Source organism: Paramormyrops kingsleyae, chromosome 5, assembly GCF_048594095.1.
Source record: "Paramormyrops kingsleyae isolate MSU_618 chromosome 5, PKINGS_0.4, whole genome shotgun sequence".
Lineage (NCBI taxonomy): Eukaryota > Metazoa > Chordata > Actinopteri > Osteoglossiformes > Mormyridae > Paramormyrops > Paramormyrops kingsleyae.
This window is the reverse complement of record NC_132801.1, coordinates 9,276,794-9,403,183: the sequence shown is the minus strand read 5'-3', so window position 1 is coordinate 9,403,183 and position 126,390 is coordinate 9,276,794. Positions and strand designations below refer to the sequence as shown.

General features: G+C 44.7%; 7 protein-coding genes and 3 long non-coding RNA genes across 18 annotated transcripts in view; 8 read left to right on the top strand and 2 right to left on the bottom strand.

The window, feature by feature from the left end:
- Positions 1–7,380: 7,380 nt before the first annotated feature.
- Positions 7,381–11,239, top strand: fdx2 (ferredoxin 2). The gene is made up of 5 exons (XM_023791739.2): positions 7,381–7,590; positions 8,015–8,066; positions 8,665–8,771; positions 9,119–9,206; positions 9,385–11,239. Exons 1-5 carry the CDS (start codon positions 7,416–7,418, stop codon positions 9,539–9,541), a joined length of 579 nt encoding a protein of 192 aa, XP_023647507.1. The 5' UTR covers positions 7,381–7,415; the 3' UTR covers positions 9,542–11,239.
- A 679-nt stretch (positions 11,240–11,918) lies between these two features.
- On the top strand, positions 11,919–17,802 carry zglp1 (zinc finger GATA like protein 1). Of its 5 annotated transcripts, none has more exons than XM_023791735.2 (6): positions 11,920–12,091; positions 13,836–14,629; positions 14,954–15,296; positions 15,509–15,621; positions 16,361–16,454; positions 17,216–17,802. In XM_023791735.2, exons 2-6 carry the CDS (start codon positions 13,840–13,842, stop codon positions 17,370–17,372), a joined length of 1,497 nt encoding a protein of 498 aa, XP_023647503.1. In that variant the 5' UTR covers positions 11,920–12,091; positions 13,836–13,839; the 3' UTR covers positions 17,373–17,802. The 5 variants fall into 5 exon arrangements, with proteins under 5 accessions (XP_023647498.1, XP_023647500.1, XP_023647503.1 ...); XM_023791734.2 differs by lacking the exon at positions 11,920–12,091 and adding an exon at positions 12,539–12,859 and having other exon boundaries at positions 13,948–14,036; positions 14,167–15,296; XM_023791730.2 differs by having other exon boundaries at positions 11,919–12,091; positions 13,836–15,296.
- Positions 17,803–22,381: 4,579 nt separating this feature from the next.
- foxd7 (forkhead box D7) lies at positions 22,382–24,352 on the top strand. Its single transcript, XM_023791788.2, has one exon. It carries the CDS (start codon positions 23,099–23,101, stop codon positions 24,104–24,106), a length of 1,008 nt encoding a protein of 335 aa, XP_023647556.1. The 5' UTR covers positions 22,382–23,098; the 3' UTR covers positions 24,107–24,352.
- Positions 24,353–32,963: 8,611 nt separating this feature from the next.
- On the top strand, positions 32,964–37,065 carry LOC111833580 (uncharacterized). Its single transcript, XR_002835792.2, has 3 exons — positions 32,964–33,511; positions 36,446–36,599; positions 36,950–37,065. It is a non-coding gene; the product is annotated as an uncharacterized lncRNA (long non-coding RNA).
- Positions 37,066–52,661: 15,596 nt separating this feature from the next.
- On the top strand, positions 52,662–60,315 carry lyl1 (LYL1 basic helix-loop-helix family member). Of its 2 annotated transcripts, XR_002835786.2 has the most exons (5): positions 52,662–53,237; positions 55,692–56,689; positions 57,939–58,033; positions 58,144–59,066; positions 59,436–60,315. XR_002835786.2 is itself a non-coding variant. In XM_023791928.2 (4 exons), exons 2-4 carry the CDS (start codon positions 56,130–56,132, stop codon positions 58,704–58,706), a joined length of 1,218 nt encoding a protein of 405 aa, XP_023647696.1. In that variant the 5' UTR covers positions 52,662–53,237; positions 55,692–56,129; the 3' UTR covers positions 58,707–60,315. The 2 variants fall into 2 exon arrangements, 1 of the variants encoding a protein (XP_023647696.1); XM_023791928.2 differs by having other exon boundaries at positions 58,144–60,315.
- A 1,716-nt stretch (positions 60,316–62,031) lies between these two features.
- On the bottom strand, positions 62,032–68,737 carry LOC111833487 (GTPase IMAP family member 8-like). Its single transcript, XM_023791785.2, has 6 exons — positions 68,533–68,737; positions 66,195–66,762; positions 65,004–65,307; positions 64,574–64,633; positions 63,806–64,068; positions 62,032–63,201 (listed from the first exon to the last, which is right to left on the bottom strand). Exons 1-6 carry the CDS (start codon positions 68,589–68,591, stop codon positions 62,410–62,412), a joined length of 2,046 nt encoding a protein of 681 aa, XP_023647553.1. The 5' UTR covers positions 68,592–68,737; the 3' UTR covers positions 62,032–62,409.
- Positions 68,738–80,742: 12,005 nt separating this feature from the next.
- Positions 80,743–85,613, top strand: LOC140590844 (uncharacterized). The gene is made up of 5 exons (XR_011991696.1): positions 80,743–80,934; positions 81,827–81,912; positions 83,136–83,220; positions 83,363–83,396; positions 84,226–85,613. It is a non-coding gene; the product is annotated as an uncharacterized lncRNA (long non-coding RNA).
- A 12,376-nt stretch (positions 85,614–97,989) lies between these two features.
- LOC111833564 (uncharacterized) lies at positions 97,990–109,674 on the top strand. 3 transcript variants are annotated; one of them, XM_072712063.1, is made up of 9 exons: positions 97,990–98,068; positions 106,835–107,095; positions 107,439–107,625; positions 107,786–108,388; positions 108,480–108,748; positions 108,857–108,895; positions 109,005–109,106; positions 109,181–109,281; positions 109,393–109,674. In XM_072712063.1, the coding sequence occupies exons 1-9, from the start codon at positions 98,015–98,017 to the stop codon at positions 109,397–109,399; spliced, it is 1,623 nt and encodes a 540-aa protein (XP_072568164.1). In that variant the 5' UTR covers positions 97,990–98,014; the 3' UTR covers positions 109,400–109,674. The 3 variants fall into 3 exon arrangements, with proteins under 3 accessions (XP_072568164.1, XP_072568165.1, XP_072568163.1); XM_072712064.1 differs by lacking the exon at positions 97,990–98,068 and adding an exon at positions 103,071–103,137; XM_072712062.1 differs by lacking the exon at positions 97,990–98,068 and adding an exon at positions 103,097–103,268.
- Positions 109,675–114,329: 4,655 nt separating this feature from the next.
- On the top strand, positions 114,330–118,157 carry LOC111833565 (uncharacterized). 2 transcript variants are annotated; one of them, XM_072712065.1, is made up of 9 exons: positions 114,330–114,486; positions 115,374–115,634; positions 115,880–116,066; positions 116,227–116,841; positions 116,933–117,231; positions 117,340–117,378; positions 117,488–117,589; positions 117,664–117,764; positions 117,876–118,157. In XM_072712065.1, the coding sequence occupies exons 2-9, from the start codon at positions 115,389–115,391 to the stop codon at positions 117,880–117,882; spliced, it is 1,596 nt and encodes a 531-aa protein (XP_072568166.1). In that variant the 5' UTR covers positions 114,330–114,486; positions 115,374–115,388; the 3' UTR covers positions 117,883–118,157. The 2 variants fall into 2 exon arrangements, with proteins under 2 accessions (XP_072568166.1, XP_072568167.1); XM_072712066.1 differs by having other exon boundaries at positions 114,366–114,481.
- A 6,048-nt stretch (positions 118,158–124,205) lies between these two features.
- LOC111833464 (uncharacterized) overlaps positions 124,206–126,390 on the bottom strand; it is a 7,868-nt gene continuing 5,683 nt past the window's right edge. Inside the window, exons 3-4 of the long non-coding RNA XR_002835760.2 lie at positions 125,854–125,960; positions 124,206–125,482 (exon numbers count right to left, since the gene is read on the bottom strand). This is a non-coding gene — a long non-coding RNA (uncharacterized lncRNA). The remainder of the gene's footprint in view (positions 125,483–125,853; positions 125,961–126,390) is intronic.

Here is a 126,390-nt window from a genome sequence, read left to right as displayed (position 1 = left end):
TCCTGCTCCCATCTTACCAACGGAGCCTCTCCACAGGCTGCATGCGAAGTGTGCGGCTGTAAACTGTGGGGCTTTACTTTTCACTGAAAGCCTTTAAATAGGAGCAAACACACAAACCCACATAACGACAATTACAGTTACAAGCCTTTATTTACCAGACGCCTCTATCCAAAGTGATGCACAATGGAAAAGAGGGTCAGATGGTCCCTGGGGCAGTTGGGTCCCTGGGGCAGTTGGGTCCCTGGGGCAGTTGGGTCCCTGGGGCAGTTGGGTCCCTGGGGCAGTTGGGTGTTAAGGGCTTTGTTCCAGGGCCCAGTGGTCCTTCATTAGAAAGAAAGAAAAGCTTTGGCCTTATTATTGGAAAACAAATATATGTGTTTATGCTATGGACTGGCATGCGTAGGGAAAGATTTAAATAAGAAGTTTAAAAATCTGTGCGGTAGGCCTGTAGCAGCTCTGTCAGGGTCACGCTTCAGCTTAGGATCCCTCACTCAAACTTAGTCCAGTGCCTGGAAAAAAGATGAATTAAACACCCAGACAGGAAACATCAAGTGTAGCTAATACAGTGAATTGAAGCTTTTCCAAGTGCAGGTCATTTCTTTTTCTTTTCATTAGAAAATACTATGAAATTATTGTCTAATACTTATACAAGGAGCATGTTTTAATCCATTCAAGAACTCCCAGCAGCTGGCTTGAATGAATATAGCAACAAGTCATTAAAAGTCTTGGCTTAAAGATCTTTTTTCATTCTCCCCACACTGGAAATAGACCATAAGTCTACAGAGAGGCTACAGTATTTTATAGGGATGGAAGATGGTCGAAATATTTCTGTGAATTACAGACATATCTGTCTAACTTGACTTTGACCTTTGGCATAGATTCAGTTCAATAACATGTCAAATAAGTCTTTGTTACAGAATTTTTTTTTTTTGCATTAGAGTTTGTGGGTTTATACTCATACAGGCCGGTGTAACGTGGAAGATTACGTAGACTGAAAGGGTGCTGCAATGTAAGACACGGGGGGGTGATGGGGGGGGGGCGCTGGCGTCAGAAAGGGCTGCATCAGCGTCCACAGGGTGCAATCTTGGGCTACATGTACCTCTGTCCATCTTCCAAGCGCCCATCCTGGTCAGGGATTCATGGGCATGGAGCTCGTGGGAGGCCAGTCCTTCACATACAGTGATACTCTATGGGCAGTTTAGAACCGCATGTTTTTGGACTGCAAGAGGAACCAAAAACACCAGGAACAGATAAACATGGATGAGAAGAACGCGCAATCGTAAGTTATGGTTATATAGTTATAAACATAAAAGACGTAGAAAAGCAATTTTATTGCATGACTTCCGAGTAATATCCTGATCGTACAATGTAGGATGGGACTGAGCTAATCTTAGGAAACTGAAATAAAATAGGAGGAGAGGTTAAACAAACGGCAGAAGCCATTCACTGTGTTTTCCTTGGCCGTAACAACGTCAGGCAGGATTATTTTTCCGGAGGCACAAAGGGGGAAGGAGAGGAGGCAGGAAAACTGACTCCGCTGTGTTCAAATCCAGCCGTACTGAAGAATCAATAAATGGCCCAGGAGCCTGGGAGGCATGGTTATATACACAGGGTGTTGGTCACAAGGGGTTACGCTGAAAGTGTACACTGTGGGATGTGTCTAGAACGTTCCGACCGGTTTTGCAGCAGATTTATGCAGGAGACTACAGAAAAAGGAAAAGTACGTACATTTCTGAGTTCACTGGTATCCTGCACCATGCCTGGAACACATCAAAAGCAAACAAAATTATATGCAAATAAGTTAAATTAAGACGAATGGTCTGTTTTGATGCATCACACTCTGTTTAGTGCTTCTGAACTAGTTGGGTTTATGTTTGCAGGAATGTAGTCACAGGAGGCTGTTGGTGGGGTCAGGGGTCAGGGGTCAGGAAGGGCGATACTGCAAACGTGCTGAGTACCCAGGAGTTGAAAGATGGTAATGTGCAGATGTCACTTCTCCATGCATAAGGAAATTTAAAACCTGAATTTTCTGGAGGATGAAAGTATGCAAAAAAAAATACCCCGATCCATCCTTCATCTATAGCGGTCACACAAGCAGAGCAGCTCAGAGATGGCAAAGCCTCACGGGCGAGTGACGGGGGGGGGGGGGGGAATTTTCAGTTCAGCGGAAGCCATGTTCTCCCTGCAGGGATTTCCTGTCTGAGGTTTCCGATTCCCACCTCCTGGTTCTGGAGTGGAGAGCTGGGTGTCGACTAGGGGGGGGGCATGAAACATATGACTGGTTACCCTCAGAGGTCCCCCCCGATCAGGGTCTGGAGTTTCTTGGCCTGGTGACGGGGGCTGAACTGGAAAATGTATCACTGGTTGCTTAAGGTGTCCAGTAAGCCGGCAGTGGGCTGGACAGGAAGTGATCACCCTCAAAGCCCCAGCACTGCAAATCTGCCAGAAGCAACAAAATAAAAAGTCTTTTATTTTATGACGTTAATTGCTGTCAGTGGACATCGGGCTGCTACACAGGTTATAACATCATAAGAGTTTAGAGCAAGACATCATGGAGCTTGTTCACGGCTCAAACCCAGAAGCTCAATACGCCCTGAATGATTAATATTGCGCTGCCTCGCTGTTCCTGCGGTCCCTTAAACATCTGCAGTTATCATAATGATCTCCATGTGCGGACATGTCGACCTTCAATTCCCTTTCAGAATCTACCGAACCGTACAAAGCTAATGCAGAGAGCGTCGCACTACCAAAGCTAGGAAGTACAGGCAATCTTTGGGTTTAAGAAAGTCTGACTTACAGCCCACTCGTACTTACGAAGGGACTGCCACTGTTATATTAAAAAACTGAGTTAAATATAATGGTTTGTAATTAGGAACGCAGAGACTGTTTTGTGTGGCTTCAGAGGTTCATTGACTTTCCTACAAATTTGACTAAAAAAACAGATTTAGGGAACGGATCTCGTCCGTAGCCCGTATTACAAATCAGCGTGGAATATCTTTCAGATCTCTCCGGCTTCGCTGCCCTGTGTTGATTCATAGCCGCTGTACTTTGCACCAGTACTTTCTGTATATTTTGAAATCTTTGTCTGACATATTCTTGGGCAGTAGGTTTTTATTAAAGGACATAAAGTGATCAGACCAACACATAATATAATGTGATATCCTTAATTTGCTTAGTTATATATGATTTATTTGTAAATCATGCATAATGAACGCCAGTCTTCCTTATGTTTTTTTTTTTTTAAGATTGTACTGGGTTTTTATTTTTTGACTTGTGCTGTTTTGTCCAGCTGGGGGCAGTAAACTGAGGAGGCTTGGTTTCTATGGATACAGAGTATTCCCAGTACAGTGCGCTGAAGCCCCAGTCTGCCACATGTCATGGCACCGGGGCCCAGTATTCCACGAGCAGGAACGCCGCATACAGGAAGGGGCTATTACGCACGACTGTCCGGGGTGGGGGAGGGTGGGGCACATTTTAGCGTGAGAATGACCCTGGGATTGCGTACAGTCACAGCTGTGAGAACTCAGCAGAGCCGAAGGAGGGGGGGGGGGGGCTGTCTGGAAATAGCAAGGTTTCAGCGTGCTGGCTGAGCGAGGTCCGGACCCCTCCCCATGGGGCTGTGGCCCACACATCGCTGGTGACTGTCCCTGAAAGTGCCCCAGGTCTAAATTAGCTCATCACAGCTAAAAGAAGATACTGCATATAAATCAGGGCTGTGAGTACACTGAGGTTCTGCACTTTCATATAGAGCTTTGTGTGAACTATTTATACGTGTGTATTATTGTATATACTAATTAACGCAGTTACTCTGGGCTTAAGCCTATAGCTTGAGGAGTTTCCTGTTTTGGCTCCTCCCACACATTTTAAAAGCAATGCAGATAACCTCCCTGGGCTTTATTCCAGACTGTAAACATAGGTATCATTTGAACGTCCGCGGGAAGACTGCACTTCTTAAGCTCCGCCCTCTCAATGTTTGCTATATAGCAGCCTGTCAACACTGAGGAAAACACGCCCACCCCAAACCGACACACAAGATTTAGCGCCAGGGACGGTTTCTTAGACAGAACGGCGGAACAGGCTGAATAATCACACGAGACGGGCGCCGCACGTGCAAGCGGTAATCTTGAGACTAAATCTGCATGGCGCTGCTTCTAAAGTAATCATCTCACATCGTACCCCTTGAATGTTTGGGTGTATGTGCAAAACCTGAAGGAGAGGACACTCAAACAAACCCCCAGTCATAACATCCACAGACCCTGAAAGCTCCACTAGCTCTGGGTGAACTCAGTGCCAGCTACAGCCTATTAATGTGAATAAACTCCCAGCAAGTGTGATGTGCCCCCTAGCTAGAAAATAGAATGTTTTTCAACAAGGGTGTAGATTTGGGTATGGATGGTAGGTTCCCTACAATATTGTGGGGATGCTGTGTTTGTTTTTGGGGGGCGCAGATATCAGGGCTGGCTTTGTCCCCACCAGTTATGAAACCAAACCATCACCCTTGGTATTCAGTGCCACCTGGGACAGACTAAGGCAGTCCAAATTATATTAAAGTCATGTGGCCATCTGCAAACTGGATTGAAAGAAGTAATGTGCAAAGGTGGAAAGTTCAGGTCCAGAAAGTACAGACCCAGACCAAGATTTTGTTTCAACCATCCAGTCGAGTATAAAGAGTCACAGTCAGAGAGTGCTCAAGTGGTTGGCTGCAACAAAATCTTGGACTGGACTTTTACTTTCTGGACCTGAACTTTCCAGCTCTGCTGATGCATTTCAGGGTGGCTCAGCTGGTAGCGCTGTAGCCTCGCACCTGCCTCCATCTGTTTGTGGGGAGAGTTTGACCAAAGGCAGAGTGTCTCAAGCCTGAGTTTATAGACGAGGGACTTTGGGTTTGAAAACTGCACATAGGCGTGGGACCCCTGTGTTTTTCAGGGACTAGACCTGTCATGCGGCAGTTCGGAGGTTTTTTCAGCTGTGGCCGCCGGGCAAAATAAGACGTGACAGCAGCCATCGCTGTGGTTACAGCCCGTGTGACTGTCATAACCAGAGCAAACATCTCGGTGAGCAGGTGCGTAGGACAGAAAGAACATCCAAACATCACAATTAAAGGCTGCGAAGCTTTATGGACGTCGGACAGGTTAATAGACAAACAGTGACTTAGCGTCTGAGCACTCAAAGCACAGCTGCTGCAGGCCGCTCACTCGGCCGCCCGAGGCGGGAGAGCTGCTTCATACATTGTTGCAGTGAGTGCAGGAGTTTCATGATGACTCATGCCAGCAGGTGGCACTAGCCTCAGGGAAGGAGGCTGGCAGACCACAGAGCTGCAGGTGCAAAATGCCTTAATGTCAGCATTTTGGGCATTAGACAGCGTGACCAGACAATCCATGTGAGGGAGGACACTTTGAGCTCCTTCAGGTTTTACAAACTACTTTAAAACTGCTCGGCTAAATAGATTATTCTTCATGTACTTTGACTGGTTTGTTTCCTTGAAAGAATGACTCACCCAGCTGTTTCACATTAACATTCATGACACATGCATGATTATAGAAGACTGACCAATCAGCACACAGCAACAACTCAGTGCTTAAATGAAAACTGGGTCCTTTTAAGTGTAATGGTAGTTTACAAATTCTGTCCTAGGTCAAAACTCTCCTCCCTCAGCCAACATTAAGTTTTAACTTCAGCTCAGTTTAAATTATTTTTAAAAGTTGTCTCTTGTAAATCCACCTGCCATAATAGCTTATCCAGTCCAGGGTCGTGACGAGCCTGGATTCTACACCTGGAAACACTGGGCCGGGTGGGGTGGGGCTAGAAATTTTGTTAGATAAAAAATTATGTGACCATGGGCCCTGATGCCCAATTATACGTATTGAAGGGCCACATCAAGTCCTGGGGCCCCTGAATCTGCCAGAACATCCATGCCCCCCCCCGATGCCCCTGCACAGGACAAAAGGCAAAGGAAGGGATGCTAGTCTATCCCAGGGTGCATGCCCACCTGTGCACGCACACACACACACACCACATATTACAGGGAATTCCACTATCCTCAGGTGGGGGGAGACCAATGTACCTGAGGGAGCCCTGTGCAAACATAATGAGATCATGCAAACTCCACCCCCAACAAGCAGGGGTGGGGGGCAGGAGGAAAACCCTCAGCCTTGAGGGAGCGAGGCCACAGCGTTACCCACTGCCCCAACCTCCCAAATGATCTCCTACACAGTTAACATATACAATCTAACAGCATCAATGGCAGCTTGTCATTCCTAAGTGGCACGTGCCCGTCACCGCACAGCGTCCTAACAACTCTTAATGTGACAGAAATATGCGCTGTAGCCGTCAACAGGGGGAGTAATGACTCATTATTGACCTTTAATGAGTAACACTGAAACCGTTTTCTCTAAAGGCACAGAGCACGTTTGCCGTTTAAAACACTGTACTCATATACTGTTACTGATTACTGAAAACCAGGCATGGGCAACTATAATCTTAACTTCGTTATTAGTACTTTGTACTAATAGATAGCAATTAGTTAGCTGTTTTATTAATACAGCCCTCACCTGACACTTAGAACAGCTACAACAGTTGTGGTGATAAATATATCGTGCAACTTTAGGTCACGTAAATAAAAGCATTTCAGGAGTCATGCATGGTGTCTTTGCACCTCAGTGGGTAGTCCGATTGCTGTACGTGGCAGCACAGTGCAAAAAATATGCGGTAGGTGTCCCTACATTTCCCATTGTGCATCTAATTTGTGAAGAATTAGCAGCCCATCCAGCGTGTTACCCTGCTATGTCCAGTCCTTGCTAGATAAGAGGTTGGAACATGGATAGACGTATGGTATCTTGACAACTACTCACCGGAGTTGTTTTGGTCTTTGTAATGGTTATGTGTTAATAATAATAATAATAATAATAATAATAATAATAAGAAGAAGAAGAAGAAGAAGAAGAAGAAGAAATATTTAAACAGTATTATAAGACTCTATATGTTATCTTGAGAGAAATGAAAAAATGGCATATTACCATTTTTGGCGTTTTATTGCTGTAGATCTTTCCGTTCCTGTATGAAATACTTTTTGTATTTATCCAATACTAATATAAATCCTAATCTTGCTTTTGTAAGCTGTGCACTGTTTGTTTTTATTGCAACATCTCTCTCTGCTGGCACGATTGTGTTACCGCAGCTCAATTTACCAATACATTTACAACATTTTTAAAATATATAACTGCAACAAGTTATTAAAATTGTACAATTAAACGAACTCGTGTTATTCTCTTAGGCAGACAGACTACTTTTAACTTGTGTTTCACAGCTACTGAAAATATTGTTAACGAATTGAAAATGTGAAACATAATGAACGCCCCGTTTTACAGTACATCATTCGCATTGGTGCTTTTGAAACATGTGACACAAACACTGTCATGGCGGCCTCCGCAGCAGCCCGGAGGAGCGTGGGGCTGACTTTGAGACTTTTCCGGCTTGGTAATTGTAATTTTCACAGGATAAATAGTTGCATTCACGTTGTTTATGGGTCCGCGACGGGAGACTCCATATGCGGTTTTCGGATCCCGAATAGGAGCCTGAAAACGTCTAAAAGTAGGTTTCATAATCTTCCTCTACCATGGCGATGATTTGAAAAATTCTGTCATATGATTTATTTGAAAATTCAGCACGTTGTGCCATAGCCTCTAACGGGAAATTTACTGTTCTTTCTATTTATGTGATGATTCAGAATGCTGTATGTGTTCTATGTGTATGTAATCTGTAAATTAAAGAGAGCAGTTACTCACGGGAGTTTAAAATTTAGGATTTTTATCCTAGTTGGGCAGCTCACTCCGTACTTATTTTAGTTCTCTCCAAGTCGAAATTACGCGATACCGACAATTTGGAGTGGATAGGATTTGTTGGGTTCAGCCACATTGTATACTATAGTCGCGTTCAATATTGGTGGTATAATTGCGATCGGTGGCTTTCATGAAGTAACAGTTCTCCTTTTCTGTATTTTCAAAATTATCAACAGGTCTGTGTCACTCTGAAGGCGAAGACGCACAAGATGATGATCCAAAGGATGTGTGGGTACAATCTGGCGTGCGGTCTGCGATGCTCTTTGTGTAAACAGCAAGGTCGCGTGGTAACTTCACCAAGCAGAGTTACACGCCTCCTTCTCTAAAAAAGATGTTATAATGTAACAAGTACGTCATTTCGCGTACTCTGTTGAACATTTGAATGAAGTATTATAACTAAAGTGCTATGGCTCTGTATGACGATGGAAACTATTTCCAGAAGTTGAATTACCACATGGTAGTAAAACTTACTTCCACTTTTGCACGATCCGGGGTCAATGTGATGATGTCACGTGCTGCGTATGCGTACCTGCACATTTATTATTGTTTATACAGTCATTAATTTTTTATACGAGCTTTGGTTGCATTTAATTCTCCCGAAATGCATATGAGTGTCATTCCTCTTTGAACGTCACTACCTTTCAGCACCAACTACGTTCCATTTTAAAGATTTGGCGCGCTAACGGCGATAAGGGTTTACTGCGTTTTATTGCATATTGCAGTTGAGATTTCATTAAATGAAACTATGTTTCATTGTTCTGAAAGGTGATTTGAACAGCCTGAATGGATTAGTATAATACAGTATTGTCTTTATTCTGGTGTTTAGGGTTAATGTGGTGTTCATAGACCGATCAGGGAACAGAGTTCCCGTGAAGGCTAAGGTTGGAGATAATGTCCTGTACCTGGCACAACAGCATGGCATTGATTTGGAAGGTAAGTGCTGGCCTGTTTGGACAAGTTTATGCGTGAAATAACAGGTGTACCAGCATTTTACTGTGTGTGCTATCGGTGAAAAATCAGCTGTTATTGCCAACAAAATCTGAGGCCTATTGAGGCCTGGTACATTAATGCTTTTTTGCATGGTGCAGATGGCCAGTTGAAGTTACACATTGAAATTTATTTACATAAATTGATTTTACTGCTTTATTATATTCAGGTGATGCTTCTCATGGGGATTGTCAGTAATTAGATGATTAGATAATCCTTTTTCTGGCTCCATAGCCGACATTCTTTTTTCTCCCTTCTGCTAACGCCAGCTTCTTACCCACAATGCCTTTCAGGAGCCTGCGACGCCTCACTAGCCTGCTCCACATGCCACGTGTACGTCAAGGCGGAGTATTATGACAAACTTCCACAACCCGACGAGAGGTATCGTACGCTAATGCTGCCTGATCAACTGTCACCGTATTGTCAAAACGGTCATTACAGTAGCTGTGGTAAAAGTGGTATTTCAGCGGACATGTGTTTGTAAATAGCAGCATAATATATTAGCTATTTAGCTTCATTGCCTTCAAACCAAATCGTGTCTAATGGCTTTGATTGACAGGGAGGATGACATGCTGGATATGGCCCCAGCGCTGCAGGAGAGCTCTCGCCTGGGCTGCCAGCTCATCCTGACTCCAGAGCTTGACGGCATTGAGCTGACACTCCCCAGGGTCACCCGCAACTTCTATGTCGATGGTCACGTACCCAAGCACCATTGAAAGGCCGGGGAGGCCTCGTTATTTCAGACATGTTCTTCTGCATGTGTAGGAGGGGCAGGTCAGAGAAGGTGGTCTTGCAATCCCTACACACCTTTGAGAGAGAGACCCAGTGCCAGACAGAAACGCACAGTGGATGAATGAGTTTAGAGTCAAACTTGATTGTTCTCCTGATCCTTGGATGCCAAAGTGAAAGACAAGATCTCTGTACAGAAGATGCTTAAGAGTACGAGTTTGTATGGGGAGGACTGTACTTGTGTGTGTACAAATTGTTCAAGGCTGCAAAGTGTGGATCTCTGAAAAAGTTAATATTTAACCATCTCAACAGGAGCATAAAAGCTCAGACAAAGTCAGGTGGCCAAATTTGGTCCTGGGGTAAGCTCACCAATTGGCTAAAATTTATAAAAATGTGCACAGAATGTTGTCCTGAACTTTATGGCATTTGAATATTTACGAAGGTTAGCTTAACATCTTAGTAAAATTCGGGCTACCATGGCTGACCAGTGTATGGAAGGCTGGACATTTAGCTGTGAGAGGGACGGGCTCTTGTTAAAGACGACGGCCATCTTGCCATTCCACTCGAGGAAATCGAGGATGACGAGCGAAGGCCTAAGCTTTCACAGCCCTGGCTCTCCACTTTCATGGACCAGAGACCCAGCACGGCCAGCTTTGAACAACACATTCCGCAATACAGCGGTCAGGCGTAAAACGGCAAACGCACAAAAACACGCACCAATAGTATGTGTGACGCAAACGATACAAGATGTCAGCACTATTTATGAGTTTCACTGTGACATGAGCAGCTTCACCCACAGTCGTCTAAGACTCTTTCAAACTACCAGGCTTACTTTGCTTTCTCTTAAATGCCAGCTGGTACAAACAGAATAGTTGTAGCATATGCATCTTTAATATGGCTAACTTTGGATTCATTTTGGTCAGTTTCAAACAAGTTCTTTTGGATGGGGGGGGGGGGGGTTGGGGGTTGGGTTTTGGCTCATTGTTACATCACAAGCTTCTAGCAAAACCGTGCTAGTCAACACAGAAAATGACAAGTCTAAAACTAGGCAGTTACCAACTAGATCTTAATAGAAGTCTTTAAGTTCCTCAGGGGAGAACAAGTATCTTTAAAAGGTTTACATCAGTCCTGGTCCTGGAGGGCCAGAATCCAACACAGTTTCCAGATTTCCCTGCTCAAACACACCCACTAACTCAGGTAATTAGCCGATCAAGGTGTGTTTTCGGCAAGGAAATCTGCAAACTGTTGGATGCTGGTCCTTCAGGACTGGAACTGGAGAACCTTGGCCTACATCAATGCAAACTCGGACGTGTGCAAGTTCCGCCTGTGGGTGTGATTAGGTGTCTCTGCCAGGTCATTGTGAAAGTGGGCAAGTTGGAAGATACTTATCACACCAATTATTTAGCCATTCTAACAGCTGCAGAATTTAGTCATGTACATTTTAGTTTACATGTTTTCTAGCTTTTGCAGTTCAGGGTCATACCTTGGTACAAATACAGCTTCAGGAAGGAAGGCTGATGTTTATGACTTGCACGTTGTCCAAGCTGACTCTCTCCCACCACCTTTTTTTAAAAAAAAATGTACTGCAGATTGTCAAGCAAGATACGCACAAATGTTTAATATATTTAATGAGCTGCAGGCCATGACATTGTTTTTGATCTGTGAAATAAAAAGCATCATTCTCACACCAATAATAATCCTTTTTTTTATATACACAAGGTGTTTCACCCCTTTGCAGTCAAGGTAAGCTTTTCATGTTCAAACTTTTTCCTGAAAAAAGGGGGAGGCGTGGCTTAGGGTAAATTTTTCAGGGTGGTGGGTAAATTTTACACGATCGTAGAACCGTGGGTGGTGGGCTTTAAATCGTTCGGCGAAAAGTCGAACCACCTCTTTTACACAGCATAAATTACAGGACATCTAAGAAGCCTACTTGGGGGGGGACAGGACATATCTCACCTGGTAAAAGCCAAATAGTTTGTCGAAAGTATGCAGGTTTTTGTAGATGTTAGTAGGAACGTCGGGCCGGCAATCGGTACAGCCCAAAAGCTATAGGTACCGGCTTACAGCTTGGGTGAAACAACATAAAAGAAAGCGCAATTTCTGCCTAAAAGGAAAACCACTACAGTATTGTTTTATATGTAAAAACCAAGTTGAACTCGTACTTCGACTATATAGCCACCATAATGTCCCCCTCCCTCAACCGTGCTTATTATAAGGCATTACAATAACCCCATAACTAGTCATCTAGATTAAGTTTAAGAAGAATTTGGACGTGACATTTGAAAACACGAGAAACAGGTGGTACCCCCAAACAAATGTTTTATGCCTTATCGCTATCTCCTTTTTACGTCACAGACTATTAGCTTCAACAAGACTCACCTGAAGAAACTCACCGGTCGTCAGTTCTGATGGCGTAGTGTGTTGAAGTGTTACTTTTACACATGTGACTAAGTAAAACAGTTCGTTCAAAGTTTAATTTAAAAAATGTTCACTGGAAGTTACAGTTGGCAGGATCACTACCAGCGAATCCGATTTTAGTAAGTATTAAGTTCGATAGTGTTGTACTTATATCTATGTTTACATATGGATGCCACATTGTGAACGAAAACAGTTAAATGGTATAGCAAACAATCGAAAATCCATTGAAATACACATTGCATATAAAAGGAATCAACTACGAAAAACAATTCCGTGCTACATCTGCATGCATTCATTTCTCAGGCTTCGTATTTGTCATGCTGTTTCAGAGATCAGATTTTGTGTTCGCTCTAATTACTACGTACTTGAAATATAAATATTTGATATCGACTACTGTAACTAGTAACCACCAAAAAGACTACGAATGATAAAATGGTAATATGTCATGATAGTGAATCAGTAGACTACTGGTGTGTTAAAGATTTTAACGGTTGGTTGTTCAACAAATCCAATCTGACATCCACTGATATGGAGCGGCCAGTGAGTGGATGATTTAATCGCTTCCCGATTTGCATGTTTTCCCCTTTCAGTCGCACTGAGCGTGCGATCGGCGTCAAAACGGGGCTTTTACGTCGGGACCGGAATGCACGCGCCTTGTCGTGGACGTGAGCTCGAGGCGCTCGCGTGCCGCGTGCCTGCAGCCTTCTAGAGCTGTAAATGTTACCATGTCTGAGGTGAAATGATACAGTCCAGCCAAACGGCCTCTGAAATAAACCCGAACCCTAAATATTCAATATGGGTCATACATATAACTCACAGATCGTAGACGTATTCTCCTATAACTGAAATCCAACGATATTTCGTGTTTTGACGAATGAGCTACTGACGTGAGTATATAACACATTTTGCGATGTCTGTAAAAATAGTCAAATTAAGTGAAACTAATTGTTGTAACATTTAGTTACCAGACTACAGAAAATATATTATTTGCTCCTTCTGCTTATAAGATTTGGGTCAGATAGGCTTAGTTTTTTAAAAATGGTACCAGTTGTACTGCAGAATTTTAAGTCACCATTCCCAAGTTTTAATTTGAACTGAAATTAATTATAAATATGTGGATTAATAATTCATGAATACGTCACAAAATTTCAACACTTAAAAAAACGGGTGTTTGTATTAAAATAGAGGATGGCATAAGGTCTCTGTGTGTACAAAATCGTGGTAATATATACGGGAGAAATTTATTTTGAAATATTTTACCCAGAACATGCAGTACTGAGCAAAAATCTTAAGGAGCCAAAGAAAATGTTTAAATGATCTTCATTTTGTTGTAAAACTATCATAGTAGGCTGTCTGTCAAAGTGTTTGTGCTTAGCCGTTTCAAAACCTCTCCTAATGTCACCCCAGTATTTGTATCAACTGTCTAATACACCGATGTATTCTTTACTCGACCACTACCCCATTTTGTTTGGATAATATAATTAGTGAAATTTAACAAATACAGGAATGGCTGTGATGCCCCAGAGGAGAGTTTTGGGAACCAAATCGTTGTCCAGCAACAAGAAAACAATAACTTTTTGAAGAATAGAATAAATTCTTGCTTATTTTTTATTGTGTCACTGTCATATGTTGCATATGTTCTAATGGTAAATTGTGTTGCTCTTTTTCTGAGCATAAATACTTACTACTCTGAGAAATAGCCTCATTTTCTTTGAATGCCTAAGACTTTTGCACAGTACTGTATAACAACTTATTTATGTAGAATTTATGTTTAAAATAAAATCAACCCAAATAATATGGGAAGTTTGACTTAAAATCCAGAATGGTAGTTAAAGGGCTGCTTGTTTGTCTTAATGGAAACAGAAGAATGAGCACAGGCTCTGATACCCCAGCCACTTTAAGTGAAGGCACCAGAGAAGACCTGGATGTCCAGGATGACCAAGTTCCTCAGTCCACCATACTCTACCTTCTCCAGGAAGCTACCAAGCTTGCACCACCTGCCAAACAAGACACTCTGGAATGGAGACTGACAAATGGGACATGTTCCAAGGAACAAAGCCAGCAGTATCCTTCTTCCCCAGTAGCTTCTGCCTATTGTCCTCCTGTACCTTCTGTACAGCCCTGTAAATATGTAGAAACAACCCCTAAATCACAACAGAAATACTCTGGGTCTTTCTCCTTTATACAAAGTCAGCAGGGCAGTAGCCCTTGGGAGGTAATGAGTCTGATCAACCTGCAGTGTGAACGGCTTCTGCATCCTGTAAGCGAGGATGGAGAAGAGGGAAGGGAAACACCATTATTGCCCACATCTGGTCACAAGAGTTCTGTTGGCTATCTCAGGGGGGACACAATTCCCGACCGCACCAGAGATCAGTCAGAATTTCAAGAGGTAGGCAAACATGCACATTCACAGAGTGTCAGGAACAAAACTGTGAAAAGTGAACCATGGTGCTTCAGGACCATGGAAGAGGAAGTGAGGCCCATCGGGGAAAGCAGTCCTGACCTTTCGTTTTACAATGAGAGATCAAGCAAAGTCTCACACAGTTCCACTTTAGTACAGAGTTCAGTGTTCGAAGGTGAAAATGAACAGTGCCCAATCATTTACCCAGAAGATACCCAGGAAGATGGCAAGACACATTTTTCAACCAATGATACAGGTACGACATACAACCTTAAACACAGGTATCATTTATGCAATGAAAGTCAGGAGGAATGTTCTTTTATTGGGAGTCTATCAAAGGCACCTGACCTGGAGGGAACAGAGACTTGCTTCTTGGATAAATGTAGCCCTCCAGTAGAAAGCTTGAGCTTGCTGGCATCCATTGTCTATCAGAACTGTCAAAAGCAGGGGAAGAATTTCTTTACTAAACCTGAAAGTTTTCTGCTCCCGGATGCTGCAGTTTGCTCATCCATTCCTGCAGCTGACCTGGATGGCCCCAGCATGGAAGTGGACTGTAACTCTAATTTGATTCTTCCTTTAGAATCACATATTAATGAGCAGAGACCTGGGAGTCCCTCAGAAGAGTTAAGCAGGGACTTTCACACAGTGAATCGGAAGTCAGCTCCTGTTAAGGATACGTCATCATCTCCTGGAAATGCCCATAGGAGCAATAGGGATGATGCAACTCTGAGGCTTGTGGACCCTCAGGTGGCCAAGGTGGCTGTTGGCCCCAGCTGGCGAGGCAGAACCCCTAGAAAGCAGCGTCATCCTACCCGCAGTGCGGATCTCTGTGACCCTGACTTTCAAGGGGTTTCCTTCCGTATGCGTACAGAGTTCAGCGACAACAGGGACCAATGTCGACTTCTCATCACGTCGAAGTACAGGTAACATGTTGCAGCTATGGTCCTGCAGTCTTCATTCCGTTTCCACTTATCTTTATCAGTTAGTTTCACTATTTACTAACATCAGTTAGCAAGGTCCCCTAAAATGGCCACATGCAAGTGTGTGGTCCCCACAAAGTGTAACCAGTCATATTTTCTTCACCTTTAGCTAGTTGTTTTTTCTTATTGTTTATCCCAAAAATGTGACTCTCCAGTGCAGAATTTTGGAAGAGTGGACGTAGGGGGAGAGGCAGCCGAATGCGATCTCTGATAAACTCCCTGAAAACTAGCAGCTCGGAGGAAGATATCGACCCTGTAAGCGTTTCTAGTGAGTACCGCTGGTCTCTGGCAGCACGTGACGGAGAAGTTGAGGGATCTTACTTTTGGGGTCTCGAACATTGTGATGCTTGTGCTCTACATGACGATGATTTCAGCGCATGTTCTGGGCACAAATACACATGAGAATTTACAGGCATACTTAAAAGTGTAATCTTAACATAGTCTGAAAAATCAGTATGTTATTAAGGTTCAAATCAATAATGTACATGTTTGTGACTTTTGGATCTTTCCAGGACAGAGAAAAAGTAGTTGTGAAAATTTTACTGCATTTTGCAGACCTATCAAATAATGAAGATGAAGACTAAATGTGTATGACATACATTTTAAAAATGAAAGTGGCATGGTGGCCCAGTGGGTAGTTCCATGGCCCATATGTCCAAAGTTGTGGTCTTGATTTCTGGCCAGCGTTTCTCTATATGACATCTGCATGCTCTCCCACAGTTCATAATGCTTTTCTCTGGGTACTCAGATTTCCTCCCACGATCCAAAGACGTGCAGTTCAGCTGGAGTGGTTTCTCTGAATTTCCCTTTTTTGTGTTTGTGTGTGTGAATGTGTGCTCTGTGGTGGCCTGGCGTCCTGACCAGGGTGTTCCCTGCCCTGTGTCCTGTGCTTCCTGTAATAGGCTCCAGGCTCTCCATAATCCTGTTCTGGATAAGTGGCTATGGAAAACGGATGGATAATATAAAAATTTGGGCTGGATTATGTGCTTTCCCTTTCCCTCATTCAGAGAACAAGACATGTGCTTCCTGCAATACGAAGACCACTCCCCTGTGGCGAGATGCAGAGGATGGAACCCCTTTATGTAACGCCTGTGGCATAAGGTGAATGACCCCAGCGCAAGTCGCTGAACGACCTCACATATGTGATCATTTAGGTGCCGTTTACTCTCTCGGCTGGGTATATTTTCCATCTCTCATTCTCAAAACAAACGTGTACCACGTCTCTAAACAGACCTTTAAAGCCGTTTACGGTAACATCTCCAGTGTTGATGCCATAGTTAAAAGCGTGTTTCCATTTGGACGTTGTTTTAGAAATAAAATACGGTTTTGTTATCTCTATGTAAGTATTCGGGGCATCGCAGCCGGAAAACTGGAAATAATTTCAGCCATAGCACAGCGCAGAATTTCATTCAACATAAACATGGCACCGGGCAGACCTGCATGCATGTCAGAAAATTAGCAAGGACCAGGACTGGACAGACTGCAGAGACAGTGACGTCTGTGTTTGTTCATTTCAACGTGCATGAGTCACGGCGATATCAGAATGACAGTGTGGCGTAGAACAAATGTTAAGCAATAGTCAGCAACGCAGTGTCACGATGGCGCTGAGCCCGTAGCGATATGAAGGTGATGGTGCCATGAAGAGAGGAAAGATGTAAACTTCAAATGTAAAGCGCTGTGTGATAGTAAAATGTCACATTGCAAACATAGAGGGTGCACTGAAGGTCTGATTTCCTGCCACTACATGGCCTTGAATGCCCAGTACATCCCCTTTGAAATGAAGGAGATTAGCTCGCATGATGCTCGCTGGCATCCCACGAAGACCATCACCGGTCGAACTCCTCCCTGTCGGCTCCCTGCAGGTATAAGAAATACCGGGTCCGGTGCCACCAGTGCTGGTACATCCCCAGGAAAGAGGGCAACTCCAACTCCCGCTGCTCCAGGTGCGGAGACATGCTGAGGTTGGCGTGTTCTCACCGCAAGAACAGCAAGGACCTGGCCATGTTTACCGCTACCTGACCCAGGATACAAGTGTCCCTGTCTCATTTCCTGTCCTGTCAGCAGAGGTCGCTGTTCCAAAGGGTCTGTTGAGAATTGTACCCCTGTGAATTGCACTTGGAAAAAATAAAAGACTCATAACTTTGTTGCCTTCTATGCTGCCCTAAACGGCCTTTAAGGGATCCTGTTCTTCTTAGGGTGTAGCTGTGACTGAAATCTTCATGTTTCTCCTCAGCGAATCTGTTTTCCGTTCTGAAAACTGATGGCAAAATTTTCTGCTTGATTTTGGTTTTGTGCCTGTTTTTTGTTTCCTGTCCTTTTTGGACAGACATAACTAATAAGTAGCATAATAATGCAGTTCAGGTCATGAATGTCTTCCGCAACATTTCTGTTGTCTGTACCAAAGCATTTTCTTGGGTCTTTAATAAATTCTTGTTATTACATCTTATAATGGTCAGACATTTTCACTAATTTGTAAAGCCACACATGAAACTTAGGAGTGAAATTACAGATGGAGTTTACCAGTTTACAATGGATGTACGTATTACATGTTTGATTTACATCTTGTGTTTAATTTTGGTGTAACTAAGTTTGAGAAATATATGGAGATACACATTCATGGCCTGAAATATATATACTCGCTGACAAAAAAAGTTAAGCCACCAGAAGTAATGGTCCGATTTGGATGTAATTTGGTACATATGCTGGCCATTCGATTTGCAAGGAGCTGGCACGTCTAGTCACCAGACACAGAGGATGCCACCTAGAGGCGTTAGACAGCATTACCAGTACTTCACAGAGTTTGATAGTGGTGGCATTGTGGGTTTGCATGAGGTCGGGTGGTCGTATCATGCAATTGCCCGGCATGTGGGGCATGCAGATGGTGTGTCGCCTGATGTTGGATGTTAAGACCAGCCCTGAGACGGCTGCATTTGGAGTGGTGCCATAACCGGGTGGCGTGGAATGATGATGAGAGGTGATGAATCTCGATTCTGCATCACCACAGATGATTGTCATGTGCGCGTATGGCAGCACTGAGGGGAGAGGACCAATCCTGCCAATGTTGTGGAGAGATACACCGGCATTACTCCTGGCATCATGATATGGAGAGCCATAGGGTATGGCATCATGGTGTGGGGAGCCATAGGGTATGACATCATGGTGTGGGGAGCCATAGGGTATGACATCATGGTGTGGAGAGCCATAGGGTATGACATCATGGTGTGGGGAGCCATAGGATATGACATCATGGTGTGGGGAGCCATAGGGTATGACATCATGGTGTGGGGGCCATAGGGTATGACATCATGGTGTGGGGAGCCATAGGGTATGACATCATGGTGTGGGGAGCCATAGGGTATGACATCATGGTGTGGGAGCCATAGGGTATGACATCATGGTGTGGGAGCCATAGGGTATGACTTCAGGTCATCTCTGGTAGTGATTCGGGGGACCCTGACAGCACAGTGTCACATCAGTGACATCATGCATCCGCATGTCTTACCCCTCCCGAGGCAGCACCCTGGTAGTCTTTCAACAAGAGAACACAGTACATGTGTCTATGGACTGCCTGCATCATGTTGAGGTCCTCCAGTGGCCGGCCAGGTCCCCCGATCTTTTCCCAGTCAAACATGTGTGGGATCAGCTCACACGTCAACTCACACCCAGTGCCAATCCGCAGGATCTCGAGGGCCAGTTACAGCAGCTGTGGGCCGACTTGCCGCAGGAGAGGATACAACGGCTGTACGACTCCCTTCCACACCGCATCACCGCATGTATCCAGGCCCGAGGGCGGGGGGGTGCCACACCCTACTGACATGGGACCAACAGCGTGCCCATACTGCCAACTCTGTTGTCCGTTTGATTTGATATTATAATCATTGCGATACAGTCTTATGATTTTCCACCACTCCGTCTGGGTACTTAACTTTTTTGTTATTGATTGTATTATCCGATATAAAAGAAGCCTTTCGGAATGGTACTGCAGCGCATTTTTCCACCGCGTGGTGGCAAAGTTTATCCCTATAATCTATTGCAGTAACAGCCCTAGTAAAGTACTTCTCTCTCTCTCTCTCTCTCTCTCGTATTTTATGTGAGATTGAAGAGAGGTTAAGGTTCCGTGAAAATGAAATATGGCAGCAACAGTAATTCAACTTGTGTCTGGGTTGAATGATTTCCAGTGATTCTTTATGTACTTGCATCACCAAGTGAGGCGTGCAGCACATGCATGAGACGTGGATGTTTTCAATGAAGCCGATCTGTTGGCTTTTAAAAGAAGACGAAAAGAAATTTAAAACATTTTTTTACACTTGTCCCTAAACCGTAAACCTTCGACAATAAGTTTAATATGTTACGGATTGGCTGTGTTATAATGATTTCACGCGCTTGATCAACCTTTGCGTTTAAGGAGAATGTAGGTTTTTAACGTAACTAAAATGTGATCGTTATGTCCAATGGGCCTATTCCGCACGAAAACATACCTAAATATGACTAATATTTGTATAATCGATTTCACCGTTTCCATTTAGTTTTATATCGCTTTGTCTTTACAAACGTCCCTTTACTTGTCATGCATTGCATACAACGGACGTAGCCTACCATATGTTTCATTCAGCTATTTTAAATGGTTGGAGATCTTTAATTGGCATAACTCTAGAATAAATTTTTATGTGAAATGACTGTAGTTTTTTAACATTAGTTTTATCAGCAATGTAATTCATTGTTATACGTGTACAAAGCGCCACGATAATCTTAACTATCCTCCCGAGTATTCATATACCCATCTACTGCCTTCCTCATTCATTATAACAAGGATTTTTTTCGCCAAGTCCATCACTTGAAAGTATTTTAAGCGTCTATTCTACTCTAATAAATATTATGCCCCTATATTTGTTATGATGAAGACTTTGTTTTTTCTCCCACTTAAATTTTCCGGACTCGACGTGAAATCCTTGCTATTCTCTCTCGAATGTATGACACTGACTAAATTTCCCGGATTTCATCTCTAATATGTACGCTTTTCTTATAATTGTTCTATAGATATCCTAATTTGTTATGAATGAAAATATATTTATTATTCATAAATGTGCAAAATATTATGAAGTATGTTTTTTTTCCAAAAATACAAATTTATATATGATTAAGAACGTCCCCCTACCAACGAGACACGGCCGGATTCCTTTTAAAATATATGACTTATTCATTGCGATATTGAAACCATACAATGGCGTTTTATCATCTATTCGGACTGTTTTCAATCAAACAACATGCGTGACAAATTTATGAAATCACCTGCAGGTTCGCCATTGCAATGAACTCTCCGCATCTTCCCCGGGGTTTCAAATACATCAGAAGCAGGAAATGTGTGAATCCCCAAAGACGAACTCTGGTACTTAATATAAACAACGGTGGACCCTCGTTAAAACGCCGTTACCCTGATTTATTCGGTAGGTCGGCGTCAGGGAATATACATGATTATTAATGCAGAACTGACCTACTTTGAAAATACCAGTGTATTTTTGTGTTAAAAGTATCAGATGTATGAACTTATTTTTCGCAACATATCCGCATTAATCCCAACTCTTTGTGTTAAAGTTTAAATTATTTACTACTTTAAAGTCAGTTAATTTTATGGTAATCAAGTTAAAAAAAAGTTATTTTAAGCCGTCTGTTCAAGTAATTACTTGCTTTGGTCATATACTGTATTCGTTATGTCATAGTTTAATTGTTTATATAGAATGTACGTAATTTAAACGTCTACATTAACAGTTTCAGAATATTTTCAATCACCTAAATATGGTCTGCTTATTATTTAAGTATTTATAATATCTGTGCGCAAATCTTCTGCTGTACAGTCAGTATCATTGCAGCGTTGTGCTACATGGATGTGTTAGCCATATGCTGTCAGTAACTGCTGTAACAGCGATATCATAAACTTACTGACACATTTCAGCCATAAACGTCATTTCCCTCGGACTGTTCATTTGATTAAATCTATGCGCCGGTCTCTGCCGCAGTAGCCCGTATATGCCGACTGCGTGGGTGATCCGCAGATCGCAGTTCGGAGGTAAAACACTCCTTGCGCCAGAAATGAAGTCTCGCTAAACTTAAACATATGACTTCAAGTGAAGGAATTTCAGCTGGGATCATAGCTGAACACAATTCAGAAGTGCGACAACGCTGAACTTTACTGACTCCGGCAATAAAAAAACGTGAAGTGTACTGTTTTATGAAGTCTGCCTGACCGTGAACTTTTCCCTGATTGGAATAATTTAGGACATTAATTAATCAAAACTCTCAATCATTGGGGGGGGGAGCAAAACTTTCACTAACAAACATTTTTTTTTTCATAACAAACTTACATCTATTATTTGAATCTGTAACAACTTTTTAACATTAATGAAAAAAACAATTATCTAAGGCCGAGACCTCTTATGTGGAATGTAAAATGTAACATTACCGACAAGAAGTCATATTCATGTGTTTGTATGTAACGCATAGCAAATTGAATGCATTGATTTCCTTGTTTTACATCAACAAAGAAATTTATTTTCTTGTAGCCTATTTTATTTACTATATTCTCATATATATGGATAATTAGATAGACAACAAAAATGGAAAATCGATAGGCGATATCCTTTCTGATCTAAATTTTGTTTACAGATGTCTTGCAAGAATTTAATTTTACACAAGTTGAAAAGCATACTGTTGGCAAATTAGTTCGGTATCAGTATGTAAACATCGGTGTCTGTTGATATTCGGGGTACAGGGTAAAAATGAAGTTTATATATCGAAATTCCAAAATGGTCAGACTGATATGATAAACCATCATCATAATCACCATTTGAACAAGATGAAGTATCAGATATATTTTTCGCTTGACCGCAATTTTTCCGAAAAGGTTGTGCGTGCAGATCCGAGCGGCTCAGCTTGTTTTTTTCCAAATCGTGGTCGTTTTTGTTTATTATTTGGAGAAAGTTGCGCGTTAAAATTATTAGCCTATATCTAAAACATTAAAATTTTATTATGGGTATAGGCCTACTATTTTGATATGCTATGTTAAATACACAATTTTATAGAATCGTACAGCTGTGCGATGGGCATGATATCTAAAGTAAATTTCATTGTTTGTAATGAGTCGTGCAATTGAGAAATAAAGTGACTTCAGATAATAATACACGCGTTTCTGAGAAATATTACTTCAGACAAATAATCAGATCGAAACAGGAAGAGTCATGTTAAGATGGACTATTTTTGGACGGTTTTTCTAGGACATCAACAGGAGGACGCCTCGTGTTTTTGGTGTTTTTCGCGGATTTCATTGGAGAGGAGTCCGCTGCATCTTAAGCACTTCACAATGACATCACGGTCACCTGATCTCATTATGGTTACAGTTAACGAGGAAAAAAGTGCTGTGACGGACAACGCTAGAGTCTTTGGAAGGCTTATCGTTTTATTTCACTTCGTCCGCCCTTTCTCGACAGCAAGATACCGAGTTTTTAAAGGTAAACTTTTATTTGTGCAACACGTGTAGGAGGGTCTGAGTTGCAGTTTAACGACTTTTTGCTGGGTGGGGAGCTTACAGAAAATCGAACAGCTGGTATTTCTATGTATGTAACATTCAATATATTTCTGAATGGGAAACGAAAAGACAGGTTTGTTCTGGCAGAAAAAATAATCTGCTATTTTCAGATCGGTGTCGCATATCCTGCCAGTGGCACAGGTGGCGTTGGGTCTGTTTTTGGATTATGACTTTAGACGCAGAACCCATGGAAGATCCCGACATCGACGTGGTGGGAGACGGTAATAAGGATCCCAGGAAGAAGACTTGTTTGACGCAACTTTCGGAAAAAGCGAAAGACGATTCAGAGCTTGAACCGAGCAGTGCAGCCTCTTCTCCCAAAACACGAGACAAAGTGAGTGAGGAGTACGATTCTCCGCCAGAAGCTGGTCCTGCCGTGGTGAAAAGCAGCGTTTCCGTTAAGCCGCCGTATTCCTATATTGCTTTGATCACTATGGCCATCCTTCAGAGCCCGAAGAAGCGCCTCACGCTGAGCGAGATATGCGAGTTTATCAGTCACCGCTTCGCTTACTACAGGGAGAAATTCCCGGCCTGGCAGAATTCAATCAGACACAATCTGTCACTGAACGACTGCTTTGTCAAAATGCCCCGGGAACCCGGTAACCCGGGGAAGGGAAACTACTGGACGTTAGATCCCATGTCTTCTGACATGTTTGAGAACGGAAGCTTTTTGCGGCGGAGGAAGCGTTTCAAGCGGCAGCACTTCAGATTCAGCATGCTGAAGGAGCCGCAGATGGAGTCCGGCGCAGTACCCAGCTTTACGTACGGCGCTTACGGGATCGGGACGACCTGCCTGCAGATGGTCCCTTTGGAGTTATCCCCCATGGGCACGGATCACCCCTCGGGCTCGCCCTGCGCTCCCAGCATCCCACCTGTCAGCAGCATCTTGCCGGCGCTTTCCACCCTGTTTTCCAGGACCTCCCACGCCGGCACAAAGACTTTTTTCCCATCGCCGACTCTCCCGTACGAGTCACTCAGCACGGCTCGCTGCACTCCGGTCTCCTCCGCTTTACTACCTGAATACCGACATTTTCCCAGCGGGCTACTCCAACCAATGGCCTCCCCGCATCTCCTCAGTCTACAGCAAGAATATCATAAAATGCACTCCCTGCACAGCAGCTCTCTCCTGTCTAGTAAACTGCTCCAGCAGCTCGGAGATGGAAGTAACTTATAGCTGTGCTTGATGTTGCTATATATACTATTCAGGATACTGCTCCGATTTAGATTTCTTGAAGCACGTGCGTCAATTAATCATTTTGAAGAGGTTTTTTTTTTTGTAATTGTACAGTTTTTTAAATTTTATTTTCATTGTGCTTCAGTGCTGTTAACAATTTAAGATTCGCTGCGCCTTTTCTAAATGAACTGTAAATTTTAACGTATCTAATATCAAGCAGAAGAATAAAATTTTGTTTTTGAGATATGAGAGTTTTCTTAAAAAAATCTCCGAGATGAAGCAACACTAAATCACTAGGCTATAGACAAATGAGCGTAGATGACGTTGCGGTTCGACAGGTGACGTGACATCCCTTTTAAAAAAGTAAATAATATGAAACCATTGCTACTAACAGCCGATGATACTGACATCAGAGTTTTATCATAATTGACATGCATTATTCCAATGCTTGATGCAGGTTTTGACTTTTTTTTTAGATTTCTGTTCAAGGCGCCTTTAAAATTGTTTTTTTTTTTAAAAAAAAAAAAACGTCAGTGGGAACTTAGTAGACTATGACACTTCTTGTAATATTTAAAAATCGTCAGTATCGTAGGTATATAAAATATATTAACACGGATTTTAGTTTAGAATTATCTGCAAATATAAATGGAAAAGGATGAAAACCGATGCTAACGATATAAAAAGCCCGTTATCAGTCTTTATTAGAAATAAAGATTTCTAAATGTTTCTAAATTTGCGCAACAATTTAGACGATTTTAACGATGTAACGTAAACAATTATTTTGATTTTTGGAAATAAAACATGAAAGTATAACTGAGAGCTAACGGTTGTATTTTGAATAGCTTACCATTGAAACCTAAACTGTCATATTGCTATAATAGAAGTCACTCCTAAACATAAAACGTATTGCTAAAATTCTGCTTTAATTAACATTAATCAAATTTGCTGGTCAAAATCTTCAGATAATTTACAACATTACTATAGACCAATCAGTGTTCATTCATGGGCGTTCTATATTATATAGACCACACACAGTGTAACCACTCTCAAATCAATAAACGAAACGCGCTTAATGTAGGAGAATTTAATATTTGCTGAGTTTTTAGAGCTACGCTTTAGGCTGATTGCCCACCCGGTTACCTGCAGCCAGCAACCCCGATTTTGGCATGTCATGAAAGAAAACGTTTTGGGAAGCAAGAAGCAGGAAAACCGAGCGTGCAGTTACCATGTGTGTCGGCGTTCCTTCACCGCACCATCGTGAAATAGTCTGTACAACTTAAATAAAAAAATCAGGCGTTAAATTAACCTATATTTCCCTTCGCGGGCGCATATGTAGACTACAGATCCATGAAGCTGCTTTATGTTATAATGAAGTTGATTTAGTAACGTCCGTTGATATTCGCCTTTATGGTTAATAAGTCCTGCATAATTTAAGATGCTCTTTCTTTTAAAAAATTATCGTCGAATAATAAACTAACAAGGAACAGATGTGGCACAATAGCAAACCGTGGGATATGAACGCTAGCGCAGCGCAGGCCGCATCCCAGTGCATTAAGGAGATTTGACATGGTGCGAAATACTCGTGCCAAAGTATATATTTTTACGCGTCGCTTTTTAGTAGCTGAACTAGTTATATTTTCTGCGCGTACAAATTCATTGCTAAAATAACTTGGTAACTTAGGAATATGACTAACAGGGAAGTATTTTTAATGCGCTGGTAGCATATAGTGTTTGTTTTTATTTCACTGTCTAAATTTGATGGATTACCCTTTAAGTTATTTTGGACGAGGATGGCGGTTGAAGAGGCCCATCCAGTTTGCTTCACGGTCGGATTTTGGCACCGACCCATAAAAATGTACACTACCTGATAGCAATTTCACTTAGGTAATCAATCACTCAGATACATTTTCCTGACTCAATTTGGAAATCCCAACTCAGCTAAGCCACTCTTGTCAACATTGAAAGTACATTTTATCATTTTAAAAAATGTATTTGTTTGCAGTCATATTGGCACTGAAGATTACATTTTTGAAGGTGGATATGTTTCTCGTGACAAGAAGTAGCCTACTACATTAATATCTGAATAATTTTAATGTGCTTTGTAGCGTACAAGGAGAACACTAAACAGTGTTCAATCCAATCACAAGAAATATTCTCTAATCAGTAATTAATAAATAGGCTTTCAGAGCCAAGCGATGTTATATGAAGATGTACTCAAATGTGATAAGGCTCGAGTAAAATCTAGCAGAGGGCGAGGAAAGGGTTGTTGTGAAAAACTGTTGCTGTGTGTACATTCTTTTAAAATAGTAAACAGTGCACTCCTGGTCTTTTTTAGGTACAAAATATAGGGGCTACGGACGTGAAAGTGAAACCTGATATTTACTGCTAGACCATCCTCCCATCTGAGGTTAAGTGAAGCTCAGTGAGTGGGGGGGAGCAAAGTTCTGGGCCACTGTAACTCGAACTAAAACACTGCTAATATGCATGGCTCTGGTCTCTGAGGCAGGCGAACTCTCACCTGTCACCAGCACCGTGGAGTTGAAGGCTCGTTCAGAGCAAAATGGATAGACCAGGCAATAAAGTGCTGATGTGTGGACAGTAACTTCTGTAGGAGGTCCTGGGGCTTTTGTTGGGAATGACTTTAACAGCTAAAGGGTTTTTTTTTTCATTGTACATGTTCAGGGATGTGTTCATTAATCCTTGAACCATATTTCCAAAGAGCAGATTCTTCCCCAACTCCCCCCCCCCCCCCCCCCCCCCGATTAGGGGAAAATGGAAATTTGTGTCACTGACTGAGAGACTGTAGTCTCTTTGCTGGACATCGATCATGAGTCATGAGTTACTTTTAGATCATCCAGTAATTCACTTACAGGACCATATCCAAGCAGTTGTTTTGAAAAGCTTAAGCTCAAATGAAAAAGAGCCATCATGCAATATGATATTTAATAAACTATCTATTTGTCATATAATATTATCATTACATTATTATTATGAGAATGCTGCACATTCTACTAGTGTGACTCGTGTGCACACCTGGCTTTGTGTAGCTGTGTGAAATTCTACATGGATCACACTGTCTTCTTACCTGAAGGATGTTGGTTCGGAATCCAGCAGGTATTTCCTGCAGTGGTAGATGGTGCTACTCCATTCAGCTACATTCAAACATGCTGCTGTATCACTGGATAAACGTGTATAAGGTAGTTATGCAATAGGGTCCTGAACATTTGGCAAAATGAGTCAGGTTCGACCAAAGCAAACAAGAATACCTTTCCGAAATGCACACAGGGGCAATTTTGACATGGAGACTTAAAAGATTTAACTCCCTCACCACCAGAGGAGCCTGCCTCGTTCCCACCTCTATAAAAATGAATCTGTATTTTATTACTCCTTCCTATGCTGGATTTTATGCTTGCTGAATTTTCTCTTTGAGACCCGGCGATTCTCACTTGTCCAGCGGTTTAGGCCTGCTGTTCTCATTAACGATAGAAGGATCCGGGCTACAGGCGTATGCGGTGCCTCTACACTGGAACGGATGCTAAGATACAAGAACATCAATGAGTGGGCGAGTGAGAAAACAATGAAAGCGAAGAAAAAGTGGATTCGGGAGCGGGATGGGACAAGCTTGCGTGCTCGCGGGGTTTGCCTGTCTCTAACGCCCCGTGCGCGGGCACAGGGACCGGCTTTCTCTGACAGTGGCTGATCGGTCTCTTCTGCGTAGATAATGGTGGAGTATGTCGTACATCATAAGCGACGTACCCCGTCTGTATTTCGAAATGCTTAGGAGCGCGTTCTCCGAACAGTGCCGCTTTGCTTATTCACACAGACTATCGCTCCTCTGCTCTGCTTCTTATTTGTCTTTTTGATTTTCTCTAGGCGTACATATGGTAACAGTTGCTCCTCTGTGAACACATTCTTCCTTTTTGCTAAGTAAAATGTTTAAGAATTTGTTTCCAAATCAGGTACGGATCTTTTAAAAAGTGACCAGTCGCATTAATTCGTACCTTTTCTCAGCCGTGGAACTACTTTGCTCAGTATTTTTATTTATTTATTTTTACTGTAAATGACTTGTGAGCGATTTTAATCTCCAGTTCATATGCCAAGCTAAATAGGCAAAGGGAATGAGCAAGCCGTGCATTATCCCGCACTCATTCCTCAAATCCCCCTTTTCTACTCATAGCCAAGAGGCTGCAGCATGATTCAAAGCCCGAGATGCATTGTGGGAAACCCAGCTTTTGGCAGGTCTTAGAGAAAGGGGGGAAATAATTCTGTCCTAAAGAGTTTCTTGTTTTTGTCTTCAAGTGCATCAGTGAATGATATGCCCTTTCCTTAGTCGTTAATTCAGTCACTAATGCCTTGCTGTTTTGATTAAACCGGAATTATTTTATTTGGACGTTGTTTATCCACTGAAATACAAAATTGCACCAAACTGCACCAAATTTGGCCTTTTGTCTTCATAAACGCACAGCCTATGAAGAGTGACAGGAGTGTATCTGCGCACCCTGCTTGGGACGTTGCGTTATTATTCACAGTAAGAAGGTAAAGTACAGTAATAAGGTTACGTACAAAGCGCTTTCCTTATGTTATCTCTACAATGCTGCAAACCGTAGAGAACAGCCGCGTGTCCACAGCTATTGGTTAGACTCCGCATTTTCTAGCAGACCCCCGTTAATCCTCCTAGAAAGTTATTTACTTATAATTCCCTCCCATACAGCGGGATGCGTGTCAGCCGCTTTCACGTCCCTGAGCGCATGAATTTCTGGGTGCGCGAGGCGACGTGGCGCTCAGGGGGGGCGGCGGCTGTGAGTGTGTCTGTTTAGAAAGGAGACCCCCACTGGAGCAGGCGGATGACAGTGACATATCACAGGAAAGCCACCCAGAAGGGGAATGAGCTCACATTCTCATCACGCACTAAGGGCGAGGAGGACGAGGAAGACAGACACTGGGTGAGAGCAAAAAATGGAGGGGAGGGTGAAGGGAGGAGAGCAGGGTTCGCGGAGGGAGAGGAGTCGGACAGTGGAAAGGGCTTCAGCGTGAGGCTTAAGCTGTTGGGGCTGTGAGAGGAAAGCAATGGTTCGAAGAAAGAGGATGAAGTATAGAGCACTTCCCAGTTAGCCACTGCCTCTCACACATCAAAATGGGTTTTGACAACATCCCCAAAATATGGCACCCAGCATCACAGCTGCCAGTCAGGGCATGAAGCCAATGTGATTTTTTTGCATTTAATGGTGTAAATGTAAAAATGAAACAAGCCCAAATATCACGTGATCTTAACCTTATCACTGTACTCCTAATGCAAATCCCAGGGCGTCCATTAAGAAATGGTGTGATGGTGTGTTTAACATAGTGCACCTAATTTAACACTGATATAAGCTCCACAAGTGAAATCTGAAAAACTCTGCCTTATTTGTTTATTTATCTTTAACTTCTGATTTTGTCCGGGATCTGAGGAATGTCCCTGCTTCAGAACTGCTTCTCCAGGTTAATGAGGGAGTCGCTGTGGAGAATGGTTTCCAGAGAGGAAAGTTCTGCTGCAAGGATTAAAGGTTGTGTTGGGTGTGTGTGTGTGTGTGTGTGGGGGGGGGTTAGGGTTAGGAACCAGCTTTATTACTGAAACCATAGAGGACCCAAAATAGCAGGACTTTGAAGCTTCCCAGGCACTGTACAAGACTTTATAGGTCGCATTTGGTTCTGATCATTGCTTTGTAATGCTCCCCCCCACCCTCCCTGGGCCCCGCGGCACCTCATTCTGTCGATGGCCCAGTCCCTTCCGCTGACACCCGCTATGTCCACGCAGGCTGGCCCTGTCCGATTGAAGGGAGTGGGGGCCAAGGAGGCGCCGGTGATTGGGTGTAACGGGGGGGTTGGGAAGATGGGAGAGAAGTAAGGCAGAAATGGGGGGGGGGCGGTGTCACACTGCCGCCGGCTTAAGATGAACTAAAGGCAGGAACGACCCTGAGGGAATCTTCCTTTAGCCCAAGAAAATATGACCACCATGCAACATGCCGCCTCCGGTTTCTTTGAGAGTCCAGCCGGACCTTCCGGACATCAGGCCCCGCAGTGATGGTAACGACGACGACGACAGAGCGGCTTCCCAGCAGACACAGAGCTGACGGAGTGCATTTTCCCACATGCAGTAAATCTGCCAGTGACTGTGAAATACTTTGGCTTGTAGAGATACTAGTAAAAACATGAAGGAAACGTGAGTGAAAAGCAGTGTCACAGACCTCTACGTGGGAGGTCCAGTGTGGCACAGAGACATCAGCTCATTCATCATAAAAACACGTCATATCGTGTCTGACCATCTTTTTACATTGTTTCAGTTCAGGTTTTGCTCTTTTTTTTTTTTTACACCACTTGCTATCTATCCTTTAATCCCTGTTCCCTGTATTTTACACTGTATCTCTATATTTTACCCCTTGTGTTACAGTGTTTTTTACCCTCTTTTTTCACTCTCATACTCTTCTTCCTGTATTTTACAGTGCATCTCCCTGTATTTTACCCCCTGTATTACAGTGTATCTCCCTGTATTCTACCCACTGTATTACAGTGTATCTCCCTGTATTTTACCCCCTGTATTACAGTGTATCTCCCTGTATTCTACCCCCTGTATTACAGTGTATCTCCCTGTATTTTACTGCCTGTGTTACAGTGCATCTCTTCCTACCCTCTGTTCTGCCTTTCTTTTTCTCAAGTGTATAATATCATGTTCTCCCTGCACGTTTTTACGCTGTGTTCTCCGTGTTCCACATTTTATTCTGCCTGTCATTTTGTATGGTGCCCTGCCCCGTTTTAATGTCCCGCCATGTGCCTTTAGCCCCTGTGCTTTACATTCTGTTCTGCCCCCGTGTTTATTGCCAGTGCAGCAGGTCTTCCGGGGCTGTGGTTGGGGAGGGAGGGCGTGTCGCTCGCTCCCCGCTGGATGAGCCTGCAGCCTGCCTGCCCTGCCACCCAAACTGCTGGTGAGTGCGCTGTTTACCCGGCCCGTCCTTGGTGGTCCCCCGGTGCAGGCTATATTTTTTCCCCTCATTTCTCTTTCTTTTTTTATAGCAAACACAAAATTGTTCCTAATTCTCCACTGCTAGAGGGGGGTAATTTGTGGCTTTTGGCCGAGTGCTGCAAGCTCTTAATTTGAAAAAGCTGTGCTGAAGATTTCAGTTTCTTTTTGTCTTTTCTCCCCCCCCCCCCCCCCCCCCGAGAGATCCAGACTGCGGAAGGAAAGAGGCTCTGCCCGCGTATCAGACGGAAGAATGGCCATTAATATCCTGAATGTATCCTGAACAGAGTGCTGTCATGGACCCACAGCAGGTACTGGTGCTCTCAGTGTGACTTTGGTCCCAGCTGTACTTTCACAGTTTTGTGCATTCCCCTTTATTTCCTCAGGGTGGCGCCACTCCGTCTCCCTGCTCCAAAGTTTGGGTGAATCAGTGGCTGCAAGTGGCCCTCAGTGCTTCTGGGCTCCACAGGGCCCTCGGTGTCCCAAGAATTGGCTCCAAGATCCATGATCCTTAATGGAAAAGAGGTTGGTGAAAATGGATGGATGAGTTATTTAGAGAAATTTGCGCATGACTTTTGAAAAGCAGACTGTCATATGACAGTATCTCTCCGTGGTTTGAAAGTGCATTTTTATGGTGTTTCCGTATAGTCTGTGGGGCACTTTGCCTAACTAACAAGGAATAAATTGTTCCTATAGCCCGTTTATGGCAAGAAAATCGACTCCCTGTTAAACAGGCAGCCCAGAGCTGGGTCCAGTCCACTGCACTGCAAATAAACAAATATTTAGAAATCGTAGGGGATGCCTACATAAACATCATCCCTCTACACGCTTAAAATATCCACCGGCCTACGTCGGCTGCGGCTTGACGGCGTCTGAACACCACGGTACGTGGACCAGGCAGCCAAGAATCTCCCGTTTGCTTGTTGTGGCTCTTTGTTTGTTTGTTTGTTTGTTTGTTTCTGGTGGTTCTGGCCACAGTGAATGCACAGGATTAGTAGAGTGGATTCATTCAGAGAGTCCGGCCAGATCGAAGAGGACAGGTTTATGAAATTCTGTTCCAGCCAGTGGTCCATCTGCACCATCGGTGTGTGTAGGGGTGGTAAAGAGAGAAGCAGAGCGAGCATGAATTGTTTGTGTTGTGAAGGTGTGACCCCCCCCCCTCCCCCCCTCCCGTCCCCTGCCTCTGTGTGGATGTAAATCGACTTGCTGTCTTGCTGGTCACCGCCCTGTCCACTCGCGCCCAAGACCCTGGGCTCACGGCGCCGGCTTCCCCTCACCCCCCCCCCACCCGGTGGCCTCGTCTCGTTTGCTTTTCCTTCCGTAATTAGCCTGCCGCTCAAACATATTTGTACATTTTAATGAAGTTGAGGGAAAAAAGTAATAATCCACCCCCCCCCACAAACAAAACTGTGACTGTCGGGGGTTTCAGAGGGAGTGGTGTAACCCACATGGCCGCACGGGCTGGAAGGGCTGTTTACAGCACTGTCATACATGAGCGTTAATGTTTGTGTGTCTGTCCTTGTCCCCCCCCCCCCCCCATGTGTGTGTATAATGGACATGCAGGCTGCACAATCACAGGTGTCCTTTCTGATGTAGAATCAACGCCGGCGGCTCTGTCTAATGACAGTGCTGGGTGGTCATGAGCCGGGATCCCTGCGGCCCAGATCCGACATGTTCCTCTTGCCATTTACAGGTCTGTGTTTGTGGGTCTGTTGCCCAGATTGTGCCGGCAGATTCCATTTTGAGATCTTGGAAGAGTCCCCTCGGTTACCAACGGCGATAGAGGGCCAGCAGGGTGCTGGCAACATGTCTCTGTACATGCTGGTCACTTGGGGGGGGGGGGGGGCAACACCTTCGCCGTTCACTCTCCAGCGGATGTAGGTACGTCTCAAAGTGCAGCGCTTTGCCTGTCCCCTTTAATTTAGGTCATGTTCCAATGAAATTTCCACAGCGTCACGCAGCTGAGAATAATTACCTCCTCAGCACACATGACAAGGAAATCTTGGTTTGTCATCAGAGTGTTGAACACTCATGCATAAAAGTTTAAGTAACCTTCAAATTAAGTTTTTTATTTTATTACAGCACAGCTGAGATTGCTATGCTATGGCAGAGGGAATATTAAGTGAATTGAAGAGTGCTTTGGCATTTTTTTAAGATGATAGATAAGGTATTTTGGTAATTTGTTCAGTAAAACGAATGAAATGAAATATGAAGCTGGATTAACGTGGTAACTCATTACCTCAGCGAGAAATCCAAACAATACACTCACCAAAGCCAGCTGACAGATGTGGAGAAAACAGAAGGACTTTGGGTGGAGAAGGGTGTGAGGAGAGGGAACTTCAGAGACCGCGGAGAAGGACCCGTTTGCCTGAAGCCCAGAATCAGATCATCTCCCCGCACTGATTTTACCGGTGAGCATAGAAGCTTGTTGTGTGGCAATCGTGTCAAAGGTCACGGGAGGGTCAGGTGATGCTCAGGGAGGTGTGGAATGGAAACGGCACACCTCCTGCCTCCTGGACCACGCGAGCGCTCCACTGCTGCTCTTCTTCATTCTCTCCTGCTCGTCCCCTAGGCCTGTAACTCTTCTGCCTCAGCTTCTGGCGTGGCACCTTCTGCTTCTGCCTGTTTGCCGAAAGGGAGTGGGTCCCTATGAGGGCCGTAAAAGCCTGACGTCGGTGTGTTTTCCCTGCTGAAGCTCATAAAACTCCTCTGGAGGGCAGCCCCAGGGCTGGGGGGGGGGGGGGGGGGGCAGTGATCAGGCAGTGAAGGGAATTAGCTTTATGCAGTAAGTTCCCTCAATCTTTCTCTCCCTCTAAGTGTTATTCTTTTTTTTCTGGTCTGTATCTGTAGTCTGGGAGTACTCGCTTCATTAATCTCCCCTTCCATCTGCCCCCCCCCCCAAAATTTTTTTTACATTTTTTTGCTCTCATGGCTTGTAAAAACAGACTGGACAGGTGCTGGAAGGCCAAGCGCATGTGATGTGACTGAGGGATACAGAAAAAACAACAGTGACCGCATTTTTTTTCCATTTTTTCCACCATCAACGTCGCAGCGATTTATTTTAACAGATGGGGGCCCTGAGCGGCAGCCCCCGGCCGGCGATTGCGGAGTATGGATGCCGGCCCCCACTTCCCTAGTGACGGTTACGCTTTGATCAAAGAATGTCAGGCTGGGGGGAAAAAAAAGGTCAGACAGAAGCCTGATCAACAGAGGAGATAAATATTCTATTGGTTTTATTTTTACGCCGTGCTTTTCTCAGCATAGTCAGACCACAGAGCTTCACGTATACAAACATGCGGCATGCTGTGTGGGCGGAAAGGCCGGGGAGAGCAGGGGAGGGGAACAAAGCCGTCAGGCTGGACCAATAGGGGATGGGGGTCTGAGGTCAGCTGATCAAGGGCACGTTAAACAATAGGAGGTCCAAGTATCAGCAGGTAAGCCGGTGATGTTCAACTGGTCTGGATCTGGCCAAGTATGTTCTGCTGCGGCTTGTCAGTCCAAAGCCTAATTCCCTCGGCCCAAGTCACCAGGGTATGAGTGATGTTGAGACATCAGGGGCCTGTATCACAAAGCAGGATTTCTTGCTTAGCTGGATAACTTGTTCGGATTTAAGGTGCCCCAGGTTAAACTGAATTGTTCTATGTTCACTTGCATTTAGCCCAGACTACCTTAAATTCAAAAGTATAAGCGGCTTAGCAAGAAATACTGCTTTGTGAATCAGGCCCCAGTAGGGCTGTGTGTTGCCAGGCATTGGGGAAGATGTACCGTATCACAAGACAAGACAAGATGAGGCATAAAAAGTAAAAATTATTTCCTTATTATCTGGAAATTTTCAGAACTACCAACTGTTCAAATAACAGAATACAAAATTTCTTTTCATCTTCAGTGTTTTAATTCAGAAGTGTCACTTCACTTACCAGCAGATGTCCTTATCATGGTTAAAGTTCTATAATTTTAGTCTAAAATTTGTGGTTCCTCCACAGTATTTTACCGTAAGGTACGTTTTACAAACACGGGAGTCACTTTTTGTAAAAAAAAAAAATATATATATTTCCATACTTTGGATGTGTAGCATGAGCATTTTGGAAAGGTTTTTCCAAAAAAATACTCAGCATTAAATAAAATACGAACTTGCAGTGGTACCTGTTGTGATGTCCCAGTGATCTAATGGAGAACGCGTCAGGCTTCGGAGCTGGGGGTTGTCAATTTGAGTCCCATCTGAGTAGATTGGGACTGATTCCTAAATTTCCTTTGGGATTAGTAAAGTATCTGTTTACTTTCAGTTTCATACATTACAAATTTGGCATAAAAGTATAGACGATGTTTAATAATAAAACGCTAAATTAGGTTCGTGAACCCTGCAATATTTTGGGGCACGATTATCTGTGCTCAATTTTTAAGCATGATTCGCAAACTCCCGAGAGTTCGAACGTTTGTTACAGCTCTAGGGACCAGGTTAGCCCTGGGCAGTCTATTAAATTCTGAATGGAAACTGATATTCCTTGATTTTGATGTTGACCTTTGTGGTAAATATTTTAGGTGCATTTTTCAGTGATAATTTAATTATGTTTGATTGTAATTCACACTGTTGCATGTACAGTAGCCTTGTTGAATCAAAATATCTTGGGCCAATAAGTTCTTTTCGTAGGAATATGTCAGTTCTACAGTATATATGGCACTTTGATGAGAAAACCTCATTTACTGAGCAAAGTCCGATTTAATAAGAGGTCTGTTAAGCCAATCAGCAGCAGCACAATTCTGGAATAGAATGAAGAGAAACTGCTTCGGCTGATTTCATAGATTTCATTGTCTGTCATGTTGTGTGTTAATGGGTTTCTCACCATGAAAAGCACTCCATCCCGGCTAAGGACAGCTGCTGACAGAATGACGGGGCGGGGGGTGAAGCGGGGCTCTGGCCGGCGGGGGGGCGGCTGGTGCCACGCCCCAGAGAAAGTCGAAGTGAGGCGGGAGATAAAGCAAGCAGCGCTAATGTGTGTGTTGCTAATTGGAAACAGGGCACCTCTGCACCTGAACCGCGTTCCTGAGCGGGGAGGAGGCCGGGCGGGGGTCCGGTGGGGGCCCGGCGGGGGCCCGGCGGGGGCCCGGGGTCTGACTTAAAGCCGCCTTTGTTGTTTCGGGAGAGCGCTCACTCGCTCCTGCTGCCCGCGGGTCCCACCCTGCAGATGGGATGGGAGAGTTTCTTCCCAGATTTAAGGGGTCATGTCAACGATCCCACACACCAGACCACGTGAGGGACCACCCTGATGGGATCTCTGCGAGTCGTCTCCTCTCTCTCTCTCTCTCTCTCTCTCTCCCTCCTTCTCTCTCCCTCTCTCCTTTTCCAGCTCCGTGATGGTGCTTGACTTGGGTATTCCGTTGACTGGACTGCGCCCAGTTGAAGGCGGTGACTCTGGTTCTGCCGCATTGGTCCCGGAGACTCAGTGGGCTCCACCTTGACGGTACCTGACCCGATATGTCTTCCAAGGGAAGCTGAGGATGGTGAGAACTGCTACTCCGTATGAATGATAACTGAAGCCACAGAGTCACTCTAATAACAGAGACAGTAACCCAACATGAACCGAACTCAAAAATGTTGTTAAAGTCTGAAACAGTCATGTTTTATCCTATTCCAGGGAAGAAACTTTCAGTAACTTCAGTAATTTCAATAACTTCCATATGGGTTTGTGAGCAGGCAAAGGAAGTCATTCATAAATGTTACAATCATCTTTAGCACAATGCTAGGAGCTGAAATATATATTGGTTGGAACATGCCCCCCAATCACCATCCCTCCTGTCAGTCATGGTCACGTCCTTTTCGCTAATCCTTTACTTTTTGCTGTTCTCTTCAGTCCAAGTCTGTAAAAGCAAGAAAGGCCAAACTGGGAAAAAGTCACCATAAGCAGCTCTGCCCATTGTAGGAACTGACATAACATCATGAATCAAAAGCAATTGAATACAAATAAAAATGCCAGCATGGGCTGAATGCCGTCAGGACCCCCAGCTCCATTATTTCAACACAAGACGTGTCATTTACACACATCATAGGGTCCGCAGACAGCCAGGATCTGCCTGTATTTAAATATGGCCAGAATTCGTTTAACAAACTGGGAATTTAATAAGAAAAAAATCGATAAACATCTGCGGCGTTTAATTTGCTCAAAGACTGAAAGCACGTCCCCCCCGGCCTGAGAGCCAGACATATGGGGGCCAGATCCGTAGCACAATTCTGTTCGCACAGAAATGACCTTTCTTCTTAGTTTCTGGAGGAATAAATATGCGGCGACTAAAATTACATCGCGGCAGCCCGTCTGCGCGGCCTGGACGTCTGCGGAAAGTTCCGGGCCCCGGCCGATGATTTGGTGGACTTTGTGCCCAGCTCTCTGTCAGTTACACTCTGGCACTTACGTGCATTGACCCAGTGGTAGACAGACACTCTCTATCCCTCCCCCACCCCCCGCCTCCGGGTTTCAGCTACCCCCCCACTCACTGTCACACACACTCACCTTACATTCCTCATCTGAATCTTCACCTCAATGTCACCAACTGCCTCCACATCTCTGTCTCCTTTATCCTGTAGCCAATAATAAAAAAAACACTCAAAGAACAAAACTAAACATATTGTGGGAGAAAGAGTCGGACATGATTTTATTTGCATTTAAACATTTCTAATTGCATTAATTATTCATGCCCAGTAGGAATTTATTCGAACCATCTTTATATTTCTATGTAACAATTGTTTTTTACCTCAATAGAATAATTCTAAACATCCCTTTTTAAATAAATGAAACAAAGCATTTGTTTTAATTCGTTTTGATGTGGCTCTGCTTTGAGTGTTCTTTTGTCTTGGCAGCCCACCCCCCATTTCTGGCTTTGTTCAGGAAAAGCCACCAGCACCTCTGGGGTGTTTCGGAGTGACTCGGAGCGTCGGAGCGCCATTCCGTTCTCATTACGGCCCTCCCGCCATTCCCAGGCCGTCCTCTTTCCCATTCCGGAAGACGCGACGCGTTCAAAGGGACCGCAGGACAAATCAGAGGCCTCTTCTGTGCGCTGCAGAACAAGGTTGCCTTTCATGTCAGGGCAGATGAGGAGTGTGTCTGGGCGTTCGCCAGCCCCCAGCCCCCCCTCAGCTCCACTTTTGGGGAAAAGTCGCCGCCAATAGCATGAAGCGAGCAGAGCGTGAAAGTCAGGCGCTCCTCTCCTCCCTCACCGCCATCAGCCCAAAGTGGAGTCGCCACTATCATCCTGCGCCTGCACGACGTGGCCGAACGTCACCTTAAACCTGGCTGCTAACGGGTGTCGCTGTAATGGCTTTCCGACATTCCCCCGGCTGCTGCGGCGACTCCCTGGACCAGGGTGTTCCCGTCTCGCTCACATCCGGCATGGTTTCTCACCCACCGAGTCTGAGAGCCGAACTCTGCGCCCTGCGGCCGCAGGTTATGAGTCTGTTTTTTCTATGTCATAGAACTCTCTGGAAGGCCGGACCTACTACTGCCATCTTTTGATTAAGAAAGATCGCCGGATGGCGCCGCGAGCCAAACTCCTGTAGGCCACCTCGACAGATGGCCGATAGCTTTTGTCAGGATTAACGCTTAAAACACTGGTTACAGATTGTTGAATGCCCTCTGGCCTTAGAGGACACATTGCATGATTCTGATTCCATACCCTACAACCCTCCCCACTGCATGACATCGCCATAGGGTATTTCCTACAATCTCCTCATTGGACGACAATAACATACGCTTACCTTACATGTCTCCTAATTGGACAACAATTCCATATGCATATCCTAACACATACCCTCATTGGATGACAATGCCATACGGTGACCACAACAAGCCACCTATCTGTTGAATGCTACTTGCAATACATGTCCTGGCCATAAGTGGAAATTAGCGGGAGAACATTTTAAAATGCATTTGAAGAAGCAGTTCTTTACACAGCGTGTAGTTAGAGTATGGAATAGTCTTCCTGCTAGTGTAGCGGAAGCTAAAACCCTGGGTTCCTTTAAATCAGAGCTAGATAAGATTTTAACAACTTTGAGCTGTTAGTTAAGTTCTCCCCAAACGAGCTTGATGGGCCGAATGGCCTCCTCTCGTTTGTAAATTTCTTATGTTCTTATGCTTTTATGCAGTACAATTTGGGTCTGCTTTGCTGTCCTCAGGGAATACAGCTTAAAGAGGAGGTTGTGTGTCAATAACCCCTTTGGGGGGCCCCGTTCACTTCGGCAATGACGGCGGCTCCATCATGCAGGTGGCAGCTGTTACCAGCACAAGCCGACTTCAGGCCAAACGGCGGATTAATAGAGACACGTCGGGGAAAATGTTGCACGTCAGCTCGAGTTTGCCACACTATTAATCAGTGGTGGGCAGCCTGAACCTAACCTGCCCCCCCACCTGCCGTTCCGCCCTGTGCCTCCCCCCCTCCCGCCCGGTGATTCTCGGGGACAGGAGGAAAGTAATTAGTCTGCAAATTAAGCGCTCTTTAAATTTCAGTGGGTGCCTGTCAGAGGAGGCACAGTGCAAAACCGCAAGCCCCTTGGAAGTTTCCCGAAAGCTCTACCGCCGCAAGCCCCCCCACTGCTCCCCTAGCCGGCAAAATGGCCCCCAGTTCTCCTCGACTCCCCACCGCAACACAGATAGCTATTATTAAAACGCCTTTCTCCCGGGCGGGGCTCTGATCCGGGGCTTCCCATGTGTCTCTCATGAAGGTTTGGCCCAGCCTTTCTCCGTTGTAATTGCCTTCAATCCATCAATAACCCCCCCGCCCACCCGCCCCACCCCATAATACCGACCTCGCACATAAAACACGCTCTCACATTCCGGCCTGCAAATCCAGCATGTACAGGGAAAACATCCACCAGCAATGTGTCACACTTCCCAGCCAAGCCCCGCCCCTCCTGCTCCCCCCCAGCCCAGCCACAGACATGCACTCCTCTCTCCTGCTAATCCCCTTTTCTTCTCACCAAAAGGAATTTAGCAAGTGACTTTAAATAGCTTTAATGCGGTTTAATAATAAGTATCGCGAGTCGGCCTGATTGTCCCCCCATCCGGTGTTGCGAGTGCTAAGCAGCTGTGTGGCGAAAATGAACTGAACCGAAATGATTTGGCAGGAATTACAGGAATTACACAGAAGTGCACAGAGCCGCTCGTGTGGTTCCGGGCGTGACAAGGGCACCGGGCCGCGTTTGGGTTTGTGTCCCGCTCCTCTCTCCCTGTTCATACCCTTATTCTATTGTCCTGCCTGTCTTGTTGCTTGCCGCCTGATCATTTTAACTACAGACTGCTCACTGAAGGATGGCAGGTTGCTATTTCGGGGGCAGGGGGGGGTCTCAGGACATAGGATGGCTTTGATAATAGGTCAGTCCAAAGGGTCCCTTAGTCGTTACACACCTGTCTATTAAGGAATGTTGTGTTTCCTTTGGTTTCCGCCAAGTACCGGTGCGGCTCAGTCAGTATAGATGGTGATCTGAAGGTTGCCAGTGATTTTGCCAGTGATTTTGCTGTCGGGCCCTTGATCGAGGCCCTTAACCACCCAACTTTCTCAATTGTACCTCACTTTGGATAAAAGTCTCTGTTTAATACGTGAGTGAATGTCACCGGGTCGTTCGTAAATTCCTCCTCTTTTGCTGATTGGTGTCACTGCGCTGGTTGGCATCCTCACGCGAAGCTCTCCGCCCACCCTGCGTCGGCCTGTGAGTTCCGGTGCTTTCCGTGCCCCCGTTCTGCCACCCTGGCCTTGGTGCGCTGTCTGCGCTGCCCCCAGCGTCTCTCCACGCGCCTTAATGCATTTGCCTGACGTGGTCTCCAACGCTCCCCTCACGTTCGGGACTCTCACTTTCCACAAAAAAGGGATGGAAACGTGTTTTTACAAGCTTTTCCTAGGGCTTGGATCACACACAGCTCGCGCGGCGCTGCCAGGATGAGTAAAAATAATAACAACAGTACCAACTAAAACAATACTGCTCTCTTTTCACGGTCCAGGTAGGAGAGATCCTGCCTGGCTCTGGTTGAGATCTCGCCCTTTCTCTCTCCCTCCCTCTCTGTCTACGTGGAGTGTTGCACTCAGGAGAGATACGGTATCCTTATCTGTTTGTTTTACCAATCATGCTGAATTCAATTACCCCCATTATCTGGCCTTTGTTTAGCCCTGGGGGCGAGGACAGATAATCACATAAAAAGTTACAGCTTTCCAAAAGCACGTCCCATTTACACCTGGCCCAGCTTCAGCTTAGAGACCCAGTAACTGGACTGGCCTGTTTAATATACTTTGCTGTTGCCAGCAGTAAATAAACAGAAATTGGTTTAATCTTATATAAGTGAGAATGTAGCGGCCAGTTATAAGGTGCAGCTTTTTCCCATTGGGATTTATCTGTTTGGCTGGACCTTTCATCCTGAAAGTTTACTGGGGGGGGGTGGCTCTTATACGATGTAGGGTAGGGTCAGCCCCCCCACCCCCGGGACACATCAGCAGGGTGCTAATGGGAAAAAGATGAGTGGACCCAGGTTTTTGGAGGGTGCCGCCATGGGGGGGGCCTGCTGTGTGGGCTCGGGTTTCAACACAATGCCCCGTTCACCCGGGCTGGAGGAGGTCACAACCCCTGGGGGTGGTCTGGGGGATCGATAGAAGCACCCCCCCCCCCCCCCACAAAAATTATTTTTTCACATTTAAGTCATGGAATGCTAAAAAAAAAGGGGCTAAAAATAAATTTAATAACCTCTATATATTTTTTTAAGTGCTATATATTGGCACATTTTATTCTTTTCGCAGTGTCTAGGAAAGTTCTGGTAGAAGTATGAGCGCTTGACATTCTTGTTAATGCAGCTCAACCTGAAAGAGCCCGGAAAGTGACATTCGGTGGAAAAAGTGGATAAGTGCTGCATGGCCGGGCTGGGTAGAGCCCCCGCAGACCCGGGCCAGCGGTGCCCGCCAAGCTCGTCCTGACTCGGGGCCCCCGCAGACCCGGGCCAGCGGTGCCCGCCAAGCTCGTCCTGACTCGGGGCCCCCGCAGACCCGGGCCAGCCGTGCCCGCCAAGCTCGTCCTGACTCGGGGCCCCCGCAGACCCGGGCCAGCGGTGCCCGCCAAGCTCGTCCTGACTCGGGGCCCCCGCAGACCAGGGCCAGCTGTGCCCGGCATGACTCGGGGCCCCCGCAGACCCGGGCCAGCGGTGCCCGCCAAGCTCGTCCTGACTCGGGGCCCCCGCAGACCCGGGCCAGCGGTGCCCGCCAAGCTCGTCCTGACTCGGGGCCCCCGCAGACCCGGGCCAGCGGTGCCCGCCAAGCTCGCCCTGACTCGGGGCCCCCGCAGACACAGTGTGTGTGTGTGTGTGTGTGTGTGTGTGTTTGTCCAGGGTGTCCCCTGCTATGTGCTCTGTCTCCTATGATAGGCTGCAGACTCATCGTGACCCGGAATCACAGTTGGAATACGGATAGATAGAAGGATTCCAGTTGGCTCGCACTTGGCATCCCAGTCCCATCATTAAGAGGGATCTAGGGGCAGGAAAGCCAGCGACCTCATGGCAGCCCGCCGGACCCGAATCCACGGGTCTGTCTCTGGGGCCGTCCGGTGTCCGGCTTGGCCGGGTCCGCATATACGCCAATTGTTATTTATAAACCAATAAATAATCATTCACAAAAAATAGGTTCAGCAGGAGCAACCTCACGGACGGGGGGAGCGAAAGCGGAAAGAATCTGGCCGCAGTGATTTTGTTGTGGGGTCGAGTCATACATGCTGAGGATTCTTATTGGCTCGTAGTGCCAGATTTCATTTTCATTCGTGGGCGATGGAGTCCAACTCCGCTAGACCCGGGCAGCCCTCTAGATGGACCGTACACTCGAGATGAATCAAGAAGGGGGGGACGGGAGCCAAAGGGGGTGAGAAAAGGGCGAGGGGGCGTGAGAGGAGCGGAGGATGCGGCACAGCGAGCGGCGGGAGGAGTGTGTCATGCTGTTTATTTTTCCCCAGTCTGCTCTCTCTCCCTCTCTCTCTCCCCCCTCTCTCTTTCCCTCTCTTTCTCTCTCTCTTCCTCTCTCTCTCCATCTCCCTCTCTCTCTTCCTCTCTCTCTCCATCTCTTACTCTCTTTCCCCCTCTCCCTCTTTCTCCCCCTCACTCTCTTTCCCTCTCTTTCTCTCTCTCTCTCTCCATCTCCCTCTCTCTCTTTCTTTCCCTCTCTCTCTTCCTCTCCCTCTCTCCATCTCTCTCTCCCCCTCTCTCTCCCTGTCTCACTCTCTGGCGACCAGTGAAGGGGTGATGATAGGCCCAAACGTTGAGTCGTCCACCGCCCATGAAAGACTCCCCACTTCAAGGGTGACCACAGGAGATCGCTGGTCGCCTCTGCACTGAGAGGAAAGTCCCATAAATCCTGATAGCGTCGGCGATAAGTCAGCTGGGGGGGTAGCATGGAGAGGGGGGCCGCGTTCTCACATTGTCGTCCCCGTGTTAGGGGTTCCAGGCCTAGCCCCTCTTGTACGTTCTACCCACGCCTTCCCTGTTTCTGGCCGTCCTTTTACATCCCTCCCCCCCACACACACTTTTGTCTAATACCCCCACATGCTAGCCCACTTACATGGAGAAATATTTGGACAGGTGCTCTGTTTTAATATATTGTCTCAAGTTCTCAGAAGCACTGGGGGGGGAGACAGAGACAAGGGCTGGGGGAGGGGGGGGGGGTTGGGGTGTGATTTAAGATGCAGAAGTGTATCATTTCCGAACTGGAAACCCCTCTCAGGACAATCAAAGACACTCTGCTTCCCGGCTCGGCTCTCATGCCTAATCTCTAACGCTGAGAACTGTTAAGCACTATTTTTCCTCTCATTTTTATACTTTTTTCTCTCTTTTTTCAAGCGACTATAGAGGGCACATCTGGAAGGCAGATGTTCATCGCAGATCGCGCTCTCTCTCCCTCTGCTCCCCCCTCCTCATACTCCCACCCCCATTCTTTTTGGGGGAACCCAAGTCCAGGGCTAATCCCCCTCCCTCCCACGCGGGACGGACCACCCACATTCGGAAACGCCTCGCCGTTCCACCGGCAGGCCCTCCGGCCAGCGCGACGCCGTCCCTGCGTGAGGGCTATGGCGCCCTCCTGTGGTGAGAGTCGGGGAGAAAGTAGTGGAGTATCAGGCGGAAAACATCACAATTAGAACAGGAAAAATAAGATGAACAAAAGGGGACAATTATAACTTTGAGATTCTGAATTTGAAATCGGAGGAAACTGTTAATTACAATAGTAAACAATCTGTGGATAGTAGACAGGAATATGTTACCAGACGTGTGGCAGTGACGATCCCAGCCTATGCAGGGATTTAACCACCAACGGCCTCTTACTGTCAGTTTGCCCGGTAGATTATGTAATATACATAATTTTGGTTGAATGAAAATACATTAATAAATACATTAAAATGTTTAATAAAAAGTTATTTTGTTAGATACGTGTGTTGGAATAAAGGACCCGTATCTTCGCAGCGTTACCGTGGTGAGGAAGACAACAACACCTGTAGAAAAAGTTTTGTCTCCATCTAGTGGAAGGAAGTAGCAGTGACGCTCAGGCAGTGCAGTGAAAAGGCTGAGGTAGAGCCTTTATGAAGTACCACTGCAGGGTACGCACATGCACACTCTCACATTCATGCCCCGGTGCAGTTTAGAGATGCTGTGTAACCTACACTGTATGGCTGAAAGTATGTGGACACCAGCTTGTCCAACATCTCATTGCAAAACGAAGGACATTAACGTGAATGTGGTTGCACTTTCTTGCTGTGATAGCCTGTACTCTTCCGGGAAGGTCTTCCATTAGATGCTGGAACATTGCTGGTGGGATTTGCTGCCCTTTGAGGTTGGGTGTTGGCGTTGGGTTTTTGGGTGCCTTTCAGCAGAGGGGGAAAGTTCAAAAGTATAAATCCAGACCAAGGTTTTGCTCCGACCAACCAATTGAGTATAAAGTCACATTCACAGTGTTCTCAACTGGTTGGTTGAAACAAAACCTTGGTCTGGATTTGTACTTGCTGGGCTTGAACGTTCCACTACTGCCTTTCAGGTTCAAACCATTCACTCCTGAACCTGCCCCTAGACATTCTGAGCTTCACCGTCACGTCGCCTGCAGCCAACCAGGGCAGAAATGTAGCCACCTGACTTGTCGGGAAAACGAAGTCCTGTGATGGTGTAGAAAGTCACCAAACACTCATTCGGCTGCTGATGTTTGTTGTGTGATTGTGTGCTTGATTGTGCACCAGTGTCAGCAGTGGGTGTGGCTTAATTAGCCATCTCATCTAATTTATAGGGGTACCCACATAGTTTTGGCCATGTAGTATATCTGTATGTTTTTGGGCTGCAGGGGGGAACTTGAGTCCCTGAAGGAAACTCATTTGTCATGAGGAGAACATGCATGAACTTCACATGTACAGAAAGGAGTCAAGCCAGTCAGGCCTACAGGTATGAAGCACAACACCACCCTTCATAAAGTTATGCAAATATCAAATGTGTCTGAAGGATATTATTCTATTATATTCACTTGTCATTTTTATTGTCTGGATTACCTGTGTAGTAACAAGATGTCACACTCATTCCTATGGCAACCAGATGCTGACAGTAGTTGCCATAGTCACAGGTTTTACAATTAATCAATGTGCGAGAAGGAGTGTCTTGTATGTGGAAACAATTTGATCCGCGTGACGTGTTGATAAGGAGGGCGATAAGGCAAAACTAAACATGGTAATCAGCTCCTGGGGAGTGTTTTTCCTGTAAAATGCCGGAGGAATGTGGATGGTACGTTATGACAGCCAGGAATTTCAGCCGAGGGGAAGTAAATGTGGGGTTTTCTTTGCAGAGCCATTATGGCACTGTGAATAACAACCCCCCCCCCCAGGCTTTGGAAAGTGCACTCACCCCGCTAAACAGCCCATCGATGAGCAGTGCTCGGGAAAACAAACCTGGCTATTGCCAATCTCACTTGCTAGCATCAGAAGTCGAGCTGAGTGAACACGGAAGGGCGTCTGGAGCTGGGGGGGGGGGCTGAACCAGGGTCGGCTGGGTCAGTCCCGGAACCTGGCAGGTAGTTGCCCAAAAAAAGGGGCCATTTCCTCTGCTGGGCAGTTAAGCGAAGGTCAGCCTGCCTGCATCCTTCCAGTCGGTGCCTTGCTCTGTAATAACAGAAGCGCCCCTTCAGAGCGTCCTTTATGGGTTCTTCTCGGCAGAGGCGTCTCCAGCAGACCCTGGAAGCCAAAGATGACCAAGTGTGAGCGGATCTCACTCACTAGCCGCCACCTCTCCTGTAGCCCCCCTTCGAAGGAACCAAGAAAAGGGATTAGAGCACGCCCCTACTTCGCATGTGCTGCTCCAATCCCCGCCATAAATCGGAAGAGCAGCCCCCGCCCACTTCTCTGGGTGGTTCGCTCCTGAGCTCGCACCTGCGGCCGTGGCCGAAACATCCTGTTTGGACCCGTCCCGGCAACACCCAATGGACACCCTCTACCCACCAAAGCTCGCCCCCTCGCTGCTACCCCAGCCTCCCCGCACGCCCCTCCCCAACCCCCACAGCCTCACCAATACCAGGCAGGAAGCTCAGACAGGAAGCAGCTGTCTCCTTGCGTCCGCCCTGTCCCTTCCAGGTGCATCCTGGGAACAGAGCTCCGTGCAACAGACACTTTTTTTTCTCTTTTTAAAGGCACATCAGTGGAGTCCATGATGTGTAACTAATCTGTAGAGCTATCGATTGCTATTGTTTTCCGTCACCAGTGAGCAGCCCTGCTGGTTATCAGCCTGCGTTGGCTTCATTCAGCAAAATCATTGGTCACTGCTTTTATATATATCGATGGGCTCACATCTCTACCCTCTGCTTTTAGGGTTTATTGACATGGTGGGGGTCATATTGCCTTCATGCAGGTCACCCTGCTATGTCTGGACACCCTTTCAGGGGACAAGCTGGCCTTCCCCTGTAGAAGAATTCTCTTCTTTCCCAGTTCCTACTCACACACTTACCGGACGCGATCCTCATTCGGCACGCGTTCAAACAGCCTGTTTGTCTTTGACTAATAACCTTATGGGAAACACAGGCCGCTGCTGTCCTTCATGTATTGTTATAATCAAAAGAGGAAACAGGGTCTTAATGAGAATATATTAGACTGTATTCATAAGTCCATTTAAGTCATTTGAGTTTGTTTTGTCACTGACAAGCACTACAATAAGACCTCACTAATAAATACATTTAAGGCATAAAAAACCCATAAGATTTATGGAAAGAGGCCATCAGCCATATAAAAAAGTACCTTCTGCTGCATTCAGCAGTTTTTCTGGATCACCATATACCTTTCTCTTGTTTTGTCTAATTTATATAACCTCATTATCCAACCATAATTTTAAATAGTAATCATATAAGAAAAGGTTTGTGTATTTTCACAGTTACGCCCCTAATTTTGGCCAGATCCACACCCATCGTGTCCTGGAGGTAGACTGAGGTTGTAGGTTCAAATCCCAGCTCCAGTCAGATCAAAGCTGTCGTTCAGCTCTGGGTGTTGGTTTAACGATGGCGATCTGCTCTGACATTAATAAGCTTTGTCCCTTTGAGTCTCAAGCCTTCTGCTTGAGAAAATGTCTGTTTCTCCTGGCTGTCTTTGGGCAGTGGCCTGCATATGACCGCAGTCCCTGTGGGGCACCTGTGTCGGCCTCTCCTCTGTGAATACACTGCAGGGGGTTCCTTTAAATCCCCCTCCTATTTCAAACCCTACCGTCCTCCTGCTCAAAGAGTCACTGTTACCTTGTCACCATTTGCTCTAAATCCTATGGTCCAGCTCTACACCCCCATCCCCAAAATGGTACATTCCAGATCAAAGGCCGGCCAGGCCTGAGGGACTGGCACATATAACCTGACCGGCGTCCGCACTGACTGTTTATCACTTTCCCCATGAAATCGACTGCAAATATTACCTAAGACAATTAGGCCCCCTGATCCCTATCGCCCACACAATAGTGTTTACGTGACACGGAGGAAGGGTGTCCATGGAGCTGCTGTCAGGGGGGGGGGGGGGTGTGTGTGTGTGTGTGTGTATGTGTGTGTGTGTGTGTGTGTGTGTGAGGCTGCTTGACTTTTTGTGTGTGTGAGTGTGTGCGTGCGTTTCTGTGTGTCAGCATGTGTCTGTGAGTGAGTGATCGTGTGTGTCTGTGTCTGTGTGTGTGTGTGTGTGTGTCTGGGGACATAATGTCCCCATAACATGATAAATATCCGTTTTTTTTCCCTTATGGGGACCGGTTTCCTAGTCCCCATAAGGGAAAACTCAGAAAAATCAGTGACTGCTATGAAAAAACTAAAAATCCAAAAACTCTTGTATTTTGTTAGGTTACTTATGGTTATGGTTAGGCCAGGGTAGGGGTTAAGGTTGTCATAGTTAGCGTTAGCATTTTTCCCATTGAAATGAATGAGCAGTCCCCATAAGGATATGTTTACCCTACATGTGCGTGTGTGTGAGTCTGTTGTGTGTATGTTGAGCTGAAGGTAGACAGGAAGTGCCAGAGACCTGATACCCTGATCTTGGACAGGTGAGGACAGCATGGTTTTATCACTGGTTTTAGCGAATAAGCCACACAACTCCCTAGCATTGGAGAAGAGTGGGTGGGGTGGGGGTGTCCTGCAAGCCCAAATCCCAGAGGCCGCAACTGGTCTTCTGGTCTCTATCTAGTTCCCCTTTGTCTTAGTCCTATTGCTGCCCCCGTGCTGTGAAAGCCGTCACCCTAAATAAAGGCCTCATTCCGTCCTCAGATCCCTGTGTCCTGTGGGCCTGCCGCCCCTTCCGAGAGAAAGCCCACACGATGCCCCCGTCAGGACCTGTGATGCGTGGCTTACTTCACTTACATCCTTTCAGCTTACTTTTGTGGATGAATGGGTTTCTATGGCAACCACCCCCCCAATCATTGTCCAGATAAAAAAGACTCAAAGTTTTCTTTTTTTTCAGACAGTTGTCAGCTTTTCCATTTCCTCAGCTCCTAATGTTCCAGGACGCTTCCTGCGGCTCTGCCCACCGCGCTCCCGAAGGCCGCGCCATTCCGGCCGACGCGGGCTGGGAGTCCGCCTTTGACGTTCCTGACATGGACATGAAGCTAAGGATGGTGCGTTTTGGGGACTCAGCATTTGGAGATGAGTTGGGGAGGGCTTCCGGAACCTTCCGAAGGAATCCTGCCTTATGTCTTCCATGCCAGGGGGAAACACCATGTTAACCTCATTAATTTTAATACACTCGTTATCTTTGATGTCTGCCGGCTTGCTTTTCATCACAGGCGTACACTGACACTTTTCCATTAGTCTATTTTTGGTCCACGAGTATTATTATTTTTGTATATTTTGTTTGGTGGCAGAGGAGGTCTCACTGGAGGCAGTGGGAGTGTAATGTGGACCGTTCCCCCACGGGCCTCGGCCTGGGGCATGGACCCGCACGCACACGGACGCCATCATCCTCGCCGAATCGATGCAATAGATAGAAAATAGAATAAAATTAGTCTTTGTCCCAGAGGACAGACGCCTTTTATTGAAGAAAAAAAGAACTACGCAAATCGAGACAACTAGTGCGAGTATCACAGCAAGTGAAGGGCATCCGTGTGGAACGACAGGTGCTGCCTGGGGGGGGGGGGGGGTTTCAGATTGTGAAGGCCTATCCCCCCTTCCCCCTCCCCCCCAACCTGACAAGGCAGGGCAGCAAATTGGCTAAGTAACCGAGGGCTAAACACAGAGGCGACATGGAATCCGGTTCGGTGCAGGTTTTCTCAAGTTTCTAACCCCACTAAGATGCTCGTCAGTGCTCATCCACGGCTTTTCACTCCGAGGAAGCAGGAAGCCCGGGCTGCCGTCTAAGTCTCAGCGCGTCAGACCATGAGGTCCATGGTGTCGCTCTGGCGACGCGTCTTCCTGTCACATGTGCACTAACTGTTCTAAGCATACCTCTTACTCTCCAGTTATCAGAAACTTTTAATTGCTTATCATGGGGCCAAATCTCAACTGGATGTTACTAAATTTGCATGCCACTAAAATTCACGACGTGGCAGCCGTTTTGTTTGCTTCCATTAAAGTCCATACTTTGGAAATTTAATTTACACTTTTAGAGCATACTCTGTCTGCAAGCAGACAAAACTGAAATGTCACCAGATTTGATAATATTTTTCTGTAATACTCCATCAGCTGATTCAGAAAAATCTTCAGAAGAGGCAGCTCCAGTGGGCAAAACCAGTAGTTGTAACACTGTCATGGAATGAATGCAGCATATTAATGTTATGTGCTTGTTGTATGTAATAAAAAATGTACAGCAGGGGGTGTAATATTTGTGCACTTCTGAGGGACTCTGCTATCTCAGGGCACAAACACGGGCGATTTAGCGATGCTACTTTTCACAAGCATGTGTCATATACAGGAACAGCACGCAGACTCCCATGCAGGACAGGAGTCGAACCCTAACCCTGCCACACTGATGCCCACAAAGCCACCAGTGGCTTTAAAAAAAGGGAGGTTTGGTGTTTTTGTTTAGATTGTCTAAGTCTGATTATGAGAGTGGGGGGAGGGGGGCGGAGGAAGGAAGGAGACCTTAAGGAAGCTGTTCAGGAGGAGAGTTAATCAAATCGCCTGCCCGTTGGTATATGCTGTGGCCACAGCGCAGTGCTTCAAACATGCAGGCGAGTCCGGGCGCAGCTGTAGCGCATCACGCATGGGCTTGCTTTAGCGTCGTGGCACACATGCAGATGCAGGGGCCGAGTGCCCTCCACCCAAACTGCAACCTGAGAGCACTGAGGCTCAGCTCTCACCTCCAGTAAAATTAGATCAGTGGAAACAGTTATAATTGTTTTCTAAATATTAGTTGAAATATTTTACAAGCGACTATTTATGCTGCCCTTCAAAAACCTTACATGTTTTGTTGTAAAACACCTACAAATAAATCAACGTCAAGGACCCTTGTAAAATGTAGGGCCTCCCATGTCCTCCTGAAGCCCAGTGGGATTTTGGCCCAATCTTCAAGACAGACATCCAGATCTTTGAGGGATGATGGAAGCGGAAATCTTCTCTGGCCTTGCTGCCCCAGAACTTAAGACATAGATATTAAACGATGTCTAGATTTGATGCTTCATGAGGCCATGGAAGATGCTTCAAGCAGGTGCTGGTGAAGCCATACTTGAAGTTGTTTAGCATTGTATATAGGGATATTTTTATATTATGGGAACAGCTTGCATGACATACTGTTACTTGTAGTCCCATGTGACCACGCAGAGCAATCACTGAACCTAATAACTGGCACAAGATGTCTGTCACACCATTATGGATGCCCTCCGCAGGTAACAGCTGGCCATTCCTGCTTGAAGGCATCTTTTGTCATCTCTAAACTGAAACCTATGTGGATGTAAATAATGTAATGTGACTTTTCAGGGCATATTACTTTCGCCATAGCTCAGGTTTTGTTCAGATTATGCGTCTGTCTTACCAAACACTATTCCCGTGTGCCCATGCAGTGTGTCTGCGTTCAGCACATACCGTCATGATCTTTGACACAGTTTCCCTTCACACATGAAATAATTTAGCAGTTTGTTTTTTTTTTTTGACCGATCCACCTGTATCATCCATCCAGCCCTTTTGCATTCCTGTTGCTTTTCCATTAGTTAACTTACATATCAAAGTGCTGAGTGTCACTTACTTTTACTGGCATCCAAGCTAGTATGACTCATCTTTGTAGCTGCGTTTGTTATTGTGATTTAGTCATTTTCATATTATGTTTTTGTTATTTTGTCCACCGATAAATGCATATGTATTTAAAAAAAAAACAAATATGCATGTATAATGTTGCTTTAACGCATGACTGTCATAACATTTCCACTAATATTTGTCATAATATGATTATGACTTCAAGAGTCAAATTTTTTCAGTTATATGAGTCACGGCATGAAACAGGAAGGGTTTGATGAAATAGATCTTATGTGGACTCTGGCCCGTTCTTGCTGCAGGTTTGTTAGAGTATTTCACGATGACCATTTCCCGCCAGTTCGCAGAGTCCTAGAAATGATGTCTGCCAGCGGCGGGCACGGCTGACGGTGTCGTCACGGCGACCCGGGGGACGGCCGTGTGTGGCTGGAGGTACTGACGTGTGCGGGTGACATTCATGTGTGTTATTCCATTGTGATATTAGCTGTGTTTCCTGTTGGGAACGATCCAAGGCCCTTTATAGTCTGGGACTGACCAGAAAGGTGGAAGGACGATGGGGGGGGGGTGGGATTTGGGGGTATTCGTAAGCGAGAGTGTGTTGGAAGGTCGAGAGCATGGGGGGGTTGCCTCTGTTTCCTTATCTTAGTGGTGCAGGCTGCTTTTGAGGTTCTTATCAGCTCCCAGCACATTGTAAACGAGCATCCTCTTGTCCAGTGGGGAACGGAAATCTCTCTCCACAGCACAGCTCTGCCCCCCCCCCCCCTCGCTCTTTCTCTCCAGCCCCCTCAGTGGTCAAATCCCACTGGCGGCCAACCGGAGCAACAGCGACTGGTTCGCAAGGAGAGAAGGAGGGAGGGGGGGAAGGAGCGATGGAGAGAGCGTGGAGGGGAGGAGAGAGAGATGGGGAGGGGCAGGGGGGGTCGGTGAGCATCACCTTGGCCTCGGGGCTGAGCTCCGCCTTCGCTGCGCAGGTCGGCTCCGGCCCGTATCGCCTCATGTCCCATCGCATGCCGCCCGTTTGCCGACTTCTTACTTCCACGATTCTTCGCCTAATTTATCCGTTTCGGTGTTTTCGTTGGCGTTCTGCTGAAGATTTTGAGCGTCACGCCATGGAAGCCGGTGCCTGAGAGCCTAAGAGAGAGCCTCCCCCCCACCACGGTCCACCAGACGCCACACGAGGGGGCACTTCTGCACTCTGGGAGTCTCTACGCCTGCCCCAGCGTCTCTCGGCCGGGGACCTGGAGCCTAAAGTTGTCACAGATCGGCAGGATGAGGAGGATAGAGAGGAGCAGAGAGCAGGACGTCCATGAGCGTGCGGTGTGACTGAGCCAGACAGACACAAGGAGGGCGAACTCCCTGTGCACCAGCAGCTGACTGGTCTGAGTGTTTCGTCCAACGATAACTGCGGGACGACGCCATTCTATACCTCTGAAAGAGGCCAGACCTTCCCTTGGTCTGTAGGGCTGCGTTTCTGGCTTGAAGGTATTGTTGACCCTGGCATATCACCGGATCTTACGTATTCTTTGTCGTGATATTGTGATTTTTCCAGTTAGCAATTTTTTGGACAAACATTGTCTACATAATTATATTTTTGTTTTGTTTTTTCATATCTTAACAAGCGATGACCTGCTGGTGTTGCTGCTTTCAGAATTCAAAAAGTATTTTTTTTTCTTGTGTTTGCCTATTGTGTTTGATATTGGGGAATAGGTAGTATTTTTTTTTAGTTTATAATTTATAATTTCGTTTAGCAGTGTAGCTACATTGGAATAATGTAGCCTACTAATTAACACAACAGAAGATGTGCTGCGATAAAACGTTTAACACTTGTTCATTGATAGTTACATTGCCTTAATTACAAACTGTGCGTGCGTTATATTTTTTACTTCCCTATGTACTACAGTCTTTTTGCTTGTTATCGTACTTATCGTTAAGATCGTGGGCATCACTACCGACGTCCACCCCGCAACTCTGATGTTTCGGCCGATTACCTGCGAATAACAAACTGGGCCACGCGACAATTTGAGCAAATCGAAAATAACCAAATTTAAATACCTTCAAACGCAAATATGTATTATGTATAAATTTATGCCTGTGTTCAAAAAGTGCAATTTAATATTTATGATGAATGGATCGACTAACAACGGAACATAATTAGTGTGATTAAGTGGGATTATTTAAAAAAAAAAAAAAAAACGCGAAATATGCTGCTTTCTCGTTATTATGTTGACGTTTTCCTGTTCGGCTGTTGCGTGTCATACATCCGAATTTCTAACTATACTGTTAACGCTGATACTGGCAAAATGTATAACGTTACGAAAAATATTATATTGCGTACACATTTCAAGAGCCAGATTAGTATACCTATCAGTACCCGTCAGTTCTATATATATAATGTATGTAGAATATTAGAGATACTCTAGGTCTATATATATCTCTAATACTTCAGAATAGACAAATGATCTCATTTCACTTCGTGAAGTCCGACAACAGGCAATTTCTCTTATTTAAAAATCTTGTATAAACGTAGGCTATTATCCGGAGACGACATCTAAAATAATACCATGTAAGAAATGTTAGTATGAGTATTAATACAACTATTACTACCACTTCTATTCCTCCTCCTCCTCCTCCTCCTCCTCCTACTACTACTACTACTATTACTAATAATAATAATAATAATATAATAATAATAATATCCTTACACTGTAAAACTTGTGTTGTTTAGAAAAAAATGTTATGTTTTTAGGAATTGTATACAACAAAATAGTTTATAGAAATGAAATCTATTCAATAGAATTTCATGTTTATTTTACTCATTCGGTTTTATTGGATTGTATGCTCTGCTATCTCAGTTACACACTAACTCCAGCTAAAACTCCCCATAAAATGCACCTTGCTTGCGTGGGCCCCACATGCCGGACTGCCCGTCTCAGCTCCTGTGTGCTGCACTGTAAGCTCTGTGGGGTCAGGGCTGCAGTGTGGCCAGTGACTGGGCCTCACTGTAATGAGAAGTAATTTACTAAGCTGTCGGTGACGGCATCAGTGCGCGTGGTGTCCTGTTGATTACTGATGTTACTACAGACTGAACAGAGCCCATCTCATCCCAGGAACCCCTTCTACCTATGAAGGCATTGACGGTCTCAGACCCCTCACTCTAACTCTAACATCCTAATCCTAACTCTTATCCTAATCCTAACTCAAGCCCACTACAGGATTAACTACTGTGCTACTAGTACATATTATTAGCAATTATTATTTTTATTATCCCTACTGTTGCTGTCGTCATTGTTTCTGTTATTGAAATTATTGATAAATTATTGTTTTAGTCATTAATTAAAACTGCTAGAGATACTAGAAGAGCAGATAGGTTTGTAAAATATAGGTTGTATATAAATGTAAGATATTTATTTTGTTGTATAGTTTCCGATAGACACATTGGTCAGTGACATAATGTTTTGGACTATTTGTTCTGTGTTCTTGTGCCAGTCAGATAACCCAAATGAAACGGGGGAAACTGGCTATGAATGTGTGTTCATTGGAACTGGGTTTTCCACAGTCAGGCCTCGTTCGTTTAGGGACCGTCAGAAACAGCAGGACCAAGACAAAATAAACAAAAAGGGAAACTCTTGTCGTTGTGTTTTTCTGGAGGAGGAAAGGGGAAGAGGTTGATTACAAAACCTTGACATGAATCCTCAGGGTCAAAGGAGCTGAATTTATCTGCAAACAGAGGCGTCACGGTGCTTCGCTTAAACAATTCTGAAACTGTTTTGAAAGCTTTAACAAAACGTTTTTGTTTCTCTTCTTCCTATAGATTGTGAATAATTAACTATTGCTGGTACTTCAGCTGCATTCACAGTCAAGTCATGTTGCTAGCTGAGTGAACGCCCTGTCGATGTTTAAAGCACAGGTCTAATGTGTCGCTCTGTGCACTTGCAGGTGTGAGATTCTGCTGGCTGACACCTGTGGTTTTGTTTGGTACTGAAAGGACTATACTTGCTGCAGACCCAAAGACGCAGTACCCTGCCAAGAACTCACTGGGGCCAGGCTTGATCGCGTGGACGTATTTTCTGAGTCTGTGATGCAGATGGCATCATCTGTTTGTGAAGTACCGATGTGAGGTGGACGTGCTGCTGGTCTCCTGCATGAACGTCCTTGTATGAGCCCCCATGCCCGTCCCCTACGAGCCAGAGGGATGGCAGAGGTACAAACGTCACTCTAACACCTTGTAGAGCGTCGGATTTAAGGAGCTGCAGCCGTCAGAGATACAAGGAACGCGAACTGTGCGAGGAGGGGCTCGCCCACGGCCCAGCCCTGGCAGGGGGGCTCAAGCAAGAGGACGACAGTACGCGGGGGCGGGGGCATTCACAGGGGAAGATGATGGAGAAACTGGAGCCCCCCGCTTCCCCCAGCGCCCGGCGTGGCGAGCAGCTGAGCCCTCCGCGAAGCGTGTCGCCGCCCGTTAACAGCCCGGCGGCTAAGGAACCGCAGAACCGGGGAGATTCGGCCCAGAGCGGCGTCTCCGAGGAGCCCCCCGCGCCGTGCCAGCGCTCGCCGGCTGAGCTCATCGCCGTGGAGACGTCCGACGGAGGGGGGTTGGCCAGATCGCCCCACGAAACGACACCCCCGGTCTCCACCGCCACAGACTCCCCCCTCAACCACACCACGCCCCCCCCCACCCCATGTTCCTCCGCCACCCTCCCCCCCAACATCCCGGTGATCAGCCTAGGGCACAGCAAGCCCCCCATCCCCCCCCTCCCTCTGCCCAGTCCCCAGCTGACTGCCCTGCACCCTATTCCCCCCCGGTCCCTGGGCTCCAACGACATCCGTCTGACACAGCTCACCTCCCTCTCTGCTCCGGCTCCTACTCTCCCCGTGCCGCCCCCCGGCCCCCTGTTGCCCCCCTCCTACCTGCCCGGCCACCCTTTCTTCAGTAGGTGAGACTCCGCCCCTCCATCATTCTTTCATTCGGTACTGTGACACTGTAACACAGGCTAGTGACTCTGATGGTCCTTTCTCCATAACAATTCTGAAGGTCATCTGTGGGTTGTGAATCCCAGAACTGATCTGAGAACGATACCTCCTCGGTTTGATATTTCTTTGGCAGATGTTTTGGTCCAAGGTGACATAAAGGTGAGGATCAGAGAGCTGGTCAGCCAGTGCCCCTGGAGTGACTGGGTTTAAGGGCCTCCCTCAGGGGCCCAACAGTGATATGATTACCTGAACTTTGAATTTGAAATCACAACCTCCCAGACATGGGCATAGATCCCAGCCATGATGAGATAAACAACATCTTCATCTTTCATTATCACAGCGTAAGAAATACACAAAAAGCAGTGCCTGGAAATATATTTGTTCACAGTATAGTTCATCGTCTATACAATCGATGATTCAGAATCTGAATACTTTTATTATCCCAGAGGACATTCAGACCACTGGTGCTGTTCACACAGTGCTTTCTGTGGATGAATCTAGATTTAGTTCTGATTCTGACATGCCTGCTTGTTGCAGCCAGTCCCTTCCAGGCCACATGACTTGTTGCACCATAGCATGCTCCCCCCCCCCCCCCCACTTGTACACACCTCCCCCCCACAAGCCGCATGTCTTCCCCATCTCCACCCCGGCTTCCCCATTCCTCATCACCACGGCAAAGCCCGGCTTGCCTTGCCAGTAATCGTCCGTGAGTTCTGAGCAGCCACAATACAGAAATTATCTCTGCTTAAAAAAGCCTTTGCGGCCGAGCAGATCATCGCTTCAATAGGTTGACTTCTCAGTGTAATTACTTTCTTTTTCTGGTCTTGTTTGTGATTGCTGGCAGTCTGATCGCTGTACCAAGCAGGCACGTCGCCACGTATACAAATACCCCCTGTGCAGAAAAATCTGCCTAGAGCAGTGCTTCCCAACTTGATCCTCAGGAACGCACGGAGGGTCCGTGTTTTTGCTCCCTCCCAGCCCTCTGCCAGACAGTCACCAAACAGATGTAGAGAGTCTGTAGGAGCCTGAGGACTTGATTGGGAAACGCTGATGTAGGGATCGATTTCACTGAGTGGGGGACATATTGGTAGGGTTTCTGGTATGGACCTGGTACCAGGTGTAGTGGGGATGCTGACCTGGGTGCCCGCTTGTTTTCCATTTCTCATCCACCTTTTCCTCCTTCTCCTCATTCTGTCTCTCACCCCCCCTTAGTGCTTACCTTGGTCCCTCGGGGAATTACGGCCTCTTTGCCAGCAGCCGCATGAAGAGGAGACCCTCCTCGCACTTTGAGCTGGGCCTCTCAGAAGGTGAGCCCTCCTGAGTGCCTCTCGGTACAGTCCTGGGCCAATGCTAGTTGTTAGCGCATGCTCTTTCCGCTTCCGACCTGTGCTCACTTGGGCCCGTGTGCGCGTTGCAGGTCCCCCCCAGAAGCTGGCGCGGCGGGTCTTCACCAACAGCCGGGAGCGATGGCGGCAACAGAACGTGAACGGGGCCTTCTCAGAGCTACGCAAGCTCATCCCCACGCACCCGCCAGACAAGAAGCTCAGCAAGAATGAGATCCTGCGACTGGCCATGAAGTACATCAACTTCTTGGTCCAGCTGCTCCATGACCAGGCCAGTGAATGGGGAAGCCAGACCACTGAGGATGGGGGGCCCCGGGAGGAGGGAGAAGAAGGGGAGGCTGTGGAGGACGAGCGCCTGGGTGTGGCCAATTCGTGGGATCCGAACCCCGGCTCACAGTGTGACAGCCCCTCCAGAGGCCACTCGCTGACCGATCGGCCGGTGCTGGGCTCAGCCCTGCCCGACCGGGACTCCGAATCCATGAGTACCCTGGTAATCTCCCCAGCCTCCAGCTGCTATGGTGACACGGACAGCGAGGAGAGCCTGAACTCCAAAAACTCAATAGTAAACCCCGGAGCGTGCGGGCTGGAGCAGACCGCGGCGCGGATACAGACGGTGCTCGCCAGCGACCAGCGGTGATGCCATGGTTACGTCCAGAAATATACTGAGCGGAGAATCCGGACTGCCTGCCAATGCACACATCTCTCTTTCATTTTGCCATAATGACTGTGACGTCCGCATCTCTGTAAATACAGCTATTTCTTCTGTCATGGCTGCCGGCTGTTTCTTTGAGTGGTTACAATAGCCATGAATCTGAGGTGTGATCACCCAGGTCTCGCATCTGAAGTGTCATTTCAGGCCAGGTCCTGACGCCTATACCGAGACGGATGTTGGCGTCGGAGGTGGCAAACCGGGAATCCTTCCACGGTCGGGATCTGAGGCTAGAAGTTGAGCGCCTGCATGGGCGGAGCCCAGATCTGCGCACCCAAGGCTTTTCAGGTCATTGTCGCTGCTTTTTGTTAGAAACTCACACACACACATGCACACGCGGCTTCCTCTTCTGCGGCCGACGGGCAGACGTGACGGCCGATGTGGCGGCGGCCGGAAGCGAACGACCATGGTTCCCTGTTCCACATCCTCATCTGACAGAGAAGAAACTTGTTTAGATTCTGCCCTATTTAGAGAGCAAGCCGGCTTGTGCCTCATCATCCTGCGCCAGTCACGTCGGAACGTTTAGATCATTATCCCAGTCGCCCCCCACCCCGATCTGTTAGTGAAGTCGCAGTTTGAATTACTTGTGAATTAGCGAGTGTGGTTTGTTACTCTCAGACTGACCGCATGCGTTAAATGTTCTGATCTGTCTGACAGGCCAGCTGGGAAGGCCGCTGAAACCCGGCACATTTGAAGGGCAGCTTGTGGGCTTTCAGCTTCCTGCCGTTCTCTCGTACCACTTCCTGCCATTACACGATGGACACAGTTGAACGTCTCATAGATGCATAAACCTCAGTTTTAAATATTTTCATTGAGTGAAGTCGAGATTGGCTTGTTTTTGTATTTTTGATATATTCTTCTCACTTCAGGCAGGTAAACCTGCCTCTCAGGTATCCAGGTTTCTTTCTTTCCCAAGGGTGGAACTGAAAATTCAACCATAGCTATAAATAGCAGCACTTAGCCAACTGTTTGAATCACAGTTCTGACTGTGGAACACAAGAAGGGCTGCAGAAATTGGGCCTTTCTGGTGCATTTTTTCATGCTCCCTCAGGATAAGTGAATTGGGACAGGGGCTGAGGGTTTAGGAGTGTTCCAATTGGCATACTAGCACACTCAGCTACTTGGTTTGTGTTCTTCCAGGATTGTGTTATGATGTGCAGAAGGATGAGTCTCCATCACAGTGGTTTCATTTTCTCACCACTTGAGAGTAATTTTTGAAATGTTTTACTCAATGACTTTAGAAAACTCCAAGAACACTTGATTTAATATAAAGTACATAATATAGTTTTTAAAAGTCTATATTTTAACTATTGTTAAATTAAATCATTCAAGAAATGTAACTTAGCCCTCTTGTGACCAGATTAGCTATTATTGAGTAACTCTATCTTGTTTGGTATTTTGTTTTAGAAATACTATGATTATAAAACTAACATTGTGAGAAAAAAATGAGTGGCTTTAGTTGATTAAATATTCTCAAATGTGAATTTTACATGTAAACATTAAATTATCAGTATTAAACTTGCTTTTCAAATTAAAATTTTCTGCCTCCTCCCTTCTTTTTGGTTAGCAGTACAGTTGTCCGCCGTTTTAGATTTTTTAAGTGTACTAGACTGCCATGTAAGATCAACTGAGCAAGTACTTGGTCATCTAGTACATTTGCTGATCTATACGGCCGGGGGCCTAGTGCTGGTGACCACAGTGTCCTATGCCGTTGCTTGATCAGCACTTATGTTGTCTGAAATAGCGCGGGCAAGATTAAACTCCTTCCTGATGATGGAGGGGGGGGGGGGGGGGGTGTTCTGGCTTCTAACCCCAAGATACGCAACTACCAGTGAACACAATAGGATGGCATTACTCGCCATGCTCGATCCGACCTGCGTCGTGGTCGTTCATACCCTCTGTCTCCGTCGTCTGTCCCCGTCACTCTCACAGAAAACTTTCTGGGTCCTTCTTCCCCATGTCATTATGTAAATCTTTTACAGTTTGAGTGAAACACAAAGAGCACATTTTTAAAAAATAAGAGGTTAGAAACATCAATAGGTTTTTTTTTTTTTTTAAAGAAAGAAAAAAACAACATTACAATATCCCTTCAAAAAAAGGGGCATCCTGTAGCCGGACATCGCAGACGTATCACAGCGCTGTGAGAACGGGAGGCACGGAAAGATTTGTGGCGGTTTTCACGTACATCGGGGACCTCGTCAGTTTCCCAACGCAGCTGTGCAGCCGAGCGAGGGGGTCAAGTGCAGAGGGCGTGTGTTCATGGCGATTAGGGCACCGGGGGCGGGGGGAGGGGGCCGTGAGCATCCTGGTTGTGCCCGGCTACATCAGGTGGCCGGGAAATGCTTACAGTTAGTGCTGTCTCATCGGCAGCCAATGAGTTTCCTGAAGCTCGCTGGCAGTAACCGCCATACAGAACACAAATTGTGTGGGGGGGGTGTCTCACTGTGCTTTCTCCTTTCCCCACCCAACCAAGCCCTGCACCACAGGAAAGGAAGTTTGCGTAACACAAACCGGCTCCCAGGCCACGAGTGCCTCCTTCAACCTCAACACAGCATCGGGTGGCACGTTAGAGGGGCCCCACCCTAAAATGTGTCATAGGGGTTGGAAAGGGTGAGGGGTGGGGAGTGCTGGAGGTGACCTGACCCCATCCTGTCCCTCTCCCTTGACAGAAAATGTCAAAAATATTATAACACAATTACTGCTATTTCTGGGGGCACCAGCGATGCAGTCACATGACTATTCTGTCAGAGGTCACATGACAATTCTGTCAGTGGAAGGTGGGCTGGTTGACATTTTCACACAAAAACTTGTAACCCAGGTCGGCCTCACGGGGGGCTTTATCTCACCCTCTCGGGCCAGATAAAGGGGCCCCAAGCCTGGAAGTGGCAGATAAATGTAAGGGTGGGGCCTTAATCCCCACCGCGCCCGTGTCTATGCCATCAGGGGGGGCTGTCTTCTACAGCTCCCCTTCAGGGTCGTCACCAAATCCCTGACCAGAGACACGAGCTGTCCTGGAAGAGCTCGCCTTAAAGAACGTCACAGACGCAAAGGGACTCCGATGCCAACACCCAACGAAAAATGGCTGACCTTTGACCCCCGCTTCCGATCACAGTCGCAGTTTAATGGAACGGTTCCGCTTAAGAAAGTTTTGTAATAAATTACTCTTTAATAATCTTTAACGTAACTATTGTGTAACGTGATTTAGCACCCACCCTTGAACAGGAGCCAAAATTTACCAAAGAGAGAACCAACGTATGGCACTGGCATCGTTTAATAAATACCAGAGTCTCCATGATTAGCTTTAGTGGGCCCTTTTGCAGATATCCATACATGTAGTGGTATTTACATCAAATATATTCTGTAGTAATACACCTTGCAGAGGTTCAACATCTTTTACTGAGGCTTTGTCTATTGCCATCACATTATTACACAGCTGCTCAAAATACATGCAAATACAGAAATTCTTCCCTTATCTTTTTCTCTCACTGTGATCATTAATAATCATTGTTTAAGCATCACCTAGTGATGTGTCCAAAAATATGTTGTCACAAAATGTCCAGTGCTCAGCTAAGGTCACTTTAACCCCTTCAAAACATTCATACACATCAATCCTCACCTTTATTTCCCTCCATCACTGTGTTTTCATTTTGGCACTGTACTTTCGTCTCCCCACCTCTGTGGCCACCGTGCCAACAGACGCCCCCACAGCGCCCCCTAGTGGTCCGCCCAGATATATTCCTAAGACCCCACCCAGAAGGGCCCCGCCGGCCAGCAGCTTTGGGACACCCTTCAACACCTCTACCACCCTCTGGCACAAGGAGTGAAGGAGCGAGGGAGATGAGGAGGAAGAGGAGACAGAGGCAGGGCTATCTGGTTGGCCCTTGTGACTCTCTGTCAGGCTCCCTTTTTGCTCGACTGCATCCTCCTCCACCTCTTTCACACACTGCAGAAAAGAGGAGAGCATCTGCTGGACCTCATCCTCTGCCTCCGTCACTCTGTGGTTGGATCCATGGCTGTAGCACCTCCCCCCGCTCTCTTTCACCGCCTGCTCCACCTTCTCCAGGAGCTCCCCGACACTCCCCGGCTCCATCACGTGGTAGCGATCCCCACACTTCTCCACCAGCTGCATCAGGTCCTGGCGATGGCTGGCGATGTGCTCCTCCAGCTCGGCAATGCTGGCGCCCCCCCGCGTGCCACGTGTGAAGAGCACCATGCTGTGGCTCCTGAGCGCGTCAGGGCCCAGGATTCCTTCCACGGCCCTCAGGGCCCGTAGCTCGACGGCGGCCGGCTGGTCCACTGAGACGCAGAGCAGGAAGGCGTGGGGTCCCGGGGAGGAGAGAGACAGGCCTTCGGAGAGACCCTTCTGCACATCCTCCAGAAGGTGCTCTGAGTCCAGCCAGTCAGGGGTGTGGACCACAGCTACCTGCGCGGTGGAAGGGAAAAACTGTGAAAAAACTATGACGCAGTAAAAAAATACAATTCATAAAAACAGCAAAATACTGTATGAATGTCTACAGACAATGTTTCAATTGTAGAGGTTCTATGGGAACCATCCATCCATTTTCTGTACCTGCCTGTCCTATGTAAGGTCAGGCGGCCCAGAGCCGATCCCAGAAGCTACAGCCACAAGGCAGGGAACAACCCAGGATGGGGCACCAACCCATCGCGGGGCACAAGGCAGGGAACAACCCAGGATGGGGCACCAACCCATCGCGGGGCACAAGGCAGGGAACAACCCAGGATGGGGCACCAACCCATCGCGGGGCACAAGGCAGGGAACAACCCAGGATGGGGCACCAACCCATCGCGGGGCACATTCGCCATTCACAACCACATTTTTCTTTAAAAAAATAATTTCATACATAAAAACATGTTTCTGAGATGGTCTGAATCTGTGTATTAGTCAGCTAATCAGGGCCCAGTTTTTTGTGATATTTGTTGATAAGATCATGGCTGATTTGTGACTGGGGTTGTCATGTCAACGGCTGTTTACTGTTGCGTTTGGGGTAACGGCACGGCACCCAGACCTGATTCCCTGCCACAATGGCAGTTCTCCTCTCGCACTCCAGATCAGCGCCGTCCCGGGACAGGAGCGCCTCCTTTCCCAGGATGCAGTTCCCCATGTCTCTCTTCCCCGTGCCCCTTCGGCCGAGGATGAGGAGCCTCAGCTCTGGAAGAGTGGTGGAGAGGAAGGGAGCAGGGGATGGAAAGACGGCGTCCTCCGCAGAGCTGGAAGGATGGGAAATGGTAGGGGGCGCCTCCTCAGAGGTGGAAGAGATACGGTGGAAGACTGGGAGAATGAGTAGCAGGTGAGAGAGAGAGAGAGAGACAGAGAGAAAGAAAGAGAGAGAAATGAGTTACATTCACAATAAGGAGATATTGAAGTAACCGTAACATAATGATGTCATCAACCGAATAGTTATTATTAGTCTACAGTATAGCTTTGTTCCATGCTATGATACACAGAATTCTGCATCATGGGAAATTATGTTTTTCTGATACGTGCAGATGACTGTCACAGAAATAGGTTTCAGAATATCAGTGTTTGGTTCACACTTAATAAAAATCATTTTAAACATAATATTTATACTTCGCTATGGTTTTTGACTAGTTTACCCTGTAAACCCTGCTAACCAGTGTACAGTGTATTTCAGTTAACAGCCATTTAAAATAAAAGCAAATGATGTCTTTTCTAGAAAACATATGAGAACTAGCACATAAAAGCTAAATGGAACTAATTTTTTAATGACAAATAGCAGGTTAAAACAGAAATTACAACCGCTAACAGTACTTACTGGTATTGACATAGCTCGGGGCTGGTTTTTCATCCATGAGCTGGGAGAGCAGGGCGCCCTCTAGTGACGAAAATGTGCAACGTAAGCATTTTTTGTCGCGCGTAATTAATTGTTTGCAATGAGACCGGCGCACAGTGACAGCGCGTCTCACATGTAAGTATTTGATGTCACGAAGTAGACTGAACAAAGAAAAGCAGACGCCACAACATAGAAATGAACATAATAGCCATAGGGGGAAATCTAGACAAGAAAGAGAAAGTAAAACTGGGACACAAGAGACAGGGAAAAAGTTCTGAGAATATTAAATTCGTGTTTTCTATCTGAACCTACTTAGTAGTGCGTTTTCATGCTGTCTGCTTATGACACATATAATAAGAGTTATGTTTCATAATCTTCAAGAAAACTGTGAAGCAGAGTGATGCCGTCCTACCTGCAGACAGACGGAAGCTGGGTCTTCTCTCCAGCGGGTTGCTGGAGTCTGATGTTCGACGTGGCGGCGCCGCTGCATGCAGTCCGTTGGGCAGTTGCTTCGCGGTGACCGCCTCCTCCACCCCTATGTCTCTTTCCTCCGTCCCGGTGAGGCGCGACCCGTCCCACGACTCTCTCCGGTTCTGTGTTTTGAGCACCATCGGGTTTGAACTCCACGTCCTGTCCACCGGTCTCCGTTCTGCATCTACCGGGGCGGCTATGTGGTGAACGTAACAGTCCCCGTTAATTCGCACCATGTTCTCCACCTGGCGGAAGGAGAAAATGGGGCCATGAGTCCTGTTTCAGGTATGTACGCGTTCGCCTGGCATCTGAGAAAATTACAGGAGCGGAGTGAACTGGGCAGCACTGTCCAAGTGGGGGAAATGAACAAGCAGAAGGGTAAAAACAAGCCAGAATGAGAATGAAACTGGCCACAAATTCAGATAAGACATCCAGCATCACAGCAGTTGATTGCAAGAAATTCATATCATGTATCATATCATGCGGACGTGGAATCCGTGCGATGTGTAAGAATCAATGTCGAAAAAAACATGGATTCAGCCGAAAACTAAATACTTAATGGATGGAATAAGGTTTTATTTATTTTAATCGTCGCCTCCTCTCTTGCATCCACAGATACTGTCAATCAAACGAGGCAGAACATGGTAAATGTTTCTCCGCAGATTGCATCAATCAGAACCGGTGAAAAACCTCATTAACTAAACAGAGGAGTTTACATTTAAACAAGATTTATCTATCGAAACCTTTTTCGTTTGTTTCGAAGCTGAGAAGCGCGTTTCATCACTTAGAATCAAATGTGTTCTAAAGGCAATATATGCGATAATGTGTGGTGGATACCGGTATAACCTCCGATATTGCAAGAGACTATGTTGCTTATAATAACCGGATATCAATGAAATCAATGAAATCGAGTAGCGTTATAAACGGGTATTTAATCGAGTATTTCCAGAGCTTCAGTCGTGCCGGACTTTAAGTTTTAATTAGCGATGTCAGATTTCTTTATTGAATTAAAATATCATAAAACCATAAGCATGAATTTTAAAGCTAATTGTGATTAAACAAAATTAGGTTGCTAGAAAATTCAAAACAAAACATAACTCGGGATAATGGGGATACCGGCATAGGGCCTCACCTTTTCCAGAAGGCTCCGGACCTGCCCCCTGTCCTGGGGCCTGCGGTTGTTAATGACATGGTATCGCCCCCCACACCTGTCCAGCACCTCCTTCAGGCCTGGCCCCTCCCCTGCTAGGTACTCCTCCGTCCCCTTCCCCATCAGGTAGTCCCCACAGGTGAACAGCACCAGTGTGTGCCGCAGCACGTCCTGCCCGAACATCTCCTCCATCTGGCTGGGAACCCGCCCCTCCACCTCGGTGAACTGCCCCACGGGGATGAGGAGAAGGAAGGCGTGGGGCCCCGGGGCCGTTAGACTGAGGGCCCGTGCCGTCTCCCGCCTGACGGTGGTCTCCACCCGGCCTCCCGACCAGTACCAGCGCGGGGTTTCCACCAGGTTCAGCATCCGCCCTTCCGACAGGCCTTGCCTGTTTTGGCAGATCCTGGGGGAAGTGTAGTCGGAGACCCGGGAGGATGTCCCCAGGATGGTGTCTCCGGAGTGGGTCTTGCCGCAGCCTATGGTTCCTAGGAGGACCAGTCGGAGCTCTGGAAAGCCAGCAGGGGGCGCCATCCCGTTTTCATTCATCCTACTGAGGCGAGACAGGAGACACAGGCCAGTCAACACACACATTAAAATGTCTCATCTTCTGCCAGAATTGTCCACCCCTTGGTTGCACTCGCTGGAATGATGATTGACACCTTTCTTATTCTTAATGGGTGAAGAATGACACATACTCACATACCAGACACTACACGCGGAGACGCGTTTTAGGCAGAATGACACTTCGAGGGACCGTGCAGTTTTGTCTGCTGTGCATGGAATGCGTCTGGGTTGAGTCCCGGGTGGACATGCTGTGTTCAGAGAGTGACAGATGCGCGCTTGCAGGAAGAGCCAAACCGGCTGCATGCGGAGGCCGTCATCACCGCCCCCCCACCCCGCCTCGATACGTGCTGTGTCTTCTAAAACAGAAATGGCCCGGGGGGCCTAACTTATAGAGCATTATCACGAGTGCATCATTAAAAACTTACTGCAAATAATTTAATGCAAGCTGATTAAACTTCACTAATAAAAGCCTGAATTATGTCTCTGTTTTTTTTTTTTAATAAAAATGTTTTTTTTTAGGCAGGGAAAACAACAGTGGCTTCTCACTGAGTGTTACGATGTGATATCTTCTAATCAGCTGTATTTTTGACTGCATTTATAATGTTCTGTCATCGTTCAGATACGTTCTGTGGCCCTTGGGGAAGCGGACTGAAGAGAAGAGGCTGGGCCCACGTTCCAGCAGTGAGGACGGACGGCACTGTAACGACGGACGGCACTGTAACGACGGACGGCACTGTAACTGGCTTTGGATCAAAGGGCCGGCGTGAGTCTCAGGGGACGGGCGTGAGGGCAGCCTGCACTTCCAGTTCCTCAGGCCTTGATTCTTGTGGCATGACTGTTTTTATTTATTTTCTCTTTCCCAGTGTAACCATCCCAGTGTAACATACAGCTGGGACACACCTGATGTGGCCTGTTTTACAGCATTCTTTTCTGACACACACACACACACACACACACACACAGGAACACACACACACACACACAGCACTGCAGAAGCAGCCCTACCCCTAAATAACAGCTTCAGTAGCAGTAGCTTAGCCCTATGCAGACCATATACAGTCCAATTGGAAAATGTGGTCCTTCCAAGCCAGTCCTAAATACATCTGAAATAATATGCTCCTGTCTCCATGGAAACCACTAACAGTGCAGCCTGCTCTGTTAAACAGCGTAGGGTGGGGGCACAGACGCCTGGGGGCCGGGTATCTGGTACAAGGCATGTCCTGTCTGCGTCTTTGGAGGGTAAAGTTAATGGACGAGTGCCCCCCACCCTACCTGCATCGACATCAGACCCAGCAACAGTCTGGTGCGACGAATTCATGTGAACAAATCACACCCTGAGCTTTCTCTCAGTACAAGAAATGTCATATCATCACTGTTTTTAAATATCTGTAAGGATATAGAATCTGTTACTTATGCAAACGAAAAATCTTGAAAATTTATAATTTTCTTTTCTTTATATATATAAATTCACATATACATACATAAATACAAACAGTATCGTACAGAAGTCTTAGGCTTCTTCATTTGCGTATATTCTAATGTTAAACCGTGTTTTATCTGAGCAAATACTACCCAGATAAACATTTTCTATGACTTTTGCACAGTGCTGTATATGTGTGTGTGAGGTGACATTGAAGTTATTCCAGTATCACTAATGCAACTTTAGTTCAATCTTCCACCCATAATGGAAGTTTCACAATGAAACACAGTTTAAAAACAAACATTAACAGCAGACAGAAATGAGAAGTAAACTCACCCACTGTCAGAGATCAGTCTGTCTTGACTATTAAGACTTAATTCTTGGCTTATGTTCATCTGTACCTCTGCCTTTGCTATTTGTGCCTTCCTGAGTCGTTTTCTCGCTCCTTTTCTTGCTTAAAATGCTCCCTCGCTCTCTCTCTCTGTTGCTGACACACTCCTTAAAGCAGTAGGCGACACCCACTGCGTTGCCTCTCCTCCACTGTCACACTCTCTCTCTCATACACACCCACACTCAATCATCATCGCAGCTATTTTAAGGTTGTGGGCTGGGGATGGAGGTAAAACCCACAGAATGGAGGAAATCATCAGGCTTCACTTCACCTGATACGCACCTGCGTCTTTGAGACAGAAAATTCCTTACATTCCATATTGGTCACTGTGTTTGTCATGACAGCCCATTGTGAGAAGCGAAGTTGTTTTGTCTCATTCCTATGATTCCGATCCCTGCATATCAAATTACAGTAAGCTATGTCATTAGAATATTATGTGGAACAGAAATGGCACATAAGATCCTAACATATGCTTAATAATCTATATCCAGTTTTTTTTTATGGTTGGTTTTATAGTTTTATGGTTTGAAAGACATGCAAGCTTAAATGCTCATGAGATGTGATGTAGATACAGGGAGACTAACAGACACATGACACATTTTCCCGATGGCTGCCTATTGAGAGTGCACTGATAATATTTTATTTATTCCGGTCCAGCATTGTAGGCTTCAGCTATACCTGCCTATACCTATACCAGCTATACCTTCAACTATACCTGCCTATACCTATACCAGCTATACCTTCAGCTATACCTGCCCTTAAATGAAATGCTAATGTCTGTGGAAACATTGTTACTTTGTTGTCATCTGAAGGGGGTTTCTAACTGTGACCAGAGGTCCACCGGGTAGAGCATCCAAAGTTCACTGAGATGCAAACACTAACCATAGGGATCCATTATTTTCCACGAGGACCAGTGTAAGCAATATAATAGAACTCACTTTAAGGCAAGATAGATTGGAATAATCCCTTAACTTATAATTACAAGATTTGAATGGCAGATCCTACAAACAAAAAAAGACTCAGTGTCTTGTCTGTTGTCTCAGTGTTTACTCCGACCGCAGTGAGTGATGTTTTGTTGAGGGAGACATTTTATTCGCTACTTCACTCGGTGGTTGATGGGTGCCCACGAGGTGACACTCCTCTGGTCATGGGTGACTTCAGTGCGACCACTGGCACTGACAGGGCTGGCTATGAGGATTGTGTTGGTCCCCTTGGGTCTGGAGACCACAGTGAAAGCGGCTCCATGTTCCTTGTCTTTGCGAAAGGTCAGGGGCTGCGAGTCACTGGATCCTGGTTCCAACACCCTGAGTCGCATCGTTGGACTTGGTACTCTAATACTGGTGGTGCGGCGAAGGAGATCGATCGCATCCTCGTGGGCAGACGCTGGAGGCTCCTGAAGAACTGCAGGGTCTACAGAAGTGCCCAGTTTGTGAATTCTGACCACAGACTTGTTGTTGCTGCTCTGAAGATTCAGGAGAATGAGGCTGGACTTGGCCAGACTCCGAGATCAAGCTGTTTCTGATGATTCTGCACGCAATTTGTGTGAGGAGCTTGAAGACTTCAGTGCCCTTACGGATGCACTGCAGTTGTGACTCCCTGGCCTGGCTACTTTGAACAGCTGTTTAAAGCTGACCCTCCAGCTAAGATGTCGGACATCTCTGGGTCCACGGTTCTTGAAGCTGATCCTCCGATCAGCTGTGAACCACCCAGTCTCACTGTGATTGCACGGGTGGTGAATCAGCTGGGGGCAGGGAAGGCTGCAGGGATCTGTGGTATCAAGGGTGAACTGCTGGTGGTAAGGCTGTCCTCCTGGCATTGCAGGCAATCTTTGCTTCCATTTGGGGAGTCAAGCATCATCCCAACTGACTGGAAAACGGGACTTGTAGTCCCTATCTGGAAAGGGAATGGTGGATTACTGCAACTACAAGGGGATAACACTGCTTTCAGTGCTGGGTAAGGTCCTTGCTAGGGTCCTGGTGCTCCCTGTCTTGCTGTATGGGTGTGAGACATGGACGTTATCCAGTGAACTGAGACGAAGACTGGACTCCTTCGGTACTGTGTCTCTTCTGAGAATCCCTGACTTTGTGTCGAACGGGCGGTTGCTAGAGGAGCCCTGAATGAGGCACATTACCTGCATTGTGAGGGAGCGTCAGTTACGGCACTACGGCCATGTGGCGCGTTTCCCTGAGGGTATCTGCCTGGGGGATCGCCGGCCAGGATCCCGAGGAGTTTCGCTGTGTGGTGGGTGCATTAGCGGATGCTCCCCAACCTGACCTGACCTGGTGCTCTAATCAGGGTCACTGGTCCAAACCCCATGGTCAGTAGAATGTCATCACCATTGGGCTCTTCAGCACGGCCCTCAGTACCAATTGCTCCAGGCACTGTCTGACTGCACTGCCTCACTTTCTTGCAGCTCCAGTGTTATATTTCAGGGGAGGTGTGTGGCTCTGTGAGTTAATCCACTGCATCTGTGATCCAGTGATCACTGGTTCAAATCCTGTGGCCCTTAACCTGCATTGTGCCTAAGACTGTCTGACCCTGCTTTCTCAGCTGCACATCACTTTGGATAACAGCTTCTGCTAAATGAATCAATGTCATGTAAATGTCCCCTTGAAACTCCCACAACCTTTCGTGTTTCTTACCCACCACTGGCCACCTGTCCCAGAGCCTCAGGGACTTTGCTGTCATCACAGTCTGCTGTTCATTCAAATTTAATAGAACAGAAAAACCAGCAAACCGTGTGGCCACTGACAGATCAAGGCTCTCCACCCCGAATGAAAGCATTCGTAAACTGTTCCAGTTTGGCATTCCAGTTAATCTCGGAAGTGTTGTTTTGGGGTAAGGCCTGCTGCTCTAAAGCAACAAAGCACACCGTCACAGTCCAAGTAGTCAGGCCTGTTTTCCTGCAGCAGAGAGATGTGAGATGGGTTTGGCTTGTCAGTTGTTGGGCTCACACTGCAGTTATGTTCTGAGGGACTGAGATCTTATCACAGATTAACTTGGCTTGTCAGTTGTTGGGCTCACACTGCAGTTATGTTCTGAGGGACTGAGATCTTAAAACAGATTAACTTCAGCCAATTGTTTCACTATCCAATTGCATCAACACGCACAGTGCATCAATCACCCTCACACTTCAGCTACCCTACCTAATACAGCAACAAAGTACTTCAAAGTATGTTTTGCAAATACTTGGATGCAATCACATAAAAAGGGGGCAGCGTGTGGCTCAGTGGGCTAAGCCGTGTGCCTGTAATCACAAGGTCGCTGGTTCAAGGTCTGCGGCTTGAGCAAGACCCTCAACCCCCAGCTCCCTGGGCGCTGCTACGGGTGGCTGCCCTTCGCAGACAGCTTGCTCTACAAAGAGCAAGTTGAGGGAGGCATAAAAAGAATTTCCCCACGGGGATTAATAAAGTGCAAATTATAATTATAATTAAAAGCCACTATTCATCAGTTGATTCACCATTCCATCTTCCAACTGCTTTTCCCAGGCAGGAACACAGGGTAACAACATTAATAATTAGGAATAATCATACTTTCTAGAGATAATCTCAGTGGTGACTTGATGGTTAGGGTAGCGCACTTGTAATTGAAAGATTGCAGGTTCAAATCCCCCACCAGCAAATCACCACTGAGGTACCCTGAGCAAGGTACCATCCCCAAGCACTGCTCCCCGAGCGCTGAATTAGCTGCCCCCTGCTATGTCACGAAAGTCACATATGGGTCAAATGCAGAGGTCACATTTCGTTGTTGCGCACTGCGTGCTGTGGTATGTTGACAATGACCACTGATCACTAAATTCTAACATACACTGAAGAAATTATTCGGAGATTGTAAGCAGACTGAAAAATAACCATTTAATTCCTCATTCTAATCAATCAGCTATGAAATTTATGTTGGACTTTACCCCAGAGAGAGAGACATTGCCAAATCTCCGTGTGTCAGCTGGATATACATTCATAAACATGAACAGCCTTTAGACGGAAAAAGGACACCATGCTTTGGAGACCAAAACTTCTTCAGATAAAACTTCAATCCAGGGTCCTGACTGCAGGTTCCATGGTGCTTATCAGGAGACTTCAGAAGGGTTTGTGCCTCAGTGATCTTGCTAATTGTATTATCAGGCCATATTAGTCATTCCACAGTTTGTTTATTCTCAAATACCAGACATGAGTTCTGGCACAAAAAGAGATTAAAAAGATTAATCTCTGAAGCATTATTTACAGGCTGTAATTCAGGTACTTGGCCACCTATAAAAAATGCCCTTGTTTGGATATGAGGGAAGAATGAAATAAATACAACACATTAGTAAATCTATAATATGTTTGTAAAAGATACATGTGTTTTACAGTAGCCTGCTTATTGTTTTCATACAGATAAACAACCCAAAGAGCTTTTGTCAAAGTGCTAATAATGATGAACAACAAACACTGGACAAACATTTCACATCTTGATTTATTTGATATGAAGCTGATTGATTTTCTTTTGCTCCCTGCCTGATGCCCAGAGTTTCCGGGATATTATCCAGACCCCCACCACCCTGCACAGGATAAAGGGGGGGGGGGGGGGGGTATGGAAAAAGGAGGCTTTCTGTTCTACTACAGGAAGACTTGAATCCCCTGTAATACCTCAGGTTGCTGGATGCCAACCTGCCGTAATCTTACTCCTGAATTGTATTTAAAGTGTGTGGAGAACCGGCAGCAGAATCCACCTCAGGACTGGTAAGAGAGACTCTTAAATGGATAAATGGCATAAGTCTCTTGTTCCTGGTCTGTCTGCTTGGGTCTGTACTGATGGCTTTCCTGCATATCATCCCTCACAGCTGTCCTGCACTGAGAATCCCTACTTCTGTGCCTTATAATAGCCTTTAGCACAAACATTGATGTTTACGAGACCCATAATAGACCCAGTGTTATTCCTGAAGCAAAACCTGGAACATACAATTGGATGCAGAGACGTTCATTTCCCAGTGGGCCGGTCTCATTCTCTACGGGTATGTTCACTAGATTTCACAGGGATCATTCACACCCAAGGCCTCTCGGGGCAAACCACAAAACCAGCTGAGCTGTTTAATCTGTCGCTATTGTTTCGCTGGGCGTATGAGTGTTCGGTTCATTACTCACCCTCCTTGCATTTGTGGAATTTATAAAATAAATCACACATTCATAACCTAATAAGGATTTTCATGTTGTAGCAGCATTATATGGATATTTAACAACACTGGGAAAAAAATTATATAAAACTATTTCTATTTGACCATACAGACCTACATGTTGCTTGGACCTGTTCATTAGACCTGGCTAATAGGATGTAATCCACTTAAAACATACACCTTGAAAAAAATCTACCTGTAACTATAAGAACATTACTCCTGTTCAAACGGTAATGTCATTCTAACTTATTTTAACTTATTTGGTTAATAATAATACAGTAACTGAATCCAAAAAGCTTGACCAAACGATCTTGGCTGAGGTTGCTGCCGTCCATGTGGGAGATCAAAGCTTAAGTCTCACTCAGGGCTGCCCCCTGGTGGAAACTGGAGAAACCACACCTGGAAGAAAGGAAGCAATTCCACAAGGGGTTTCTCTTGTTAGGGGTGGCATGGTGGTGCAGTGGTTAGCACTGTTGCCTCGCACCTCTGGGACCTGGGTTCAAGTCTCCACCTGGGTCACATGTGTGTGGAGTTTGCATGCTCTCCCTGCGTCGTCGTGGGGTTTCCTCCAGGTACTCCAGTTCCCCCCACAGTCCAAAGACATGCTGAGGCTAATTGGAGTTGCTAAATTGCCCTTAGGTGTGAGTGTCTTCCTTGCCTTGTGCCTGTTGCTTCCGGGATAGGCTCCAGACCCCCCATGACCCAGTAGGATAAGCAGGTTGGACAATGGATGGTTTCTCTTGTTATGGACCTAATGGAAGACCAATGTAAGGGTATATGAAAGCTTTGCCCAGAAGGGGGCGGTGTAGTGATCCTTGGTCTAATGGTGCTGTGGTTCAGCTTGCTGCCCTTATGGGAGACTGGGGTGCTGCTTATTCTAATGAACAGAATTATTCTGAAAGAAAGTTATACCATTAAATTTAATTATTAAAAAACATAAATCACAATTAAATATTGTACACGGATATTTTATCTAAGTGGAAAGAAAACATTTAACACTTGCTATATGTGTTATAAAATCCATTTATGTTCTTTAACTTTAATGAAGAATGTTGCATGTAACCTAGGGGCCCCCAGGGATGTATGCTGAGCCCCCTTCTCTTCTCCCTCTACACCGCGGAAATATAACTCGCCGTTTTGCCGACTTATAAAGTCGACACTTCGGTGACTTATGTCTATCTCGCCGTTTTGCCAACTAGTAAATATAACACCATACCTCTACTCATCACGGCCTCGCCATCCTTCCTTGACCAGTCAGTACATGCAGTATGGGTTCCTATAAAGCCATCCAACTTTCCAAATCTTTTACAGACTGCCATGATGTTATTGCCCCCTGGTCTGTCCAATTTCAGCTGAATGTTGAACCCTCAAAACAATCTATTGTGCTCTGTCATGGATTTCTAACGGAAGAACTGACAGGTCTGCTGCACGCATTGGATGAATCATGCTCTGCTGTGGGCAGGGGCGGATTAACGCACAGGCTAGATATGGCTTAAGCCTAGGGGCCCCACGTGTGCCAGCCTGCAAGGGGGCCACCATTGGCGCGGAGGGGGGCGGGGTTGGGGGGCCCACAGACTACTGTAGCCTAGGGGCCTCTGTGCACCTTAATCCGCCCCTGGCTGTGGGGGAGGATTAGGTGGACTAATGAAATCGTGGTTCCGGATGAGGTAGTGTTCTCAGAAGAGTGCCGGTCAGAGCACTGGGATCACAGCCAAGGTGGGTGTAAGGTTTTTACTTGCAATTCTGTGGTTACAGCACAGCAACTAACAATAGGCACCATCCAGTCCAATATGTGGGCGTGGTTCTGAAATAAACCAATAAAGGGAATAACGACTGAACATTCTGGAAAAGGTAAGCGAATTATGGCAGTTTCAAATATGTCCACAAGATGGCACCGAAGGATCACCAATAAACTATAATAATAAGTTGGAGGTGCTCCTTTAACTTGATTAATAGCAATAACAAATTATAATTACCACATACAAATGCTGACACAAGACAAATTGCTACATCAACGATAACAGGGCATGTAAATCCAACAAGCTGCCATATAAGCAATCTAGTAACACTACACCGATACTGCGCATACAGAAAGAAATCAACTACATTAAAAGTATAGAAAACATTACTTACTGAACGTCATACACGCACACCCGTAATCGCGGACAGGAAAATGAACTACCAAAAGAGAGGGACACATGAGATAATAACTATGAAATATCTCTGGAGCGCAGGTGAACTTCTGGAACTCTTACTCTCTGGAGGCTGCGACCAGGCAAGCAGTGTGCCGTAAACGATCCAGCGCTGCTGCAGACTGACGTAACTCCCAATTCCGCTTCCGTCTTAACATCGCTGCCCCCAAATATGTACAACATATTTGTCCCCCTAAGGCACTCCTGATGTGTATTATCCTGCTTAGTCTGCCGTGTCCTGAATCTTCGGCAGAGCAATGAGGCGTGCAACAGGCCGTGTATAGGTTCAGCCCACGACCTTGATCTCTGCTGCCCTGACACACCCATCTGGTCCTGGAAATATCTTTCTGATCTTGTCTATTGGCCACTGTGAGCGTGGCAACTGAAGGCCAACGGTCATGACCACCGTGCCAACAACCATACTCTCCGAGAAGCCTGCCACTTGTGTCGCTCCTGCAGTGTTGGTATCGGACAAAAGAGGACCAGAAGCGATCTGCCAGAACTTGGCTCTGCCTTCATTGCCTCCGCCCCATAGCTTCAGGGGCTGCGTAAATCACCTGCGGTAGTGAGCTGTCAGGGCGTCCTATGAGGAGCAGATTGGGTGTAACCGGATCAACATCTGCAACATCTGTCGAGACATACCCCAAGGGCTTGTTATTCAGGATGGCTTCCACTTCGATCAGGACCGTGCGAAGCACCTCTTCTGTTACATGTTGGGAACCAATTGAAATCCGGAGAGCATTCTTAACTGAGCGGATCTTTTTAAACAATTCATCCATTGGGGAACTGACCAAGGTGAAGAGGCACTGAGATGGCTGGCACATCTGACTGATGATACTGGCAGGGCCCTGGAGGGTCCACCCTAATCTAGTTCTGACAGCCGCTGGACCTCCGACTGGCCCAAGACGGACTGGCTCGATAGGAGTAATCAGGTGTGGGTGGTCAGTGCCGATGAGAAGGAGAGGGCATGCCCCCTTCAGTGGCTGTAGGGGTAGGTCTCTAAGGTGGCGGTACTTCCACTGTAGAGCTTCCACGAGGAAGGAGTGGTTTGAAAGGCGGAGATGTTCTGCTGTGAAAGCATTTCTAATTATATAGCTCTTATGCGGCTGAGCTAATGGAGATATTCTGAATGAGACGGAGGCTCCATGTAGTTTCTTGTTGTCTTGTCTGATGGTTCGCAGGACCAACTCCTCTCTTACCCCTTCCAGGCCGCGGTGGCAGCTGGGAGTAGCATGGTCCGCTCCGATCCATCGTCCAGCACTGCATAAGTATCTAGTGTTCTGCTATTGTGTCGCAGAAGGACCCTGATCACCTTAAGGAGAACCTGATTGGAGGCTCCAGGCTTATCTAGGTAGAGGGTCTCAGATGTGGAGCTCAGCGAGCGGGTACCCTCTTTCGGTTCTCTCTGATTAATTTCATGTAGGACTTGTAGATGCCTCTTACTGCAGATGCTACAGGGTCTTCTTAAGGTACACTGTGCAGCCTGATGTAGCCGTCCACAGCTCCAACAATGCTTGTTCTGCTGAATCCAGTTTGTTATCTGTTTCTTATCTAGGACCAGGAATTCGGTGCACTGACCCAGGAAGTGCTCCTTAGAGTCACAATATGGGCAGTAGGCTCTCTTCATGTTGGCTACTGGTTGCGTCGGGGGCTGCTCTGGAGTTGAAGCCACTGGGGGTTGATTCACACCATGCAATACGGTGGCATGCTTAGGCTTATTTCTGCCGTCCTTCCGGCCATCATATCTCTGCATCGGCTTGTCCCACTGGCCTTTGCCTTTAGTCGGGATTTCTTGGTCTTGACACCAGGACTCGAACTTAAGCCACTCTGCTAAGTCAAGCAAGGTGTACACTGAGCCCATCTGACGGCCCATATGTCTCCTGAAGTTGGACCTCATTTCAGGGGGCAGTTTGGTGAGGAGGTGAGCTACATGGGATCCGCAACGGAGCTCAGTTTCCCCTTCTTGTCCGAGGGTTCTAAGGAGGCCTACGAGAGCTTGGATCCTGAGGGCAAATTGGTCAAATGCGGTGGTGTCTCCAGAGTGGATGTTAGATGAGTCCATAATTGTATTTATCTTCTGCAAGGCTAACTGGTGAGGCTGGCCGAATCATTCATTCAACGCTTCCATAGTATTTGAATATGGGGTTACTGAGTTTATGAACGAGTCTGCCATTAGGCGTGCCTCCTCTAGCTTCAGGTGATCTAGGAGTACCTGATACTTGAAGAGCTCAGTTGCGTCTGGTGGTAGGAGGTTTAGTAAGGCCAGCTTCAGCCGGGCGAATTCACTTGGATCTTTCATGCTGAAGTCAGGGATTGTTGGTTGGGGTCCTCTATAGGACAGCTCTTGTCTGGCTATGTTAGTAGGGGGTCTCCACTGAGACAATCCAGTGACCGGGGATTGGTACATCTGCTGGCTTAGGGTTGGTATCTCAGCCCAGGGTTGCTGCTGCCGCTGCATGGCTGGAACTTGAGGGCTGTAAGCATTCTGCTGGGGCCTCAGCACTGCCGTTGTTGCCAAATATGGAGCTGGGGTAGCTGTACATGGAAACGCGTCTCCATATTCACTGTGGATGCTGAGTGACCTAAGTAACTGAGGCTGGTGATTGAATTCATTCTGGCCAGCAGGATGTGATGGAAATGCAGAAGGATGAAACTGATGTGAGCTTGGGTGCAGTATGCCTTTGGCTGGGAGTCTAGGGGCAGGAGTAGTGGATGACTCCGGTCGCACCTTCTCTCTAGACTGGCGGTAACTAGGTGCTGGTAGGAAGCGTGTGGTTTGTTCACAGTCGGACAGGTGATGTGCACGCCTTTGATCATCCATCAGCTGCACCATCCTCTGCTGTATAACCTGTTGCCGCTCCCTCAATTCTCGGTTTTCCCTCTGTAGTTCCTCGAATGCTGCTCTGAAACTGGATGGTAGACCTCGCTGTTTAGATGGTGGAGTAAGGGCCCCAGTTTCGTCACCAGTCGACCAATGGTCAAGGATTACTGGCAACTGGTCAGCATGGTGGTAGGTGTGCCTACTTGGCTCTTCTTCTACTAGGTCCCAGTCTCCTCTAGGAGAAGGAGGTGTAGAGGACTGGGCTCCATCAGCTGTATCTGTGTACGCCTCTTCTGGCCTATGTGCGCTAGGTAGCGATTGTGCTGTCTCGCGCTGGCCTCTTGTATACTGGACTTCATAATCCTCGAGGTAGGCTGGGCGTTGTACTGCATGCCGAGGTCGGACATCATTGCTCTCAGTATTCTGTTGTGACATCTTAATCTTCTGAAAGCACTCTATCCGGCTCGAAGGACCAAAATGTGGGGGAGGATTAGGTGGACTAATGAAATCGTGGTTCCGGATGAGGTAGTGTTCTCAGAAGAGTGCCGGTCAGAGCACTGGGATCACAGCCAAGGTGGGTTTAAGGTTTTTACTTGCAATTCTGTGGTTACAGCACATTAACTAACAATAGGCACCATCCAGTCCAATATGTGGGCGTGTTTCTGAAATAAACCAATAAAGGGAATAACGACTGAACATTCTGGAAAAGGTAAGTGAGTTATGGCAGTTTCAAATATGTCCACAAGATGGCACCGAAGGATACGAGGCTGAAGTTGGCTACTTATTCGCAGCTACTTATTCGGATTTTTCCGGCCCACCTTAAATGCTTCTTTTTTTTCAGTTATTTTTATACAGGCCCCTGCTCTTTCATTTCAAAACGTCCCAAAAATCTGCCATTGCCATCTTATAGTAAGTATAACAGAGTGTATGTAGACTTATTTTGGTGAATTTTTACTGTAGCATTTTTTAATAATCACCTCCTAAACTTGGCACCCCACTCCATTCTATATGGGTCTGATTAGTCACCTCATTCTCTATGGGTCGGATTGCATTTTTCAGCTGCTGCATGCCCAGCTGACTTGAAGATCTGGCATTAAGGGTCACCCCATGGAACCTGAAGCTGCAGACTCTCTCCTCAGCATGTCTTCCAATGTGAATGGGAGCCGAATTATCCCATGATTCAAATGGTATTCTTAACACTACCTTTTTCTATATAATTTTGCTCTAATTGCAGTCATTGCATTAATTGTAGTCCTCTCCACTGCTGCTACAATATTGCACAACAGGTATACAGAGAGAAAGACGAGACGACTTGGCTCCAGCATTATAGAGTGGCAATATAGTGTAGATATTTCACAGGAGTGCTTGCAAGGTGTACAGTACCTTTACTTATAAGAGAAAATTTAATCAGATAACACAAAAACAGTTCAATGGTGCTTGGATATGAGATCTACAGAAATACAGAATTACAATAAAATACTGACATGTTCGGTGAAAGACATTTTTTTATTGATTTATTATGATTTATTTTATTCGTGAGGAACAGGCATCCATAAACAGTGACGTTGGTAGCTGGACATCCAAATCTGTCTAATTCTGACGGGACAACAGAGAGGGGGAAAATGCAGATTATCCTCGACCAGATAACGCTCAACAGATAATATATAGAACATTTTCACATGTAATTAATGTTAACATTAAGAACAATACGATTTCGGACAACCGTATTGTACTGACTGCGCAGTTGGACCGCATTGCTGAGCTCCTCGAATTCTCTTTTTTGGGTGTGCTATAGTATGACATGCCTTGTTTCCATCTGATTTTTAAAGCATTAAATCAGTCTGGGCCGGGACAATGTCACTTTTTCTGTATAGTAGGATACCTGATGTGTACTGAGAAGTTGATATTTGCCTGCCCCAGAGAGGTTTAAGGTATTAAATTTGCCCCCCTACAGGCGCAATAGCGTCATTGCATTGGGCTGCGAAGCATTTAAGGTGGACCGGAAAATCCGAATAAGGAGCTGCGAATAAGGAGCCAACTTCAGCGTCGTGGCGGAATCCGCATTTTACCCTCACCCTTTTTTTTTCTTCTTCTTTAAACTTGTTGTTCCGCTGATCATCTTCTGTCTTTGGCCAGATTCAGAACTTCAGCCGTTCCACCATCTTCTCAAGGAAGCACCAGAAGGGTAATTCTTCCTAAAAGTTTGTTGGTTAAATGCTTTCTTCCATCTTATACCTAACACCTTAATAAAACATTGACAAATACTGCTAAAATTCTTCTTCTTTAAACTGGCTAAATATAAAGTGTTTAGGTGTTTTCTTCTTTTAAAAATGCTGAAAGTCGGGACACATGTGGCTGCGGTCTGACCCCCGTTACAGAAGGTTTGGACGTGTTTGAGTTAGTTTAAATTAATCCTGCTAAAAGTTATATTATTCCTTAAACCGTATTTAAGAATAGTACATTAATAAATACAGGTAATGTATTTTTATTCTCTTAAAGATTATTGAAACCGCTTTGGTGACATCTGCTTTCATTTTCACCTGTGGCAGCATATATGGTTCTGTCGGTCACCCCACACCAGACAATACACAGTAACGATACACTATAGTGATGGCCGATTCGCGAACGAATCGTTCTTTTTAACTCGGTTTTTTTAGTGAATGAGTTGAACCGATTCGTAAGTCTGAACGAATCGATTTTTATAATTATTTTAAAACGTTTTTAAAACTGATCTTTGGCTATTCAACACCCAAAAGCATCCCCCGCGATTTCGAATTTATTTTTCATGTTTCGTCTGCACTTGTTTTATCACTTTTAGGCATAGGCGGAGTTTAGGGGGGGCACTGCTGAAATGGACATTGTTAAATGTGCTATCCCATCGCCGATCACCCTTGAAAAACCTACAAATGAAGTGCGGAAGGATCAATATGCAAACTTTTACCGACTCCTTCAGCTCGCTCTCACACTGCCCGTTAGTTCTGCTGCCTCATAAAGAACTTAATCAGTGATGAGAAGAATAAGAAATTGGCTCCGATCTGCAATGACTGATTTTTCCGGTCTTTCCCTACTGCACATAGAAAACGAGTTGACTGCAAATTTAGCAGGAGAGAAGATAGTGGACATCTACGCAAATCGGAAAAAGAGGCGGATTCTTCTACATTAGGTAAGATGTAAGTTTTTATTCCACTCTTTGTGTAGCCTACCAGTCATTGTTAATTTAAAATTTATTTTAATTTAAGAATAAATTATATAGGCTACAAATAATTGAAAGTGGAAAATGTGGTATACTGTATGTAAAAGAAAAAAAATAAATAAAACTGAGTTCGTGGTCACCGGTAGGTGCCCCCCCCCCCCCCCCGTTCGGCCGTTCGTGGACTTCCGTCTGGTGCCAAGGACACCCGAACGGCCGAGTACCTGGTCTCTCCAAAAAAACCCGAGAGCCTGTTCGATGAACGATTCGAACTTACGGGTTTTCGGACACTCGGTCGGTGACTCAAACGAACGGTTCGCGAACCGATCCCAAGAGCCATTGCGGCGTTTACTGCGGAAATGCAGTTACGCTGTTAAAAGGAGTAAAATAAACGCAGCTCTTCATCATTTATCACAACAGTAAATTATTGTATTTCTGTATAATAAAACTATATGTCTTTCATCAAAGAACAAACTAAGATATTTATTAACTTTGACGTTTACACAACAACGTATGCAAGTTTACTCATGTTTATTGTATGTGTATGTGTGATTGTATTGGTACTATTGCAGTTGTTAACTGTGATGTAGTCCTTCATACTCATGCACATGAATTTGGCTTAAGAAAATAAGAACTATATATACACACGTGTTTATTCAGCATCGACACCCTTTTTATATATTGTTTTTTTTTATTATTGTGAATACTTAAGCTGAACATTTTTGTTGAACACCAGCGCTATCTTTCAGTCAAATAACGTAACCTTGAGACAGTTATCCGATCCCATGATTCGTTCAGTCATATGGTCAGGCGCAAAAAAATGGCGAAAAAAAAGTGAATCATAGAATCGATTTTAGAATTGATTCATTACAACGGACAGTTCCAAAGAATCGAAGCAGTTAATTGAGCCGAACTTCCCATCACTAATACACACACCCACATGACCCTGTCTGTCAAACACATCTGACATATCAGTATAACGAAACACGACCACGTGGATCAAAAACACATCTGGCCAATCAGAATGATGAAAATAATGTCATTTCTGAAAAGGATACGGTATTCTGTTTTTTTATTTATTTAACATATAGTATTACAGAAATATAAAGTACACATTTGATTATTCATCTTAGTACTTGAAGGAAGCATCATCTATACAGCCACAAGTCCACTGATCATCTTCTGTCTTTGGCCAGATTCTCCAGGAAGCACCAGCAGTAGGAGCTCATCACCAAAAATAAGCTCCACTCCTTTGGAGAGAGACAGTAGAAGTGAGTGCAGGTAAGGGCAGCTCTACATGGCCTGCTGCGTGTCAGCCCTGCTGTGGTCCGACATCCATTACGGCCTCTTATTGTGTCCTTATTTCATAACTAATTCTGTACAGGAAATATAATTGCATTCATGAATCATATTTGAATTTCAGGTTACATTAGAAGATCATTCTGAAGCACAGAATGGTGAGCTGTGTCTCTGTCACAATAACTGTCTCTGTTTTCTTATTACATTTAAATTTTGCATTTCCTGATATGTTTTTCATGCATTGATCACTCTGTATATTTTAGTATTTTGTAGGTTTATTGCCTGATATTCTCTCATCCACACAGACCACATTGGATGTGCTTTCTAAGTAAATGCCCAGTCTGTGTTTCATTTTGATTAGCTGTTGTCTAATTCCAGGTGCTAGTAAATCGTTAGCGTTCGCTAATAATGACTGCTGTCAGTCACAGCCACTCCTTACAGATCCATTCACTACAAACTCCAAATGTACAGACCAGAGAAAGAACAGCCCCCAAATGCCCCCCCCCCCCCTCGGTGGCACCAAGCCCCAGGTTCGGGGTCGTCACAGTCCCCTGATCATCATCAGTCCTTCTGCTGCCTAGGGAGCCCCCCCCCCCCCCCCCCCTGCCAAAACAGGAGGAACAATAAAAAAACAACAACACACATTTACAATGACAGTACAAAGACATCTGTGCTGGTGTAACTGTCCACCACTGCATATGTGCAGTTTGCATGATCTGTTAAAAACATTATTTTATTAAACACTTTGTTGTACATTTAGTTACACGCTCAATATATTTTCATGCGTTTTCATATAGTGTACAATGTAAGCTGTCAGTTAATAACTTTCCCTTTATTTTACAATAGAGATTACTCTATTTTTATTTTACAGAACACTGAATACGCACATTCAACAATATTGTATCTCCTGATCACCAACTGTTACTGCTGTATTACTTTAATTACCTACATATAGGTCCTTTGTACAATTGTGCATTTTTGTTTCAGTCAATTGTCGCTGGTTTCGGTTCGCTTGAAGCCTTCATTAAGGCAGAAGAGGGAGTGGCTCTGATGGATCTCGATGGCAACTACTGGAGCCCGATTGAACGAAATGGAATATATCCTATTGAGTGCTGCAAGAAGACAAAAGACCCTTGGTGCAAGTTCCTCTTAGAAAAGGTTGGACACCATAAAGTTCTTATGAGAGATCGGAGAGGTGTATACCTCAGTCGATTTACCAGAGGTGGTATTGATTTTGTTGAGGCAGCTAAGAATCCCTCTGACAAACATTGTGAATTTGAAGTTTTCAAGAAAGGTGAGAAGGTTTTGTTTAAAGGTGACAATGATAAATTTGTGAGTCAAATTCACCGTGGACGCCTCAACATTGAAGTTGCCAAGGATGGGCCAGACAAGTATTGTGAATTCACCGCAACCATCGGAGACATCGTCAGTCCTGAGTATAAGATCATCTCTGTGGACTTCATGAAAGTCCATGAACTGACTCACACACCATCTGTTGTCCAGAAAGAAACTTACATCAACCGTAGTAGCGTGGAGCAGAAGTACAAGTTTAATATGTCGTGGACAAAAACTGAGTCTGGAACAACCACTTGGGATCATACTTGGGGTTTGAACTGCACTGTGTCTTATGCATGGAAATTTCTAGTAGATTTAAAATCAGATGTCTCAATCTCATACAAAGGATCGTATGGCACCAGTTCCACGAAAGAGACATCTATGACCATGAGGGAAGAGTTGGAGATCACTGTCCCATCTCATAAAAAGATAACTGTTAAATTACTAGTCAACAAGCAGGAATGCGGGCAGATCCCATTTACTGCTAAAATTAAGAAGATTAAGAGCAATGGAGAGGAGCAGGAGTTCTCTGAACGGGGAACATGGATGGGGGTGATTAATGAGAAGGTGAATGTTGAAGTTGAGGAGGAGGATCTGTGAGGAGCAGTAATCAGATATAACAGCAACATTTCCCCTAAGCAAGCTAGTGAAATAGATGTAATCAAGATGAATCTAGTAATTCACGTATTGTATAAGCAACATGGAAGAGGGTTCTTACAATGAACTGGATAAAATACCCTGATGTAATCAAGCATAACAGCAACATTTCTCCTAATCAAGCTGGAGAAATACACATAACCAAGATGAATCAGGATTTAAAAACATTTCATTCTTATTCTCATAATTAATATATTAATATCTTTGTAATAATCCTGCGGCTTTGCTTGTGATGATTCTGAAACGCTTTTGTACCCATTTTATATGGATGAATTGTTCTGATTCCATTATATAAAGAATATTCTTTGATGAAATAAGTTCTCTGTAGGTGTTTGACTGAGCAGGCATTTTCTTTATTGCAATAAAACCACGCTGCTTCTCAATCAGACTCCATAGTCTTATGATTTCCACTACATTCACTAAGCTACATATTTTTTTCTATTCCAGGAGAGGTACTCTAATGTATCTGAGTAGCTTTGCAGCTGATGTAATCCTTTTGGCTTGTGTTATGCATATGCATCTTACCTTCGAACCTGGGGCCGGCAGCCACAGAGGATAATAATAATTGATACTTTATTGATCCCCGTGGGGAAATTGTTTTTACGCCTCCCTCAACTTGCTCTTTGCAGAGTAAGTTGTCCGCAAAGGGCAGCCACCTGTTGGGGCGCCCAGGGAGCTGGGGGGTAAGGGCCTTGCTGAAGGATCCACAGACATGCTGAGGCTGGGTTTGAACTGGCAACCTTGTGATTACAGGTACACAGGCTTAGCCCACTGAGCCACACGCTGCCCCCAATATTGTGCATGTAGATGCAGCTCTCTCCCTTAGTGCAGTAACCCTGCACGTAGTACTTGCACAGCTCTAGTTTCTTGTCCAGGATCACCAGCTCATGCTCGAATTTACACTGGTCCTCCTGCAGGAGATGCAAGTGAGTCAGGCCAGGCGCCTCCCTCCTTCGCCTCCCCTCCGCACCCCCTGCGAGGCTCTCACCTTGCGGCAGCGCCCACCCAGGAAGTATTTGCAGATGAGGCGGCCTCTGTGCTCCACGGCATGTTGGCTGATGAACTCTTGTGACATGAAGGGCTTCTTCACAAAGCCTGGGGGCTGGGGGGGGGGTGGAGAGAGGGGGAGAGAGAGGGAGGGATGGAGAGAGAGATAGAGAGAAAGGGAAAGAGAGAGAGAGCTGGGTAGGAAAAACTGAGGAAAGGATGCAGCGGGAAAGGGGGGGTGGATGGTGAGAGAGAGAAGGGGATGGAGAGAGGGAGGGAAAGAGGGTGGAAAGGACGAGAGGGAAAGACACGGAGGGAGAGAGATAGTGAGAGAAGGGGGTGGAGTGAGGAAAGGGAGAGGGAGGGAAATAAAGAGGAAAGGATGGAGCAGGATGGAGAGGGGGAGACAGAGGGAGAGAACGAAAAGGAGAGAGAGAGAGAGCGGCATGCATTAAGGACCATCCCCACGGAGACCGACTGAGCAGAGTGACCTCAAGCCCCCCCTCCAGTGACACACCTTCTGATGACAGCTGCCATGCTGAGCTCCCCCCTCTTTCTTTTTCTTCTTCTTCATGCCCTGCCCCCCCTGGCTGGGGCCTGTAAAATGGCCACAGAAGCTTGTTGTTTAGAATGTCTGTATAATACAGTCTGATGTGACCCAGTCAGCCGCCCCCCTGCCTCTTTGGAGGTTTAAGCCCAATCACATTTCTCCTCCCTTAGCCCTACCACTAGATTTCGAGGGCCCTCCCTTCTGAAGTTGACTTCACAGATCGTAACCACAAGGGGTAGGGCTTGAAATCTTTACCTAGGAATCGGGACACCACTCGCCTACGTCATCAGCAGTCGACCATTGCATATACGTTTAACACCTGCGACTTTGCATTCAACACAGGTGTGACACCAAATTCTGTGACCATCGAATTCTGTGACTGCTGTACATGTTCGCGAGGTTCCCGTCCACGTGCACGAGCACTTTCCGCATTTTACGCAACGCAATTTAACTGTATGTTCTCGCAAAATATGTAGGAGAGTACGAGAGTGGTTATTTCTGAGCTCCGTCGGCAGTGCTGTGTCTAATTTCCCCGTTTATTCGCTTTAATTTTACTTCATATTTTATTTAGTTTTTATTTCGTTTTGTTTTTATTTTTATTTTAAGTTATCTCCACTTTACAATGTCTGTAAGGGAAATATCAAAGACATAATTGTGAAAAAAACAACACGATAGTTCTGCTTCTCAGTTTCATCATCTTACTTTATGCTACTTAACTGCTGTCTTACATTCTGATACACAACTGTTACCCAATTGGCTGATGCAGCCAATTTTGCGATATTGTGTATTGTAGTGCACTACATTTACTGTCACAATTAAATATAGCGTCGCCACTTGTCTCGAGTAATGCGGGATCGTGTCATACTGGAGCTGGAATAAAATGCTCCTTACTGTATTATACTGGACCATGCCAGTACGGACGGGTGGCAAGCCAATTTTCAAGTGTCGGTAAATGTAAGAATGCTGGATACAATGAGACAACAGCTGTCTGAAGCGTATGAACTCGATGAACATGTCTTTTTAAAGACCCACTCAGCACATTGTTGCCTGAAGATGAACGGTACATTGTTGCTTGTTCAGTAGCCACACCTATAGGTCACAAAATCTGATGAAAGCGGTGTTAATTAGTCACCCCTTTGACAGAGATGACCTGTACACCCCAGTTATGAAATCTTTCCAGGATTACAATTTCTATTTATGGTGATGCAGCGGAAGTGCTTTTCACTGCAGTGTCCCTGATTTTTCCCCTGTTGCTTTGGGGTCACAGGATTTGGTGGCTGCTATCAAATATTGTGACCCCCCTGCAGAAGGTGGATGGTGCAACCCAGTCATGAAATCTTTGTAATATAATCATGTACAATGATGACAAGTCACCTGAAGTGCTTTTCACTGCAGTGTCCCTGATTTTTCCGTTGTTGCTTTGGGGTCACAGGATTTGGTGGCTGCTATCAAATATTGTGACCCCTCTGCTGAAGGTGGATGGTGCAACCCAGTCATGAAATCTTTGTAATATAATCATGTACAATGATGACAAGTCACCTGAAGTGCTTTTCACTGCAGTGTCCCTGATTTTTCCGTTGTTGCTTTGGGGTCACAGGATTTGGTGGCTGCTATTAAATATTGTGACCCCTGGGCCTTGTTTCTTCTACAGTAAAGTCTCCACTGTTTTTGGTCATGAAACCTTTTTGTCATGGTCTATGCTTGATCTTAAGCATAAGGCTTACCTTTCTGTTACTGTGTAAGAAATGCTCCTATAGAATTTGATAAAATCTGTGAAACATAGAAATAATTCCTTGATTCTACATTATTACCCCCATAGAATGAAAGTGTGAATTCAACATACACAAGTATTCACATTATAAATGTAGTACAATGTATTACAGTAACCAAAACCTTAATAAATTTGACAACTGATAAATTAAAGAACATGCAAAAATTATTTATTGTTATGTATGCCTTATCTTGATATAGCATATCTAACTCCAGAATGCTGATATAGACTAGACTACACAAAACAGGAAAAACTAAGTGTAGCCCCAAATTTTTTGTTCATTCAGTGATTAGCAGACACTTTTGCTTGAATGTCCTCACACAGAAATGTTCATCACGGAAACTGTTTAAGCTGATAGATGGTAAATAACATTTACTTCTTAATGTTGGTTATTCACATCAAAAAGGTTTAACTTCTTATCACTTAAAAATATACTTGATTTGCAGAGCAGCCTATTCGTGCATTTCAAATGGAACAAACTGATTAAGCTGGCCTCACTTCAGACTGTTAATCTATTTGAATGGGCCATGAGAATGAACATGTGACCCCCCCCCCCCGTTACTTGGGAGAAAATGTCTGACACACCACAGAAACCATTTCAGGTGCCTTATCTACCCTTCCCATGTGTAACCAAAAACTGTCACCACTCTATTCAACAGCTGGACCTAGGCACAAAGGTCACATATTTAGCAATGCTTGGTTTCTGAGATGCAAATTTACTAGAATGTATATGAAATTTTGACATGATTAAAAGCAGGTTGATGATGTAAACTTCAGGTGAGTGCAATTTGCTAGTCTTGTGAATTCCAAAAAGAATATAGTCAAGTTTCAAGTTTGTTTCTCTAACTGTGTTTATGTAATTATTGAGGTCTGTCCAGAATATCTTACTGTATCTACAATCCCAAAATAAATGAATTAAAGTCTCATCAGCATTACATCCAAAATAACAGGACACATTTATATCTCTTTTAAATGTGGCAATCTTACAATTCACTAGATAACAACGGTGAAGAATCTTTAAAGTTACCTCCCGCACCTTATTCGTAATAATGAAAAAGTCCTAGGTATTTATCTTTCCCCACCACTGGAATCCCTGAAATGACAGAGCACTCTTTCAGCGGAAGCAATTGACATTTATCCAGATTCAAACATAGTCCAGAAGCCAATTAAAAGAAAATAGTTGATCTTAATTATTGCAGCATCAATTTCAAATTTGTCCTTCGAGAAAACAGTTCTGTCATCAGCTAATTGGCTAATGGTGACTGAGCGATTGGCGATTTCTAAACGCTTTATGCCGCATTCATTATAGTAACAGGAGAGTAACTGCATAGCTAAAAGAAAGAGATATGGAGATATAGGGCAGCCCTGCCGGATCCCTCTTCCAACCAAAAAACGTTTAGTTGTTCCAAAGGGTAATTTAATACTACTATTACCATCAGCACATAAGGTCTTCATTGCTTTGATAAATGATTCACCATAGCTGAATAATTCCAATGATCTGTAAAGGAACTGATGTTCAACAGTATCGAAGGCTTTGTGAGAATCAAGAAAGAGAATAAAGCTTTCATCCTCCACCAACTCAGAATAATCCAAAATGTCCAAAATAAGCCTAATGTTATTAATCATATGTCTACCAGACATAAAACCAGATTGAGTCTCATTAATTATAGTACTCAGTGATACCTTTAGCTTGGATGCTAAACAGAGAGCAACAATTTTATAGTCATTGTTTAATAATGTTATTGGACGCCGGTTTTCTAAGTACAACATGTTTTGTTGTGCTTTTGGTATCAAAGTAATCAGACCCTGTGCCAATGATGGTGGCAGGACTCCCTTATCAAAGCTTTCTAAAAAAAACATTCAGCAAGAAAGGGGAGAGAACGTCAACAAATATTCTATAAAACTCCCCAGTCAGTCCATCCATACATCCGTACCTGGAGACTTTTTAGTTTTTTAATTGCACATGTAATATTTTCTATAGTGATTGGCATATCACAATGTAATGTCATCATCAGTTATGGAGTTGCCTGTTTTTATGGAGGCAAAGAAATGTTCTAAGGCAGGTACAGATAAGGATTTGGAGGTATATAGCCATTTATAGAATTGCTCACAACCTTCAGATAATTCTTTAGCCTCCTGTGTTATTAACCCATTCAAACTATGTTTGTTATATTATTATTAGGACTGTCAATAGATTCAAATATTTAATCGTGATTAACTATGGACAGTTGTGTGATTAATCACAAATTAATCGCAAATTAAATCATGAATTTATTCAACATATACCATTAAGGGATTTTTTTCAGGTGTTAATATTCTTATCAATATTAGAGTTGGCAAGGCATGACTGCTTTATGCAATAATGCATTTATTATTGGAAATGAATTACCAACAATAAGCAACAACAAAGATTGTCCAAAGACCATCAGAAACCCTTCATCACTTAAGAAAAACTCAAGCCCAACAGCAGATCGGCATGTTTACCTGCTAAATATTACACATTACTTAGTAATATAACTAAGTATAGATCAGAGGTTGGCAACCTTTTTAAAGGAAAAAGCTATTTATCCTAAATGACTGACCCAAGAAAAACAAAATTTCAAGTACTTACAAAAAATTAAAAAATACAATTCGGGGGGGGGGGGGGGGTTCTGAGTTTTAAATCGCTCAGATGCATAACAGTGCAAAGGTGACTAATATTACAATATTGTTCAGTTCTGTAGTGATAGTTTTCACCCTCACCCAAGTTTGTTTGGCTCTGCAGTTGCCTGTCCTTCACTCTCCACTTCACTACTTGTAACTGTGCTGACCGAGCAGTGCAAAATGTCCTCACCACTCTGAACTTAGCTGGCTATAATATGTAAATTGGAGAAAATATAATAATTTTACAACAAAAGTCCACGTTGAATCTTTGAAGATAAAGATAGCTTTTCACTTAACATTATCCCTTAGTCCTCGAGCATTTATAGGAATTAAAGATAAATGAACATTATACAGATTACAGCTGAACAAATATCCCCACCCAAGAAATTAAACTGAGATCAATAAGTACCCTCCTCCCTAGAACAAACATATTCAAACTTAACCATCTTATACAGCAAAAGGCCTTTTTAAGACAGAAACAAACTTGTTAAACATTTACCCAACCAACACATCAAGTCCGTGGGCAAGGTAACGAGATCAAGCTCTAAATTAAATGGCCTGCTCTGCTGATTTCTTTCCCATCCACAAATGCCCTAGCTCTAACAAAGAAGGCCCTCCGGAGAAAGGTCCACTTTGAACTGTAAATTGTTCTTTTTCAAAAAAAGTTCTTCGCGGCTTCCAGACTTCATCACAGTGAAATCTCGTCATAAACTGAATAATAACATTACGAGGTTGTCGATGGGCAAAGCTTTTTTTCCCCCAAGCGATGCACCGAGTCCACTACTTCTGGAAACTTCTCCTGATAACCTGGGACAATCGATCGATATATGTGAATCAATTTATTGCGTATGTTCTCACTATCTTCCTCTAGGAGCCCCTGTGGTTGAAGGTTCCAGCACCGCCTGTATCTTGACAGCTCCACAACTTTATTTTCCAAATCCCACATTTTCTCCTCCACCTTGTCGACTCGACTTTCAGTATGCGTTATTCTGCTTTTCAAATCCAGTATCTCTGTTGAAATAAAATTGACAGATTCCTAAAGCTCATGGATGGATCACCCGATAGTTATGCCCTATTCTTCAATAATCATTTTCAACATGTCTATGATTATATTTTCAACGGCGTCCTTCTCCATCTTTCCTTTCTTTTTCTCTGGCGCTTTCGTGGGAGTTACTGGCAACATGGGGTCATTTTTGCGTTTAGGAGTGGTTGGGCAGTGTGCCATTACTAAGAAAAAAGTTTATCTGTAATTAAGTTACTAAACAGTATGTTCTGGGGAGAGAGCACAAAAATTAACACCCGATCATGCCGCCATATTGGCCCGCATCCCCAAAACTGGTACGTTCTATTCTTTGCCCCTGTGTAGCAAAACTAATTACTATGCATGACAGTTTCAAAACATTAAGTTGGTTGTAAAGAACTGAAAATAGATATTGTGCTGGTGTGTATGCAGCTTTTTGGGATAACCTGTAGGTTAGCTGTTCAAACCCAGGAAGATTGCATTTAACAGTCAATCTGTTCTGTTCTTACCATCACCTATAGTCACAGGTTTTGGGTAGTGACCAAAAGAATGAGATGGTGGATACAAGCAGCAGAATGTCCTGGACATTAGGCAACGGAACCGTCTACCTGAGTTCAGCCTGCGGAACAGGCAATTTGCGGGGTGTTATGAGTCCTTTAATTATCTTGGTACCTCTGGACCTGCAGCGTTTGTTGTAGGTGTCCAGCAGGGAGGGCAGAGGAGATCTGACATGACGCTCGGCTGCTCTGATCACCCTCTGCTGGTCTTTGGGAACTGTTTGTTAAAAAGGACCGCAAAGACCTGCAGATGGTGGGGCCGGGAACCAATTAATTGATTTTCCATTATTTCTTATGGGGAAAATTCGATCACAACTCGAACTTTTTAGGATTCGTTCCGGAGTTCTGAACGGATTAAATTCGAGTTCTGAGGTACCACTGTATTCTATATATCTTAGTGACAACTAGCCTATGCAATCCACTATAAATGATCTACTCTGCAAGCGACTTTACCTGACTAAATCTAAGCCTACTGAATGTGATCTCTGGGACGCACATATTACTCCAAGCAGAACTCATGCAGCTATTTTTTGTAGCATGTATGTATTTCATTACTTATTTCATAACTATATTTATTAATGTAAATAATAAATAGAATAAATCCTGCATTGAAGCACTGTCATTTAAACGTGTGCTGTTTTTCTCTCCCAACACAGAACTCTACCATCTTCTTTAATTTTTTTTGGCGTACACTGGCCTATACACAGAAACCTAAGGATCTTAAATGAAATATGATATGAAGCGTAAGTTACACCGAAACACCCCACTGTACCGCTGTGTGCTGTTTGAAAAAGCAGAGTAAGGTGAGCGGCTTCCGGCAGGGCAGCTACAACACTGCTGTCGTTTCTATTCTGTTACAGGAATCAGTCACATAAAAACATCCAAGGGCTCCCAAGACAAACACAAAACCAGCTTAGCCGGGTATCTGTCACTGGTTTCATTGGGTGTACTGGTGTTCTGTTTATTACTTACCCTCCTTAGATGTGTAGAATTTATAAAATAAGTAACATATTCATAACCTAATACGGAGATTCATGTCGTAGGAGCGTTACACAGGTATTTAACACCAATTAGTTAGCACATTCACCTGTTAGCCGAAAGGTTGGTGGTTCAAGACCACCCAGGGACGGAACATTTTAGGGCTCTGTGGGTTAATAGCCTGTCTGGAAACATGCCTGTTTGCCAGCCCTTAGCCGTAAAATCAGTTCCAGAGGTGCTGGGAAAATGGCTGCTCTTTCTCTCCAGTGCCAAGCCTCTTACCTATATTTGTTCATGAATATGTGTAGTGATGAGAGTGCAAGGTGGGATTTGTGGAGATTGAATTTTGTTTTGATGTTCTGAATGGATATAATGGTGCGTTCGATTATTTCTCTCCAAGTCGGAACTCAGATGAAAGCGTCACGAAAAACGTGACTTATCGTCGGAAACACGCCTCTTTTATGACGTTGAAGTCGGACAAGATTTTGTTGTCCGAGTTGCCCCGGTGATGTAATTCCAACATGGCGGCTTACACATTCAACAGTAATTCTATTTTATAAATCTTTAAAAAATGTTTATTTTGTTAAATGTATTTTTATAAATGTAATTGCACGTGTTCAATTTAGAGAATATCATATCATAACAGTATCCTAGCATGCAATATCAGATTTTTACCAGACTTGTTAGTGTCTTTGGTTTGTTTGTAGTTTGTTTGCCTCTCGAAAAAAGAATATCGCTATGAATGCAGTAAAATATTTTATAAAGCTTTTAATGCGGTTTGACTAGTTTGTGTTTCTTGTTTGTTTGTCTCTCGGAAAAAATAATCATAAGTATGCAGCGGTTTTAATCTTGGAGAGGAAGTACTATGGCATCTGTTACGTGCCGGGCTTCGGACACACCACCGAAACTGTCAACACACCCCAGGGGCACCGGGGCTGGCATAAAGTAATTAACTTTTTTGATCTCACATCGTGGAGCGCGTTAAATATCTCAATCTGACTCGTACAGCCGTAACAATACATCAGCCATCTCTCCGGAGGTAGGTGCAGCCAGAACAACAAACAAAACCCGAAAGCTAACTCCACCCACCATAAGGCTACCTGCACATAAAACAAAGAATAAAAGGTAACACTTTACTTGAAGCAGTCTACATAAGGGTAACATGTAACTGTCATAAGCATGATATGACACATATGTCATGTACATTAATGACACATTATTGATGTTTATGACTTGTCATAAACATCACTGTTGTCATAATGTGTCATTCGGTTTTTGGAACTGAATGACACATTATGACAACAGTCATAAACATCAATAATGTGTCATTAATGTGCATGACAAGTGTCATGTCATTCTTATGACGGTTACATTTCACTCTTATGTAGACTGCTTCAAGTAAAGTGTTGGCAAATAAAAATAACGACAATACTCCTCCTAGCTTCCTCTCTAAACAAAAAAGCATAATAACATTCAATCAACAGAAAGGCTACTACCCCCTTCCAGCGATCAAGTCTCAGTAGTTACAATGACGTATCGTTGGATCTAACGCAACAATGCTGTAAACTGTACGTCAAGAACGCACACTTGGGAACAACAATCCCCATACATCCCCTGCAAAGAACACGCAGTCCCCGCCAATCAGCATCTTCTCTTCAGGTCAATCAGCATCTTCTCTTCATTAATCTTGCTCCACCTTTATAGCCACTCATCCTTCATATATGGAACACGCCACCTACAGGAAGGGAGGAACACCGCCACAAAACACCAAGTAATCAGGTACACAGGATAATATAACATGAACACCAATAGAACTAAATAAAGGCAGAGTCATAAGACCAACAGACCTACCCACCAAAAAAAAAAAAAACGTATTAAAGACCAAATAAATGGCACACTCTCCATCCAGCAAGACCAAAACAACGGGATAGCACATCTGCCACAATATTATCGGCTCCTTTTTTATGATCAATAGATAAATAAAAAGGTCGAATAAGCAAAACCCACAGCATCAATCGTTGATTCTTATCATGCATCCGAGCAAGAAAAGTTAAAGGATTGTGGTCTGTTCTAACAATAATAGGCAAAGGATCAGTATTAAGATAAACCTCAAAATGCTGCAGGGCTAACAAAAGGGGTAAAGTTTCTTTCTCGATAATGCTATACTGAGTTTGACAGTCAGTGAATTTCTTGGAGTAAAAGCGCACATGTGGGTGCTCCACCCCTCGCTCGTCTTCTTGTGTCAGGACGGCACCAGTGCCCGTGTCGCAAACATCCACCTCCAGTTTAAAAGGAAAAGTGAAATTAGGAGCAGCAAGAATAGGGCCACTGCAGAACAGATCTTTTACAGTGCTGAAGGCGCACGGACAATCAGAATCCCAGATAAACTTAGAATGGATTCACAGTAAGTTGGTCAAAGGAAGAACAACAGAAAAATTCTTACAAAAGGACTCGTAATACCCAGCCATCCCCAGGAACCTCCGCAATTCCCTTTTAGTTCCTGGATTTGGGTATTCCACGATAGCTCTAACTTAATTTTGTCACTGAGCGTCCGCACGTGCCCTTCGCCCACTTCTTTGTCTAGCTATGTCACTGTAGCTTTAACAAATTCACATTTAGCGAGGTTAAGGGTTAAACAAGCTTAATCCAAACGGTTGAATACCTCTCTTAATACTCTAAGATGGCCCATCCAAGAAGATGTATACACGACCACATCATCAAGATAGGCAGCACAATTAGGAACAGACTGCAGAACCAAGCTCATTAACTGCATTCCGAAGGCCATGACCGAGTACTGCATAAAGGCATCGGGGGTCACAAAAGCGGAGATGGTCGATGCACGATCTGTCAAAGGAACCTGCCAGTATCCTTTCAACAAATCCAACTTTGTCACAAACTTAGCACTACCAACGTTATCTATACAATCGTCCATAAAATGTAATGGAAAAGAATCAGGTACAGTAACAGCGTTCGCCTTTCGATAATCAATACAAAAACGCACGAATCCAGTACGCGCAAGAAATCCTCCCACAAATTCCTGAAACTCCGCCCCTGTTACCGAGCTTTAGGAATATAAATTGTTCTCATTGTTTCACGATGCAGCTACTACTGCTTAACCACTTCATGCCTAAATTTATTTGCAATTATATATTTAAAAAAATAATTCGTGTTTTTGCTGTCAAACTGATACTAAATTAAGTGGAGATTAATTTGAACGTAGCACATACAACGGATATAAATTTAGCCTGTGTGCCTGTAATCACAAGGTCGCCGGTTCAAACCCAGCCTCAGCATGTCTGTGGGTCCTTGAGCAAGGCCCTTAACCCCCTTAACCCCCAGCTCCCTGGGCGCCCCAACAGGTGGCTGCCCTTCGCGGACAGCTTGTTGAGGGAGGTGTAAAAAGAATTTCCCCATGAGGGACAATAAAGGATTAATTAATTAAAATTAATTGGGCTTAATAGTAATTAAACCAATTTTCCAATCTCTGGTATGTACATTATTTTATTGATGCCGCTATTGATTAGTTTCTCCAGTCAACAATCCAAATCACAAAAATGATCCAAAAATAGGTAGAATGTAATGGAATTAATGAAAAATCACATAAGGAGAAACAGCCTTACTTGTGGAACTCTCTGAAGCAGTTGTGGCTTTTGTTGAAGCACAGGTGAACATTGCACTTTGGAATTTGGGAGTTTGCAGCGTTACCGCGCACTTTCAACCACTTGCCCCCCCGCTTTGCTGAATGGAATGTCTCTGAACGCTCGCTGTGACTTCCTATTTCTTGCCTGAAACAGACTACGCTCCATACTAAAAAAAACTCACGTTATTTGTTTGTTATGGTATTTTACAATCAAACCATAAGTTTCACAACCTCCTGTAAAACGTTAAAATGGGACAGTAATTACTACTTTCTCATTCAAACACAATAGTAATGAGTTTCTTTTGTGCAAATAGAGGCCTTCAATCACAAAAAGCTATTCATTTCAAGAATACGTTTGACACTTTGTCGAATTTATTCTTATTAAATATTTTTACTATTCTGTCGTCTTTGGCGAAGTGGCCTGTTGTGCCGCATTATACGAAAAGCCCTGAGCTGAAGTGCAATGGCCGAGGACCCTTTAGAGAGCACTTATCCTTTTTCCCATATGAAGGGCAGCCGATAGCGATGTTTTTGACACTCTAGATTTAAATTGTATGGAATCGTTGTTCATATATGACTTTTTTTTCAGAAACCAGACTTGCGTTGAGTGAAGGATTTCAGAGACATTCACACTGATATGGCTGAAATTGGAGTCTCAGGAGAAGCAGGATCATGGAACGGCCACCTAAATGTGTTTTGTTGACGTCCATCAAAAGACAGAAAAGTATGATTTTAATGTAAATATCACAGTAACTCCCACAAGAAGTGAATGAAATTAAAAAAGTGGTGACCGGTGATGACACACCACAACAAAATATTTACTCTGTATTTAACCCATATATGACATTGTGACATAGCAGGGGGCAGCTAATTCAGCGCAGCGCTTGGGGGTGGTACCTCGCTGGTCAGAGATTCAAACCAGCAATCTTTCAATTACCAGTGTGCTTCCCTAACCATTAGGCCGCACAATGCCCCCGATGAATGAATATTTAATTAAAAATAGCACATATGTCAGTAAATTCAATTTGCGTCAGATGTAATGTGGTCTATCAGTGTCGGTGATGTAACGCCACAGCAGAAGACAGCAATGAATTAATATATTAATAAACTTCTTCCATGAGGGGAAAATGTCCTGCTGACTGAATAATTTATTGAATACATTTGAGAATTGTCTTGTAACTAGCTTTTTGTCTGATTTCATCTATCCCTGCTAGACGTGGCGACGAAATGTACAGCAGATTATCGTCGCTGCATCGCTGGCTGTCGGAATGGTGCCCGATAAATGGTGTGGGTTATATAGACCATTGGCGGACATTCTGGGGTAGGCCTTGGCTTTTGAAGAGGGACGGTATTCACCCCACGTGGGCTGGTGCCGATCTCCTGTCAAAAAGCATAGCTCACAGTCTTAGGGCAGATTGCTGACTAACCAGAGCCAAGCCAAGGCGGCAGGCAAAACGGCTTAACCGACCGCCTGCTAGTCGCTTAGAGTCGTCACCCAGGCTTCATATTATTGAGACTGTGTCTGTGAGACGGTTTTAATCGTGGGGGGTCATTCCATCGTAGTTCGTGTCTTGCAAACCTTAGAGAAATTAGACCTATTTCAACTCTGGATAGTAGGTGTAATGCAAACCTAAAACTTGGACTCCTGAACATTAGATCGCTGGCTCCTAAGACATTGCTCGGAAAATAAAATAATTACTGATTCTAATCTTAGTGCCCTATGTCTTACTGAGACGTGGCTAAAACCGAATGAGTTCTTGGCACTAAATGAATCCACTCCAGCTGAGTATAGCTATAAGCATACTCCTCGACCCGATCGCAAAGGTGGCGGAGTTGCTGCAATATTTAAGACCGACCTAGGAGTGCGTGAAAATACTGGTTACAGCTTTAGTACGTTTGAATTTATTATTCTAAATCTTGCAAGCACATCTAAGTGTAGTTCTACACCTCCAATCACCATTGCCATTGTGTATAGACCGCCAGGCCCCTATAGCAATTTCCTTAAGGAATTTGCGGATTTCTTAACAAGCTTGGTGGTTACTACCGACAAGGCCTTGATTGTTGGTGTTTTTAATATTCATATGGAAAATGAAAGTGATCCAGTAACAAAAGCATTTACTACCATTCTTGACTCTGTCGGTGTACATCAGAATGTAACTGGGCCAACTCATGCCTGTAACCACACCCTAGACCTGATTCTTAGTCATGGTGTCCTGGTAGAACACATATCAATTATCCCTCAGAATCCTCTACTTTCAGATCATTACCTTTTAACATTTCAAATACAACATAACTCCCCTAAAGCCCCAGACCAGAGGTACGATACTAGACGTTCCATAGCCTCATTATCCGCTGCAACTTTTCTGGAACAGCTCCCACAGTCCTTTAACCTAACCTCTGAAGTGTCATGTGTAAATGAACTTGAACAGGTAACCGTGAACATGGTAGAATCATTTCGTACCACTCTTGACCATGTAGCACCACTCAAGAAAATAAAACATAGAGATAAGAAACCTGCCCCCTGGTACTCTAACCGTACACGTGAACTTAAACAAGCTTCACGAAAGCTAGAACGCAAATGGCGGTCAACAAAATTAGAAGTTTTTAGATTTGCCTGGAAAGAGAGCCTGTCTAAGTATAGACATGCACTAATGACTGCTAGGTCTATGTATCTCTCTAAACTAATAGAAAATAACAAAACCAATCCTAAATTCCTATTTGAAACTGTATCTAGGTTAACAAAGAATCGTTCAATGTTAAACTCACAAGTCCCAGAAGCTCTTGGTAGTGATGCCTTTATTGCGTTTTTTAATAATAAAATAACCACGATTAGACATACCATCACGAGCACGCCCACGGTTGCACACAACCACCAATCCTCTGCTAGTGCTAGTGTTATTAGTACTAATGATAGCATCTTTGAATGTTTCACTCCTGTAGTGCAGACAGAACTCCTTCAGTTAATTTCCTCTTGCAAACCCACTACTAGCCTTGTTGACCCAATACCCACCAATCTACTTAAGGAAATTGCACCACTGATTAGCACTACATTGTTAAACTTGTTAAACTCATCTCTTAGTCTTGGATATGTTCCTAAATCTTTTAAAATGGCTGTTATTAGACCTATCCTAAAGAAACCAAATCTTGACCCTAGTGACTTAGGAAACTATAGACCCATCTCAAATCTTCCCTTCATTTCTAAAATTCTTGAGAAAGTTGTTGCTCACCAGCTGTCCTCCTTTCTTCAAGATAATAATGCTAACGAGCTATATCAGTCTGGTTTCAGACCCAATCATAGCACAGAAACGGCCTTAGTCAAAGTGATAAACGACTTGCTTATGGCTTCCGACCGTGGCTGTATATCACTATTATTCTTACTGGATCTAACTGCAGCATTTGATACTGTAGACCATAATATTCTTTTGGACCGGTTGGAAACATTGATTGGCATTAAAGGGACAGCACTACTGTGGTTTCGTTCGTATTTAACTGATCGTTACCAGTTTGTCCATGTAAACAATGAGTCATCCATAGCCACTAAAGTAAGATATGGTGTCCCGCAGGGATCAGTGCTGGGCCCCCTACTGTTCAATCTATATATGCTACCGCTTGGTAACATAATTAGAAATTACAGTGTTAATTTTCATTGTTATGCTGATGATACACAATTGTATATGTCTGTTAAACCTAGTGACGCATCCCAGCTCTCTTCTTTAGCCGACTGTCTGCTAGACATCCGTTGTTGGATGGCAAGGAATTTCCTCATGTTAAATACTGAAAAAACTGAGGTTCTTTTAATCGGTCCTAAGGAGGCCCGCAATAAGTTTGTAAACCCCAACCCGAGCGGCCTCCCTACTCAATTTAAAACAGTGGTCAGAAATCTTGGTGTCCTGGTAGACTCCGACCTCTGCTTCAGTGCTCAAATAAATAGCATTAGCAGTACGGCATTATATCATCTACGGAACATAGCCAAGCTTCGGAAGTTGCTGTCCTTTCAAGATGCAGAAAAACTAATACATGCCTTTATAACTTCTAGATTGGACTACTGCAATGCCCTCCTTTCGGGTTGTCCATCTGGATCCCTACATAAACTTCAGTTAGTACAAAATGCAGCTGCCAGAGTTCTAACAAAAACTAAAAAATTTGATCACATTAGCCCTATCCTGTCTTCCCTGCACTGGCTACCGGTCAAGTTTAGGATTGATTATAAATTATTACTATTGACTTACAAAACTCTGAATGGCCTTGCACCACAATATCTCAATGATCTTCTGGTCCCTTACAACCCTTCTCGCCTGCTTCGTTCACAAGGAGCAGGATATCTATTAGTTCCTAAAGTAGACAGGGCTACGGCAGGCTGCAGAGCATTCTCTTACAGAGCTCCGCAGCTGTGGAATGGTCTCCCGGCGGATGTGCGGGATTCAGGCACACTCTCGCTTTTCAAGTCTAGATTAAAAACGCACTTGTATAGCTTAGCGTATAGGAAACCTAGTTCTGGTTCCAGCTAGTCCCTCACTCCCAGTCAGACTAACAGTATGAGGTGATGAGCTGGGTGGGGATCGGTGTCATTGGCTTTGGATAAACTGAGGCGTCAGTGCTGTCACTCTAGCTCTACACTAGAGTGCTGATGTTCAGGGAGTCCCCATGCCTGTGTTCCCGCCTGTCTCTCCCTCTTTCTCATGCTGCTATACTCAGATCTGCCGGAGCCTAGACGAATATTGCACTCGATCATTTTGCTTGCACTGCCTCTGATTTCCTCAACTCTGGCTAATACACAATTATTCTTACTTCAATTATTCACCCCTTCTGGGGTGTGCTCCATGGAGCACAATGTCGTTGAAGAGTTTATGCCTCTGCGGCCTGCAAGACATCTACCTCGACCTCCGGCAACTACCCTCCAACCTGCCTGCCCTTGGCTCAACACGATGCCTCGCCATCCATCCTGCGGCTGTGTGTCTATTAATCCTGCCATCGTGCATCAAGCACCACGTGCCTGCACCGGTCGGCCGCTGCATTGAGACATATATTTCAACCCCTGTATTAGCTTAGTCATTTCATCTTGTTTGTTTGACTCATCTGCCGGCCCCTGGAGGATGGGCTCCCCCTTTGGGTCTGGTTCCTCCCAAGGTTTCTTCCTCTTAGGGAGTTTTTCCTTGCCACCGTTGCCTTTGGCTTACTCAATGGGGGGTCCTTACGAGGCAGAAATGTAAAGCGCATTGAGACAATGTAATGTTGTGATAATGCGCTATATAAATAAAATTGAATTGAATTGAAAAAGAACAATGTGTGTTGACTGCGTTGTTAGACGAAGCATAAAATGTTTTCCTCATTACAGTGAGTCAAGAAATTAGTGCCAGCAGGAGACTTAAAGGGGGGGGGGATTCTGTTACGCGGTGAAAAAACGTCCAAGAGGGCTCATGAAATGTTACAGTTTTAATTCAAGCCAACAATAATCTTACTTATGCTGTTTGAACTTTTATTTCCCAATTTTTTTGTTATTGTGTTCTGTCAATTTGTATCTGGGCTTCAGTGTGATTTGTAAAGCTATGTTATTATTTTGTCTTGAAAAACAGTTTTACAATATTTTTATTGTTATAGAATAACTTCCATGCTTACTTCACTTTGGCGAAGTCGCAACACTGGTCCGCACTCTGCCTTTAACCTTGCGCCGCCGCTATAGGCGCAGTGTATTGTGGGTCGAATCGCCATTTTAGTTGTTTACAACGCAAAAGCGAGCATTTGCGTGCGGCATTATCTTTGGTAAGATGGGACACTCGTGCTGTGTGAAAGGCTGTCATACTAAGTCACATGGTAGAAATGGCAGACACGACAACATGAATTTTTTTCGGTTTCCTGCTTGGAAAAGAGGATATGGACAGCAGGTAGAGGAGGTAACGAAGAGGTGCCGGTGTTCTGTCGAAAAATACTACCTATCGAGACGTGCTATCGAGCCTTTCTGAACACCGGCAGTGTTGTCAACTTAGCCACACTGTCGCTGTATTTAGCCAGTTTTTATACCCCTCTAGCGACTCGTTTTTTTTAAAAAAAAGCGACTAGCGACAAATTTAGCGACTTTCGCTATCGTTCTTATTCTTCTCACCGAGAAGCGGGTGCTGCCGTGGGCTCCGCCAGAGTATCTCTTTGGGGTCACTTTTATCGGACCCAAGCCCCGATGTAGGAGGAGGGTTGGAATTGTGATATATAAAAAAACAGAATAAAGTTCATTTGTAGTTCTAAACGTATCTATGGAAAAACAATTGTCTCTCCCACGACATTATTCCTCTTTCCTACAATTGCATGCACATTATGCAAATAAGGCGATGGCGTTATTTAGCGACTTTTGGGACAGCCAATAGCGACTTTCTTTGCTGAGGAGTTGGCAACAGTGGCGCGAACTTCTCCTCATCAGTGTTAGTTCGGAAAGCGAGAGAGGAGTTCTTCCAGAAATTGCCTGCGCTTCAACTCTTCTCACCATTTCGTGAAGTACTTTTCAACTTTTTAAACAATGCAGCATTTACAGTTTCAATTTAACTGTTTTACAATGTATATTGCTGTTGTTGGGTTCAGCCACCCTCCGGGTCCGTGATGAGAAGGGATCCACACCAGAGACGAGGAGTAGTTGCACGTCAACAGTTTATTCAGATCGATCTGGGAGCCACACTCTGACACACATTCAGCATGTACAGTAGGAAGCTCTAATCATAGTTGTCGGCTCTGTCTCTTTATAGGCCCTCCGGGGTGTCCCCCCCCCCCTTCTCGTTACTTTTCCATCTACGTGACTACAACATATTTTGACATTTGCTCTAGTTAGTCAGTGAGTACTTGTTCCCCCCCCCCCCCCTCTTTATGTTAAGCAAGAGTTAAAATAAGTATCGCTTGTAGGATGTATTCCTGTTTTCCAGCTGTCTGAGACGAGGTCACCCTGACCTGCTCACACACTGTCAGTTCCTGATTTCTGTTAGCTGCATTATTTTAGAATCAACCCCCTCCTTTCATCATGCCCTGCTTTAAGCTATATTCTCCTTTTCCTCTATTCATTGTATGTTCTTTATAATTCTATTGAATCCCACACTGTTTAACTCTATGTTTAGACACACTTAAATCAACAAACATAAATGGCACACAGCTTATGGTGAAACAGCAATTCGTAATTGTGTATGTGGTTTATAAACATGAAAACGGCGTGTGGCGTGAGTGGAATGCCATGTTACATTTGAGTTTTTAATGAATTCTGTCTCCCCCCTGGTATCATGAATCCCAGCCCCTCTCCCCCCTCACTCACATAACATGCCACGCACACATGTAGGATCTCGGGGTGGGAATGTGCCGCGCACGCTGCGGTGAGGGGGCCATCCACATGGCCTTACTTGCTGTGCTACGCGGCCCTCTGCCTCCCCTTGTTTTAATTGCACTTTAGTCATCACATATCAGTATACACACAGGGCCTTGGGGGGTGGGGGCACTACTCAGAGGTTGGTGGGTGGGGCCGCTGAGGTGGTCTCACTCACCTCTTCACTGCTGCCCGCCCCTCAATTTTACTTACACCATATACATTGAGGGTCTTGGCAGGGGGGGTGATGGGGAGGAGAGCTGTTTGCAAGCAGCGCTCCTCCTCGCTTCCCCTGTCAATTTTAAAATCCATCTTAAGTTTCTCAACAGTCATACTCATCCCTTACACCACATACACTCACAATCACTTACACATGCATCCAACACTTCACCTCTCACACAGGTGCGTGGGGGAGGAGAGTGGGCGGGTCTTCCTACACCCCCGCTCCCTGCCCGCGATGGTGGGGGGGCACTCGGGTAGTTGTCCGGCTGGCGGCGCCCTGGGGTTGCGGCTGGCGCTGGGGGGTGGCGTCCGTTCCCCCGCATGGCGGAGGGCGGTCTGGAGTGGATGGGCTTATGTCTTTTTGTCTCTGTGTATGTGTCCGTGTATGTTGTGTGAGTGGATGTATGGTCTATGTGTATGGCTGAGAGGTGTGTCTGCGAGGTGTCTGTGTGGGCAGTGTGGGCCTGGGTCCGGGGCTAGCTGCTCCTTCCTGGGCGCGGCTGCCTCCTTGGCATGGTTGCTGTCCCTCCTCTCCGGGTGGTGGCCTGGGGGGGGCTCGGGCCTCTCCGGCGCGGGTGGGGCTCTCTGCCGGGGGCCGGTTGGCTCCCGGCCACCTGGGGTCCTGGGGCCCTAGCCCTGGCCCGTGCGGGAGCGGCCGTCACCCTCGCGGGGTCGGCTGCCTGTTGCCTCTGGTTCTCTGTGGCTCGTGCCCTTTTGGCTGCGGGGGCTGCGCCTGGGTCCTCCCTCCTCCTCCTGCTGGGGTGGGGACCCGGCTGTCGTGGGGACATGGGGCCTTGGCTCTTCCGTGCTCTTGGGGGGCTGCGGACGCCTTGGGTCTCCTGGGCCTCTGGTTTTTGTGGGGTGTGGTTGCGGCCCCCCACCCTCGCTATCAAGTGCATTCCATGGAGAAATTCACACGCACCCAACACACGCATACGTGTTCAAACACCTCCCCCAAACAGATGAAAACACACGTGCAAATACACCTCCACGCTCCCTTCCAAGCACATGCTAAAATTTTGTATGTCTGTATATCTGTTTTATTTTCTTTATTTCTGGTTGTGTCTTTGTATTTATGCTTTTTTGGTTGTATTTCAAAAGCGTTTTTTTTTTTTTTCCTTTTCTTGCCTTATGTGCTTTTTACGTTACTCCTGTCTTTCTTAGCCTCTCTGTCCCACTGTTGTCTCCGCCTTTGTTCGTGTTTTCTCTCTCTCTCTCTCTCTCTCTCTCTCTCTTTCCTTCTTTCTCTTTAATCTCTCTCCCTACCCCTTTTCTTCACTCATTTTCCTAATCTATCACTCCATTCCGGGCAGCACGACAACTGGAATATTTTACATGTAGTAAATAAGATACAATAAATATACGAATAAAAAGAAATTGACCAACATGAAGGGCCTATACAGAGTTTATAGAGCCCCTCATGGTAAAGCAAATATGTCTGACACAGCAGTGCATTCAGACTATTATTCTGCTTGTGAAAGCTGCCGGACAGGACACATAAAAAAAAAAAATGAATTCTGTCTTGCTGATATGAGAAGAAATTATTGGGTATTTTAGCCGTTATGCTATTCCGTACTTCATTTGCCTTATGAAGGTTACAATGCACGATAGTCTTGTCTTTTCAGCGCAAATGCACATAAAATAAGTACGCATTTGTGCTGTTACAACAATCGATTGTGGCATGTATGGTATGCGTATACTTTCCTACCAGTTATGTCAACCCCTGTATATACGTGTATCACCACTTGGTGGATGATGTCTTTAATCTGTAATTGAAATTAAATATGTAAATGATTAAATACTTTACCACTTATGAATAAAGCAATGAAATGCACTTTGAAATATATGTAATCAAATGTGCCTCTGTATGGATAGTCAATAATTCCGAAATGTCTTGATTATTAGGTGCGGATCTGCATCATGGGCCGCAAGCCCCAGCTCTGCCCCCTGTGCGCCGTCTTTCGCTTTAATATCACCGTCCACCTCCGTGATTTCCATAAGGTGGACAGTAAGACAGAGAGGAGGCTCATCAATTCAGTGTCATCGGGCAGGTTTGCTGGGCCGATCAATTGCCCATTGGCCAACTGCTTAGCCACAAACCTTTCCCGCGTTGACCGACACTTGAGGGTGTACCACCGGCTGGAGGGAGATGAGCTGAAGCGGCAGGTATTCCATTACATTCCATTCAATTTAATTGTATCTGTACAGCAAATTTCCACAACAGTTCATTGTCTTAAAGCATTTCACGTGATTATGTCTTGCCCAAAGTGTCAGAACATTTTTAAACAAATTTGAGGAAGCACTTCTTTACACGGCGTGTAGTTAGAGTATGGAATAGTCTTCCTGCTAGTGTAGCGGAAGCTAAAACCCTGGGCTCCTTTAAATCAATGCTAGATAAAATTTTGACAACTCTGAGCTATTAGTTAAATTCTCCCCAAATGAGCTTGATGGGCCGAATGGCCCTCTCTCGTTTGTAAATTTCTTATGTTCTTGTGTTCTTAAAACCCAGATCACGGCTGCCAAAAAGAACGCGGCACGTCAGTCGTTGCAGGAATTCAAAAGTCAACCCAAGGCTGAACCGGACGAAATGAAAGACCTGCAGCGGCGTGTTGCAAAGCTAGAGGAGCAACTAGCGCATTTCTCCAGTCATCCATCTTCAGCTGTGTTGCAGGCATTCCACAAGCTGCTCTTCTCTGGTAATAAGAATTACAATTGCAATGTCATGGTAAAACATATAAGACTTAACAGATATTTATGAATTTTTTCATGTCATGTCGTTTATGTCAGTGCACACAATTTTTGCCGGTGGGATTAAACGGATTAACTTTAATTTTCTGGGGTTTTTTTCCCTTTTAGATTCGGTACTGGCCAAGTATAGGGAGAGCATGTTCCGGGTCGGCGCCTCGTCAAAATACAGGCAAAACCAAAAGCAAGAATTGATGTATATTACAAATTTTGTCAACTTTATGTGGGACAATCCACAGTCCCCAGCAGATGCCCATTTAAAATATCTATTGGACATGTCCAAAGTCAATGCCTGGCTGTCCAGTCTAAATCAAAAATTAAAGTTTAGCGCAGTGAAGAATTACATTCTGGCTGTGACAAAATTTTGCCGCTTCTTGTTGCACGCCCAGCTCTCCTGTGTCCGGCTGGGGCGAAGACAGATTACCAGCCTCTTGCGGCACTTCAAATGCCAACTGAAAATATTGAGCAGGAGAGTGATCAGGCATAGGCAGCAGGTCAAAGACCGGAAGATGCAGAGGATGGCGATCACCCGAAGGCGACGGATAGCTGCTGCATTTCTCTCCTCCTCTGAGGAGGAGGAGATTGAGACAGAGAAAGGCCACTCTGGCGAAGGTACGAGTGGTGCTTTCAGTGGTGGTGACACTGGGGAGAGTCAGGCGTCCGTGGCTGAAACCAGCGGAGTGCAGGTGCTACCCCAAACACCTGTGACAGAAGGTGACACGCCCTGTGGAGGAAAAGACAAGTTAATCACTTTAGCAAGTGAAAAGTGATGGTGAGACTAAAATCACGTATTTATTTCCAACAGCTGACAGTGTTGTGATGGCTGATGAGCTGGGGGCAGATGAGGGAAAAGAATTTACCGAGGAGGTGGAGTTCAAGTTGTTCTTGGACGAGGAGGAGGATGAGGTGAAGGAGGAGGATGAGGTTGTGAAGGAGGATGAGGTGAAGGAGGTGGTGGTGAAGGAGGATGAGGTGGTGGTGGAGGAGGAGCAGGTGAAGGAGGAGGAGCAGGTGAAAGAAGAGGAGGTGGTGAAGGATGAGGAGGTGGTGAAGGAGGAGGAGCAGGAATGTGAAGTAAGTTTCACCAGTTAATTATTTTGAGAATTGAAGCATTATAATATTTGTGAACAGAAATGTATATGCAGGTGTGAAACTGAAAACGCATCTTTTTCTTTCTCACAGTCGCCTTGTCGTCTACCAAAGTCAGTACCACGTTCTCAGGTAATGCCAAGGCATTCAATTTAAGTTTTTTAATGTGTCTGGGAAATTTTATGTTTTTGTGGTAATGTGCCGTGATGAAAGAAATGTCATATTCTTTGAAATACCTCAGACACGGCTCCTTAGACGGAAACTGACATATCCCAACACCTTCAAGGACATGATGAAAGATAAATTCCAGCCATATTGGGGAAGTCCAATAAAAACAGCCGTGGTTAGTATGCTGTCAATTAATGCCACTGTTTTTAAAATTAGAAACATGAATGAAACAAAATACCGTCTTTTCAGATCCACAGAGTCCTGGCTGAGTCTCCCGGTCTTTTGCAAACGTGCAAGGACATGAGTTTGACAATTGACAATGTTAGGGGCCTGTTAAAGCAACTCCAACAGTAAGTGACCTTCACTGAACATTTAAAAGATTTAATATGGTATTACTACTACTTTACTCTTGTGGTTGCTGTTGCTGATATATGCTTGTTTTGTGCTTGTCTACATTTCAGAGAATGAAGAGGATGTCATTCCTGCACATCTCATTTAAGTTTGCTCATTTTATTTATTCTGTCTGCTTTGCGCAATATGTATATATATTTATTTTCATTTTAGAAGTGCTCTCTTTTCATTTGGTAGGTGTCGGTTATTTTTTGCATCCGGTTATTTCAGAGCTCCTACACTTTATTTGGTTTATTAAAAAATAAATGTTTGTTTTAGTTGCTGGGAGGTCATTTGTTTTTAAACATATGTGCACTTTATTTGCCCCACAAATAAAAAGGTTTTTTGTCTCATTGGTGTCTCAAAGTTGTTTCCTTCTTGTCTCCCCTACCAGTCACTCTGCATGGGGTCATGGTAGGCCTGCTTTCAAACTGATTGCTTGATTCAACAGCAGACCATAATTGTGTTGTGGTTTTTTTCTTCCTCCGCCAATCAGGAGTCAGGAGCCGCTTGCATAGATCTTCAGATTGTCTTTATTGCAACAGCGAGGTTACAGGATCCTGTCCTGCCCACGGCACATACTGTGTCTGCTCCTTTCACCACCAGGGGGAGCATTGGCGTGTGCCTGGTTGGGGGCCTCACCACCCTCCTGCTACTCACTACTCTATGATGTGCATTATCCTCCTCTACCCCTTCCTCACTCTCCGTTTCTTTCTCCTCCTGAAACGGACTCCATCCTTTAGATCAGGGGTGCCCAACTCCAGTCCTGGAGGGCCAGAGCGATGCACATTTTCGAGTTTCCCCTCATTTAAAACAAAACTTTGTCCTTACAATTTGTTCAGCTCAAAATATTAACAATCGATAGCTTTGGAATCCTTGTGTCATTTTTATTTGCTCAGGATTAATGATATATTCCACCTTATGTCTTATTATTGATTTCTACACAAAAGTCATATTTTATTACAATAACTGAATAGCACTTTCATTGTAAATGTGATCTAACGGAGGAAAATGGCAAATATTAAACATGCTTACTGTCTGTTTTGTTCGTGAGTTAAAGTCAATGTCTAAGTAGTTTGACATGAAATGTCATGTTTTTGTTTTATAAACCCAGAAATATTAAGGGTCTATCCAACACCAACTGAATTACATAAGGAAAGTGCATTTACTTCAGATGCTTTGGATGCTGCTAATGAAAGAATCTGGGAACTGGAGACTAGAATTGAGGAATTAGAATCTCAGACATTTGTTTAACCAAACTACAATGCACAGTATGCACAGTATGCACAGTATGGGTTTACGTGACAATATTTCTATCAATTAAGTTGTCATATGTATCAAAAATAACATACACAGCAATTATTTATATGATCACTATTATTAAAGGATTTTACATTTTTTTGCATATGATCACTATTATTAAAGGATTTTACATTTTTTTGCATTTTTGTGTTTCTTTGGTTAAGTAACTGGGCTCAAGCTGACAAAAAAACCACAGCTGAAATGAAAAGGCATAATTGTATTAGCTTGCACTCATTTAGGTATTTTTAAGATGTTTTTGTACCTACAGTGACATAACCTAAGGATATTAAATGAAATATATGAACCACAAGTTACACCGAAACACCCCACTGTACCGCTGTGTGCTGTTTGAAAAAGCAGAGTAAGGTGAGCGGCTTCCGGCAGGGCAGCTACAACACTGCTGTGGTTTCTGTTCTGTTACAGGAATCAGTCACATAAAAACATCCAAGGCCTCCCAAGACAAACACAAAACCACCTGAGACGTTTATCTGTCACTGGTTTCACTGGGTGTACTGGTGTTCCATTTATTACGTACCCTCCTTACATTTGTAAAATTTATTAAATCACATATTCATAACCTAATAAGGATGTTCATGTCATAGCAGAGTTACACAGGTATTTAACAATATTAAAATCCTTGTACTAGAAAATTTATTGGAAAAAACACAAAAAACTTTTACAAAAAACAATTTCTATTTGACCATACCGGCCTCCATGGATCTATGCATCAGGTCAATCTAATAGGATGTATTGGTCGTTTCTTCCCAGCGAATCACAGAACCCCCCCTCCAAGTCTCCTGTTGGCACTTATTTCTGGACTCACTGTCAGGGACGGATTACGGTCCGGGCCAGCGGGGCCGCTGCCCAGGGGCCCTTGGGGTGCAGGGGGCCCATGGGGCCCCTAGCCCAAAACAATTTGCAACGCTTATCAACAATGTATTTTCGTTTGTCTATTCTAGAGGGTCTACGTTCTTTGATCCTCTGCCTACAAGGGCCCCTGACCCTCTAAGGTGGGGGGTGGGGGGCTGCCGGATGGTGGTGTCCGGGGGGGGGGGGGGGTTGCTGGTGGTGGTGGTGGTGGGAGGGGGCCCTCACGGACGTTTTGCCCAGGGGCCCACACAACCCATAATCCGTCCTGCTCACTGTAACGATGAGAACATTTTATACTAAGTCTAACAGCACAGTCGACACACATTTCACAACAGCATTTCAGGCCTAGATGAAAACAGACTAAAAGCTAGTTAGTTAATTCTACAAAATTATTCAGTCGGCAGGAATTTTTCTTCTGTGGCAGAAAATGTACGAATCCAATCTTTTAATGTATTAATTCATTGCTGCCACCTACTGGTGTGTTACATCAGAGACTGAGACCAAATTGCATCTGATGCAAACTGAATTTACTGACGTGCTATTTTTTATGAAATATTCATTCACTTCCTGTGAAGCAGCAGCTACGTTAAAATCATGCTTCTCTGGCTTTTGATCGATGCCAACGAAAGTCAGTCAGATGGCACCTATTCTATGCTTCTGCTTCTCCAGAGAGAGACTCCAACTGCAGCCAGATCAGTGTGAATGCCTCTGAAATCCTTCACACAATGTAGGCTTGGTCTCTGGAAAAAACGCAACAATCTAATTCATAAAATTAAATAATCTACAGTGGCAAAACGTTGCTATTGGCTGCCCTTCACACAGGAAAAAACAAAACAAAACAAACTTTTCCTTGAATTACTAGTAAAAGTATCTTTCCTCTGATGAGCCGTTTCTGCTATTCCTGTATGAGCCGACCTGAATGAGGATGTGCATTATCGTGTTAAAACGTGATGTCCTGGTGCTGATGCAGGAAGGGGACAACATGTTCCTATTCCCCGCAGGCACAGCTGCTGTTGCGATTGAGAGACGGGCGAACGAGCAGGCTGCAGTGAAGCAGAGTCCGGGAGCCGTAAATCCAAGGCGAAGGGATTTATTGAGAGCAGACGAACTGACAAGGTACAGACTTCCACAAACGTCGATGACAGACCTGGGGAAACAGACTTGAACTCATATACACAGGACTACAAGCAGGAAATGCAAAGCAGCAGCTAAACGGAAGGATTCCACACGGGGTTAACTAGGTAGGCGTGGTTCTTATGTTTTTGTGAGGGGATACTCACCAAGGCACAATGTCAGCAAGAATACATACAAGACGTCTTAAAGCCGATTACCGGACTACACTCCGTCACCTTATCTGCATATTGGTCTCCACAAACTCACCATTCAAATCTCAACCAACTACGACCAGGTGATTGACTCTTAGGTACAGACAATAAATTACTACAGGATAATGGTGCGTTCGATTATTTCTCTCCAAGTCGGAACTCGGATGAAAACGTCACGATACGTCACGAAAAACATCACTTCCCGTCGGAAACACGCCCCTTTTATGACGTTGAAGTCGGAGAAGATTTTGTTGCCCGAGTTGCCCTTGTGACGTAATTTCAACATGGCGACTTGGTTTGTTTGTAGTTTATTTACTGTTCGAAAAAAGAATATCGCTATGAATGTACTAAAATATTTTATAAAGCTTTTAATGTGGTTTGACTAGTTCGTGTTTCTTGTTTGTCTCTCGGAAAAATCTAAATTTCTCCATTTTCTTCATTTGGAAAACTCCAAATCTGCTAAAATATAAAGCAACAACACACAGCAACGTGTTCATGGAGGCAGCCATGTTTGTTCCGAGATGTGGGTAGCTCGAACGGGAGATTGTCGGACGTGATGTCACTCAACTCGGAATTTCCGAGTTCCGAGAGAAAAACGAACGCACCATAATATACCACATTACAGAAATTGTAAACTATCCAAATGAAAACTTCTTTTGATGCTCAGTATAAATTTAAAAATAACTCGTGATGGAAACCAAGGACCTTCGTTGCCACTTGTGAGATGAAATTAGTGCTAGAGACCTTCGGAAGACCTTTTTACAAAAACGTTATGCAAAAAGGCTAATTTGGTATCTCGCAACGATCTTCATTCATGGTACATGATGGGAAACAGTTCAGAATGAGAAATAAAGCTTGGCGAGTCCACTTGTGAGTTATCACTGTATCCGTGTATTTAAGTGAGAAAATATGAGATGTCCAACCTTAAACAATAAAAAACGAGTTAAGAAGTTATGTGTAAAGAATACTATGGGCAGTGGTGGCTTGATGGTTAGGGTAGCCCACTTGTAATTGAAAGATTGCAGGTTCGAATCCCCCACCAGCAAGTCACCACTGAGGTACCCTGAGCAAGGTACCATCCCCGGGCGCTGAATTAGCTGTCCCCTGCTATGTCACGAAAGTCACATATGGGTCAAATGCAGAGGTCACATTTCGTTGTTGTGTGCTGTGGTGTATTGACAATGATCACTAAATTCTATATCTTCCACAGACACTAATCCTTCGTTACATAAGCCTGCATGTTCAGTATGTCAGGCTGTGGTTTCAGTCTGTGACGGAAATATGATACAACACCCCTCTAGTGACTCGTTTTCAAAAAAGCGACTAGCGGTGTTACTCGGTGTTAAGCGACTTTTTTGGTGTTACTGGAGACTTTTGGAGACTCTGACATGGAAGCACGTATCGTTCTTACTCTTCTCCCCGAGCAGCGGGTGCTGCCACGGGATCCTCTCCCGTCCCAAAGCGCTCACAGGCGCATCATGCAAATGAGGCGACGACGTAAAAATTTAGCGACTTCTAGCGACTTTTGGGACAGCCAATAGCGACTCTCCTTGTTGAGGAGTTGGCAACAGTGGCGCGAACTTCTCATCAGTGTTGGTTCGGAAAGCGAGAGAGAAGGAGTTCTTCTAGAAATTGCCTGCGCTTCAACTCTTCTCGCCATTTCGTAAAGTACTTTTAAACTTTTTAAACAATGCAGTATTTCAAGTTTCAAAGTAACTGTTTCACAATGTATATTGTGGTTTAACTATGTTTATACACACTTAAATCAACAAACTTAAATGACACACCGCTTATCGTGAAACAACAATTCGTAATTGTGTATGTGGTTTATAAACATGAAAACGGCGCGTGGCGTGAGTGTAATGGGGGTGATGGTAAAATGCGGATTCCGCCGGACGTAAACAAAGGAGCCTTCGAGGAGCTCAGCAATTCGGTCCACGTCGCGTAAGCTGCAGACACACCTCGAACGCACCCCGTGATTAGTTAACGTCTTATGGGTTTCCTTCTATGACACGTGGTCTGTCTACGCGGCGTGCGTCATTTGCGGCACGTCTGTTTATATACACGGAGTCCATTGTTTGTAAACAGTCCGCATTTTACCCTCACCCAGTGGAATGCCATGTTACATTTAAGTTTTTAATGAATTATGTCGTGCTGATATGAGAAGAAATTATTGGGTATTGTAGCCGTTATATGCTATTCCATACTTCATTTGCGGTATGAAGGTTACAATGCACGATAATCTTGTCATTTCAGCGCAAATGCACATAAAATAAGTACGCATGTGTGCTGTTACAACAATCGATTGTCGCACGTACCGCTTTTAAATGAATGCGTACTTGCGTACCTGTGTATACGTGTATCACCACTAGGGGGCGCCACGTCTTCCACTAGTTGGTGGATGATGTCATTTAACCTGTAATTGAAATTAAATATGTAAATGATTAAATACTTTACCACTTATGAATAAAGCAATGAAATGCACTTTGAAATATATGTAATCAAATGTGCCTCTGTATGGATAGTCAATAATTCAGAAATGTCTTGATTATTAGGTGTGGATCTGCATCATGGGCCACAAGCCCCAGCTCTGCCCCCTGTGCGCCGTCTTCCGCTTTAATGTCTCTGTCCACCTCCGTGATTTCCATAAGGTGGACAGTAAGACAGAGAGGAGGCTGATCTATTCAGTGTCATCGGGCAGGTTTGCTGGGCCGATCAATTGCCCAGTGGCCAACTGCTTAGCCACAAACCTTTCCCGCATTGACAGACACTTGAGGCTGCAGCACCGGCTGGAGGGAGATGAGCTGAAGCGGCAGGTATTCCATTCCATTCAATTTAATTGTATCTGTTCAACAATTTCCACAACAGTAGGATGTAGCATGTAGTTAGAGTATGGAATAGTCTTCCTGATAGTGTAGCGGAAGCTAAAACCCTGGGTTCCTTTAAATCAGAGCTAGATAAGATTTTAACTCTGAGCTATTAGTTAAGTTCTCCCCAAACAAACTTGATGGGCCGAATGGCCTCCTCTCGTTTGTAAATTTCTTGTGTTCTTAAAACCCAGATCACGGCTGCCAAAAAGAACGCGGCACGTCAGTTGTTGCAGGAATTCAAAAGTCAGTCCAAGGCTGAACTGGACGAAATAAAAGACCTGCAGCGGCGTGTTGCAAAGCTAGAGGAGCAACTAGCGCATTTCTCCAGTCATCCATCTTCAGCTGTGTCGCAGGCATCCCACAAGCTGCTCATCTCTGGTAATAAGAATTACAATTGCAATGTCATGATAAAACATATAAGATTTAAGAGATATGCATGAATCTTTTCATGTCATGTCGTTTATGTCAGTGCACACAATTTTTGCCAGTGGGATTAAACGGATTAACTTTAATTTTCTGGGGTTTTTTTCCCTTTCAGATTCGGTACTGGCCAAGTATAGGGAAACCAGAAACCAGCGCATGTTCCGGGTCGGCGCCTTGTCAAAATACAGACAAACCCTAAAGCAAGAATTGATGTATATTACAAATTTTGTCAACTTTATGTGGGACAATCCACAGTCCCCAGCAGATGCCCATTTAAAATATCTATTGGACATGTCCAAAGTCAATGCCTGGCTGTCCAGTCTAAATCAAAAATTAAAGTTTAGCGCAGTGAAGAATTACATTCTGGCTGTGACAAAATTTTGCCGCTTCTTGTTGCACGCCCAGCTCTCCTGTGTCCAGCTGGGGCGAAGACAGATTACCAGCCTCTTGCGGCACTTCAAATGCCAACTGAAAATATTGAGCAGGAGAGTGATCAGGCATAGGCAGCAGGTCAAAGACCGGAAGATGCAGAGGATGGCGATCACCCGAAGGCGACGGATAGCTGCTGCATTTCTCTCCTCCTCTGAGGAGGAGGAGATTGAGACAGAGAAAGGCCACTCTGGCGAAGGTACGAGTGGTGCTTTCAGTGGTGGTGACACTGGGGAGAGTCAGGCGTCCGTGGCTGAAACCAGCGGAGTGCAGGTGCTACCCCAAACACCTGTGACAGAAGGTGACACGCCCTGTGGAGGAAAAGACAAGTTAATCACTTTAGCAAGTGAAAAGTGATGGTGAGACTAAAATCACGTATTTATTTCCAACAGCTGACAGTGTTGTGATGGCTGATGAGCTGGGGGCAGATGAGGGAAAAGAATTTACTGAGGAGGTGGAGTTCAAGTTGCTCTTGGACGAGGACGAGGACGAGGTGAAGGAGGAGGATGAGGTTGTGAAGGAGGATGAGGTGAAGGAGGTGGTGGTGGAGGAGGAGCAGGTGGAGGAGGAGCAGATGGTGGAGGAGGAGCAGGTGAAGGAGGAGGAGCAGGTGAAGGAGGAGGAGCAGGTGAAGGAGGTGGAGCAGGTAAAAGAGGAGGAGCAAGTGAAGGAGGAGGAGCAGGAATGCGAAGTAAGTTTCACCAGTTAATTATTTTGGGAATTGAAGCATTATAATATTTGTGAACAGAAATGTATATGCAGGTGTGAAACTGAAAACGCATCTTTTTCTTTCTCACAGTCGCCTTGTCGTCTACCAAAGTTAGTACCACGTTCTCAGGTAATGCCAAGGCATTCAATTTAAGTTTTTTAGTGTGTCTGGGAAATTTTATGTTTTTGTGGTAATGTGCCGTGATGAAAGAAATGTCATATTCTTTGAAATACCTCAGACACGGCTCCGTAGACGGAAACTGACATATCCCAACACCTTCAAGGACATGATGAAAGATAAATTCCAGCCATATTGGGGAAGTCCAATAAAAACAGCCGTGGTTAGTATGCTGTCAATTAATGCCACTGTTTTTTAAATTAGAAACATGAATGAAACAAAATACCGTCTTTTCAGATCCACAGAGTCCTGGCTGAGTCTCCCGGTCTTTTGCAAACGTGCAAGGACATGAGTTTGACAATTCACAATGTTAGGGGCCTGTTAAAGCAACTCCAACAGTAAGTGACCTTCACTGAACATTTAAAAGATTTAATATGGTATTACTACTACTTTACTCTTGTGGTTGCTGTTGCTGATATATGCTTGTTTTGTGCTTGTCTACATTTCAGAGAATGAAGAGGATGTCAGTCCTTCACATCTCATTTAAGTTTGCTCATTTTATTTATTCTGTCCGCTTTGCGCAATATGTATATATATTTCTTTTCATTTTAGAAGTGCTCTCTTTTCATTTGGTAGGTGTTGGTTATTTTTTGCATCCGGTTATTTCAGAGCTCCTACACTCTATTTGGTTTATTAAAAAATAAATGTTTGTTTTAGTTGCTGGGAGGTCATTTGTTTTTAAACATATGTGCACTTTATTTTCCCCACAAATAAAAAGGTTTTTTGTCTCATTGGTGTCTCAAAGTTGTTTCCTTCTTGTCTCCCCTACCAGTCACTCTGCATGGGGTCATGGTAGGCCTGCTTTCAAACTGATTGCTTGATTCAACAGCAGACCCTGATTGTGTTTGTGGTTTTTTTCTTCCCCCGCCAATCAGGAGTCAGGAGCCGCTTGCGTAGATCTTCAGATTCAGCCTTTATTGCCACAGTGAGGTTACAGCCAAGGCTGGACACCCTGCAATGTCCAATACTGTTTAACACTAATTTTTATACATTTTCTTATCGTGTAACAATATCTCGTCACTTAAGCATCATCATTCCTTCAACCAATCACCATCGTTGTTTTCTCCCTTGATCCACACCCCTAGATGATAAGTTTATCAATCATCCCTTTTTCTGTTTGGTCCCTCGGCTGAACATAATTGTGGCGCGACCATCTCTGCTTGATTTTTTTAAATACCCAGCTGTGAAGTTTTGGTGAACTCGGGTGAATCCCTTCCTTCAGTAGCAAACTTTGGCAGCTTCAGCTTGTTGCACATTGTCTGGCTAGATGGTTAATAGTACTGTGGTACCTTGGTTATTAGAGCATTATTCGGGAGAAATAGCAGATTACGCATCGGAACTTCCTGGGATAGAAACGTCATGCGTGTAACTAACGACACACCTTTGCCCTTATTGGCTGAAGAGTTTAGTTACACGCATGACGTTTGTATCCCAGGCAGTTCCGATGCGTAATCTGCTATTTCTCCCGAATATCACGTAAAGCAGTGAGAACTGGTTTTCAGTTAATTTACCTGGTAAAATAAATTTTAAATAAATGACATAAATGCTCTAATAATACACTTAAGTTAGTGGTTTATTTATTGTTAGTTACTGTAATGTTGCGCTGCTTTATTTAGTTCATCGTCCAGTCTGTGAAGAAGGCATTCAAGTAAGAATTGCATTGTAGTATGACTTTTCCTGGCGCGTACAATTTATATTAGGTCAGCGTTCATGGTTCGACTTCTGATATTCAGATCGAGTTCTAGGTCAAACTGGTTTGTTCGACTTTCAAGAAATTTGAGTTCTAGTGAGTTCGAGAACCGAGGTACCACTGTATTTCTATGGCACCTCCCGAAACAAAAGTGGGCAAGATACTAATCCTGATCCAATTTTGTGGTTGACACGTGTTTTTATACTTATACGTGTCTGTAGTTTGAAATGGCATAAGAATTTGACAAGTTTTAGCAATAGTGACAAGATACAATGCCACTAAAGTTGGGGCATTGGGGCTTAGTTCATGGAAACTGAGCTTTTGTAAAAGTAGGGAAACAGCTTGTGAAGAAACCAGTTAGAGTATAAATAACTATTGCTTAGTCTAAATTGTAACACAATTGTAAATTTTATTCTTACGTAATTCATGTCCAGGATACATTACTCTGTCAAGAGCAGAAAGTTTACTGAAAGCAATAGGATAGGAATTTATTGATCCCACAGTGCTGAAATTTGTGCGTTACCACAGCTCTAGACAGATAGCCTGAAAAGAGTACAAGAGTAATCCAAGAATATAAAAATACAAGAAAAAAATAAAAAATAAAATACAGTTGCAAGAAAAAGTATGTGAACCCTTTGGGATTACGTGGAGTTTTGCATGAATTGGTCATAAAATGTGCTCTGATCTTCATCTAAGTCACAACAATAGAAAAACACAGTCTGCTTAAAATAATACTACACAAACATTATATGTTGTCATGTTTTTATTGAACACAACATGTAAACAATCACAGTGCAGGGTGGAAAAAGTATGTGAACCTTTGGACTTAATAACTGGTTGACCCTCCTTTGGCAGCAATAACCTCAACCAAACGTTTCCTGTAGTTGCAGATCAGACCTGCACAACGATCTGGAGTAATTTTGGACCACTCCTCTTCACAAAACTGTTTCAGTGTAGCAATATTCTTAGGATGTCTGGTGTGAATCGCTCTCTTAAGGTCACCACAGCATTTCAATCGACTTGAGGTCAGGACTCTGACTGGGCCACTCCAGAAGGCATATTTTGTTCTGTTGAAGCCATTCTTTTGTTGAATTACTTGTATGCTTTAGGTCATTGTCCTGTTGCATCACCCATCCTCTGTGGAGCTTCAGTTGGCGGACTGATGGTCTTACGTTTTCCTGCAAAATGTCTTGATAAACTCTGGAATTCATTTTTCCATCAATGACAACAATCCGTCCAGGCCCTGAGGCAGCAAAGCAGCCCCAAACCATGATGCTCCCTCCGCCATGTTTTACAGTGGGGATGAGGTTTTGATGTTGGTGTGCTGAGCCTTTTTTTCTCCACACATAGTGTTGTGTGTTTTTTCCAAACAACTCAATTTTGCTTTCATCTGTCCACAGAATATTTTGCCAGTAGTGCTGTGGAACATCCAGGTGCTCTTTTGCAAACTTCAAACGTGCTGCAATATTTTTTTTGGACAGCAATGGCTTCCTCCGTGGTGTCCTCCCATGTACTCCATTCTTGTTTAATGTTTTCTTTATTGTAAATGTTAGCATGTGCCAGAGATTTCTGTAAGTCTTTAGCTGACACTCTAGGATTTTTCTTCACCTCATTAAGGATTCTGCGCTGTGCTCTTGCAGTCATCTTTACAGGATGACCACGCCTAGGGAGAGTAGCAACAGTGCTGAACTTCCTCCATTTGTAGACAGTCTGTCTTACCGTGGACACATGAACATCAAGGCTTTTGGAGATACTTTTGTAACCCTTTCCAGCTTCATGCAAGTCAACAATTCTTGATCGTAGGTCTTCTGAGAGCTCTTTTCTGCGAGGCATGGTTCACATCAGGCAGTGCTTCTTGAAACCAGTAAACCCAAAACTGGTGTGTGTGTTTTAAAGGGCAGGACAGCTTTCAGCAACACCTCCAATCTCATCACACTGATTGGACTCAAGGTTGGCTCACTCCTGGCTCCAATTAGTTCTTGGAGAAGGCATTAGGCTAGGGGTTCACATACTTTTTCCACCTTGCACTGTGATTGTTTACATGTTATGTTCAATAAAAACATGACAACATATAATGTTTGTGTAGTATTATTTTAAGCAGACTGTGTTTTTCTATTGTTGTGACTTAGATGAAGATCAGAGCACATTTTATGACCAATTCATGCAAAACTCCACGTAATCCCAAAGGGTTCACATACTTTTTCTTGCAACTGTAAGATAAAACACTAAATACAACAGTAGTGCCTATGTACACTCATACACAGTATGTAATATATGGATAGTGGGTTGTGAGAAAAAGTGCAAGTAATAATAAATATTAATAAATAAAAACATCTCTGAGGTGGAGGATTTGTCTGATGCTGATGATCTTACAATTGATGGAGATATAGTAGAACATGGTCAGCAGAGCAGTGAGGATAGATCTGGTCAACAGAGCAGTGATAGTGGAGAGGTAGAGATCCAGAAGATGTGGGCGGAAACGCCAGCGAGGTAAAAGTGTTGATTATGACCGAGGAGCTAGTGCACAACACTGTGTGGGATCCAGAGCACGTGGGCATAAATGCCAGCGAGGTAACAGTTTCGATGTTGAGCCAGGAACTAGTGGCGGTCAAGCTGTGGGATCCAAAGGATGTGGTTTTGAACATCCAGGTCTTGAGGAGCCAGAACCTGATCATGATGATGATCCTGGGGAGGAACAACTAAGTGATGAGGATTACTATCCACCTACTACACCAGAATCAGATGAGCAGAGCAGTGATGCTTCTGACAGTGATGAGCAGAGCAGGGAGGATGAGCCACAACACCATCCACATGTCATTGATTATGACATTTCAGAAGCAATTAGAAAAGCTGACAGGTTCTGGAAGACAAGGCCTTTCATGGATCACATTCTCAAAGGCTGCTTGCATCAGCCTCAACTGGAATGTGTGTCAATCGACGAACAGATGATCCCATTCACAGAAGCTTATCCATTCCAACAGTATGTGCCAGCAAAGCCCAACCCGGTTGGCATGAAGAACTTCAACAGATGGCATCGTTCTGGACTTTGAGGTCTATCAAGGTGCAATCACACTGAGCTCACAGGTTGAGGAAGTGAAGGATCTGGGCTTGGGAGCATTGGTCATCGAACGTTTGGCAAAAACTCTGTCTCCTGGTACTGTGATCGGTTCATCACCACCACAAAAGCTATGGATCGATTGCTGGAGAAGCAGGGGAACCTTACTGGTACAGTAATGAAGAACGGGGTCACCAAAGCACTGCAGAAACTACCAAGTGACAAAACCATGAAAGCACAAGCAAGAGGCATCTCAGCATCAGACACCTGCCGGAGATGGTGCAAGAAAGAGAAGCGATATGTGGCTGCTACACGACCAAACATTGTGTGTGAGTACAACTCCAAGATGGGTGGGTTTGACTTAAATGACAGGATGATGAGTTACTACAGAATGAGAATCAGAACCAGAAAGTGGACAGTTTGGATGCTGATGCATTTTACTGGTCTCGCTTTAGCCAACAGCTGGTTATTGTATCGCCAGGACAACCATGAACGTGGTACACCAAGAAAGGGTGTGATGCAGTTCCATGAGTTTTGCATGACAGTCGCTCAGGCATACTTGACGAAGTGTGACACTGATGTCCAATGTGTATAAGAAGAGGATGCACACCCTTCACAAACGTCAGGTCTCTCCACTACCCCCCGTCTCAGTCCGCACAACCTGTACTGCACATCTTCCTGAGATGGCCAATCTAAAAATCCCAACGCGTTGCAGAGAAAAAGGCTGCTCTGGGAAATCTAATGTGCGGTGTTTGACATGCAAGGTGTTCCTCTGCTTGCAAACTGAACACAACTGCTTTGCAGCACTTCACACAGGCAAATAGATGCGGCAGACTATTCCTACAAAAAAAAAACTTCCACATAGTAGAATCCATGTTTTGAATTAATGGCTTAGGCTTAAGAATCCACATAGGAGAGAATCCACGTCAGTGTTAGGAATGTGGAAAAATGTTTTGCACTGTTTGCAAATTGTTTGGAAATGTTTTTGCCCAGTTTAGGGATTGAAATAAACAGATTTACACATTGTTACACAATTAGGGCTGCAATGATTAGTCGACGTAACGGACAACGTGGACTACAAAAAATCGTCAATGCGGATTTTGTATTGCCGACGTGTCAGAAACAGAACCTGTACTGCACTGTCTGACACGACCCCATTTTGAGTGTATCGTGGATGTAAACACATTTGGTTAAACTTAATATTTCATATTCTGTGTTTTTTTCTATGTAATCAGTAATAACTGTAACAGATTGAAAAGTATATACACTTATGTATTGTAATATAATTGCACAAGAGCTCTAGCCTGTATTTTAGTTTTCTGGCACTCAGCACACCGTCTGTTGGGGTCCTAGTAGCTCCTCCTTCTCCCATTGCCTTATCTGTTTGTGACTCCCCTTCCCTCTTCCCTTTTTGGAATGACGTTTGGGTGACGTCAGCCAAAAGTTAGTCTGTGAAATATTAACTTCCAATTGTGCCATACATAAGTTTATTTGCCTTCATTTTATCTATATTTGTCTCTTATACAGTATTAGTCGGTTATTTTTGTAATATTAATTGTGTAAATGTTTTTTTTTTTGTTGTGTTTTGCTAACCCGCCACATGTGGTTAGGTTCACAGCGAAATTAGCTATGTTTGCGTGGGTTCGCTAACGAGTTGTAACCCTGTGTTTGTGGGCTGTTTTAGGAGATGGAGATGTGTGTATGGAGGACCAACAAATTGTTTTAATATGCTTTGTGTAGGTGTGTCATGCTTTATTATTTTTCTTAAATACATACGCCTCTTTCCCTTTTTGAAATTCTTCTGGAAAGAGGAGATGGAGATGTGTGTATGGAGGACCAACGAATTGTTTGAATATGCTTTGTGCAGAGAGAGAATAAAGCTCCAACGCAGCAGTTCAGATGGCCTTGGGTCATCCTTAACACATAACACAACACAACAAAGTTTTTCCACCAGTTACATAAGCAATTTTCATTACCAAAACACACTAGTAATTTAGGTGTATAAGAAAGGAAGAGTCAAGAACACCACAAAAATGTCATCAGGCATAATTTTATGGGTCATATTTAAAATAAAATATAAGCAGCAGGCAGAATACAAAGGCACTTTAAAAAAAAAAAATCCATTTTACTTGATACTGTCACCTGGTTTGTACGAAACGGAAACATTACACATTAGATCCAATTTACGGTACACAACGTCATCCAGTGCTGGTCCAAAAAAGGTCCCATGGGTTCTCCCCACCCCTTTTTTTATGATTTCATTTTACCTTTTTTTTTTATTTATTTTTTATCCACATTTAACAATTATCCCACTGTAGTGTAATAAAATACGAATAACAAATAACGAGTCGAGACACTGCAGGATGGCAAGGGCCTTGGGGTGCACTCCCATAGACAAACACACCAGCGAGGTAAAAGTGTTACTGTAACACACTTTATAGTAACATAGCTGGTGTGGACAGAAACACCAGCGAGGTAAAAGTGTTACTGTAACACACTTTATAGTAACATAGCTGGTGTGGACAGAAACACCAGGGAGGTAAAAGTGTTACTGTAACTCACTTTACAGTAACATAGCTGGTGTGGACGGAAACACCAGCGAGGTAAAAGTGTTACTGTAACACACTTTATAGTAACATAGCTGGTGTGGACAGAAACACCAGGGAGGTAAAAGTGTTACTGTAACTCACTTTACAGTAACATAGCTGGTGTGGACGGAAACACCAGCGAGGTAAAAGTGTTACTGTAACACACTTTATAGTAACATAGCTGGTGTGGACAGAAACACCAGGGAGGTAAAAGTGTTACTGTAACTCACTTTACAGTAACATAGCTGGTGTGGACGGAAACACCAGCGAGGTAAAAGTGTTACTGTAACTCACTTTACAGTAACATAGCTGGTGTGGACAGAAACACCAGCGAGGTAAAAGTGTTACTGTAACACACTTTACAGTAACATAGCTGGTGTGGACAGAAACACCAGCGAGGTAAAAGTGTTACTGTAACACACTTTATAGTAACATAGCTGGTGTGGACGGAAACACCAGCGAGGTAAAAGTGTTACTGTAACACACTTTATAGTAACATAGCTGGTGTGGACGGAAACACCAGCGAGGTAAAAGTGTTACTGTAACACACTTTACAGTAACATAGCTGGTGTGGGCGGCCTCCTGTCGTAGGCCCCGGAACAGCACACGCTGGACAGGTCATATCTCTCGGCTGGCCTGGGAACACCTTGGGATTCCCCCCGGCGGAGCTGGCTGGCGAGAGGGAGGTCTGGGCTTCCCTGCTGGCATTTATTTCTTCATTGACTGTAACGAGGAGAACATTTTATACTGAGTCTAACAGTGCAGACGACACACATTTCACAACAGCATTTCTGGTCTAGATGAAAACAGACCAAAAGTCAAGACAATTCTCAAATTTATTCTACACATTATTCAGTCAGCAGGACTTTTTCCCTTTGAGCCAGATTGGATTTGTACATTTTCTATTAATGTATTAATTCACTGCTGTCTTCTACTCCGGCGTTACATCACAGACCAAATTACATCTGATGCAAACTGAATTTATTGGCATATGCCATTTTATGAAATATTCATTCACTTCCTGTGGGAGTTACTGTGATATTTACATTAAGATCATGCTTTTCTGGCTTTTGATCGACGTCAAGAAAACTCACAGGTAGGTCGCACCCATTCTATGCTCCTGCATCTCCAGAGAGGGACTCCTCCTGCAGCCATATCAATGTAACTGCCAAAGAAATCCATCACACAACATGTCTGGTCTCTGAAAAAAATGCAAGAACAATGAATTCATAAAATTGAAATCACCTAAAGTGGCAAAAACATTGCTATTGGTTGCCCTTCACATGGAAAAAAAAGGCCGTCTAAGGTGCTCCACTACACAACAGCCCGGGGCTCAAGCTTTTCCTTGAATTACTAGTAAAAGTATCTTTCTTCTGATGAGCCATTTCTGCTATTCCTGTGTCAGCAGATTTGCACTGGGAGGCGTATTATGTTAAAATGTATATTTATATAATATAATAAAATCCATCCATCCATCCATTTACTTCCGCTTATCCAAGGTCGGGTCGCGGGGGCAGCAGTCTCAGCAGGGAAACCCAGACTTCCCTCTCCTCGGACACTTCATCCAGCTCCTCCGGGGGAATCCCGAGGCATAATGAACACCATGTTCAGGCATAAGGGTGTTCCTATGT

Bases quoted from the DNA above. Each gene is read 5' to 3' on its own strand.
- LOC111833487 (XM_023791785.2), bottom strand. From the start codon at position 68,591: ATGAACATAAGCCAAGAATTAAGTCTTAATAGTCAAGACAGACTGATC. The intron at 66,763-68,532 runs GTGAGTTTACTT...GTCTCGCCTCAG, and splicing joins AGACTGATCTCTGACAGTGG to TAGGATGAATGAAAACGGGA. The intron at 64,634-65,003 runs GTAGGACGGCAT...TTTCGTCACTAG, and splicing joins CAGCTTCCGTCTGTCTGCAG to AGGGCGCCCTGCTCTCCCAG.
- LOC111833565 (XM_072712065.1), top strand. From the start codon at position 115,389: ATGGGCCACAAGCCCCAGCTCTGCCCCCTGTGCGCCGTCTTCCGCTTT. The intron at 115,635-115,879 runs GTATTCCATTCC...CTTAAAACCCAG, and splicing joins GAGATGAGCTGAAGCGGCAG to ATCACGGCTGCCAAAAAGAA. The intron at 117,379-117,487 runs GTAATGCCAAGG...GAAATACCTCAG, and splicing joins AGTTAGTACCACGTTCTCAG to ACACGGCTCCGTAGACGGAA.
- fdx2 (XM_023791739.2), top strand. From the start codon at position 7,416: ATGGCGGCCTCCGCAGCAGCCCGGAGGAGCGTGGGGCTGACTTTGAGA. The intron at 8,067-8,664 runs GTGGGTACAATC...TCTGGTGTTTAG, and splicing joins GATGATGATCCAAAGGATGT to GGTTAATGTGGTGTTCATAG. The intron at 9,207-9,384 runs GTATCGTACGCT...TTTGATTGACAG, and splicing joins CTTCCACAACCCGACGAGAG to GGAGGATGACATGCTGGATA.
- foxd7 (XM_023791788.2), top strand. From the start codon at position 23,099: ATGACTTTAGACGCAGAACCCATGGAAGATCCCGACATCGACGTGGTG.
- zglp1 (XM_023791730.2), top strand. From the start codon at position 13,840: ATGAGCACAGGCTCTGATACCCCAGCCACTTTAAGTGAAGGCACCAGA. The intron at 15,622-16,360 runs GTGAGTACCGCT...TCCCTCATTCAG, and splicing joins CGACCCTGTAAGCGTTTCTA to AGAACAAGACATGTGCTTCC. The intron at 16,455-17,215 runs GTGAATGACCCC...GGCTCCCTGCAG, and splicing joins TGTAACGCCTGTGGCATAAG to GTATAAGAAATACCGGGTCC.
- lyl1 (XM_023791928.2), top strand. From the start codon at position 56,130: ATGATGGAGAAACTGGAGCCCCCCGCTTCCCCCAGCGCCCGGCGTGGC. The intron at 56,690-57,938 runs GTGAGACTCCGC...ACCCCCCCTTAG, and splicing joins GGCCACCCTTTCTTCAGTAG to TGCTTACCTTGGTCCCTCGG. The intron at 58,034-58,143 runs GTGAGCCCTCCT...TGCGCGTTGCAG, and splicing joins TGAGCTGGGCCTCTCAGAAG to GTCCCCCCCAGAAGCTGGCG.
- LOC111833564 (XM_072712062.1), top strand. From the start codon at position 103,143: ATGGGACACTCGTGCTGTGTGAAAGGCTGTCATACTAAGTCACATGGT. The intron at 103,269-106,834 runs GTAACGAAGAGG...CTTGATTATTAG, and splicing joins ATGGACAGCAGGTAGAGGAG to GTGCGGATCTGCATCATGGG. The intron at 108,896-109,004 runs GTAATGCCAAGG...GAAATACCTCAG, and splicing joins AGTCAGTACCACGTTCTCAG to ACACGGCTCCTTAGACGGAA.